Here is a 144179-nt window from a genome sequence, read left to right as displayed (position 1 = left end):
TGCAAATGAGCATACACGGGTTGCTGAGAATGACAGTTAGAGGGAAAATTTAAGCAGAGTCTTTTAGATGAAGAGTCTTTTCTTCTCAAGAGGGCTGGGGGCATATCAGTTGTAGTAAGCATGAACTGTATGATTGTGATGGAGGGTGTGGTTTCTGTGAAAGCACAAACAGCAATATTCTAATGAAACCACCAATACAACTATTATTATTATTCATACGAAAAACAGCCGACTCTATCATTAGCGTTCTCATTTTACATATCATTTTGGTTTCATTAAAGTCCAGATATAACTGTAAGTGTGTATTAAATATTGATTAGCAGAGAACAAGTTGTTGAAATTCTTCCAAAAACAAGCAAACCAAAGTGAAGCCAAAGCGTCTCGATTGCCCTCAGGTGGCTGGCTGCAGTATAGGCCATAAACCCCACCCTCTCCATGTAATCTAATGGGTCAGTCTGTGGCTCTGACTCTCTATCAAACACACCTGAAGAAGCTAATCAATGTCTTCAAGATCACTAGAACGTTACAGGCAGGTGTGTTTGATTAGTGTTGGAGCTAAACTCTCCAGGACACCGGCCCTCCAGGACCGAAGTTGCACACAAAAACACCTTAATATGCAAATTAGATACATAAGTAGACATGGAAAGGTAAAAACAGTCATTTTTTAAAATCACCAATCAATTTTTATTTTCATATAGGCTACCAAACTTTGTATAAAAAATATTATCAACTATGTTATGAAACAGAATGATTTGATATCCGACTATTTTGCTTTATGCAATATGTATGTGTAAAATAGTCATAAATGGGTTTTCCCATTATATAAAATGTCTGTTTATTTATTTTAAAAACAGGTCAGGACTTTTTGAAGCATACAGCAAAACATATGAATAAAATAGCATTTTTCAAAAAAAAAAAAAATTTTTTTTCATGCTCCAAGCAATATAATTACATGAAAAAAAAAATTCTGCAGGCCGGATTATATTTATGTATGTATGCATTTATGTATTTTGTAACTTCTCTTACACTGTATATCAAAACAGAAGATTAGTAATATTATTTAAATATGAATTACTATTTAATTATTTTTTGCTTATTAAATATGACTTATTTAAAGTAGGAGAAGTCACGGCCATATTCCATATTAAGCCTACAGAATGCAGCCCCCCCCCACACACACATACACACACATATATATATATATATATATATATATATATACAATTATATTTTATTACCTTATTTTAACTGCAAACCTATAATATTGATGTGCACATCATTTATCCCAAATCCTCCTATAACTGCCCAATATTTAATTTATCATATTAAACATTTATCTACAAATACATGCAAGAGGACAGACAACACAAAACAAACAATCGGCTTAATTATTATTACTGCACTTTATTATTAATATTTTTTAAAATTGCATTAGTTTATAACATTGCCTGAGGTGAGGAATCATAAAAAACTATAAATAAACAATGATATAAGAAGTGAATATACAAAAAAAAAAAAAAAAAAATCACTGGTAAAACAGTTTGGGGAAGATTTATGCAAAGCAGCACAGTTTTTAATAATCAAACAGGGCAAAAATCTTTCAAATAAAGTTATAAACAAACACAAAGAGATAAATCAATAAAGTGCATTCTGTAACATTGCTTGTACTCATTGAGTGAGTAACGGTGTCTCAGGCAAACGCTATGCCTACAGAATCTAAACACAGACGGAAAACTGACACGATCTATCCTATATACACACACTTCACAGCACAAATCAATCGGAAAACACAATAAGGGTATATACACCCTACCCAAATATTATTAAACTTATAAAAGATGACATTATCCTCACAAAAAAGTACTGTGGTGTTACCATGGTACAATGTGATATAAACAATGAATCATAGACACCACTGAATCATTAACATATCCATGTATATTCAAGGTGTATGTCCAAAAAAATGGTATTATCATGATACAATGTCAAAAAACCATGCTAATACCAAAGGAAATATTTAATATATTTGGGTAAAGCGTAAAGTCCTCTATTGGCAGAAGTCAATCAGGGATCAAGGATCAGCTGATTTGGAAGAAAATCATTGCATTAATGTGGCACCAAACACTCCTAAGACATCTCTAGATTCACTACACACAGTCTCCAAAGGACGTTTACACAAACGTGAGAGTGACCGTGTGATTTAAAGTGTAAACAGATTGGATCAGTTCCACATGTAACATGAATCCACTTCCAGAAGATCGTTTCATCTCTCACAGACCAGTAGGCGTTTACATGTCAACCTACTACGTAATAAATAAACGTATAAAAGTTGGGACACAATGCAGCAAAAGTGAATTAAAAGCCCTGAATGGATTAAAATGAAACAACTACACATGTACCACCTCATACTTCACAAACTCTTCTGCATATACTAAAGAATAATTCAGGCTTCTTCAGATTTGTAAGAATTCAAGTGTATAATCCACAGTGCATTTACTGACCTATAATATAATCTAACATGATGACATCATAGAGACTCATTTTCTTCATAGAGTTCATTAATAATCTCAATAACATTTCTTAGCAATGCCATTCTTGAGGTTTTCCCTCCAGTCTCAGAGTGGCAAATTACAACTATATACACTCTCCTTAATTCTTTCCAAAGATATTTAAATTCATCCACATAAAAGTCAACATGAAACGACATCTGCAACCCAATTTACTTCCATAACGCTCATGTTTCTTTTCCAAATCTATGTTTATGTGCTATGCCATTTTGCTAATTGGCATTAAATTACTCCACTAACTAGTCGATAAAAAGGCTGCATTTTCCTACTACTCGTTGTAGTATATATTTTTTTTAATGCCAAGTCAGCAGCTTAGGCTATTTTCATGGCAAAAACGATTAAAAAAATACCAGTATAACAAATGCAATAAAAATGATTTTTTTGCATTAACATATGATAAAAACTCAAACTTTTTCTGGCAAAATTACACTAAATAACGATTTAAGTGAGTTCGCTTCATAAAAGAGTTTTCTACATGCATTAAAAGCTGGAGAATCCAATAAAATATATCTAGAAAGAGGAGTCTTGCAAAACATGCATTGAGAAGGGTCTTCACCTTTAAGCAAAAATGCATGAGTCAGTCTTGTATTGCATTTTCCTACCAAGTAGCTATTTGACTACAGACCTTAGTTAGGGTGGATACAGATTAAATAACATAGCAATCCATTAAGAAGTAAATTGATTTCATGTTGACTTTTGCTGGGCATTTCCAGTGCAAATGTAATTAAGACAGCAGAAACAAGCACTTCTACACATGGTTCTGTCCTTGTGCAACAATCATTTCCCTTTTCCACCAGTGTAACCCTCCCAAACCTCTAGTTAGGCATTCTGATGCCTCTAGTATAGCGCTACTGTTGACAGTTTAACAGTATAGCTGAGGTACTGGACTGAGATCGTTTAGACATACTGTATTATTCTACATCCACATATGATGGTGCATATATTCTTATGGCATATGCACAAACAAACATTTGACATCAGTCATTTTGAAGCACCTTTACTTGCTTACGTTTTTTGTTTTTTTTCGTTTATATCTTGGTTTGATGGCTGTAGAGTCTTCTGAATAGTCTGGATTTGGACAATTACAGGGAACGCATCCCATTTAAAGTTCCGAACAGAATATTCCTATTAAGAATATTACGAATGCTTGGAAGAGCTCTTCGATGCCTTTTCGGGCTTTGATGATCCAGGACCGGGCCACGTTCCCGTCAACCCGCGGCGACTCCCAGAGGAGGCCTCGGACTTTCCAAACATGGAGGCTCGTTTGTCCTCGTTGGTTTTGGAGCTGTCCTTGGCCTTCCCGCCATCCTGAGAGCCCAATTTCATTGGTCCAAGCACGGTTTTAGCCACGCTGGTGAGCTGCGTCACGAAGCTGGACCTGTCACCAGGAGATACGGCACGTGATTTGCTTAAGCAAGGCGACCTGGCGGTTGGAGATGGAGAGGCTGGGGACTTTTCAGCAGTTTCCAGGTGACATCTTTCCACTTGAGGGCCTCTGACTGACCCCGATGGGGTTTGAACCCGTTCTTCAATAGTTTTGGACTGGGCAGGTACTGCTTCTGAGACTTTCGTTGCACCAACAGAACAAGATCCAGTCCCCTCAACGCTCAGAGATCCTTTACTTGACTTGCTTGCATCTGGAGCCATTGTCTGTGAAGTTTTCTCTTTCACTGGAATCTTTCCCAACTCTTTGCCATTTTCCAGCCCTTTAGGACCTTCGGATTGAAGGCTATAGGGCTTGAGTGCCTGTGCTCCAGAGCTCTGGACAACTGGCGTTCGTTCTGGGACCTTGGGACCGGATCCCATTGCATAATGTGATTCGCTCTTTCCTGCATCCCTGGCTGCCTCCTTTCCTGTCGAGACGACTTGAGAAGACTCAGATTTGGAGGCTACTTTCTTCTCCTGAGGTGGCTCACCAGACTGGTTTGATTTAGGTTCCAAGGTGGTTGCTACTGGTTGGGATTTCGATGCAGTCCTTAAAACAGCTTCACTTGAGTCAGGCTGCCTCGCTTTCCCCTGGGACTCTCGTCCTGCTATCGAGTCCTGTCTCCCGAGCTGCCTCACTGGACTCATTGTGAGCGGAACGGGTGTGTGTGTTGGCGTCTGGTCGGGTGGAGAGGGCGGAGCCCCGGGCGTGTTCTCGCCCTCGATCTCCATCAGGCTCTGGAGGGCATGTTCACAATGGAACGACTCCCGGCGGTATTCGGTATGCACAACCTCCAAACCATGCTTCCTCATGGACACGCAAAGCCCTCCTTTTCTGTCTGAGCCCACGGAAGATGTGGAGGATGGAAATGAAGGCGGAGGGGGAGGGCAGAGCTTCTCGGCCGACTGCACCCTTTGGAGCAGAGGAGAACGGGGCGGTTCTGCACTCTTGGGCCGGGGGCGTTTGATTGGAGGAGAGGCGTGGAGCTTGGCGGGGAAGGCCTGGGTGGTGTTGGAGCTGCCGACAGTGTGTCCAGCGATGGGCGGTGGGGAAGACGAAGTAGGGGATGGCGTATGTGCCAGCGGAGACAGAGGAATGTTCCCGGCAGATTTGCAGCGAGCAGAACGGTACTGCCGGTGGAGTTTGGGCGAGAGACCGTAAAGAGAGCTCGGCCGCATGTGCTGAGATGTCGCAGGCGAGTTTGGAGTGCTGGACACGGGTGAGCTGCTCTGAGACGAGGTGCCTGAGAGGACAAGGACAGAACGGGTCAGAACCTCAAAGAAACACGAAAAGGGCACACAATCAGTCAGAAAACCCAACACTGACTGAAGCCAAATATCAAAGGCTAATTTAGGTCATTTCAACGCATGTCTGTTGGAAAGGAAAGATGGACCACACATGACAGAAATGTTATCTTCAGTAGGTCAAATGTCACTCAAGTACATGCTATGAGGCAGAAAGTATTAATTAAAACTCAGTATTACACATATCTTTTTGTTCTCTAGAAAGGCGTTATTTTGTAACCAGATATTTGTGCATGTATAAAATAATTAACATTTTTCAGCTACTTGAAAACTTAGGCCCAAATCATACTTTTATGTCATGCATTATATGTATATGAATATATACATGAATAAATGCTTCTACCAACAAACTTGGTCTTCAGAGACATTGGATTATGTGAATCACATGTACACTTGGCATTCTCAGCACGGTTGCAAGGGGCGCTAATAGTTACAAACAATAAACAGTAACTCTGTCTCCACCTTGAGTACTGTACTGCTATGATGCAATTTAAGTATATAAAACAAAACTGTACAGTACACTGTTTTGCACCTGCATTTGCATACTTGCATAATCTCAATCAGTCAGTCTTAACTGAGTAAAATACAAGTAAACATAATAAATAACACACATAATAAATAATAGATTTACATACAAATATTATTAACATTTTGTACAAGCTCATAGTAAAATATATCTCTTGTTTTATTTACACATTAACAAATACAATTAATCTAAAATAATATAGTTTATTTATTTATTGTTTTTATATATTATTACTGTGCCGTCCCAAAGGGGCACAAAATCACTTTCAAGGACTTTTAAATTAAATTCCATGTTTATTTGACCCTCTAGAAGCTCTTTGTCCCTTCTAGACTTGCACTCTATTCATTTACTGCTTGTTTTCTTAAAAATAAAAAATAAAAATAACAAAAGCAAAAAAGGCCTCTAACACTAGCCTGCTCTATTCTTTTTCTATTCTATCTGTTTTCTTTTTATTTATTAAATAATAATAAAAAAAAACCTTGCTACGTGTACTGTGTTAAGCTAACTGAGGCTAGTTATAGCACTTGCATATCATTGCTCTTTTGCTCATTTTTATTGCTTCCATTGTCGTCATTTGTAAGTCGCTTTGGATAAAAGCATCTGCTAAATGACTAAATGTAAATATTATGTAAATGTATTATTAATATTGCTGAATTTATAATTTACCATTGGCATTTGATCGGAAAAAGATGTTATTTTTTATTCTTAATTTATTGTGTTGTAATGTGACGTACTGGCCATGTCAAGGTTGTCAAAGATTTTCCCAGAAATGGGACAATAAAGTATATTCTATTATATTCTAGAAAAATTCATTTACTAAAACAAGTATAAATGACACCAACAAATCAGCCAATGAGATTCCACATCTGACAGGCATTTTTAATAGATCATAAAGCAGTGGGAGGAGCTCTGACCGAGGTAGGCGGAGTCTGGAGGAGAGCGGTACGTCTGCGTGGGCGAGCGAGCAGACAGGTTGTGTGTCGGTGATCCAGGCAGACTGTCTCCAGACGAGAGCGAACGATTCAGAGAGGACAGACTACGACTGGTGTGAAGCAGGTTGGACTGTTTCGTGATCTTACGAAAGAGAGAGCTGCGCTTCTTACTGCATACAGAGAAAGAGTACAGCAATTGAGTAAAGCATTTACATAGATGATATGTATATTTATTTGAAGGCATTCCCTCTTTCACACCTCTCTTGTCCATCTTTTGGGGCTGACTTCTTGTTGCGTCTGGCCATCTTGGCTTTGTAGCTAAGCTTCCTTGCTGGCCCGATCTTTATGGATGTGTTTTCGAATGGAGTGGTTGTTACTGTTACTTTGCTGCCACTCTGAAAATTCAGAGCATCGTGTTAAATTTATTGAGTAATATCTCTAGAAAGAAACAGTCAAATGTGTTTGTGATGCCCATACCTTCAGAATGAGCTCCACCACCTCTGTATGCACCAATCCGTGCACAGACTCCCCGTTCACATGGGTGATGAGGTCGCCAGCACAAAGCCCCGCCTCCTGGGCCGGCCCACCACACTCGACATGCTGTGATTGGATGAAAGCAATGTCAATCACCACATGTGAAACATTCTTTAGTTATAAATGAGAAGAACGTTCCAGAATGTGTCCGTACCCAGACCATGTGATGTACGCTGTAGACGTTACTGTCACCCATGTAGACTCTGATGGCACGCAAGGTGAAGCCGTACTTCTTTCCAGAGCGATGGATGGTGATCGGTGAGCACAGGACATTGACAGTAGGTGAGTAGTCACGACTCGGAGACGAGTCACGAGACGAGGGATTGGACGAAATGGAGCGAGGAGACATGGGACTGGCTAGTGGTGACGTACCGTGCTGCTCAACTATGAAACCAAACATATATTATTGTTTCTTGGCATTTATAGTGTGTATATAGTGTATTTATAGTGTATGAAAAGTAGCATTGCCCTTTTTTGTGAGTTGTTGACATTTATAAACCTAAAATACACTTATAGAGACTTACTATACACTTAAGCAGAAAAAAGAAAAACTAAATATTTCAAGTAAATGTATTTATTCCTTAAAAATCTGCATGAAAAATACATAAGATTCATTATTTTTGTTTTCATTTTATTTAGTATTTTTTTTAGTTATTAATGTATTATTACACAAAAACATGACATAAAAGGGCAAAAAGAAAATAGTAATTATTTTATAGTAATATTGCTATAGTAATAATAGTAATTATTTTATTATTATTATAATTTTTTTGTTGAAGTGCTGTGATTTTATTGGTTGTTGTTAATTATAATAATAATGAAATAGGTCTCACCTGCAGGTATGATGACAGACAGGGCTGTGGTGGAGGCTGACTTTATGACTATGGTTCCAGAGCGAGTCGCGCTACGTTTCTCGCTGTCGGTCGGAATCTGATGATGTCGCGCTCTTCGTAAGATGAGGTCGCTTCCGACGCGAGGCCCAAACAAGTCTGGCATGTGTAGAGGAACGGCGGGAGTGGCAGCCGCAGCATCAGCAGGCCGCAGGAGTTTTTCTGAGAAACAGGAAGATAAAATGTGAGACATCACTGGGCGGCACAATGAGTGACTGACACCCAGGAACACAACAGTAAAATGTATGAAAGTTAGGGTTGCAAAGGGGCGCTTTCCATGGGAACTTCATCTTGGGAAATTTGGAAATATTCCAAGTTTGAAACTTACCAGGAATTTATGGGAATTAATTGGAAATTTGGGGAAATTTATAAAACCATCACATACAAACATAAATATACAAATTTTGTTTGATCATAGGCTCACATGCATGCAAACTAATACAAGTTTTTTAAATTACATTTTGGGATTTTTTTGGGGGAGGAATCTGTGATGCTTTTTTCAGGATTTATTGATGAATAATATGAGTTTATACAATGATATAAAATGAAATAGTGTTATAAGTCATTGAAAATAGTGTTAACTCGCTTATATTTTTCATATCTTGATTTTACTGGCTAGCTAGCTACTATAAACACTTTTTGGTATTTACTAGTTAAACTTCAATCCCATAGATCAAATATATTTAGAATATCAAAACTTGCATGTATTCTTTGGGCTCAAATGCAGCAAGTGTGGCTTCAGAGAAAATGGAGGGGAATCTAGGTGACTAGAGGGGATTGTGTGTGGGGGAGGGTAATTTATTATCTCACCTAAATGTTTGTTCAGTCAGTGTATTTGTTTTTACAATGGTATAGCCTAATTTAGTTGCACAGTATATTACACACAGCACAAGGAAGTTTTAAACTTTTTTTTTTTTAATAGTCATGTAATTAACATGAATACTTTCCAAGATGGACATTTTGATGTTTTGTGTGCAGGATTTAAGAAATGATCTGTTCATGTTAGGGTTAGGGTTATGGAGGAAAGCACAGTGCATGTAGGGGGCGTGGCCTCAATAGCCCTGCTGTAAGCAGTGTGCATGTGATCGAGAAATGTGTAGGGTAGAAATTAAACTGAAATTGCATTAAATCTTGCATAAAAGATTATGCTGCAATATTTTTTTCTCACCAACATTCAAGTCCCCAGTTCCTGCAATTTTGCAAATTCCCAGTTTATTCTCATTAATTCCCATGGAAAGTTTCCAGTCTTGAAAATTCCTGGAATTTTGCAACCCTAATGAAAGTATTCTATTTATGTTTATTGTGAAAACCAAATCACCTCCAAGATGTCCCACTGATGCCACAGAGCTGGATTCCACCAGTCCGGAGCAGATGGGCACGCTGGCGCCCTCTAGAGACGAGCCCCTAGTTTTGATGGGTGTTTGGCGTGTGTGCACGTCGCCGTCTCCTTCTAGTGGAGAAGCGAAGCGGTGTGTGTCCATCAATGCTGAGAAACGCCGGTGTGCACCGGGAGGACTGGAGTCTGATTCAGAGAAGGACAACTCTGAACATGACAACCGTTTCCTAGAGAGAGCAGAACGAACGGAGGGCGTTAGTGAAGATAATGTCTCTGAGAATCATTGTTATAGATAATTAAATGTTCTTACCATGATCAAAATTAGATGTGTATATTTTCTTAAGACATTGTGAGGTTACAATGGTCTGACTGGTTGCTAGGTTGTTTCTAAGGTGTTCTAAGTAGTTGCTAGGGTGTTTTTAGTTTTTATTGTATGCTGTTCTGAGTGCTCAGTTGCTTTTTTTGAGCATTTCTAGGGTATTTTAATGCGTGCTTTGCAGTTGTTAGGCCGTTTTAAGTAGTTTAAAATGTGATACTATGTGGTAGCAAGTGCTGGGTATATTACAAATTGTTGTCTATTTCTGATTCCAAGTTACATGACAAAAATTGTAGTCAGCAACGTAATACATTACACATTTTAGGTAATATAATCAGACTGTTTGGACTACTTTTAGATTAGTTTTGACCTAACTTGTTTATCACATTGTTTTAAATAGGATAATCCTGTACCATATTTATATACAAATTCAAAGAATAAGAAAATATTAAATTTAATGTAATTAACAACATGCCGTGCATCAAGCATTACATTATATCAAGCTTTCCCAAATTGTGGTTTGGAAATTAACTGCTGGGGGTTTGTGAGTTTAATGAAAAGCTAATAATTAATTCAATGATAAAATAGTACAAATAAAATAGATTATTTTAAAATAACAAATCAAAATAAAACACTTACTAAAATATATATATATATTTTTTATTTGTTTGCGTGCATGTCATGTGACCATTAACCAACATCAGATTACCGTGAACATGCAAATGTGATAATTATTCAAATATTTATTTAAAAATCTCAGGGGTACTTCAAGTAAATATATTAGGTGAAAGATGTTCAGATGACATGCCTGCATTACATGTAAATAAGAAATAATGTGAATTTGTGCATTTGAAAGACAAAAGCCTTCCAAAGATACATGGTTAAATAAACAAATGAGTGATAATTCAAATAAAAATTAATGCGTTCATCAGTAGTTGATGCAATGTTGAAGCTCGTCTTAAACCTGAAATGATTTTTGCAAATCCAGTGTTAAAATTCCATGAATAATTTATTGCTGTTGCGTGAATAATATGTAATCGTGTAATTCAAGTAACTGTAGTCTGATTACAAGTATTTTAAAATGTAATTTAATCTAATTACAAGTACTTGATTTTTGGAATCTGATTATGCAATCCAAATTACACGTAATCAGTTAATACCCAGCTCTGGTGGTTGCTAAGGTGTTGCTAGGCTATTCTGGGAGGTCGATGTACTGTCTGTCTTACATCTCAGGGGATCCAGTTCTCCAGCTCTTGTCTCGGAGGGTCAGGCTGCCCAGACTTTCTCTCTTACTGCGATCTTCTCTGTAAGCTTTGGGCTCTCGGCGGGTCACCACAGGTTTGTGCTCTAGCTGCGACAGATGCTCCATGCTGCTGTACACCTGTGATACAGATGAATAGTTGAATCCTTGAATGGGCTACACTACCCATAATCTTCGGTGTTGTGTAAAGAGCAGAATCTCGATCTAACCTTGCTGAAGAGTGGTGAGCAGGAGGAGAAGCGGTGCATCTCCACTGGCTCGTCGTCATTGGTGTCGTCCTCATCGTACGATTGAACGTGATCATATCGCTCTGCTCGTGCTGAAACAGATGGATGAGTTACTCACAAATGCACACCACCAGACAACAGCACACACACACACCCTCCATCCATCCATCTGTCCATCACTCACTGTCGAAGTAGCTGGTGTCCTCCTCAGACTCCAGAAGAGGGATGAACTCAGCTTTCTGTCGGAGTAAACTGCTCCAGTCCAGATCACAGAAGAACGGATGCTCCTTCACCTCGAACGCTCCACCTGCGCACAAACACACGACTTCATTCAGAGCATGCAAACAGTCTGACTCTACTGACCAACAACAGCAATTTGATAAAAGACAGTAAATGATCAATAATCAAATGAACTACTAATAACAGTAAAAACATTTATATTTTTCATTAGAATATAAAGGCTCGAATAGTCTGAGTGGTTGCTAGGGTGTTGTTAGGTGTTTTAGGGTGTTTTAAGTGAATACTATGGGATTAGGTGATTCCGAGTGGTTTTACACTTTTTACTATATTGCTGATACATGGTTTTTAAGGTGTTCTGAGTGGTTTCCATGGCACTGTTAGTTAGGGTGTTTTTTGCATGCTATGTAGTTTGCTGATGGTTCTGGCCTTGCTATTGGTTGCTAGGTGGTTTCAAAGGTGTTTTAAGTGGTTGTTATGCTGTTGCTAGGGTGTTTAATACATGCTACACAGTTAGATGGTTCTGAGTGGCATTATACTTGCTACTTTGTGGTTGCTAGGTGGTTTCTAAGGTGTTTTAAGTGGTTGTTATGCTGTTGCTAGGTTGTTTAATACATGATACGCAGTTAGGTGGTTCTGAGTGGCATTATATTTGCTACTTTGTGGTTGCTAGGTGGTTTCTAAGGTATTCTGAGTAGTTGCTATGCTGTTGGTTAGGGTTAGATGTTTTTAATGCATGCTATGCAGTTAAGTGGTTCTGAGTAGTGTAAAACTTGCTACTATGTGGTTGCTAGGTGGTTTATCAGGTTATAGGTTGCTAGGGTGTTGCTAGGGCATTTTTAGTGCATGCTATGTGGCTGTTGGGGTTGTGAGTGGTTTTAAACTTGATATGGGTTGCTAGGTGGCTTTTTAAGGTGTAGTGAGTGGTTGCTAGGATGTTACTAGGGTATTTTTAGTGCATGTTATGTTGTTGGGGGTTTAGAGTGGTTTCAAACTTGCTAGCTGGTTTCTAAGAGGTTGCTATGCTGTTGCTAGGTTAGTTTTAATGCATGCTTTGCAATTAAGTGGTTCTGAGTGGTGTCAAACTTGCTACTCTGTGTTTTCTAGGCAGTTTATGTGGTGCTCTGACTGGTTGCTAGGGTGTTGCTATAGTGTTTTAGTCTTCACTATTCTGACTTATTTTAAATGTGATACTATGTGGTTGCCAGGTGGTTTCTTAAGGAATTCTGAGTGGTTGCTAGGGTGATGCAATTTTATGGTCTGTTAAGTCAAGTCTATGAGACCTTTTCACTTGTTATACTGTCAACAAATGGAATGCAGTTCAAAAAGTAGGTTTAGGGGCTTGAGTTTTGAACTATTCTTCTGCCAAAAAATATCCTTTTTTTTATATAATCATTGTTTGATCATCAAATGATCAGTGTTATAATACAGCTCTAGTCTAAGTCAACAGCTCTAACAGCTGTGAATTTAGTGACAATGGGTCACATGACTGGAGGTGTGTGACGTCACCTGTGCCCAGTCTGAGCAGTGGGTTGGTCTGCAGGAGAGATGAGATCAAGTGCTGTGCGTCAGCGGGGAGAGCGTCATCATCCTCGGGCCACACAATGTCATCTACACACACACACACATTTCAAATTGTGTACATCTTTTTTATTTGGATTCATGATATTGTTTCACTGTGTGAAATATTTTATGTTTTTATTGTAGGTGTGTCTTTACCTGTGATCACCTGACCAAACAGCTCCTCAGGTGTGTCGCTGAAGAACGGCACGCAGCCAACCAGGAACTCATAGAGGATGATGCCAATGGCCCACCAGTCCACCGGCTTGCCGTAACCCTGCCGCAGGATCACCTCCGGGGCGATGTACTCTGGGGTGCCGCAAACCTGGGGTCAAAGGTCAAAGAATGTTTCTATGCGGTTTCAGCACATTTCTGAGCAGTTGCTAAGTCGTTCAGAAGTGCGTTTCTAAAAATCATTATTAGCTAACTATGGTCATTATTTCCATTGGACTCTATTGGTAACAGAACAGACAGAACTTGTGACCTTAGTTGCTTTTGGGAAACGCATCCCCCAGACTAATTTTAAACGTGTTGCTATGCAGTTGCTAAGGTGTTCTGAATAGTTCTCAGTGCGTTGCTTTTAGGTTGGGAAAATAAATCAATGCATCGCGAATCGAGAAATGATTCAGCATCAATTCTGAGATTTTCCGAATGCATCGCGATTCTTTCTCGAGTCGAATCTGAGCTTAGTTTTGAACAACAGATGGCGCTGCATGCTTTAGAAACAGCCGTACTCTGCTCATTTCCAAATCCTTACATACACTTGAACCTAAAACAATCATTCATAAAATTTTTAAAGGTTGAAGCGAATTACAAGGGTGTTCACTTTGGGCTGTGTTTACATTAATCTCGCGTCATAAAAGCATTCTGAGCTGAGGTGAAATTACAGACTCAGCCGAATGCACAAGCGCTCTTCAGCGCTCTTCTTCATCCGCATTTGAACGTGCGTATAAAAACCTAAAGCGCCATTGGCTGTTAAAATCTAAGCTCAGAATCGATTCCAGAGGATTCCACGAATCGATTCTGCATTGATTTATCGTCCCAGCCCTAGTTGCTATGCCGTTGCTGAGGTGTTTGGAATAGCTTTTAGTGTGTTGCTATGGGGTTGCTGAGGATTAGTTTTCAGGGGGGTCCTAGACGTTGTGAATAGTTTTCAGCACATTGCTATGGGTTTGCTAAGGTGTTCGGACTAGTTTTAGCGTGTTGCTATACCGTTGCTGAGATGCTTGGAATTGTTTTCAGTGCGTTGTTATGAGGTTACTAAGGTGTTTGGAAAAGTTGTTAGAATATTGCTATGCAGTTTCAGGTGTTTGGAATAGTTTTCAGTATGGTGGTGTTTGGAATAATTTTATAATGTCGTGAAGTTCTTGCTTACAGGCTTCATCAACACTTCATAAGTGACATTTTATCATAAACATGAATGTGCAAATTACATTTGTTATGATAAAAAATAACTCAATTAATTAAAATGTAGTTTTGTGGCTTTTTGACCATGACTATGTACAGAACATAATATTGTAAGTATTTCCTGGTACCTGTATATCCAGGAACTCCCTGGTGTCCTTCTCGATGTGTCCCTCGTACAGGTTTGTGGTGAGACTCATGAGACCCATTTTAGACAAACCAAAATCAGTGAGTTTAATGTGACCCATTGACGTGATCAGCAGACTGACGGAGAGACAGACGGAGATGATGTGAGACAGTCTCTACAGTAACACACAGCTGAGTGGCACTTCTGACATGCGTTTTAATTATATAACACAATCTGTCCAAATTAAAGGATTTCATTAATCTCACACAGGAAGTTCTGTATGTTATCGCCCAACAGATGGCAAATGAATCCCAGCAATCATTTAATTGACTGTACATGGTCACTTAGTAAATGACATGCTCCCTGCTATCGTCATTACATATAATTCAGAATTATTTTAACTGTTTTTGGCATATTACTTGTCAGGTTTGAGATCTCGGTGCACGATTCCATAGCTATGTATGTATTCGAGAGCCAGGACGGTTTCAGCGAAGTACATGCGTGCCATTTCCACGGGCAATGCTCCAATATTTTTTAGCAGTGTCGCGCAGTCGCCTCCTGAAACGAAACACAGATGAGATCTTGTTAACATCTCAGTTATTTCTCTTAAGACAACAAGACCAAAGCCTCCTGCTTCTCAGATGTTTCTCTTGAGAAAAAGACTCCAGTAATCTCGCACGTGTCTCCTGTTTCAGAAGAGATCTCAAACTGTGCTCAGATTTGCTCAAGATCCCCAACACAAACTCAGCCTTCTCTCATCAAATGATTTGAACTGCTATCCGCATTAATTTTATAGCCCTAGACTCTTACTGGAGTGACTCATCTGGGTCTGTTTTATTTCTCAGGCACTTTAAGAAAAACATCTGATAATTGATACCTGAAACATAACTGAGACCTCAATACAATCAATAAAGCTTTAAAAGAGCAATAAAAGTGTGTGCGTGTCTCACCCTCCACGTACTCCATGACCATACACAGGTGTCTTCTGCTCTCAAAGGAGCAGAACATGCTGACCACGAACGGGTTCTCGGCAAAGGTCAGGATGTCTCGCTCCACAAACGCCTGCTGTATCTGGTTCCTCAGAATCAGGTTCTGTTTGTTGATTTTCTTCATAGCGAAGCGCTGTCGCGTCTCCAGATGGCGGACCAGATACACCGCGCTGAGAAACACACATTATCTTCTGTCAGTATCTAAAACAACTGTGTGTTTGGTTTTTAGTAGATGCGTTTGTATCCACAGTGACGGTACTTGTAATGTTACATGGGACTACAACGAGTTACTTCCCAGGTTTGTGACGTCACAAACCCTGATAAACCCCGCCCCTAGGAACATACAACAAAGGGGGCGAGTTTAGCGAATCACAACACACTGGGGCACCTAACCTAATAGTAAATGAGGCAAGGATATAGAGTTACATTCAAGCTATTTTAAAGCATGAGAAAATTATTTTCAAAAGACAAAATATTTAAATATATCATTTTGATGATCAAAGATGCGTTTTAAGGGATAAAATATTTGACCACAGGGGGACTTTAACACATGTTAGACTGCACACCATAAACAATCAAGCCTAGAAAAAAACAGTCAACCACCCCTTTAAACTTTATATCCCCATTTAGATATTGAAGCAAACATGTGTGGGCGTTGGTTTACCCGTAGGCTCCATTGCTGATCAGTTTGATGGTCTGGAAATCTGCCTCTCCAGGTGGCTTCATGGGTTTTATCTTTCCCTGGAAAAGAGAAAAATCCCCTCAAACTCTTGCACAAGATGTTATCATCATCTTGTAAGAGACGCACAGACAATCATTTTCAGATTTCCTGGGGCTGTGTGTGTGTGTGTGTGTGTGTGTGTGTGTGTGTGAGTGTCCAGACCTCTGCGGAGTCGTCTGTCTCCGGTGTGACGGGCCCCTCGCTGTCGTAATGCTCTCGACTGGCCATCTCTAAAACACAGACGTGACAGTAGCTCAGTGATCTGCTGCTGTACTGGGATCAGTGCTGTGTGATTGTTGTGTGACTGTGGTCTCACCCTCCAGAGGGTCTCTGGTCAGACCCAGCTGACTGATGATGTATCGCGGGATGTCGGTCTTCATCAGGTGTCCTTCTTTAGCATGATCTTCAGCCGCCTCCAGAAGATGATAAAACTCTTCAGGGTTAAACTCCTGGAAAATGTGTCAGTGCAACATCTGTTAGTGTTGCAATGTGGTTGCTGGGATGTTTGGATTAGTTTTCAGTACGTTGCTATGCGGTTGCTGGGGTGTTTGGTTTAGTTTTTAGAATGTTGCTATGTGGTTGCTGGGGTGTTTGGTTTAGTTTTCAGTACGTTGCTATGCGGTTGTTGGGGTGTTTGGTTTAGTTTTTAGAATGTTACTATGTGGTTTCTGGAGTGTTTGGAACAGATTTCAGCGTGTTGCTATGCAGTTGCTGAGGAGTTTGGAACAGATTTCAGCATGTTGCAATGCAGTTGCTGAGGTGTTTGGTTTAGTTTTTAGAATGTTGCTATGAGGTTGCTAGGGTGTTTGGAATAGTTCTCTGCATGTTGCTGTATGCTGTTTCACTCTGAAATAAGTCATAAATGCAGTACAAGTTCAGTTGGGTTCAAGCGGCATTATTGTTTGGCTGAGGATCAGCACTAGGGTTCAGTTTCTGTGATAGTCTAAAACTAAAGTTGAATTAAACTGAACATTTGTAATTTGCTGAAGTATATGAACACACTCTCATTTTGAGAGCATCTCTATAATGAACGGTTCATGTGGTTTAATCCTGGAGAAGCACAGAAACATTTCCAAATGAGTTTTTCAGGCAGTTAATCACAAAAGGTCAATGATAACAGCAGCGCACTCACAGCTCCCAATTTAAATGCTAATGCAGGTTCGACTCGGCTCTCTTCTTTTGTGTGTTTTGCAATGATTCTTATTTAAAATACTTTTCTGAAGTAGGAGTGAAAACTGGAAAACATCAGGCTTGTGTTGTTGGTGTCCAGAGGGGTTTGAAGCATCGTGTTATCTGACAAATGGATAAAAGAACAAGCAAAAGAAAGCATTTTCTCACCAAACACTCCAAAAGTCGAGCAGGTCGAGCAATGATGAAGAGGAGTTTCTTCACCAACTCAGTGACGAAGGTCAACTCTGAACTCTCTGACCGCTTATAAGCCTGAGAGACACAAAGACAGAGAAACACAAGCTAAATTATATTTCATTACTTCTTCACATTACATTAAATGGACCGTTCTTGGCGGGTTTAATGAGATCACAGGTTTGATGATGAACTCACATCGTCCAGAAGTTTCTCCAGGTTCTCCTGCAGCTCAAAGAAGTAGATGGACGTGATGAGACCCTCCTTAGATTTGTTCAGGCAGTCTCTGGACAGCTCAATGATCTGGTGGTGGATAAAGCTCAGGACCCCATCGGCCAGCGGCAGAACGCTCTCGGGACAATATGAGTGCATGAAATCACACAACCTGCCCTCCATCTGCGCCGTGGCCTGACAAGAACAAATGATTTAATATTTTATAATAATTCGCCGAGACCAATATTTTAAAACTACTACTAATTAGTGTTGTCAAACGATTAATCGCGATTAATTGCATCAAAAATAAAAGTTTTATCTATATAATTGATATTATATATAAACATTTTCAATGTATAAACGTAACATTTTTTCTTAAATATATACATGCATGTGTGTGTATTTATATATACATAATAAATATACACAGTACACACACATATATTATGTAAACAAAAACTTTTATTTTGGATGTGATTAATCCTTTGACAGCACTATTAATGATGATACCTAACAATAATGTTATTATAACTATTATTATTATTAGAAAGCATTTTGTAATAAATTAATTATCCACCATTATTATTACTAGTAGTAGTAGTAGTATTTCTAGATTATAAATTTATTACAACATGCTTAATCGGAAATAATAGTAATAATAATAATAATAATAATAATAAAACGAATTTTAAATATTCTAGATTTTTTTTAAATAACTATAATAATAATAGAATGTAAATAATTATTCTACAAGTTATTTCTATTAAGTATTTTAATAATAAATACTACTATTTTTATTACAGAATAGTTAATATTAAGTAGATGTTAAAAATATAAGTATATTTAATATATTTATAAGTGTATATACAGTATATATATATATATATATATATATATATGATAGTATATTTAATTTAACATTTGATGTTTGATAGATAGTTGTGCAAAGCAAGATTATATATTAAAATTTTTTAGAAAGTGATTTAATTTTGATTTCTTATCTCTACTCTGTCAATTACTCCAGTCGTCCTCAGTTAACCTGATGCTGTTCTGACCATATAAATGTGTTTATCTCACAGCAAACTGAGAGACAGACACCAGACACCACTGAGAGCCTGTGTGTGTGTGTGTGTGTGTGTGTGTGTGTGTGTGTGTGTGTGTGTGTGTGTGTGTGTGTGTGTGAGAGAGAGAGAGAGAGAGCGTGAGTGTGAAAATCAATACAGTTTCCCATAAGATGGCTAATGTTAGAGAAGAACGTCACGTGACGAGGCTCATGAATTACACTCACAGCAAAACGTTACTGCTCAGATGTTGCTGATTTACAGTAACTTAACTAACTAAGATTAATAAATGCTATATAAGTATTGTTAATGTTAACTTATATTGTTAACTAATGTTTCCAAAGAAAACTTCATTGTAAAGTGTTACCATAAATAATTATAGATATTACAATATTTAGATTTTTTATATTAACGTATAATTATATTAACATTATTCTAGAATCTGTTCAGTATTTTTGTGTGTTCACAATTGGACAGGTGTGAGAAACAGGTAGTCGGATGCTGTGGTGTGAGACAGGTGTGTGTGTGTGTTACCTTAGGGAAACGCTCCCTGTAAACATGATTCATCATGATGATCTCATTGTCATAGCAGGAGTGAGAGCGACCCGGACTGAACACACAACAGAGAGAGAGAGTTAAACACAACCACTGCAACACACACACCTGAGCGTAAGTGTGTGAGTGTGTGCGTGTGCCTTTGTAGACCTGAGGCTGCGTGAGCGGGGTCTTATGTGGGGTGAACAGCGTCCCCCGTCATCGTCAGTGATGCTCTCTGTGCTGCCAAAGTGTTTGGACAGGAAGTGCAGCTCGTCCATGGTGGGTTGAGACGGCAGCTGGTGCAGACGCTCCTGAGACGAGCTGGAGGACTGCAATAAACACAGACATTAAACACATTTAAACTCAGACAGAGTGAAGGCAAGAACAGGCTGTAAATTATCTGGAAGCATCGGCTCCAGTCCCTAGTGAGCCGCCTACACAGACAGCATTTTAAGGGAACGTAGATGCAGTCCTAACATGAAGACTGCTTTAAACGTCAATCAGCACAATAATGCTTTCTTAATTAAAATTACAAGAAAAACCAACAAAGCAAAAAAACCACTTCATTATAGCAATAACATAGCGAAAAACTAAATCCTAAATAAATAAAACTATAATTTATTTACATAATAAAGTGCACTTTATATCTCAGAGTAAAAGCTGATTACCTAAGCATTACATGTTTAGGCTTGCAAATGAAAAAATCCTATAAATAGCAAATCATTTGTTTTTAACCGTGTAAAGAAAACCTTATGTCAGGGTTCTGTCACTTCGGTCTAGTTTATTCATGGTTTTGTGACGGAGCCCTGACAATCCCTTCTTGTCTTGTTTTCTGGTGAGCGCGCGGCTTCGAGTGTGCTCGAGCTGCGCGCTCTCTTGTCTCTTGTCTCCTGATGCCGGCTCCACCCAAGCTGCTTGCCCTGATGCCGGCTCCACCCAGGCTGCTTGCCCTGATGCCGGCTCCACCCAGGCTGCTTGCCCTGATGCCGGCTCCACCCAGGCTGCTTGCCCTGCCGGCTCCACCCAAGCTGCTTGCCCTGATGCCGGCGCCGCCCAAGCTCCTTGCCCTGCCGGCGCCACCCAAGCTCCTGGCTCTGCCATCTGCGCTCAAGCTCCTTGCCCTGCCAGCACTGCCCAAGCTCAAGCTCCTGGCCCTGCCGGCGCTGCCCAAGCTCCTTGCTCCACCCTTGCTTCCTGTCCTGCTGGGGCCACCCTTGCTGCCTACCAAGCTGCTGGTCCCGCTCTGGCCTCCTGCCGGGGTTCCAGAGGCGCAGAGCCCGCCTGGTCCGTCCCTCCAGCTCCACCCTGGCCCTCAGCCAGGTCTCCTGAACGGCTGGAGCCCCACTGGTCCGTCCCTCCAGCTCCACCCTGGCCCTCAGCCAGGACTCCAGAACTGTTGGAGCCTCCCTGGCTCAACCCTCCCGTCCCACCCTGGACCATCCTAAAGACTTCCTGGGCTTAGTTACTGGCACTGGCTTGGCTTCCCTACCTCCCTCCCACACTTCCTTGTCTCTGTGTTTTGACCCCTGTCTGTCTTGTGTTCTCAGGTTTGTACTAGTCTTGTCTTTTGTCATGTTCCTGTCTTGTTTTTGTTGTCCTCATTAGGGACGCCAGGTGGCGTCCCTTTGGGGGAGGAGTAGTGTCAGGGTTCTGTCACTTCGGTCTAGTTTATTCATGGTTTTGTGACGGAGCCCTGACACTCCCTTCTTGTCTTGTTTTCTGGTGAGCGCGTGGCTTCGAGTGTGCTCGAGCTGCACGCTCTCTTGTCTGCGTGCTCTGTTTCATGTTGGGGCGTGGTGTTTGGATCCCGGCACTCTTGTCTTGTTCAGACTCTGTTCTGGTTTCGTGTCGGGGTTCGGACACTCCAGGTTTGTTCTTGCTGGGGAGCGTGCGATTTCGAGTTAGATCGGGCAGTGCGCTCCTCTGTCCTCTGTGTGTGTGTTTTGTTCGGCACGCGGTTCGGTTCCGGCCGCGTGCTTTCTCGTTTTGTTTAGTTCCGTGTTGCACGCAGCTGGTTTTTTTTCACTGGCTGCGTGCTTTCATGTTTGTTTTTTGTGAGCACGCGGCTTATGAGTCTTCTCATTAGCTGCGTGTTCGTGTCCTGTTTTGCACATGGCTAGTGATTTGTTTTGCTGGCCATGTGCTTGTGTTTTTGTTTTGTTTGAGCACATGGCTGGTCTTGTTTAGTTCTATGTGCCATGTGCTCTCGTCAATTGTCTTGACCCCACCCACCTTGTTTCCTGATTATTGGTTAATTTGCCCCACCTGTTACCTCATTACCCTCCTCATTTGCTCCCTTTATAATCTCCTTGTGTTTTCAGTCCTGGGCCAGTTCGTCGTCGTATGTCCCTGTCGTGTGCTGATCCTGCCTTGCCTTGTCGTGCCCTGCCCTGTCCTGCCTTGCCAAGCCTGCCAGCTGTCCTGTTTTTCCCCTAACGGGTTAGTTTTGGTTGGTTTTGTTTATTTTTATTATTAATAAAAGCCCATTCTCTGCAGTACTGAGTCCTCGCCTCATCCTCTCTCCCCACAACCCTGACACCTTAATATACGGCATACCTTAATTAATCTTCAAAAGTTCACTAATTGTGACCATTAGAAAAAAGCTTAATTTCATATTTGAGCTGTTGTAATTTTTTCTAACAAAAATTAATGTTTCAGATATGATTTAAATGACAGTAAACTCAAATCATTGACCTTGTTTTGTTTGTTTGTTGTTTTTAATGTTATATACAAATAAATAAAATACAAATACAACAAAATAAATGAAAACAAACTTTAAAAAATAAAATAAATTAATATAAAAGAAATAATGAATGAAACTTTTAAAATAAAATTAAAAAGAGTAAAAGAAGCTTCATAAATAAATGAATAAATAAAAATAAAGAGAAACTTTAAAATTCAACAAATAAATACAAATAATAAATAAACGAAAGAATGAACCACGTAAAAAAAATAAAACCCCTTATAATAAGAAACAAATACGACTAAATAACACTTTAAACAACTATTTATAAATAAAAACAAACAAAAATAAATAAACTGAAGGAATGAAATAAACTTTACAATATAGATAAATAAATACAAATACAAGAAAAAATAAAGAAGCTTAATCATTGACCTTGGTTTAAAAAAAAATATGTTAATAATAATTTAGCAACATGCTAAATGATATGTACTGTATATCACATAATACAATATTAAATAATATAATAAATATTTTTAGACTATTGATTACAAAGCATTTTTATATGAATATACTAATTATTATTATTTATTACAAAACAAATTTATATAATATAAAATAATATAATAACTATTATTATTTACTTCAAAACTATTTATTCCAAATTACTTTTATATAGTAAGTATTATTCATTATAATATATTCCTTTATTTGATATAATATAAAATATAATATAACTATCTAGACATTAAAAAAGTTACTAAATTAACTGAAATTTAAAAATGAAAATGGAAACTAAAAATAAAAATTCATAAATATTTATAAAACTATAATAGCATATAAAAAATACTAAACTAACCCTGTCTCTGACTGTACAGCTGAACACAGTCTTCTGCTACGTTCACTGCTCATAAATGCGTCACAAACGTGTCACAGCTGAATCTCTGAAGTGCATCTGATGCGTGTTGTCATCAGACGTCTCTAGATCAGTTGTGACGCACATCTGTGCCTGTGTTCACATGAGAAACTCTCTTACCGTTGAGCTGGGAGTATTTGTCCCATAGCCAGAAGATGGAAGAGACGCCAGCGACCAGCGACGCCCATCCCTGCACAGACAACAGTACAGAAGCTGCATTAACAGCAGCTAAGGGTTTATGTTACACTTCCACTCTGAAGTGTGTGTGTTTGTTTACCGTCTTGAAGAAGCGAAGGAGAAATGTGCCGGAGTGCTGGGAGAGAAGTTTCGAGGGCTGTCCAGAGGACTACTTCCTATGTGGACAGGAACAACAAATGGCACTCAATTACGAACAAAACTCAATCACTCAAGAAAAGCGTATCACTGAGTCTCCCTGAGTCCCAATGTACATACTAAGGGGAAGTCGTGGCTTAATGGTAAGAGAGTCAGACTCGTAACCCAAAGGTCGCGGGTTCGAGTCTCAGGTCTGGCAGGAATTGTAGGTTGGGGGAGTGAATGTACAGCACTCTCTCCACTCTCAATACCATGACTTAGGTGCCCTTGAGCAAGGCACTGAACCCCCAACTGCTTCCCGGGTGCCACAGCATAAATGGCTGCCCACTGCTCCGGGTGTGTGTTCACGGTGTGTGTGTGTTCACTGCTGTGTGTGTGCACTTTGGATGGGTTAAATGCAGAGCACGAATTCCGAGTATGGGTCACCATACTTGGCCGTATGTCATGTCACTTACATACTTATACTATCGTAGTAGTAATTTTCAATACTATTTAGGGCAGATAGGATGGATCGTATGCACATTGGGACATTCTGTGAGCAGAATGCATCAGCATCTGTAAATAAGTGTTTTGGCCTCTCACCGATGTGTCCTGGTAACGGGGAATGTGGGCGGGGCAGAGTCGGGGAGGTGGAGGTCAGAATCAAACTCTTCCGGTTACTGCGGCAACTGCACACACACAAACAGAGAATTCATCCGTTTAACAATATTAATAAAACATCTAAAGAACATCAAACATGAGACAATCAGAGGAAATAAAGAAAACGCTAAAAATCAGCACAATACACCATTGCTAAAATAAAATTAAAAAAATTATAAATAAAAATAAATACAAAATAAAATACATAAATAATACAAAACAAACAAATGAAACAATTAATGAAAGAAAAATAAATGCATTTTAAATAAACAAATTACACAAAAACTTGAAAAATTAACATTTAAAAAATGTAAAATGAATTAATGAACGAATAAATAAATACCGAAAGAAACCTTAAAAAAATAAAATAACACAAATTAAAAAAGAGTGTAAAAGAAACTAATAAAATTACTTTAAAATTGAACAAACAAATAAATAAATAAATACATTAAAAATGAAATGATAAAAATAAATAAAACTCAATAATAAAATACAAATGAAAAACAAATAATAATAAATGAAATTAAAAATATTTATAAATGTATAAAAAAATTAACTGAAAATGAAAGAAACTACCTAAATACTAATAAAAATACATAATATATAAATAAATGTAAATAAATAAACTTAGAAAATAAACACACATAAAATAAATGTAAAAACAAAAACATCACCTCACTCAACAACAAATACAACCAACTGCCCATTCCAAACACTAATGATTAAAAGGAATAATTTATTTTAAGGATGAATTGTTTTCCATCATCAGATGTCTTGATAATATAAGATTATGTTTAGACTAAATCACAACAGAGCCGAGAACAGAGAAACTGCTGGCTGTGTGTGTGTGTGTGTGTGTGTGTGTGTGCCCTGCAGTAGAACAAGAGCGATACAGAAAACTCTATTTCTACAGCCATCAAGTCAAGTCAGCATGAACTGGCGCTCTGAAGAAACACAGAGACACTCTGGACAAGAGACATACAGATAAACACAGAGAGAGAGAGAGAGAGAGAAAGAAAGAAAGAGTGAGAGAGAGAGAGAGAGAGAGAGAGAGAGAGAGAGAGAGAGAGAGAGCTAAAGGAGGAGAGAGTAAAAGAGAGACACTTCATACACCTTGAGTGACTGTATGAGAGCCACTGCACACCATTACAGTGTGTGTGTGTGTGTGTGTGTGTCAGGCTTTATTCATTGTGAGCAGTGAATGTCCCCACAAGGAAAGTAAAAGTTGAGCTGAAAAAATGCCTATTAAACAGACTAAATAAAGCCTTATTGATTTCATTTATAAATCAAAATCCCAAAAGCAACATTTGATCTTTTTAATTTGATCACAGACTGACAAAATGAAGATGACATCCTGACAGAGCACATGTTGAGTAGCTAATGGAGCACTAGTAAACACACACACTCACTCACACACACACACACATGCATACACACATACACACATAGACGTCATCCTAATTAAAAGCACAGTATCTCTATTAAAGACACAGCGCCCCTTCTAAACATTTGCTTCCAGAAGCTTTACTCTCACTGTTCCTCAGTGGAGGAATGACCTCCACAAACCTCTAACACATCTCAAATCTCATCTTTTGAGGAACGTTTATTTGTTAATCTCTCAGTCATCATTGTATTGCATTACATTATAGGTTTTGATCATCAAACTAAGCATCTTTCTAAGACATTTTATTGAGAGATTTAGAGTGACAACTGATATTTATATCATTTTATATAAGTATCTGCTATACTTTTATGAAGACCTCATTGATTTACAAGCTATCAGAATCCCATCTTACCTTTTGGCCAATATCGGCACCAAATTGCATATTTTTGCTCAGTTTGGGGCTCTGAATAAAACTGAGCTGTTTTTTCCTCTATATTTTCTCTATATGAGACAAAGTGCACCAACAAAAAAGCCTAATGTATAAAATATGATACTCAAAAAAAAAAAAAAAAAAAAAACTTAAAATTAACTGTTCCTTAAAAAAATTAAATAAAACAAAATAAAAATTCAGTCAATTATTTAATATGTCAGAGTTAAAAGCACGGTAAACCTCTCTTAAAGAGACAGTACCTCCTAATATCAACATTCAAAAACAACAACTATTTAGACATTTTTAGTTTCATCATGGAGGGTTTAAGACAAAAACTACAAGCTAATAGATCAATTATTCACCAACGCATTCAAACGATCAACAAGTCATTTACAAAACAAAAAGGTTTGCAGTACTAAAAACACTATTACTAAATTACTATTGCTAAAAACACTCAACACAAAAAGGAAATGTAGTTCATTTTGAGTCATAGTTATTGGCTCAAATACACAAGATGAACAATTTCATTCAATTCAATCAAACTCCATATTAGACACACTATACACATGACATATCATATGAAATCGGATGCATTACAGTTTTTCTCGTTTGCTAAAACACTATAACCAGGCTTTTGAACAAAAATTTCAAAACCATAATGCAGTAATGTGTATATTTGTACTTTTGAAATGGACATGTGGCATACATAAGAAGTGCAGCCTTCTGCATTTCAGTACAGTAAATGTCATCCAAACTGTTGTTCCCATAGTTTACATCAGGTAATGCTAACAGAGTGCACTGTTATATTGACAACATGACTAAGCATTTTGCCCATCTTGTTTGTGAACAATGACACAAGGACATCAGGCATGCGAGAGGATTTTACCCCTGCTGCCTGGCCAGGGCCAGTATAGCCTGTGATGCTGAAGAGGTTCATTAGCCTGTCCCAGACCAAAGACGGGATACTGGGGCAGAATAATTATTTTTGTTGTTTGTGAGTGTTGTTTACTCTACAGTACATTAAATTGTACCACAAGCAACACTTATTACCGTTTTTTGTAGCATTGCTTTGAATTTATCTCATCAGTGTATAAACTGTGTTGTAGTGTATGTGTTTTTGACTGTTTGTGTGTCATGTCTGAGAGCAAAGTTTGGTTTTTGAGCAAGATTGAGTTGTTTTGAGTGGATAACTTCAATTTGACCTGAATATAGGAAGTTTGGGGAATTGAGTTAGAAGTTATGGATTCGTGTTTACTGTTTTGAGAATACGAGGCATAGTTTCAAGAAATGTGTTTAAGCAATCGAGAAAAACTGTAATCACAGCATTTACTGACTCGCTACACTAATGATGCCACTCAGTTAGTGTGTCACAGGCTGCAGGTAAACAGTGACCTCAGCCACATCCTCATGTGCAGAAAAACACATTTAAAACAGATTTTAAAACCATTTCACCTTTTAGTGCGACGAAACACACCGCCCTGCATGACTGAGAGCACAAAGCAGCTGAACGTTCAGAAACATGCAGCGTGAATCACAAACATCATCAGACGGAGAGCGCTCAGACTGTCTGCACACTGGAAAATAGAGCGCATAGGGGAATTCTGGGTAACATCTCGAGGGCAGCGGATGAGACCAAGACGAGCATTAAAAGAGGGGAGCAGGTGCAGCAAGATGCCATTGAGTGTGTGTGTGTGTGTGTGTGTGTGTGTGTGTGTGTGTTTAAAAGCATAAGTGCAATATGCTTTTTCCCAGAGGTCACGGTGATATAACTGAGATTCACGGAAAAAAGTGAATGAGAGTGAAAACAGAAAGCTTTTCGAGAAATGGACAGAGAGACGGAGAAAGATAAATAAACCTGACAAAGAAAGACAGGTTGAGTCGCAGTTAATATACCGGTAGTTAACTATCACTAAAACTAAAAGCATTTTCGTTACTTGAAATAACATAAATGTTAACTGAAATAATGCAACTTATTTCAGCTAGTTGCTAAGACAAAATTTCTCATTTTAATTTAGTTTAACTTGAATCACTAAAACTATATAAATCTTAAAACAATGTTAACTGAAATAAAATATACTCCAAAACCTTAAACTTATTTTATTTCTGCTAACTGCAAACACAGCATTTCCTATTTCTGTTCAATTTAACTCAAAATCCCTAAAACTAAATAAACCTTAAAAAACATTTTTATTACTACAAATAAAAAAGGTAAACTGAAATAAAACTAAATATATATATATATATAAAAAATACTTATTTTATTTCAGATAGATGCAAATACAACATTTCTCATTTTTTAAAACTAATAAATTCAAATTTAATAAATTTAAAAATCAAAACAAACAAAAAAACTATATAGACATAAAACTAAAACTAAAACTTCCAAATTAACATTACTAGAAGAGTAAAAACAAATACAAGTTTAATTGTAAAATACATATACATTATGTTGGTATATATTTACTGCTAAATATTTATAATAATTTCAATATTATTAAATGATTTAGTAGGATTTTTCACTATTAAAATAAAGTTTTCAATGTTTTAACGTACAGTACAAATGACCAAAACACACAACAAAATGACTAAACCTTCGACTAAAGCAAAAACAGAAAAATAAAATCTAATTCAAAATATTTACACATACTATAATAATATCTCAGTGATATTAAAACAACACTAGGCTGAGTTTGTACTGCAAACAAAATTAAGCCATATGAAAATTTACCACAGCAATCTCTAAAATACCACAGTTAATACACTTATCGTCGAGAGGTAACTACTCTGTAGCTTTGTACCTCCAGTCCAAATAAAACATGTAAATGAAGCATTTATTTATCTATTTATTATGACTGAAAAGAGACTCACCTGCTGTTTTTACGGGGCAGAGGAAGATCCTTCTGGGCCGAAGACAGAGAGACAAGAGAAAAGAGAGAGAGAAAACAGAGATCAGACAGGATAAACTCACACTTATGCATATCATTAAATTAGATTAGAAATATCAGAGTAAAGGCTATTCAAAATTCATTCAAAATTTTCACACGTTAAAAAATAAATACGACCTCATGTTATGTCAATCACGTTTAAGGTCATAGTACACACAGTCTTTCCGTTTTTGTGTATTCCCCATCCTTTCCTATCAAAGTGTATGCTACGGATGCGAAAACGCAGAAAATCGAATCTGATCCTAATTTGTTTTTGATGGACGAAAGGTTCGGAGGCAGTGTGCAAACTTTATTTACACAACATGAGGTCATATTTATTTTTTAACGTGCGAAAATTACGAATTTAAGGTCCTTGCACACTGAGACCAAAGTTTTTCCATTTTTTTGCATTTCCCATCCTTTCCTATCAAAATGCATGTAACAGATGCGAAAACGCAAAGAAATCAAACCTGATCCTAATTTTTTTTTGATGGACGAAAGGTTCGGAGGCAGTGTGCAAACTTTATTTACACAACATGAGGTCATATTTATTTTTTAACGTGCGAAAATTACGAATTTAAGGTCCTCGCACACTGAGTCCGAAGTTTTTCCATTTTTTCGCATTTCCCATCCTTTCCTATCAAAATGCATGCTACAGATGCGAAAACGCAAAGAAATCGAACCTGATCCTAATTTTTTTTGATGGATAAAAGTTTCATGATTGACAACGTGAGGTCGTATTTATTTTTTAACGTGCAAAAATATCAGATGAAAATTACGAATTTAAGGTCCTCGCACACTGAGTCCGAAGTTTTTCCATTTTTTCGCATTTCCCATCCTTTCCTATCAAAATGCATGCTACAGATGCGAAAACGCAAAGAAATCGAACCTGATCCTAATTTTTTTTGATGGATAAAAGTTTCATGATTGACAACGTGAGGTCGTATTTATTTTTTAACGTGCAAAAATATCAGATGAAAATTACGAATTTAAGGTCCTTGCACACTGAGTCTGAAGTTTTTCCATTTTTTCGTATTTCCCATCCTTTCCTATCAAAATGCATGCTACAGATGCGAAAACGCAAAGAAATCGAACCTGATCCTAATTTTTTTTGATGGATAAAAGTTTCATGATTGACAACGTGAGGTCGTATTTATTTTTTAACGTGCAAAAATATCAGATGAAAATTACGAATTTAAGGTCCTTGCACACTGAGTCCGAAGTTTTTCCATTTTTTCGTATTTCCCATCCTTTCCTATCAAAATGCATGCTACGGATGCGAAAACGCAAAGAAATCGAACCTGATCCTAATTTTTTTTGATGGATAAAAGTTTCATGATTGACAACGTGAGGTCGTATTTATTTTTTAACGTGCAAAAATATCAGATGAAAATTACGAATTTAAGGTCCTTGCACACTGAGTCTGAAGTTTTTCCATTTTTTCGTATTTCCCATCCTTTCCTATCAAAATGCATGCTACAGATGCGAAAACGCAAAGAAATCGAACCTGATCCTAATTTTTTTTGATGGATAAAAGTTTCATGATTGACAACGTGAGGTCGTATTTATTTTTTAACGTGCAAAAATATCAGATGAAAATTACGAATTTAAGGTCCTTGCACACTGAGTCTGAAGTTTTTCCATTTTTTCGTATTTCCCATCCTTTCCTATCAAAATGCATGCTACAGATGCGAAAACGCAAAGAAATCGAACCTGATCCTAATTTTTTTTGATGGATAAAAGTTTCATGATTGACAACGTGAGGTCGTATTTATTTTTTAACGTGCGAAAATTTCAGATGAAAATTACGAATTTAAGGTCCTTGCACACTGAGTCCGAAGTTTTTCAATTTTTTCGTATTTCCCATCCTTTCCTATCAAAATGCATGCTACGGATGCGAAAATGCAGAAAATCGAACCTGATCCGAATTTTTTTTGACAGATAAAAGTTTCATGATTGACACAACGTGAGGTCGTATTTATTTTTTAACGTGCGAAAATTTCGGACGAAAATTTCGGACTTAAGGTCATTGCAATCTGAATCCGAAATTTTTGCATGCGTTTTTCCGTTTTTTCGTATTCCCATCCTTTCCTATCAAAATGCATGCTACGGATGCGAAAACGCAGAAAATCGAACCTGATCCGAATTTTTTTTTGACGGACGAAAGGTTCGGAGGCAGTGTGCAAATGTGATTTACACAACATGAGGTCATATTTATTTTTTAACGTGCGAAAATTTCGCACAAAAATTTCGGGCTCAGTGTGCAGTGACCTTCAGTGTACAAGGTTTCTGTGTGTGACAAATTTTTAGGATTACGAATATGAAAAAACGCATATGAAAATTTCAGACTCCGTGTGCAGAGATCTTAAGCCTCATAAAGAAAGAGGCACAAACACACTTCACAAGCAGAACCATCTGACAAAAAGAATGACTTAAATGATAAAATAATGTGAAAAAATAAATGAGAAGCTATTTAATATGGATTTGAAGAGTGTGAATGCCACTGAGTTTGTATTTGAAAACAGTTTGGCACATGATTTTAGCAACATGCTGGACACGACGCAGATGTGATGGTTTGTTGGGTTTCTGTGGATGAATCACACTGGAACAAACAAACTGTTCTGGCAGCGCTCCCGTCCTTCAATTCTCTCTGCTTGAACACATAATCCACTCTCATTCTTCTTTCTGACAGACTCTCTGTCTCTCTGAGAGACTCCACCAGAAATTAAGCATACGTTCATTCAGACACAGACAAACAGGACGTACATGTTAAACACATTCAACCAAACAAAACCATTCCGTTTACTACGTTCATGTTCTTGAAGTTAATAATTTGGCTTTGCATGTTAGTAAAGAACTTCATCCCATCAATCACGCTCCAAGCCCCGCCCTCTAAAGACATCTCAGCCAATCCAAAGTCAGCTGGCTAAAAAAAGCACTCTCAGTTTTAGCCAATTATAGTTGAGCATAGTAATAGAATATGTTAATAAGAGACATTTCATGCATGTTACACTCTTAAAAATAAAGGTGCTTCAAAAGGTTCTTCAAGCGATGCCATAAAATAAAAATTTTTGCTTCCACAAAGAACCATTCAGTCAAAGGTTCTTTAAAGAACCTTGTCTTTCTTACCGTTTTATAATCTGAAGAACCTTCTTTCGTCACAAGGAACTTTTGTGAAACAGAAAGGTTCTTCGGATGTTAAAAGCTCTTTATGGAACCATTTAGACAAAAAGGTTCTTCTATGGCATCATGAAGCACCTTTATTTTTAAGAGTGTATTCAACAAAAAGTTGTCTCTGAGCAGCTCGATACAAGCAGCTCAGATGTCCTTGGACATTGATGTGCTTTCACAATTAACAATGTGCCTCATTTTACAACATTCACACTGGAAACCAAATCCACGAGAAACACAATCTAGAGACGAAACCTGTCAAAACATGTCAACCGCAAAAAACACAATTCATTTTGCATAAAGAAATGAAAGCCTTATTTCAGGACCAGTGAGATATTGAGGCATTATTTTGAGGACAATTGAACACAGATTTGAACAGCTACAACAAAACAAACCAAGAATAATCCAATGTTTCGTCATATAAAAGCTCAATATTTTTGTCGTGACGTATTGTTTTTTTTTTTTTGTCGTGACGTATTGTCAAGTATGGTGACCCATACTCGAAATTGGTGCTCTGCGTTTAACCCATCCAAGTGCACACACACAGCAGTGAGTAGTGAACACACACACACACACACACCGTGAACACACACCCGGAGCAGTGGGCAGCCATGCTGCGGCGCCCGGGGAGCAGTTGGGGGTTCGGTGCCTTGCTCAAGGGCACCTCAGTCGTGGTATTGAGGGTGGAGAGAGCGCTGGACATTCACTCCCCCCACCTACAATCCCTGCCGGCCGGGGACTCGAACCCGCAACCTTTCGATTAAGAGTCCGACTCTCTAACCATTAGGCCACGACGATATTGATTTCTGACATTAAAAAATGAAAAGTGTGTATCAGAGGTGTTGTATTTTTAGCTGTATTATTACTCAGCAGCAGAAGCCGCTCACTTTGTAACGACTAACTGATCAAACGCCGCATCTCTGCGCTCTGGTCGGCCGTCAGCTCACGTATTGATCCTCAATAAAAGCATGTGTATCCATGACAACAGTGTTAGTGTGCTGCTGACTCGTCCCGTGAATAATCGCTCCTGAGGATCAAGCTTCATCGACTGAGTTTAAACTCACTCTGACCGACCCGTCGGGTCAATTACACTGTAACTAACCTGAGAGATCACTCACCCAAGGGCATTACAGCACACATAAACATTCACAGAGCTGCACCAAACACTTTCTCCTGCATCATTCTGCTTCTAATGTAGCTCACTATACAGTGAGTATAAAATGTGAAAACCATGTCAGAGCAATTCCACTTTTCATAAACATGATGGTCGAAGAAGATATTTCACTAAAATATTCATATTTAATAAAGATGTGCAAGCTACATGCAAACGAGCAGCATGCAGGACTTTTTCCTAGCATTTCCACATTTCAGGAATAAAAATAATGGAGCGTCTATTTACACTAAGTGCAAATAGCCTGCCTTGTTGGCAAAGGCTATTTACAGTAACTCCGCCCACCAAGGTGTGATTGGGTTGATCAACCCTAAAAAAAAGACGCCAATTGAACATCATTTTGAGTGGTGTAGATGGTAAGGCGCATGCTTTTTGACACAATCGACCCGAGTTCGAGCCCATCTTTTACCGAACTTTTTTTCTCCCTTTTCAAATCTCATACCGCATCGGAAAGGCATGTATTTTCAATCAAAAATAAGGAAATAATCAAAAAGTTGAAAATAAAAGTATCGGGTAGGGTTAGGGTAGGAGTAGGGAGGGCTTTATTGTCCCAATAAGGTGGCATCCATTTAATAATTTGAATTAAAATTATAATTTACACTCAATACGTCATTATCGCGTACTGTTTTATAATGTACTACAATACTGAGGTGCAGTTTTCCACGTAAAGCAACAGAAGGCTGCAGATCATCTCTAGTTTCTCTGAAGACAGACACTCGTGCTGCCTGTTTGTTTCACTGTGACTCACGTGTTTAATTTTAGACAGTAATTGAGTTTCCTTCTTTAAATGATGTAAAAGCTTCCCAGAAACCCCGTGGAGAAGAGCAGCCCGGTAAACGCATGCAGACAGATGGTAGCCGATCGAGAACAAGCTGCCAAACTCTGAGCAGAGATCAGCCGAGCAAAAGCACTTCAGCTGCGGTAATGAAGCGTTCACTCCATCCGTCAGCCATATACTCAACACAGAGATGCTCTTAAACATTACAGTTATGAGTCATGAGATATAATATCACAATATCATAACTGGAAAACACATTTGATCATTTTAACGTCAATAAATTGTAAAAATCTGAAAATGAACTTCATGTCAGTCCCTCATTGAGAAGTTCTGCTCTTTATAAACATCCTGAGCAGGCTCGTTTTCTTCAAAAAATATTTACTTCTATTATATTATACTTCTCTTTTTAATTCGGGCTGAATAGAGTCTGATCACAGTGGATTTATAATTCTAGATGATCCGTCTGAATGATGACGGGCTGAAGAAGCAGTCTGAGCAGTAATGAAATGGCACTATCTGGGCCTCCTGCCCGCCGATTGGTGCAAACCCATCATTTCCTGCGCCAGCCCCATAATCTGAGCCTCATTAACCTAAGAGCGCCCCGGTGCCAGCATCCGCAAAACAGCCCCTGAGTTATCGCTGCGCCTTCATTTTCGGGATTTCCTCTGACTGTTTTTACTAATGGCTCTGCGCATCAGGAGAAAACGTGCATTGGACGCCTTCAGTAATTAAACGACAGACTTCCAGAAATTTGCTGGAGTCTGCGTCACAGCGAAAATCGACAGTTTTGAGGGTCAACGACAGAGACTAACACCGTTGAGCTCCGAAATTGACAAATGCATGTCAAATATGATGAAAAAAAATGAAACTTAAGTCTAATTTAGAGCCACATGCATGCACCTAAAACCCTCCTGCATCAGCTCTTAATATGTATGCAAGACCCCGCTGCATGATGGGAGTGGCCTTTGACCTCTGAGACAGTGTGTTGCACCATATGGCAGCAACAGTGCAGCGGAGCGGGGAGGGGTGTTAACTAATGAGTGTGTGTAAGCGTGATGAACGGGACAGACCCGAGGGACAGGAAAATTCGTTGAGGGCAATTATTTTCACACCAAGCAAAAAATATGTCACGTTTGAAACACATTTAAACAAGATGCCAAGCAATTATATTTTGCATGAATGAATTCTATTATTAGGAGCATTGTGTTTTTTTTGCACTGTGACATTGTCATGAAAACAATGAAACCCATTTCACCTCAGATAATGTGGCTGTTTACAGAAAGATGAATGTTTGCATTGTCTAAAAATGCATGTGCATGTTGGTTATATTCATATTTTGATACAATGTATTCTGAGACTTCATGAGTGACTCTCCACTGATGACTCTCTGTGTGTGTGTGTGTGTGTGTGTGTGTGTGTGTGTGTGTGTGTGTGTGTGTGTGTGTGAGAGAGAGAGATATCATATCAGACCGTTTAACTCATTGTGCAACTCTAGATACAGAAGCGGTTTCTGATGTTTACACACACACACACACACATTTGTCCCGACAAAGCAGTATATTCTGATAAACCCCACTGAACACACACACACATGCACATATCTCATCATCGCAGATCAGAAATCCTCAGTATTGAAGAGGCTGAATTATTTTCACCTTACAAATAGTCTCAGATGCCATATATAAAAATGCCACAAAACGAAAATCACATTTAAATACCATGGTATTTACATGCTACTTCAAAGAAATCCATATTATTGCCAGTGTTCAAAAACATGGTATTATTATTAATAAATGTCCCCTTCATTTGCCATGGTATTTCAAACAATACAATTTCCCATTGGTTAGTTCTTATGTGGACCAGATATCAGCAGCAACAATACCATGGTATTTTTGATACAAACCTTAGTACTGATTGTTTAGGCATATTGGGCCAAAAACCACAGTATTGCCATGTTACATGTCTAGAAAACATGGTATTACTACAGTATATTGTACAGAAAAACATGCCAATAGCATGTTGATATACTACATGAAATGATACGGTACTCCAAAGAATACCACCCCTCATTGGTTAGACTGTCCTTATGTGGCCCATTCAGAGAATAACAGTAGTAATACCATGATATTTTTGATCTATACCATAGTAATTAATGTTTACCATATTCATATACTATATTACTTCAAGGCAATTCAAAGAATATCATGGTGATACCCCATTAATGGACAAAAACCATTATAATGCCATGGTACATATCAAGAAAACATGGTATCACTATAATCCATGTTCAAAAACACATTAATACCATGGTACTGAACAATTACCACATTCATTTACCATGGTATTCCAAAGAATACCACTCCCCACTGTTTACACTGTCTCTATGTAGTAATGGGAGTATCAGATAGCAATACCATGGTATTCTTGATAGTGCTGAATGTTTAAAAACATGTTACTTCAAAGAATACCATGGTATTACCTCAATGCATAGCCAAAAGCACAATATTATTAAATACTGGAAAACATGGTTATACTATAGTACTTGTTTACAAAAACACACTAATAGCATAGCATGGTACTGAAGGATTACCATGTCCATTTACCATGGTATTTCAAAGAATACCACCCCCCACTGGTTACACTATCCTTACGTGGTCCAATCAGATCAGAATACCATGATGTACCATAGTAATGAATGTTTACCATGTTAAAACACCATGTTAATTCAAGGTACTTGAAAGAATACTATGGTATCTCCAGTCTCCGTGGCCCGAGACCCTACTATGACCCTGGTCCAGTCCAGAGCCACAGAGCTGGTGTTAGAGGGGTGCATGTCTGACCTGGAGCCGCCTGCGCCGGATTATTCCCGAGTCGTCCATGTCGAGATCAGGGGAGAAGAGCTCAGTGCGCTCGCATCCACCGGGACACCGTAATCCGGATCATACCGGAGGCTGGAGGGGGCTTCGCGACGCTCGCGTCCCGCAGAAGAAGACCGAGCGCTGGATGTGACGTCATAAAGGACCGTGCGCGAGATCAACACGAGTGACACGACGCGTCCGCTTCTTTCAGTATCACCCCCTCCCTCCCTCTCTCTCTCTCTCTCTCTCTCTCTCTCTCATTCATGTCATCCTCTCTGTCTCCGGGATGTTTAACTGTCTCCTCCTCTCATCAACACATTGATGCATCGGGGCGTTTTATTCATTTATTACTCATTACGCATGTTATGTTGGGATATTTGGTGCATAGCATAGCCCCTGCCTCAAATATTATGGAAATAAAAAAAAAAAGGGGGGGGGGGGGGGGGGGGGGGTCTATACTATAGGGGTCAAAATAGAACTTTAATAAAATAAGTAAATAAATAAATTGTATTATTTACAAATGACAATTGTAGCTCTAGACAGTTCCCTATGGCAGTAATACAGTTGTCTGATTGATTTTATGGTCTCAAGCATTCAGAAATCACGCAAAAGAAAACCAAACTATGATAAAACCATGGTTAATTTGTGTAAGGGTTGTGATGTCCGCATGTTTTTTGTTAAAGAAATTATAGAAGCTGTGTTATCTATAGCAAAAAGGTGGCCAAAAATGAAAGATTAAGTGGATATTTGAATGAAATGTTTGGTCAATAGCCTATTAAACAAGGACTTGATCGTCCTGTAACTATAACAGCAGCAATTACCAGGCCTTTGGCTCCCTTCGCAGGCATTTGTAATAACATGTAATGTACATAAATTGTTTATTTTGTATTTGCCTACATTATGTATTTTAACAGTGTTACTCGATGAAACCATATAATTAATTAACCAATCATTATTGCCTCATTGTTTTTATATAATCCATTTTAAGTCATTTTAAAGGCTATTGTTGGCTTAGGTCTGTTTTTATAACAAAACAAATTAGGCCTATTACTTATTTGTAAATGTGTTATTTGAAGTAACAAAACCATGGTTAATTTGCGGCTAACGTGGCCACAAGAACAATCTTTTTTTATTGTATTAGTGTTAAAACTACTGAACCATTGCACTGCTGAACCATTGTGAAATATTGAGCATATTTGCATAACATATGGTCACTGGTGACATCACTCATCCGTACAGGAAAACCGGACAAACGCTGCGCTGGGATCAGTCTGACAGGCCTGATCCGACTGATCCCATACAGCAGCGCTCCCAGATGCTGTTTACAACACACTGGATGACACACAGCAACAGATTTCTGTCACACATGCCGAGAATGTCACAATAGCATGCTAACATGCTACCCCCACAATTTTAGCAGCATGTGCATTGAGAAGCATGTGTTTGTATTAAAAGAATAGCTCACCCAAAATTGAAAATTTGCTGAAAATGTGATCACCATCAGGCCGTACAAGATGTAGATGAGTTTGTTTCTTCATCAGATTTGGAGAAATGTAGCATTGCATCACTTTCTGACCAATGGATCCTCTCCAGTCAATGGGTGCCGTCAGAATGCAATATTCATTCATATGCACTCTATTAACAGTACACTGTATATTTACAGTGGCAATATTTGTTTGTATACAGAATAAGGTTTGGGAAATATTGCTTTAATAACAGATGGTGTGTGGAGCATCTGTTCTTCTACAAAACATCCAACTGAACAAATCAGGGCCCCTTGGGAGAGTCCGACATAGAAACAGATGTAAGAGCTTTGAAAAGATGTCGGCTGTTTTGTTCTGACTGTTAAACTTTTGAGATGCTATTTAGCATCATCATATGGGGACATCATCAGAGACAGACTCATCAATATGTCATCAGTATGTCATGATAGAGTCTGTAATGACTCACTGTATTTCTGTTACAGTATATTTTGAGATATCGAAGATGAGTATAGGTTAGTTGTATATAAAAAAGCTACTCTTAACCAGCATTTTCACCTTGTTTTCCAATAAAAATGTTTCAAAAATATAAAGCAAAACTGCATCTGATATTTCAGAGTTGTTTTAAAAATATATATTGTGAGTATTTAGTCTTGTTCTGATGGCAAATACTTTTAAATTCATTGAGGTTCATGCTTCGAAACCAGCAAAGCAATGTGCTAACAGTCTGAAAACAGTTTCAAAACTGGTTTTGGATGCTTTGTTATAATTCATGTTTTCATTAGCAGTGCTATATTTGTGGGTTTTGCACACAAGCAGAAGCACCAGTGAGCTGTTGTTGGTTTTTATATTTCCACTGAAGCATTTTGCATATCATCAGACCAATGAACTTGACTGTCATTCAAATGTATAGACTTTTTTTTATTATTATTTGAGGCTACATCTTCAATTGAAATGTATTTTCCTCATTTTATTATCAACATTTTGTATTATTTAAATCTAACAATGTATCTTAGTAAAAAAGAAGACAAAATATTGATGATTTGTGTGTTGTATATTCAATGCTTTAATTGTGTATGTGCATTTGTAGTTTGACATTGTAAACTGTCTATGAATATGTGACATGGATTTTCTGTGATGCTCATATTGATGTCTTGAAGTTCAATGGAAGATTTATTTGAGAGCAGACAAATAGATAATGCACAATCCTTCAGACTTTCTGCCAGAGACACAGGCTGGAGGAGGATCTACTCCAAACACACACACACACACAAGCTGTTGATTCATGAGCAAGGACTCAGTCCAGAAATACCCGGCAGACAGACATCATTCATTACGTATTAAGTGACAAACATTGCTGTGTGATGCAGAATGAATCAGTACTCCCCTATGAGTCTATACATAACAAAACTGAATTATTATGATTAGCGTCATATTTAAGATGACAATAATGTTTAACCCTGTAGAGACTGACTTATGAAATAATACTCCAAATTTTTTTTTTGGAACAGTTAAATGAACCTTTAGACCAAAAAAAAAAAAAATTAAAGTGCATATGAGATTTTTGTTGAGAAATGTATTTGATTCTTAAGGATCTTATGGCTCATATTGAATCAAATATTGAGAATATGGAAAACGAAAAAACAGCCCAGTTTTATTCAGAGGCCCAAACTGAGCAAAATCATGTGATTTAGTGCCGATGCTGGTATTTATATGGCCAAAAAGATGAAGGGGGCGATTGCTCCATACTACTGTTTTGGCTTTGGTTCGATATTAGAATCTAATCGATTCTAAATCGATAACATTTGACAAATGATAACAAAAAAGCAGCATCAAAAGATAACTGAATTAAAAACTATTTGATTAAGAACACTTAATGAAACTCTGGAATAACAAATACGATGCTTGTTTTCAAGCATAAACAAATGAAACAACATAAACAGCAATTCTCAGTGCTCCAAGACAAGTGATACGATCAAAAGTGTATTTGTTATTATTTAACTATTATTGAACTACTATTATTGAACTATATAAAAAGTGCAGTGTTCCTATAAAGTAACACATTGTCATAGAACATCTGGAAGATGTACACTGTAAAAAAAATAAAAAAACAAAAATAAAAAAAATAAATAAAAAAAAAAGTTTAAGGCAACCAGCTTCAGCAGATTTTTTAGTTTTCTCAACTTATTTTTTAGGACATTTCTCAACTTTTTGTTGTATAAACTTAAAACAAGAAGTTGAGAAAACTCAAAAATTTGCCTTAAAATTTTAAGTCTCAATTTTTTTTTTTTTTTTTTACAGCGATAGGCTACACTCTTAAAAATAAAGGTGCTTCATGATGCCATACAAGAACCTTTTTTGTCTAAATGGTTCCATAAAGAACTTTTAACATCTGAAGAACCTTTCTGTTTCACAAAAGGTCTTTTGTTCCTAATGAAAGGATTCAGAGCATCTCTAACATCTCTGATTGACAGAAATATCTGTGATTGCCTATTTTGCTCAATGCAATTCCTACTGTTCAGGTATAAATAATCACTCCCTCTCAAAAGGACATAAGAATTTAAGAAGGGGAAGAGTGTAACCCTGGTCAAATCGAGTTAATTACAACCTTTTTATACCTAATTTAAAAATACATATATAGGATTGTGTTTGCATGCTGTCCCTTTAAAAGGGTGGACCCTTTTTTATAAAATTGGTATGCAAATATTGTTGAGTAATCTGATTGGCTGTAAAAGCTATGATCCCGCCTTCCATCCTGAAAGGAGGATTCTTATTGGTTGGTTAATTTGTCATTGATGGGGAACAGAATCAGACGACGCTGAGCTGTCACGGAGAGAGACAGACAGGTCTTTCCTCGGATAAAATACTTCTGTGAATTAATTTACCGTTTTATTTCTATTTTGAGTGTTTTTGGCATGAATTCACTCTGTGAGTGTTATACAGTTTTGTTGTTTAGTTTGAGTATTTTGCCTGACTTTTTGTGGGACTCAGCATTATAGAGAGAGTACTTGTAATTAATTGACTTTTATATTTTATTAAAGTTTTATTTTGGCCCCTATGGTAGGTGTTTTTTTTTTTTTTTTACTTCCATGATATTTGAGGGAGGGGGCACAACAATAAAATCCTGCTTATGGCACCCATTTGGCCAGCAGCGTCTCTGATAAAACTGTCTCCATGATCTGCTTCTGAAGAAATATCGTTGTATCTTGCTACAGAGCACATTATATCAGCTGCAGTTCTGGTGCCGCCGTATCAATATGCTGTACAGTGCCACATACATTCACATCAGTAAGAAGATATTTTGAAGAATGCTGGTAACCAAACTGGTCCACATTGACTTTGACAGTAGGAGGAAAGAAATACTATGGAAGTCACTGTGGACCAGCAACTGTTTGGTTTTCCAGCTTCTTCAAAATAGCGTTTATGTTTAACAGAAGAAGGAAGCTCAGGTTTAAAACAACTTTTGAGTGAGTAAATGAAGGGATAAAAATAAAACACTAGCCTATTTTAATTCTTGGGTTAATTATTCCTTTAATGTTAATAAAACACCAAACACAAAGTGAAAAATCCCTCACTACTCTTGACTGAAAAACTTTAATACGGTTTCTTTAATAGGAATCAATCTATATAGTGTTTTATTGTTATATTTGGCCATCATGCAAACTCTCAGTTACAACAGAGTATAAAAAAGTGAGTGACGGAATAAAGAAATAAGATGAGGAGAAATAGGCAGGATTTTGGGTGGAAGTTTAACAGAATGAGAGGAAAACGGAATTAGAAAAATCTGTATTCTTCAATAGCAAGCTAATATGAACTATATGAATATTACTACATGCTGACAGTATTACAAGCAGTTTAAAGGCCTCTTCACACCAAGGATGAGTCCACACTGCAGCTATTTAACATTTAATGACACAGAGAAACAATATCATTGGAATCTCTTTCAGAAGAAGTTTTTCCAGATGATGAACAATAAAAACATTGACAGCCAATCAGAATCCACCAGACTTTAAAGAGCTTGACAACATAACCGCAGCACACACTTATAATAAATAGAACGTTATCATCTGTTGGTGTGAAAAATAAATAGTTATTATATATCTTGTTCTTGGTGTGAACAGCTTTAAGTGATCTGATTTGGCCAAATTAATTGAAGATCTGATTTGTCACGTGACAAGTTAAACTAGCATTTCCAGACTCTTGCTTTTTAGACAGATGCGTTCAATAAAAATCAACATGGAAAGCAGACTCTGAGGTGTGGACAGATATCATGTACTGTTAGAACGGGAAGAGACTGTTAAGGTTAATAATATAAAAAATTGACTTAATATAAACTTTGATATAAACACTCCGGCTACTTACAATAGGCACAATCTGCATGAGAGTTGAGGCAATGGCCAGTGACAGCAGTAGGAGTAATAGTGGTAGCATTTTGTACGAGTACGCTACTACAATATTTTATGAATTTGCTGACTTGTTAAATTGTATGAATTATTACTACTTCGACATGACACTTTGTTGGGGTTCTTGCTGATGGGGCCGTGGGATAAGTGCGATAAGCAAAGATTAAGAAACATCAAATGCTGTGCAAATTGTATCTGCAGTACAGTTCAGTCAAGCTGCTGTGACCAACACAGACGTACCATTGGAAGTGTTTGCCTTTGCAGCTTTTGGACTTCTCCGTAAACGCACAATACAGCCAAAATCAAATCCCAGGACAGGCCCTCCTTTGGTCTTCCCTTTCAGCTAAAGCAAAGAGAAATACATGTTGAGACAGTGTGTTAAAAATGATCTGTGACCAAAATATTTATGTTATTATTAACACATAAAATAAGGATATTATAACTAACAAAACCTGTGAAGCGTTGAATCTTTGAAGGATGTGTTCAGCTTCTTCAAGATCAGCATTGGGAGCTTCGAGATCAAGTTCCCTGCAGCTTTCTGTCAGAATCGGTTAAAATTATGAGATTATAAAATGTCACGAAAGAGAGCGAGACAGCAAAACTACGTGTAAATGAATTATGGATTACAGTTGGGAAAAATAAGTGATGGCTTTTATAAGAGATGATTTCTTAAAAGAGCTGCTGGAGAATGTGATCTGACGTAAAAAAATATTGATTTATAATTTCTTCTGTATTTACTGCTTTAACTACAAATACCACAGTAAAACTACGGTTACTGTGGTAAAACAATTTTAAGAGTTGTGTTATTGTGCTTTAACAACAAATATGCAGTAAAAACATGGTAGAAGCTGTGTTACTGTTCTTTAAATACAAAGAGTAGACAGTAAACACAGTTACTATGGTAAAATCACCAACATTGTTGTGGTAACCATACCTACAAATACCACAGTAAAACTGCAGTTATGGTGGGAGAAGCATGGTAAATATGTTGTAGTTACTGTGCATTGACTACTACACATGACACGGTAGAGAAACAGTTACTATGGTAAAAATATGGTAAATGTGTGAACTTTTTGCATGGTCATAACACAATACTGGGTTGATCTGTAGTGCAGTCATCAGCCACGTCTAAAAGCTGAAGATTTAAAACGGTTTAAAATGCTTTTATTTATTTATTTCAAACGGCAGCAGGTCTATATATAATAGAAGTTAGCTTAGGCTAATGTCAATGCTAGGCTAACGTTAGCAGCTGTTAGGCTCTGTTCCACTAACTAATCTGAATGCATACGCTTCCATTTTAGCACAAGCCGTGCATCGCAGAAACACTGAAATAATTAAAATAATGACCGCATGAAAAAGGAAAAGATTGATACCCTTACCTGTTTGAAGGTGCACGACTGGAGTTACGAAAATAACGAAATAAACGTGTCCCTGCCACGAATAAATAGATTAAATTACGTGACTAAATCACGAACTGCCTTGATACTGGGTTGAATGGAGAGACAATAAATTATTTTAACAGTGGAAAAAATGGGTACATATATATTTTTTTAATGTCACATTGTCAATTAAACGACTTGATTTCTGCAGTTTATTTTTGTGATGCAAGTTAAAACTTAATGGTAAGTTGTATATGTTATTCATTTTTGTAATGTAATTTATTTGTAAACGAGCCTGAGTGCTTTCTGTACATTTTGTATTTTTTGTTATGCATATTCACAATAAAAGGGAAGTAATTGTTATGTACATTGTTCATTTTTTAATGCAGCTTACAAAACCTTCTATACATTTTTTTGTCCTGTAAATAAAGCTTTTACACATTAAAACAAATTGTTCTATACATTACTGAAAGTACATTTTACAACTATTTACAACATAACTTAATTTTAACATCAGAAAAACAACATCAATTTTATGCCCAGCCCTGCCTCCATGTGTTCTGTGGTCTTCAGGAGGTGAATTTCTTGGCGAATGGCCATCACCTCCTCAGCGACTCGGAGGACAATGCAGTGGACAGCGGAACGAGGCATGTCAAACACTCTGGAGACCACTCTGTATGATGTACCACTGGCAGACAGAAGAGAAACACCAGGGTCTGGATTGACCCACCCCATCCGTGTCATCGTTCACTTCTCAGAAGATCCAGCAGCACTGTCAGGGCCTCGCAGCTCAGCCCAAAACCATTAAAAACCTGTCCAGTGCTGAAACATTCAGCTTTATCCTGCAGTACAGGGGTCTGTCTGATTTAGGGAAAGAAGGAAAAGAGAAATTGTTTAGAGCTATGACAAAGTAATTACTAGAAGAAATATTGAATTATTTTTGGTAAACTACTTGTAGTAATATCATATTTGGGAAAAACCAATCATATTTAAAATCTTAATTGAAGGGATAGTTCACCCAGAAATGAACATTCCAAACCTGGAACAACTAGAGAATGAGTAAATTATTACAGCATTTTCATTTTTGGGTGAACTATTCTCTAATTAAAAGTATTATCTTACATACTCTATACTCAGACTTAAGGTATTGAGAGTAAAACGTAAAGGTATACATTATTGTTCTGAAAAAGAATTCGTCAGGATGGTTTTGCATTAATATTACTGCTGCACTACTGTGCATGTTGCATTTTACTTCTGAATATGTACAAGTTTATTAAATTTAAAGTTGCCTACTTCATACTGTTGGGTAGTTTAATCTACAACAATGCATCATGTTGTAAAAGACCATATTTTTTATAGTGTTGCTGTCCTGTGAGAAAAAAAAAGAAAGAAGAAAACTTAGTATTTCACATTTGTACGAGAATACTTAATGAATGTACTTCCTTACAGTCCTCCACACTATTTATGTGTTGACTTACCAAGTAGTCCTGGTTTCTCTTCATATATAAAACAATCCTGGGCAAGACACCTCTCTATTTGTCATCTCTTCTTCATGCTGCTCATAACGTCTATCATACAAGATCAAGTAATTTGATTAAATTTAGTACAGTCCTACTTCTACTATCTTTGGACGTAATGCCTTCCGCTTTGCAGCAGTACACGACTGGAATATACTACAAAACACACTGAAACTTACATCTCTGATTTCAATTTCCACCTTTAAACAAAACCTCCAAAATTACATAGTTGACTCTTGTTCCTGCTGACAATTATGAACTATATTTACACACACTTATTTAAGCACCTTTTCTTTTTTCTTTTTTTACTGTTACCTTTTTTAATTCAATTGCTTGTTCTATGTGTGTTATGTGTTTGACTATGTACAGTCGTATAGTATGTCCTTATTGATTTTTGTAGCCTCTTGGCCAGGTCATGTTTGTAAATGAGAAGTGGTTCTCAAACAGTTTACCTGGATAAATAAAGGTTAAATAAATAAATAAAAAGTCCCACTTCCAAATTTGTTTCAGTTGAAAACACAATCTTGATGACTGTAAACTGTGCATGTGTATTGTCCCTCATCTTCAGCGCTCAGATTGTCCAGACAGAGGGAGAAGATTCCATGTTGAATCTGAATCAGTAAAGAAATGAGCTCTATCATGATAATCCTGCTGCTGGGACTCTGGTCGACTCTCATCACTTGATACAGATGAACCAGTGTCTCTGAGTCTGTTCTTCTCCATTCCACCTCCAGACCCTCCATTAGTAAGAGTTCATCAACTTAACACTTGAACATCAACAACAACAACAACCAGCTACTACAATTAAAGAAATGCATTGGGTTAACAAATAAAAACTGCGAAAGGTCCTCTTGTTATGCTCTGCATTTGGTTAAACAGCTTTCAAATATTTAGATATTGATATTTCAAAAACATAAAGGCCTATAAACTTTTTTTTATAGCATTGACATGTTTTGTTTATTAATCCTAAAGAGCAGCTGGATTAAGGAAGTCAAATATTAAATTATTACTATACATGAGAAGCAAATAATCTCACCACCATGAAAACGGGCAGCTTTCTATGCTTGATTATTTATTTACTGAAGCATAAACTTTAACAGTTTAGCATTGGGTATTACTAAAATAGCAGACTTTTTAATTGTTTAATTCAATTATCTAGACCAAGGGTGCAGATCCAGAGGCAGACTGTCAACACTTGTCTAAACAAAAGAAAACTAAAATAAACCAAACAGTCAGATACAGTACCTCAAAATGCCTATTTGCAGATATGAACTGATCTGATCCTGATAATAGCAATGCTCTGAATGAACAAGCAGTGAAATAGCAATGTGAAAAACTGCAGGCTATGTCAAAGTATTCTTCTGAAATGGTTTAAAGTGGTTCAGAATTGACTCCACACTTACCAACAATTTTACTTAAACCACTGTTTCACCACAAAGTTTCGGGACGGAGGACCATCAAGTGGTTTTGCATCAGGACTCAGGGCTGTCGCTAGTGGGGAGAAAGGTGGTGACGATTGATGTGGGGCGCCGGTTATTTCAACCGGCTCTCTGATCACCACACAAGTACCTGATTCTTTCGCATCTTGTGCTAGAATGCCTTACAATCTCTTGAATGTTTAAATTGGCAGGACTGAAAAACATGATAAGCTTTCGTGACAACACACATGCAGCATGGCCATCAACTGTCCTGAGCTACTTCCAAGCTGGACTCCTGTGTGCACACAGAGAGCGGTGAGAGACAGCAAATTGAGTTCTTCTTTCAAATTTCACATCTTCTTGCGTTTGAACGAACAAATATACCTAGCCAGTTTACACATTCAAGCACAAAACGATGTGAAACAGCTTAATTCAGCACCCGCGTACTGTGTTCTGCACACACAGAGAGGCTTACAGCCCACGAACACCGAGTTGAGTTTTGCGTCTTTTTGCGCTGGAATGGACAAATACATACAAAGTTATGTAGAAATACCCATCTTGGCAACTATTCTCAAAAATAGTCGGCTATGTCTTCAGTGAACGTAAACAGTTGAGAAAAAAAGGAGGAAACACTTCCTCCATCAGATTTGTATCATTAAATTGGATGCACTGTCTCTTAAAGTGACCAACCGCTGTTGGTGTCCTTAATTAAAGGTGCCATAGAATGAAAAACTGTCTTTACCTTGGCATAGCTAAATAATAACAGTTCTGTACATGGAAATCACATACCGTGAGCCTCAAACACCATAGTTTCCTCCTAGTAAATCTCGTGAATAAAAAAAGACCACTGAAAAACAGGCGAATCAGAACATAACACCGACTGCGACGCAACAGTCGGGATCACTACGCCCGTTCATAATCTTGGAGACTTCTATAGAGAGCACTCTCATCATTTATTATTATTGTGAAGTGAAGTGACATACTGCCAAGAAAATCTGTGGGCTTCATACGACTGATGCAATAGACTCAAAGATTTACAAAACACATGTTCAGCTCCCTCATATTTAACTAAATACACAAAGATGAATTAACTCATATTTTTAAAAACACTCCACATTTAGAGCACAAGAGCTGTACCTCAATCTGTTTTTGAAAAAAATACAACAAAAAAAACATTGTTAAATTATTAGAAGAAACTAATAACAAACTTAATACAGCCGCAAAAATACAGCACATTTTACTTTTGAAATGATTCAGCAACCAATGTAAAATTATCCAAGTTATTTGTAACAATGGCAATAAACCCTCTGCTTTACAGTATAGTTTTCAGTCTTAGTTTGTTGGTTTTTACTCCAGAGGAACTCCTCGTGTGCAGACAGAGCAGCCAGAGGAAAATGTTTACGAGTCGGTTTCTCATATCTGTGTCTGTCAAACAGCAGTATTAGGTGCAGATTCTCCACTTCATGATTCTCTGATGTATTCTGTGTTCAAAACAAGACGTTGTTGTTTGGCAATTACACATCTGTACTTCATGCTAAGAGCAAACCTTACACTGCTGAACAGCTGACATATAAGTAATTACTACATTACCCTGAGATGCCTTCTTTGAGGTGAGTTCCTTTGATTGTGTGTAAATCTGCATTAGAAAAAGAGAATTATAGATACATTGATACATAAACAGTTGCATGTACTGTATAAACGTACAAAAGAGTCATGTTGAATAAAAGTCTGAACTTACCTAGTTGTAATGATCTTCCCTATGTGACAGGAGACATAAGAGAGACTAAGTTGTTAATAATGTTTATAATTGGTTGAGCAACATTAGAATGACTGTATAAAAGGCCAAACTTAAATGATGCTGGTTCCCCCTACTGGACACTTTTCATTTGTCAATTCGATGTTTGTTTCACTTTTACCAGCAGTGAACCTCCTTCACTTCAATAACTGTTTGTATCTGTTACAAATCAGCATTATAGATACTGGCAAACAAATCTACCATATTAGGTTAATACTAATAATATATTTTTATTCACAAACTTATAATATATTAGAAGTATATGCATTTTGATCAGCTTTTTTGTCCACTTTTTCACCAAATTCTCAAAAAACAAAAACAGAACAAAAAACATTGTCATTCAAGTCTCTCTCTCCTTTGAAAATGATTTTAATCTCTCTCTCCTTGCCAATACTGTCACTACTGTATTGTGTAATAAAGACCAATTAAAAAAAAAAAAAAGCTTTAAAAGATACTTACAGTAAGCTTACTAATAGAAGTATTTTTTTTAAAATGAAAACTGTCATTGTTTACTGATTCTCATAATGTTCCAAACCTGTGTGACTTTTTCATCCATGAAACTTCAAAGCAGACATTTTGAGGAATGTTAGTGCTGTTTTTTTTCCCATACAACAGAAGTATACAGTGACCAGGGACTATAAAGCTAAAGGACAGAAAAAATGAATTTTTTTGTAACTTATTTCAAAAAGTGAAACTTTCATATATATTTTAGATTCATTACATGTAAAGTAAGACATTTCAAAAGTTTTTTTGTTTTAATTTTGATGAGTAGAGCTTATAGCCCATGAAAGTCAAAATCCAGTATCTCTAAATATTAGAATATTTCCTAAGATCAATCAAAAAAAGGATTTGCAAAGCAGAAAAGTTCAAGTTCCTTAAAGTATGCTCATTTATGCACTCAATACTTCATTTATGCACTCAATTCCATAAAGCTTGTCAGCAGATGGAAGCATAAAGTGGACCAATACCAGCAGACGTCACGGCACCCCAAATCATCTCTGACTGTGGAAACTTCACACTGGACTTCAAGCAGCTTGGATTCTGTGCCTCTCCAGTCTTCCTCCAGACTCAAGTTCAAGTTCAAGTTGAGCTTTATTGTCCATCCGCTACATGTGGGGACATACAGTGGAACGAAATGTTGTGCCTCGCAGGACCACGGTGCTACATAAATACAGACATACAACAATGAAGTAAAAAACACTATAAACCTATACACAACTAACCTACTGACAGATTTTAACTATAAGTATACTATATATAGGTTGTGACGGGCGTCCCGAGATCACATCAGCGTCGCCCTGGACACTCACGAGGAGCACCGGTGCACCACTCATCATTGGCTGATCGGCCACACCTGCACCTCATCAGCCTGGCGGCTTTAAAAGAGCGTCCTCACAGAGAAAGGGTGAGAAACCTCTCCATGAAACCACAACTTGACTGTGTCTCTTCTTTCCTCCAGAAAGCAGCGTGTGACCGAGCAGCCTCACCACGAGCACCCCACGGATTCACCCGCACCTGGAGAAGAACACGAGCCCCAGCATGAGCGAGACTGCCATCACCAGCCACCGTACTCACACTTTGATTAATAAAACCCACCCTCCGGGGCTTTCACCGCAACCTTGTTGTCGCGTGTTCCTTCCACCCCGCCACAAGGTATTTACCCTATACAAACTAAAAAATAGAAGATAAAAAATACAAACTATACGAATGCTTCACAAATACTGTACATGTACAAGGAGAAACATTTTGAGTCAAGCAGCTGGTTGGAGAACAGTGCAGGATGATTTGTAGTGCATGAGCATGTAAACATACATGTATTGCTGAGTCTTTTGTGGGATTGTGTACACGCAGCAGTGTGTGTAAAGTGTCTAGTGCACATAATGTAAAGTGTCCATAGTGCACATAGAGGAGAGTGTGTTACTACAGGTGGTTTGTACAGGCCCACTCACCTGTGTGTAGCACACTTCGAATTGCACAAAAAAGTTCCATACAGTTTTTTTTTTTCTTTGTTGTGATAAGGTTGGGGGGGGGGGTGTTTGGCGTGGGGGGTGGTCCATGTTTCAGGAGGTAGGGGTTTCAGAGGGGGGCGGGGTGGTTTGAGTTCAGGGCTCTCACTGCCTGGGGGAAAAAGCTGTTGAGCAGTCTGGCGGAGCAGGCTCTGATGCTCTGGTACCATCTTCCTGATGGTAGGAGCTGGAAGAGACTGTGGGAGGGATGGGTGGAGTCCTTCACGATGCTATTGGTTTTGCTGGAACATCGTGTAAAGAAAATGTCCAGCATGGAGGGGAGAGGGGCACCGATGATCTTTGCAGCTGTGTTCACTGTCCACTGGAGGGTCTTGTGGTCAGCAGCACTGCAGTTCCCGTACCAGACAGTGATGCAGCTGGTCAGCACACTCTCAATGGTGCCTCTGTAGAATGTGGTGAGGATGGGTGGAGGGAGACTTGCTCTTTTCAGCCGGCGGAGAAAGTGTAGGCGCTGTTGTGCCTTTTTGGAGAGTGACATGGTGTTGGTGGTCCAGGTGAGATCCTCTGTGATGTGCACCCCCAGGAATTTAGTGCTGCTGACTCTCTCCACAGTCGAGCTGTCGATGGTTAGTGGGGGGTGGTCAATGGCGTTTCTTCTGAAGTCCATCACGACCTCCATTGTCTTCTCCACATTGAGGGACAGATTGTTAGTGCCACACCATTCAGCCAGCTGTGCCACTTCCTCTCTGTAGTGCGTTTCATCGTTGTTGCTGATGAGACCTACCACTGTTGTGTCATCAGCAAACTTGATGATGTGGTTAGAGCTGAACTTGGCAATGCAGTCGTGGGTCAGCAGTGTGAAGAGCAGCGGGCTGAGCACACAGCCTTGTGGGGCACCTGTGCTCAGTGTGGTAGTGCTCGAGGTGTTGTGGCCGACACGGACTGACTGAGGTCTTCCGGTTAGAAAGTCCAGGATCCAGTTACAAAGGGAATTGTTAAGGCCCAGCAGGTTTAGTTTATTTATGAGCTGTTGTGGGATTATTGTGTTGAATGCCGAGCTGAAGTCAATGAACAGCATTCTAACATAGGAGTCTTTATTTTCTAGGTGGGTAAGAGCCAGGTGGAGGGTGGAGGAAATTGCCTCGTCCGTAGAGCGGTTTGGACGATATGCAAACTGGAGCGGGTCGAGTGTGTTGGGGAGGCTGGTTTTGATGTTGTGCACGACTAGCCTCTCAAAGCACTTCATCATGATTGGAGTCAGTGCTATGGGACGGTAGTCATTTAGACAGGACACGGGTGATTTCTTTGGTACCGGTATGATTGTTGTGGATTTGAGACATGTGGGGACGACTGCCTGGCTCAGCGAGGTGTTGAAGATATCTGTTAGGACATCTGTCAGCTGTGCAGCACAGTCTCTCAGAACACGGCCAGGAATGTTGTCAGGACCCGCAGCCTTGCGTGGGTTAATCCTAGATAGGGTCTTCCTTACGTCGGCTGGAGACAGACAGAGCGTCCGGTCGTTGGAAGGTGTGGGCAGTTTTTGTGCAGGTGTGTCATTCTGCATTTCAATCCGTGAATAAAAGTGGTTGAGTGCATCGAGGAGGGATGTGTCATCATCACAGGCCTGTGGCAGGGGCTTGTAGTCAGTGATGGTCTGAATGGCTTGCCACAGGCTCCATGTGTCTCTGCTGTCTGTGAAGTGATTGTTGATTTTTTTTTTTGAGCATATGACAGTTTTGCATTTTTGATGCCACAGGACAGATTGGCTCTTGCTGTTTTGAGGGCTGCTTTATCTCCTGATCTGAATGCTTTATCTCTGGTCTTTAGCAGCCCACGAACCTCTGCTGTCATCCATGGCTTCTGGTTTGCACGTGTGGTGATGGTCTTGGTGACTGTCACATCATGTAAGCAGTCACAGTTTCAGTGTATTACTGGTAGACTCCAGACATTGATTTCCAAATGAAATGCAAAATTTTAAATTATCTGAAAAGAGGACGTTGGACCACTGAGCAAGAGTCCAGTTCTTTTTCTCCACAGCCCAGGTAATACGCTTCTGACGTTGTCTCTGGCTCAGAAGTGGCTTGGTAGCCCTTTTCCCCGAAGACGTCTGAGCGTGGTGACTCTTGATGTACTGACTCCAGCTTCAGTCCACTCCTTGTGAATCTCTCCCAAGTGTTTGAATCAGCTTTGCTTGACGGTATTCTCAAGCTTGCGGTCGTCCCTGTTGCTTGTGCACCTTTTCCTACCCAAATTCTTCCTTCCAGTCAACTTTGCATTTAATATGCTTTGATACAGCACTCTGTAAACAGCCACCCCTTTCAGTAATGACCCTCTGTGACTTACCCTCTTTGTGGAGGGTGTCAACGATTGTCTTCTGGACCATTGCCAAGTCAGCAGTCTTCCCCATTGTTGTGGTTTCGAAGAACAAGAGATACCCTGAATTTATACTGTAGCGATGGTCATTTAATGAAACTCAAATGTAAATATTCTAATATATTGAGATACTGGATTTTGACTTTCATGAGCTGTAAACTGTAATCATCAAAATTAAAACAAAAAAACTTTTGAAATGCCTTACTTTACATGTTGCAACATGTTATGAATGTAAAATATATATGAAAGTTTCACTTTTTGAAATAAGTTACAAAAAAATGCAGTTCTTCACGATATTCAAATTTTTTGAGATGTACCTGTATTGAAGGCTTTGTGTGAGGATTGGACTGAAATTGAAGGTATTATTCACTGGTAATCAAACCTCATTTGCCCCTGGTGACAAAGTCATATGAGTTTAGAATAAATTGATGGTGATTAAATAATTATAAAAACTAATAATTAATAATTCATTATATTTATATAGTGCTTTTCCAGGGACTCAAAGTGCTTTACATTGTGAGGGGGATCTCCTCATCCACCACCAGGGACTAAAGTATGACGGAATGTTAATTTCAGGACAACTAATGCTTTATTAAAACTTTAAAATATCCATTAATGTATATTTTATTAGTTTGCATATAATGTTGACCATTATATATTATAGATAATATTCAGTAACCCGACCTGCAGCTCAGTCTGAATCTTAATTTTCAGATTTTCAATCTATAATATATTCCCGTTCGATGCAGCATCTGTGACTTCAGCTCTGGTGTAAATCCCAGAAGCCTTTAGTGAATCACATAATAACAGAGGTGATGTAACCTCCTATAACTCATCCAGTAGGCTATCTGCTTGCATCTGGACAGTGCTGTAAATCCTTCTCCATGGCCCTTCTGTTGCTGTGATTTAAGCTCCTCTTTCTAGGTATCCCTCTATGGGATGTCCATCTCCAGACACAGAGAGGCAGGGCTTATGGGAGTGTCTGGTTTCATGATCTTAAGCCTACATGAACTCTCACTGATAGCGTGGGAGGAGAGATGTAGAAACATCTGGATGTGGATGTATGTACAGTATGCATAGATTGCAAGGTCTGTTACTTCCTTGGGTTGAGAACTTTATATAACTCAAGCAGCCTGACGAGTTGATTGTATATCATGCCATTATGAGTAACTCAATAAACTTGTTGTCTAAGAGAATAATAATGGTTGCACTGTGTACATTTTGTGATGAGTGATTTACCTTGCAGCAGCAACAGTTCCTTGAAATAGTTAATAATAATAAAGTTATAGTTAAATGAATAGTTTATCCAAAAATGAAAAAATGCTTTTACTCACCCACATTCCATCCAAGATGTAGATGAGTTTTTTTCATAACAGATTTGGAGAAAGTTAGCATTACATCAATTGTTCATAAGGGGATCCTGTGCGGTGAATGGGTGCCGTCCGAATGAGAGTCCAAATAGCTGATAAAAACATCACAAGTAATGTTACTTACTCCACTATAGACTGGTATTTTGGCAAGAAGCAATGGTTATTAAAATGCCCTAATGATTTGTTTCTTACAAACACACAGCTTTTCACTTTACAAGCCATTAATTGATGTGGATTATTGTGATGTTTTACTGCTGTAACTGCAGAGGATCTATTTGGTGAGCAAGAGATGTAATGCTAAATTTGTCCAAATCTGTTCTGATTAACAAACACTCTACATCATGGATGGCCTGAAGTTGAGTACAATTTCAGCAAATTTTCATTTTTGGGTAATATTCCATTGAATGCTATGGGCTGTTTCAAGACAGCTAGTGGATGATGCTGCTCTGTTATATCCAGTTTATTGTATTTCCTATTAACACAAAATAAGCGAAAAGGATGTAAACGTAACGTTTAAACACGCTCTATCTTTTTTATCTTTAATGTTTTGATGCTCAAATTAGTGTATTACTACAAATGACCAGTAGGTTGAGCCATTGTGCTCCCAGAATGAGATGAAGTGACAGGTGAGACAGGTGGATTGACAACTTCTGTCTGGAAAGGGAGTTCAAGCTCAAGTCTGTTAGTCTTGCCTCAATATACACATTTAAAGAACTGTTCCAATTTCCTTTAGATGCATTATCAGTCACACCATTCAGAACACTGGCTTAATTTTTAAAACATAACCGCCGATTTCACAGACAAGGCTTAAACCTTATCCCAGACTAAAATCTAAATCTGAGCTGTTTCAACTGAAAGAAACTTGCTCTGACTGATCTTAAAATATATCAGTCCCTTTATTTTGTCTCAAAATGCACAACAGTAATGTTTTTTCTAAGGCATGTTTATAAAAATTGCTTGAATGTCCTAACTGAACTATGGCCTAATCCTGGTTTAGTCTAAACCCTGTCTATGAAACCAGGCCAAAGTATTATATTATATTATATTTGCCATTGCAGCATTCACAGTAAAATAAAGCTGACCTGTGTTGACCTCTCAAGTAATATTAAATTAATTCTGGATAGCAATCCATCATGTCACAGTCTACTTGGTGTCTCTAGTCCATTACAGAGTTTTCATTGTGAATTACAACTCTGAATGCAGTATTGTTGTGTATGATGTAGCTTATTCTTCCACAAAGCCTGTTTGTATCTGCAAAATCCTAGACCAGATTTATCCACTTCCAAAAATCCTCTGGAAATACACACACTAGACCAAATGAAGAGAGAGAACAGTGGATCTGGTCATATGCATGAATACAGTCTATTCAGCCTATTTCCTGTTTTCATCTTCAGATATTAAAAACAAAATACTTAATGCAGTTCATCATAGAACATTACGAACTAAATGAAAATGTGCTTTCTAAGAGGCACTTGGCACAAGTGAACAGAACACTTCTATTTACTGAAAGACAAATCCTATAAAGCCTGTATATATGCTTAATAATAGCCTACATATTTTATTAACACATTAGGTTCTCTTCACATCAGTATATGGTCAGAATTCATGAAACTGGCTGATGATACACTGGGCAACTTTGGGAAATGTTGTCATCAACGGGCATCCAGGTGAGACACAGGGCCCACGAACGATCTAAAATATCAAGATAGAAATTTGTTACCCATTCTCAATGGAAAACGGGTGCCCAAGCAACATTGCTCAAAAAAAGTTGCCTGGCAAAATTGCTCAAAATGTTGCCCCGTGTATCATCAGCATAAAAGTAAACATTTTGCATAAGACCCATGGTGAGGATTTAAATTTCATCTCAGTTTGATCAAAATGATTCATTCACTGATTTTTTTGTAATTTTTTTTCTACAATACATCGTTACAGTCAGTGTGTGTGTGTGTGGGGGGGGGGGGGGGGGGGGGTAATGCATTACTAGTAATGCTAGTTATGTAATCAGATTACTTTTTCGAGTAGTGAAGTAACGCATTACTTTTAAATGTACAATAAAATAGCTGAGTTACTTTTTCAAATAAGTAACACAAGTTACTTTGTTTTCCCATTTATTAACTGACAGCTCTCCTGTCCCATGTTGAGAAAAATTGGGAGTAAAGGTCTCTGCACACTGAGTCCGAAATTTTCGCCCGAAATGTTCACATGCTGAAAAATAAATACAACCTCACATTGTGGCAATCACGTTTACACACTGCCTCCGAAACTTTTGTCCGTCACAAAAAAATCAGATCAGGTTAAATTTTCTGCGTTTTTGCATTCGTAGCATTAATTTTAATAGGAAAGGATGAAGAATACGAAAAAATGGAAAAACACATGCGAAAATTTCGGACTCAGTGTGCAATGGCCTTCAGTGTGCAGTGACCATTAGGGTCGAGGCACTTCCTTCAGCCTGAGGCCTACACTGTAAAAACAAAAGGTTGAGCCAACTTAAAATTTTAAGGCAACCAGCTTCAGCAGATTTTTTAGTTTTCTCAAAAATAAGTTGAGAGAACATCACAAATCTGCTGAAGCTGGTTGCCTTAAAATTTTAAGTTGGCTCAACTTTTTTTTTTTTTTTTTTTTAAGTGTATTCATTTCACTTTTGGTGTAAAAGGGCTTTTACAGTTGCCAAAAATATAACTTTTGTGTTTTTGTTATTAAATAATATATATATAGTTTTTATATAATAATAAAAAATTTAAAACATTTTAAAAAAGCAAGCCCAGCCCAGGTGACAAAAAGTAATGTAAAAGTAACATAATGCATTACTTTCCATAAAAATAATTAAGCAGTGCAATTAGTTCCTTTTTAATGGAGTAACACAATATTGTAATGCATTACATTTAAAAGTAACTTTCCCCAACACTGGTTACTTTTTTATGTAGACTATAAATGATTCACTGAATCATTTTCTCAACCGATTTGTTAAACGCCAAGTCTTTCAATGATGATCAAATGAACGATCAAATGTTTTTGTTTGTTAAAATGTGCGTGCCAACAAATTTACTAAGATATTCCAAAAAGAGTTAATTCGTTCAGTTCACTTATTGACGAAAGATGGCTGAGTAGTTCAGTTAAGCTTTGAGTAGTGTTCAAATTCAAAACGGAGACTCATTCAGTGAAGGGAGTGTACTCGTTCAACCAATTAAACCTCTTTCAAAATCAACGATTCGTTGGGAAACAGAACACCATTACCAGTAGAGAGTCGAGTAATGACTATAGCTTGAGCAAATCTCGAAGCATTTCTCTACTAAATTAATATATGTGTGTGTATATATAATCTGGTTAGTGTAAGGAATGTAGTATGTTTATAAAGAGGAAAAACATCTGTAAAAATATACATATTCTATAAATAAAGTAATGGTGATGTTGCAATCATTTGACATGGCACAGATGACCTGTGAAGAAACATTTAAAAATGCAATATAGCTCTTTAATTTTCATACATATATAGTTCATTTTATTTGTTCTGAAATTCTCTAGAAGATGTTGAACATCCACTTACAGTAAGCTGTGAGGCAAGCGTAAGAACTGCCTTAATTACAGACTTGTTCACTCCTGTCAGCATGTTAAGGTATAGTGAACGTGACTGCATTATCCACGAACTTCCGTGAGACTGGGTTGATTATCCATGAACATTACTATGGTATTTCAAATTTACCATTAAGTTTTCATAATCGGATTTTTATCCCCCTGGAGTGTGAGAGTTGTGGGAAGTTGGCAGAGTGTCACAAGTTTAAGGCGAAGTGATGATCCTACCTGAGGCGTTTCTCAGGTTTCATGCAAGACACCCGTGCGTAAGAGACAGCTGCCCGGAGCCTGGACTTTCTCCCAGACCAGAAAAAGTTTCGGCGTGGATTTGAACGAACACTTACCTTCGGACCTAGGATAGAAGGAAAACCTTCTTTCTTGCTGAGAAAGGTAAAAAAAAAAAAAAAAAAAGAGAGAGAGGACATGTTAGTGATCGTCATGTACTGGCAACAGATGTTAATGGGCTGGTTAAAAGCACTCTTGATCTTGTTAGTCTTGAATAACTTGGCATTGAAGTTTGAACTTCATAGTTGCGTTGTGCTTTTATAGTTGTATAAGTCTTTCCAGATATTATATTGGTCCAAAACGTGAGCTATACCTGTCATGATACTACCTTGTTGCTTTTAGAAAACTTAAGAAGTATATTTGTGCTTTGTCAGTTTTAATATTTCCTATTTTTTCTGTTATTATGATTGTTATGACATATTCTGTTTATAGTATGGATTAGTCTAACATAGTTTACACAAAAATCCACCTGCTGAGTCCATTTATTGGTTGTAATAAGTGCTCTTTAAGGCAATCAATGTGTTCATATTTTTACACCTTCAATGCTTGAAGTACACAACTCAAGTTGTAAGATCTACTTTATATATAAATATTATTTTATGGAAAATTGATAATGGTGAAATACTGATTATTATTCACAGAGGCACTGATTGCAGTGAAGAGGTCACAGTACCCATTAACAGTCCCTCTGATCGCTGCATGCCCGGTTCTGTTTTGATCAAATGTCTTGCTTTATTGATGTTCACAGGAGTATATGTACTTGCACTTAATTTTGCATTTAGTTTTGTTAGAGTTTTGTTAGGGAAGTCCACTGATATACTGAGATAAAGCCTAAAATAATCCTGAACAAATGTATCACCATTTCCGCAAAAAGTTAAGCAGCACAAAATTTTTCAACTTTTATAACAAGAAAAAGTGTTACTTAAGCACCGAATTAAATCAGCATATTAGAGTGATTTCTGAAGGATCATAGACACTGAAGACTAAAGTAATGATGCTGAAAATTCAGCTTTACCATATCAGGAATAAATTATAATTTAAAGTATAATAAAATGGAAAAGCATTTTTTTTTTTTTTCACAATATAGCCATTTTTACTGTATTTTTGATTAAATACATGCAGCCTTGATAAACGTAAACGTAGACTTTTTAAAGAAGTCACTTATGCTCATTGAGGCTGCATTTATTCTTGAACGGTACTTCTGAACTGTATATATATATGACATTACATTTTTACATGACAACATCCTCCAGATATGATCAATCCGTCAGATAATGTAAAATTAAGAAATGTATTATTTAGGGATTTTTGATTTTTCGAATATACTGTACAACGGCTTTATTTTGTTTTCAATGGATAAATTCACAAAACCCTTAAAGCAGCAAGCTGCCAGGCAGCATATGTCACAGTGATTTAACCACGGTCCGGAGATGATGTTGGCTCGACACTAAGCAGAGTGACGGCAGTTTACTTTTGCTAGGCAACTTGGTGCATGAATATAGAATTAATCTTTTATAACCAAGCTTTATTTTTGGAGACACTTTTTAACTCCTGACCAGACACTTATGTACATGAACTATCTCTTCCTACCCTTAGATAAGACATTGAGATTCAGATTCAAATTTCAGATACACTGCATGGCTGAGACTGTTTCATGTCACTGCAGGATGTCTATGTGGCAGGAGTTCCCTTTGATCTGGCCATTAGAGCTGGCATTCTGTCTCCCCTTCCGTCTCTCAGCATAGATATTCACCTCCAGAGACATCCGGCTCTCTGGACTATGTTTACAGACATGCTGAACTCAGATGGCCTAGTTTACATGTGTGAATGTGTGTGTCCATTCAAGCATAGAAGCATCTGTATATACAGTGTGAACATATTAAATTAAGTATTTGAATGCTAGTGTATGAAAATATAGTCTGCTTCATGAATGTTATGTTATTTGGTCATGCTAATGTTGTTTTTTAACTTTCATGGTGCATGCAGTCGCATAAACTCATTAATATTCATGAGCCAAGCCCTCATCATACAGGTACATCTCAAAAAATTAGAATATCATGAAAAGGGGTTCTATGGGGTACAGGTCAGGCGAGTTTGCTGGCCAATCAAGCACAGTAACACCATGGTCATTGAACCAGCTTTTGGTACCTTTGGCAGTGTGGGCAGGTGCCAAGTCCTGCTGGAAAATGTAATCAGCATCTACATAAAGCTTGTCAGCAGAAGGAAGCATGAAGTGCTCTAAAATTTCCTGATAGATGGCTGTGTTGACTGTGGACTTCAGAAAACACGGTGGACCAACACCAGCAGATGACATGGCAGCCCAAATCATCACTGACTGTGGAAACTTCACACTGGACTTCAAGCAACATGGATTCTGTGCCTCTCCAATCTTCCTCCAGACTCTGGGACCTTGATTTCCAAATGAAATGCAAAATTTACTTTCATCTGAAAAGAGGACTTTGGACCACTGAGCAACAGTCCAGTTCGTTTTCTCCGTAGCCCAGGTAAGACGCTTCTGCGTTGTCTCTGGTTCAGAAGTGGCTTGGCCCTTTTCCTGAAGACGTCTGAGCGTGGTGACTCTTGATGCACTGACTCCAGCTTCAGTCCACTCCTTGTGAATCTCTCCCAAGTGTTTGAATCAGCTTTGCTTGACGGTATTCTCAAGCTTGCGGTCATCCCTGTTGCTTGTGCACCTTTTCCTACCCAATTTCTTCCTTCCAGTCAACTTTGCATTTAATATGCTTTGATACAGCACTCTGTAAACAGCCACTCCTTTCAGTAATGACCCTCTGTGACTTACCCTCTTTGTGGAGGGCGTCAATGTTCGTCTTCTGGATCATTGCCAAGTCAGCAGTCTTCTCCATTATTGTGGTTTCAAAGAACAAGAGATACCCGGAATTTATACTGTATGGATGGTCACTAATTGAAACTCAAATGTAAATATTCTAATATTTTGAGATACTGATTTTTGTCTTTCATGAGCTGTAAGTTGTAATCATCTAAATTAAAACAAAAAAAAACTTTTGAAATGTTTTAGTTTACATGTAATGAATCTAAAATATATGAAAGTTTAACTTTTTGAAATAAGTTACAAGAAAAAATGAACTTTTTCACAATATTCTAATTTTTTGAGATGTACCTGTAGTACGACTGTGCAATTGAACTTGGGAATGTTGCTTGAATCAGTAACAAAACACAATGGCAAGCAGTAGTGCTATAGCTACTCAAATAGAAAAAGGTCATGAACTACATGTCACAAAACTTTTCAGTAGCAAGTGTACCGTTTTAGTTTTTGCTGTGGTATTGAATCTAGAATCAAGAATCATTGAATTTCATTTGTAGGTCATTGACTACAGAAATTCTATTATCCTGACAACCTCACTATGCAAGCCTCTGCTAAATGATCACCGGCTATCCTGCAAGTGAGATGGAGGGCTGTCTTTAGGGAGCCGATGGCTTCATCTGCTGCTTTTTGGAAGTGTGAGGATCAAATGCATGCTCTTGAACCTCTAGGCCCAGATCAACTACTCTCCTGCCTCTCTTTGCCAGACTCTACCAAAGCTTGCGACATCCTTGCCAGGCTTATGCTATAAGTAAGAGAGCAAGACATCTCAGGGGGCCATGTCGCCCCCTGTCCCGCTGCAGGCCTTCATTAGACACACAGATCAGGTTGGAGTCTCTGTCTCGTATTAATACCTGTCAGCAGCCCAAACTCCATTTATGTCCCGACTCTGACTCTTGGAAGAGACGCCTGCGCTACAGCTCGCTGGACCTCCTCTTTGACTCTGAAAGAGTTAACCAGGCTTGGTTGTGCATGGGAATGGAAAGTCTGACAACAGATTCATTGTTTAGAGATGTTTCCCTGGTAAAAGCCAGACCGCCGGCTCTTTGTGACATTTAAAAGATGTCCAAAATTTCAGCTTTCCCAGTATGGGAGCCCTAAAGCGTGTCTGGGACAGTGGGCCATGAGATGACGTTGATACGTGGGTATCTTGAGACTGGGGCACATGGGCGATGAAGTTTCTCACCTCTGGATTTAATTATTTTGCCCGTTCAATTCAGTCGCATCATCACTTCCTACGCTGCCCTTCAGCACTGGAACTGTATACCATGATTACTTAATAAAGATGCATTAATGGTATACATTTCCCACTTGGAAGCCTCAGATCTTATGTCCGCAGATTTTTTGCCTGTGCTGACATTGAAGACACATTCATCTAATTTGGTTGTCTCTGCAGGGAGATATGTTCGTAAATGTACAGTGGGGTACAGTGGGTCTCAAAGTCTGAGACCACTTGTAAAAGTGCTGCTGTTTTATTCTTTATTTCTATTTTAACACACACAAAAGTGACAATGAAGACATTTATTATGTTAGAAAAGATATCTGTTTCAAATAAATGCTGTCCTTTTTACTTTCTACACATCAAAAAATCCTGAAAAATAAATGTAACATGGTTTAAAAAAAAACAACTGTTTTCAACATTGTTAATAATGGGAAATGTTTCAAATCAGCATATTAGAGTGATTTCTGAAGTATCATGTGACACTGAAGACTGGAGGAATGATGCTCAAAATTCAGCTTTGCATCACAGGAATAAATTACACTTTGAAATATATTAAAATAGAAAAAAAGTTGTTTTAAATTTTCATAATATAGTTCTAAATGTGTGTGTATGTACGTGTGTGTGTGTGTGTGTGTGTGTGTGTGTGTACCTGTGTGCCATCATCAACTGTGACTGTGTGATGACCATATGATTGAGATGTTTTATCCTTTTCGTCATTGGAAAATAAAACTGGGCCACGCTAGACAGCACCATTGGATGTAAAGTGATCCAAGCTTGTGACAGCAGTAGAGTTTAGCCTTAGAGTTTAGTTTATTCTTGGCCGCTGGGACAAGGTCTTGATTCTCATGCTTGCTTGGCCACTAGCACTGAAATTGGAGAAATAAAGTCCCAATGGGTTTATCAGAATGATAAGCCATTGAGACATTTGGGTGCCCAACCCTGATAACATGTCTGGGAGGACAAGGAGAAATGTTGTGAGAAGTCATGTGTGTGTGTAAGTCATGAGATAAAGGCTGTGTCCTAGATTTTATTTTATTTTTTATTATTACATTTTATTTTTATTATTTATTTTATTTTTATTGTATTTATTTTATTTTTATTTTATTATTCCTTGACTAAACCCTGTATAAGATTCATTGAAAAATCTAAGACTTGATAAAAATACAGATTTTAAGACCAGATCAAGAAAATATTTAAGAATTTAAGTTGGTCAGTGATTTATTATTCCTTTGATATAATGACTGTTTATTTTTATTTTTTAAAAAGTGATTAGATGCAATTACAACACAATTTTGACATTTAGAAGTTATTAGAGCTAGACTGTAAAAACTTTTTTTTTTAAAGTTCTAAGAAAAACAAAGATTATTGGAGTATGTTTACTAGAAAATACTATTTCAGTCAGTTTTCAGTGTGTAATTGCTGTTTCTTTTCTTTGTTACTTGTGAACTGTACTAACAACTTAACCAGTTGTATTTCAGTGTACTCTAAAAACAGCAAAGACATATATTTTTGGTGTGTGATTGAAGCTTAACCAGTGTTGCATTTCCACAGAGAATAATGTAGTAATGCTGCATACTCTAGGTCTGTCACATCATAAAGCAGCTGTATGATTTCACATAATCAGAAAGAGCAGAATAGCAGTTGTTAAGGGTGGTTAGTAATGTCAGAGGTCACAGGAGGGGAGAGCGGGGACACTGCCATGGCCATAACATTGCTGGAGTCCTTTCTTAGTATCAGTGCAGTGTTAGCAGAATTCGCCTGACGCTGTTGATCTTGAAATGGTTTTGCTTTCCTCAGTAAATGTTTAAGAATAGGATTTGAGCAGAGGTGGGTAGTAACGAGTTACATTTACTTGAGTACATTTTCTGGGTAACTAATACTTTTAGAGTATATTTTAAAATGGGTACTTTTTTTACTCTTACTCAAGTATATTTTTAGAGAAAAAACGGTACTTTTACTTCGTTACTGTGGGCGACTCTCCTCTCGTTACTGTATCTTAATGCAATACAAGTTAAAAATGCTTAAGTTTATTCCAAACGCGCCGTCTACTTTTCTCTGGGCAATGAACGATGCCCATTCGCGAATGATTCATTCTTTTGAGTCTGTTTAATGGCTTTATCAAACCAGTTGGCAAACCAGTGAATCGGTTCGCGAATCAGTTTGAATGATTCGTTCAGTTCCCTGCCGCACGCGCTGAGTCTCTGAAGCGGTTCTCTCTCAGATAACAGAGAGTTTAAGAACATCAAGAGCGCTGAAGACGTGGCTTTGGATCTACAGTCAGGTGAAAGCAAATCTGCAAAGGCTTGTTTGCTAGAGCTATATGAAGATCTTTTAGTAGATGAACACCGCGTGTGCTGTCTACTGTTCCACAGGTATAGGCCAAGATACCACTATGACATTACCAGTTTGTTGTACATGTACCTTACATTAAATACAATGTATAATTTATACATTAAATAAGCTGTCACAGAGTATGAAATGAACACCCGCGGAGCCCGCGTTAGCTCTGCGCAGCGGCGCGCGTGCTGTTCTAGACACAATTAATATTCATATTTTTACAATATTTACGCTTGCAAAAATATAGGCTACATTTGTTTACATTTTGCAGAACAGAAGATCCGTCAATATGCAGTTGTTTCGTTATGTTCAGAGCAGTCATGTGAGGCGTTTTCAGAGGTTATAGGATAATACATAATTAATTTACTTTAAAATATAATTTAATTCAGTGATGCAAATCAGAATTTTCATCAGCTGTTACTCCAGTTTTCGGAGTCATATGATCCTTCAGAAATCATTATAATATATTGATTTATTACCAGTGTTGGAAACAGTTTTGCTGTTTAATATTTTTTGGAACCTGTGACATTTTGTTCAGTATTCTTTGATGAATAAAAGCTAAAAAGAGCAGCATTGATAATAAATCAACATGATTTCTGAAGGATTATGTGACTCTGAAGACTGGGGTAAAGGCTGATGAAAATTCTGATCTGCATCACTGAAATAAATTACATTTAAAAATAAATCAAAAATAAAAATATTTTGAACGGCACACACACACACATTACATAAATGTAATCTATATATCTAAATAAAAATAGACTATATTCAGTACCTATATGATCCAAAGTAACTAGTAACTAACTACTTGAGTAGTTTTTTTATCCGATACTTTTTTACTCTTACTCAAGTAACTATTCAGACGATTACTTTTACTTTTACTTGAGTAAATATTTCTAGAAGTACTTTTACTTGAGTACAGTTTTTGGGTACTCTACCCACCTCTGATTACTTGTGAACTGAACTAACAACTTAACCAGTTGTATTTCAGTGTACTCTAAAAACAGCAAAGACATATATTTTTGGTGTGTGATTGAAGCTTAACCAGTGTTGCATTTCCACAGAGAATAATGTTTATCTGTCACATCATAAAGCAGCTATGAGTATGATTTCACATAATCAGAAAGAGCAGAATAGCAGTTGTTAAGGGTGGTTAGTAATGTCAGAGGTCACAGGAGGGGAGAGCGGGGACACTGCCATGGCCATAACATTGCTGGAGTCCTTTCTTAGTATCAGTGCAGTGTTAGCAGAATTCGCCTGACGCTGTTGATTTGAAATGGTTTTGCTTTTCTCATTAAATGTTTAAGAATAGGATTTGAGGCCGGCAGCTATAGATCAGAATATATACATGTAGTATTTCGCTCCAGCGCGTTGCAATCACACAGGGTGAGGACGCTAGACAAGAGGCGATCGCTAAGCGTCAGGGTGTTGAAGTGTGCCGGAGTACAAGCGAGATATGACTCCACGAGAGAGGGAAAAAAGGACATGAGAACACAACGCGTGCATGCGAAAGAGAACAAGAAGATAGAGAAATACTTTAGTAAAAGCTGTCTGTGTCCAGGCCTCTTTAAAACCGCATTATGGCGTCACTTTATCAGAGCTACGAGTGGTTTTATGACAGGCCGCTGATGGATGAACGGTACTGTATTTCATATCGGAGAGTGGGCTGCGCGACCCAGCGGCGGCGGGGTGATGGGATAGTGTAGTGCCCACTTGTAGCTGTGACAAAGTGTTGTCATGAACACTGTTGTAATGCTTGCTGAAAAAAGCTCCTATTGTCATGACTTGAACAAGCGGACACATTATTCACTATTAGTCATCTCTGAACACTGAACTGATTCGTAGGTCTGGTATTCTTTAGTATTGTTTCCCTAGTCAGTTTTTTTTAGTTGCATCACTTTTACTTTCTAATTGTTATCCACTAAAGACTCTAAAATTACAATAATGTGGCTTTTGATCTATGTTTGTTAGCTTTGAGGCTTAACAGTCTTAAAGTGACTTATGTTCTGCTGTTGTAGACGTTGTTTGTCTTCCTTTATGTTATTAAAAATATCTCTTTGGAATGTTTCCGTCGTCCTGTGTTCCCTGGAGCAACATATCGTTACAACAAGAGCCTTTACTGTAATTTTTTTTATCAATTTATTGGGTCCTTGTTGAATAAAACTTCTTACTGACCCCATACTTTTGAACTGTAGTGTATGTCCTGCCCAAACGTCTTGTTTAAAATGAACAGAGAAAACTGTGCTTGTCAAGCCATTTCATGTATTTTATGCATAAATGTTTTTTGTTTGTCATTACAGCTAATTTAGAGAAATGAGGATAGACTGTTTTTGTATCAGTAATGGAGAACCTTTTGCATCACCCTTTTTAAAACTTACTATATAGCTAGAAGTTATAGCTTTGGCTAAAACTGTCTGCTAAATGCATAAATGTAAATGTAGATTTTATTTTACAGCTTTATTCACTGCTGTGTTTTGTTAAAAATAGCCTTATTCGGGAAATTAATAAATAAAGAATCAGTATTCTCTTAACATTTCACTGTGCTAACAGTTGGCTGCTGCTCCACTTTATGTAAATTCTCTTAATTGTGAGACTGAGAATGTGCGAGAGGCTCATAAACATGGCCTGCCGTCGGTCCTCCACATGATACGGTACATCAGCACCTCTCCACAAACATCCTGTTTCTAAACATCCCCTCGACCTCCCTTTCAAATTGTACATGCCTGTGGTTTCCTTCAGTGTCTCTGGCACTGGAGTCAAAGGCCTAAAGCCGTGCAACGTTGTTTCCGGAAAAGAATAGCCTGATGCTGGAGTGACACTTGTTCCTGTGAGACAGTCTTGTGTTGCTCACCTCCTGCTGTAATCCTCCACCCCGCTGCCCTGATCTGCCCTCTCTCATGTGGCAGCAGATCTCACAATATGTATGAGTAAGTTTGGCTGTGCAAATGTCCTGGAGATTTTGTACTTTTGGTCAATTATATGTTTTTCTTATCTGTAATACGGCAAACCACTAGCTGCTGCAGATCCAGTTTAGCCTTTCTGCTTGTGTGACTGGTGGCATTGTCAGCACAGTGAGGAGTCCACGATTAGTGTAAATCCTCACAGGCCCTACATAACTGATGCCTTGTTCTGCCGGGTGAAAACACTTGTTGAACATGTTGCCATCTGGAACTTCACTCCTGTCTGTTTATTGTCAGGTTGGATGTATCAGATTTTCTGACTTTAATGGCCTGTTTGGATTGCGTCTGTGTCAGGGAGACCCTAGTTCTCAGGTCTCACCTCGGGCCCCCTGCTTCACAGTATAACGTGCGTAGCGATTCTGCACAAGCAGAAACCGTGTCTCTGATCTGCTGACTGTGAGCCCTGGTGGCCCGGCTGGCTGTCACCAAGTCTGACACAATCCATTAAAAACCATTGATGGGTCGTTCTGTGTATGCCATTCCTTTAAGAGATGAAAGAAAAAATGACATGAGCTATGTAACATGATCTCCAACTTTAAAAAATTGTGATAAAAATTATAATATGTGTGTGTGTGTGTGTGTGTGTGTGTGTGTGAGTGTGTGTGTGTGTGTGTGTGTGTGTGTGTGCGTGTATATATATATATATATATATATATATAGAGAGAGAGAGAGAGAGAGAGAGAGAGAGAGAGATTGTTAGATAAGGCTTTATTAATTATTACAAATTTGATTGAACTTATTAAATATGACAATTAACTAATTGAAAATGACAATATTTGATAATAAAAGCCCCCAAATGAGGATAAAACAGAGACATTACTTTGGCAGGCGAACACTGCTTGAAAAAAAATATATATTGAGGACATGAAAATGCACTGGTACTGCATTACAGGGATGGCCGCCTCTCTCTTGTTGCCCTGGTCTCTCTGAGAGTGAGAGATGAAGAAAGGGAGACAGAAAGCACAAACACAAGCGTGCGTGATCAGAAGAAGACCAGATTGGCGCAGTGAAGCCCAATAGTTGTGGGAAAATATCAGCTGTCATTCATCTCTGGCAGCCGAGATGAAAAATAACCTGACAGGAGCGTGTTTGGAAGAGGGAACACTTTAGATGGCTTGTAGTCCAGTACATGTAACCCAATCTAACGAGTTTACAGTCCTCTCGAAGGCCCTGTCCCAAATGGAGCACTTAATGTGCACTTACAGTCCTGCAAGTCTGAGAAGTCCACAAGACTGTAGGGTGTCCCGTTTGACATTTTTGTATTCATCAAAAAAATCCTAAAAATATATATTACAGTTTCTACAAAAAAATTAAGCAGCACAACTGTTTTCTACTGTTTATTGTATATAGATAGATAGATAAATAGATAGATAGATCAATTATGCAAAAAGATAGATATAAATAAATAGGGGTAAATAAGGTGCAAAAGAGTACATTTTGATAAGGTACAGCTTTTTTACCTTTTTTCCGACAGTGTAAATTATAGATAGGTAGATAGGCTATAGATTTAGATTTAGATATACTGTAGATTGATATGCAGATGGACAGAAAATTGTGCATGTTGGTAACAGCACTGTTTGTATATCAGGGATGTTTCCTCTGAAGAGACAAGGGAGGCAGTGCCTCCTCAAAATATTGGATGAGAAAAAAATTCATAGTACAAAAATAAAACAATGCCAGTATTATTAAACATAACATTAAAAAGTGTACAATTTACTAATTTTCTAAAGAAACATTGTCCTACAGCGACACCAGTAGGTAAAGTCTCTCTTTGTCACGAATCTGGTCCATGCTCTCCCGGTCAACCGCCACTAGAGGTCACCCGTTCACCACATTGACTTTTTCACTCACAACACATTGGACTCCATTTCCCACAACCCATTGCACTGACGACATGCACAGCTGTTCACTATCTCGCCCACACCTGATTATCATTTCACTATCACCATCACTCACTTTTTAAGCCTGGGACTTGCTCTTGCTCAGGGCCGAGTATTGTTAAGCGTTTATCACTCACCTAGCGATAGCAACTTTACAGAGCCATTGTTATAGTCTTGTCTTGCCTTGATTTCCTGCCGTGTCTGACCCTGCCCGTGTTTACTGGATTTACCCTTAGCCTCTGCCGTTTGGACTCTGTTCGCTCCCCATTTGGACTTTTGCTCTCGTCTCTGGATTATCTCTCTGCCTTGCCCCTTTGGATACTGTTCGCCGACCGTCGACCCACGCTTGCTCCACGGATTGCTGTGTCTTGCCCTTGCCATACCTGTTTGCCACTGTCTGACCCTGCCTGTTTCTGACCATGTTTTATAATAAAGCTTTGCATATGGATCCGCATGTCTCACGTCTCGTCAGCCCCGTAACACTCTTGCCTCCCCTGAGCCCATTTACTTTTAACAGACCCTCTAAAGCAGGCATGGGCAAACTCAGTCCTGGAGGGCCGGTGTCATCAGGTGAGTTTGATCAGGGTTGGAACTAAACTCTGCAGGGACACCAGCCCTCCAGGACTGAGTTTGCCCATGCCTTATCTAAAGCATGCAGAGAGTTTGGTGTGGGGTTTAATGAGAATGAATGGGGGTAAGTCACAAGAGGGGAGGCAATGCCTCCATCGCGATATTATTGGATATGACTGGTTATGATCGGCTGTGATTGGTTCATCAAATCCTGCCTCTTGTGTTTGTGTGTGTTGCACATTCATGAATCAGTCTGAATGAATAATATAATGGTGTTAATGGGAAGACTCATTTAAAAATTAAGTAAACAACTCACACGCTTAGATATAACCACTTTGTTACGTCAAAATAAGACTTGAAAAGGCCTGAAAACATGATCTGTGGGAGTTATCAGCTTGGTGAAATTTAAAGTAAATCTTTGCGTCTGTGACCAGTATTTACCAAGCTTAACTGATGATCCGAAAATTCAAAAATAGGTAAATATTAAAACGAATAGCTGAACATATTTTCACAAATAAAATGTATAGTTAAAATTGCTGTTTATTTAACCGAGAAAATGTGACTGGGACATGAAATTACATTTGAAGGGTTCAGATGCAAAAGCCTTTATGTGCCGTCTGAAATTTTCTTCTAAAATGAGCATTTTTATCAGGGTTCTATATTTATGTTCGGTTATTTCACTAATTGCATAGAAAAGGACCTATACATTGCCATTAGAGTAAAATTACTGAATATATATATTTAAAAGACAGAAAATGGCACTGAGTTAGGATGTAATGATTTTTGGGCTGCCTTGAATAAAAAGGCAGAATGACCCCGCAGAAAGATCGAGTGGTGGGCGGGGAGGAATTTAGCAGGAAGCGGGGCATGTTTATTGTTTAGCGAGCAAACACACGGCAGGAATGAGTGGAGTCATATGTATTCTTTTCTAATGGTTCATACTAGGTCTGCATTTGTTAAATGATTGTTGGATTGAAAATATTATTTTCTAAGTTGTTTTCTAAGTTGATTTAAAATAAAAAAGCAGAAATTTTTAAGGTGTCTTTTTTTTTTTTTATAATCAGCCTCACATTAATATCTAATATCGGTTGTTGGCTTCAAAATATAAATGATTGGTAGATTGAAAAATTGTTTACTTAAAGGAACAGTTCACCCAAAAATGAAAATTTTGTCATCATTTACTTACCCTCATGTTGTTCCAAACCTCTATGAATTTCTTTCTTATGCTGAACACAAAATAATATATTTTGAAGAACCAAACAGTTGTTGGTCCCCAACGACTTCAATAGCTGTCAATAGGGACCATCATCTTTTTGATTTCTAGAATTGTTCAAAATATTTTCTTTTATGTTCAACATAAGACAGAAACTCATGCAGGTTTGGAACGACATAAGGGTGAGTAAGTGATGACAAAATTAAAATTTTTAAGGTGAAGTATCTTTTTAAGTGTCTCAAACAAAGCTTTGAATATCTTTTAAAAATATGATGGCATGAACACTGCAAAAATAACTTTTTGATCATCACTTCTATAGAGGCTGCCAATCAAATTGAGCCTTGCTGTTTTCAAAATGACTTTAAAAATCTGTTTAAATTACAAAATATAATTTCAAAAACTGGGAAGATGTAAGAAAGACTAAGATAGTGACCAGCCCCCTGCTGGCTGGATTTGGCACCAAAGCACAGCTTCTGGGAAGTTAGCAGTGCTCTTCTCTCCATGTACATTCATGTGCAGTGAGTCACCGCTTCACACAGCAACTGTGCGGAGTCTACAGAAAGACTTGAATAAGGCCACTTGAAAATTGACGCAGTTTTGTTGATTTTTCACATTAAAAACCCAATGATTTCTGTGTACAGGTGCAGAAATGTAAGCTGTCACGTATCATGGAAAGTATACTCAAGGAAAAATTTTAACTTTCATAATTAGATACGTAAATGGCGCTTTTCATCACTGTTTCCTTTCTAAGAAAAGTGAGGGTTGTCTGGAGCAAATCTCTTGAAGTGGAAACTTACTCATTGTAGACAGCCCAATGAACTCAGCCTCAATCGAATCTTTGTGATCTCAATTGTTTTGTTACTCTGAGGGGGCAGGGTCTCATCCCTGGACCCAAAAGTAAAAAAGCGGCGAACCAAACCTCAGCACACAGTTGCAGTAACATCCTTCAATTTGTAGAGAGCTTTTAACTGTACGCATAATTTGGGGACACAGCAGCAATGCCTAAGCGAAAGATAAACCTGATGGAGGTATGGCGCAGGAATCGTGCTGCTCACCCAAACAGAGCTAAGAACCTAAAACTATTGCCGCGTCAACTGTAAGTTTGAAAAATGTTAAAACAGGTTACTTGTTTGGTCTGTATACACCACTTGATGGCGAGCGATGCTCATTCTTGTGGAGCTCAAAATTTTTTGTTGTGACAGTGCTGTGATAGTAATAGTGCTTTAATTGTGATGTGATGTACAGTTTATTTAAACTGGAATATTATGCTTAGATTTAGTTTTTAGTGTTGTCTTTTTTTATTGTTCTATGTTCTAAAAAAAGAAAGAGCCTTGTATATTAAACTCCTTGAAATTTTGACTTTATATCTCACAGTTATGAGAAATAAAGTCATCTCACTATATGGCAAGAGAAAAAAAGAAGTGTATATTTGGGTTATTTCGGAAGATTGGGGTTGGTAAGATTTTTTAATGGCTGCATTTATGTAATCAAAAATAAAGTAAAAACAGTAATATTGTTAACAGTTATTATAATTTCAAATACATTTTTAAGGTAAAATGTAATTTATTTCTCTGAATTTGAAATAACTCTTTTCTATTAATAATTTTTTTAAGTATTTTCTTTCTATGATGGCAAAGCTGAATTTTCAACATCATACTCCAGTCTTCAGTGTTACATGATCCTTCTATCAATCATTCTGCATTTTTTTCAGGATTTATTTAGGAAAAAAGTTGAAAAGAACAGCAGTTATTTGAAATAGAATGTCATGTAGCGATATAAAAATCTATCTCACATTTTTGTCAAAACTGAGTTATTTACATATTCTTATTCTGTGACAACTTATTTACATTATATGATGTTTCTTTTGGGCCTTTTTTTAAGAAAACAAAAAGGGTTCTATCTACAGAAGTCTATGGAACGCAAAAACTTTAAAGCTCAATATTTCAAAACTGCTCAGAATGCAGATGGAACTTTATAATGCCAAGGCGGCGTAATGCCACTTTAACTCTATTTAAAATATCTCAGAATAACCTGTTTTATTTATAACCCATAAAAACTTTTGTATGTGTGCAGAAATTAAGCTGTGACGGTAGATGCTATTTATAATATAAAATATTTATACATTTTATCCCTGTAGGGCACAATTGAGAGACCCCGAAGTGGTGGCAGCCCTCCTTCAGCAGAATGTCAAGATGGCGCGTCTACTCCCTCCCACTGGCACCAATGTGTTCCGCCCCTTCACTTTGGAGTCGCTTGCCGAGATCGAGCGGCGGATGGCAGAAGAGGCCACCGAGCAGGAGCAGATGAAGGCCCAGAATGTCGAGGTGCCTGAGGAGGATCTGCCCAAACCCAGCAGTGATTTGGAAGCAGGAAAGGCCCTACCCTTCATATATGGAGACCCTCCGCCGAATCTCCTCAATGTTCCTCTGGAAGAGTTGGATCCATTCTACAATGCAAAAAAAGTCAGTGGCAAAAGCGAAATACCAATAAATATTTACAAATCTGGTTTATCAGAACATTATTATACCACAAGAGATTTTGTGTCCCTTTTTTTGTTTTGCAGACTTTCATCGTGGTCACCAAAGGAAATACAATATACCGATTCAATGCTGAACCTGCATGCTACGTTCTAAGTCCATTCAGCCCCATTCGACGAGTGGCCATAAGAATACTCATACATTCATATCCTTCAAATAACGCCATGAAACTAATAATTATATATAATGTCATTTTATGTATGTATATCAACATATAACAATGTTCTCCATCTGTTCTTTGATTTCCATGTATGTGACCCTGTATGGAATTATTTTTGTGTCTTTATTAATCAAACAAAAATTCTGTATTTGAGAGCAAAACTAATTATTTTGTAATTAAAAAATAAAAGTTTGCAAAAAAAGTCTTCTTAAGGTTCAAAATTAAAGTAATTGAAAACAAAATAATTTGCAGTGCGTGTAAATCTTTAAAAATATATATATTTTTCTTTGTGCACTTCAAAAACTTTTCATCACTAATCCACAAATGTTGCTCTCTTTCCTGCCTTCTTTTTTTGCGGGTCTAAAACGTTTGTTTGCGAGTTGAAAAGTTTTGCTTGCGAGTGAAGCTGTGTGTCAGTGGGCGGTCTCTACGCACCAGGATGAAAGGCCCTTTTCTATTGGCCATCACCAACTACAGACAGGCTTAGCTAACGTTATGTATTTTGGTGGGGGAGCATGAGAAGAGAGAATAATTCAGTTCACTAGTCACTGAATTTAAGATGTTAAATTAGTTAACTTACCCAGTAAAGGAGCGGTTGCTGGCCATTGCTGCTAGAAGCTCGCTCTTCTGTCAGACTGGCGTCAGTAGCGTGAAAGCGTAGTGGGCGTGGTCAACCTGTCACTTCAATCGAGAGTGGCCAATAGAAAAGGGCCTTTCATCCTGGTGCGTAGAGACCGCCCACTGACACACAGCTTCACTCGCAAGCAAAACTTTTCAACTCGCAAACAAACGTTTTAGACCCGCAAAAAAAAAGAAGGCAGGAAAGAGAGCAACATTTGTGGATTAGTGATGAAAAGTTTTTGAAGTGCACAAAGAAAAATATATATATTTTTAAAGATTTACACGCACTGCAAATTATTTTGTTTTCAATTACTTTAATTTTGAACCTTAAGAAGACTTTTTTTGCAAACTTTTATTTTTTAATTACAAAATAATTAGTTTTGCTCTCAAATACAGAATTTTTGTTTGAATAATAAAGACACAAAAATAATTCCATAACACTGGACCACAAAACCAGTCTTAAGTCGCTGGGGTATATTTGTAGCAATAGCCAAAAATACATTGTATGGGTTCTTTTATGCCAAAAATCATGAGGATATTCATCAGTAAAGATCATGTTCCATGAAGATATTTTGTAAATTTATTACCGTAAATATATCAAAACGTAATTTTTGATTAGTAATATGCATTGCTAAGAACTTCATTTGGACAACTTTAGAGGCGATTTTCAATATTTAGTTTTTTTTGCACCCTCAGATTCCAGATTTTCAAATAGTTGTATCTCAGCCAAATATTGTCCGATCCTAACAAACCATACATCAATGGAAAGTTCATTTATTCAGATTCCAGATGATGCATAAATCTCAATTTCGAAACATTTACACTTAAGACTGGTTTTGTGGTCCAGGGTCACATATTATTTAGGTTGACATCTTAACTTTGTGTAATGCTTTGACTTCTTGCTTAATTTAGAGTTTTCCTTTACTTCACAACAAATTATTTAGCATGTTCATCATGATAACTATCTTGTCAAACTGCGTGTTCATGACGATGGGTGACCCTCCAGCATGGAGCAAAATAGTAGAGTAAGATTTGCACCATGTTTCCAAAATCTATCCCAGCATTCTTTAAATACTCAACACCACCAATGACAACTGATCACTGATCTATCTATCTATCTATCTATCTATCTATCTATCTATCTATCTATCTATCTATCTATCTATCTATCTATCTATCTGTCTATCTGTCTGTCTGTCTGTCTGTCTGTCTGTCTGTCTGTCTGTCTGTCTGTCTGTCTGTCTGTCTGTCTGTCTATCTATCTATCTATCTAATCTGTCTGTCTGTCTGTCTGTCTGTCTAATTTTCCATCCATCCATCCGTCCATCCATCCAAATATTTTCTAAACTCTGCTTTTCTAGTTAAAAATTATAGTCACAAAAATGTGAATATCAATTCATTTTAATTCTGCTTCCTTAAATTTTAATTACAATCCTCCATTCTCAAAACTAATTTAATTCAAATTCAAGAAAATTAAATGACATTCTTAATTTATTTCTGGCGCACAACCTTGATCTTTAATGCTCTTGACATAAAACCAATGTAAAGTGGCAGTTATTGAGACACATTTATATGCCTTGATTGTTTATTGTGTAATTTGGTACCTCTTAGGTACGTTTTCACTGGCATCTACACCTTTGAGGCGCTTGTGAAGCTGCTGTCCAGAGGCTTCTGCATTGGTGATTTCACATTCCTGCGAGATCCATGGAATTGGCTGGATTTTATGGTCATCTCCATGGCGTAAGTATGACCCTGAATAACTGTAAATGTAAAATCAGAAGTTAAACAAGCCAGTGCAAAGATTTGTTATGACTCTCAATGTACTGATGAATGTGAAAAAAAAATGTGTAAAAAAAGTGCTAAATGTTCAATACAAAATGCTGCATTATAAATATTTCAAATTGTGTTAAATGCAAATGGATTGTTCAGAAGCGGATTGGAATAGCTTACAGATTTATTTTTAACAGCAGTTTCCGTAATCAGATGCTGTTCCGAACAGTCAGCGTAGTGCATGACTGACTAATCAGTTTTTGCTCTGTCAGGGTATGTGGCGCATGAGATAGGTGGGGTCTGGTAACCACATTAGACACAGAAGCATTGTGAAAATACCCACTCAGATGTGAGAGGTCAAAGGTCAGTTTGTTTACAGCATCACCAAAAGTGTAATGAGGGCTGCGCGCAGGTCCCGCTCCTCTGAAGACAGTCCTCCTCAGCTTCTCCATGCGTGTCCCCGAGGTCCACCCTAACCTCCCTTTACAATCACAGCCTGGCTGAATGAAAATGTTTATCCACTTGTAAAGCGAGATCACTTACCAGGCCTATTTTTAGCAGTAAATCTCAGCTTCACACTTTGGCCCTCCTCAGAACACTAAAAGACTGTGGTTTGATTATAGATCTGATGGTGTAAGAGGACTTTTGAGATCCTAAGTTGTTATTATTACTACTGCATTCTCTCTGCTGTAATCCATAGTATTCCTTGGTACCAATACCTAAAAGTATTTTAGTATACATACAGTAGTCTATAAACTATTTTTGTTGCAGGTTATCAGAAAAATGTAATAAATGTTATTTCTGTCATGTGAATCTTCAATTAATATATAAAGTCGGAGTGCAGGATGTTGGATATTTTTGCTTCTTAGCTTAATTTTTAAACTACGAATTTCAGCCAAAGCTTATTTCTCTCAATATTCTTCACAGTATTTTAGTAAATGTCTCCTGAACTACTTCTACAGAAATTCAGTTGCCTGAAGTTCACAGATAATTACATGCCGGGATCCAGTTCCCCAACAGGCATCTCACTTGCTATTGGTCCATAGTATACACATAATGATGCCATTTGGCTTCTGTGATCGACTGTTGCACTCAAGCTAAATATAGTCTACACTGAACATATCTCTTACACCAGCAATTTCTACACTCCTCAGAAGACCATACTTGTGGTGGAAAAACAAAGTGACACTAATAAAACGCTGAGACTCTGCTTGAGCAGACTCTTACAAAAATATGGTTTAAGAAAGTTCACTTCAATAAAAGAGATTCATCTGAATGCACACTTTCTTCAGCCGGAAATATTTCAAAAGACCAACATTAACAAGTTGCATAATTCATTTTCATTACAAATATATCCAGACATGCTGGAAGCTGTTGCAATTGCTTAAATCTAACATTCACTATTGCCTATTCATGTAATTGCATAGTCGATAAAAGTGCTCTACTAAATTATATATAATTATATATTTTTTTCTCTATTTAAAATAATAATAATAATAACAATAATAGTCAATTTTTGGTAAAAGCCCAAATGGTAAAAAATCTGTTTAATGGAATTATGTAGTTCAAGGTTGTTGTTTTTTATGTATACAGTGTCAGTGGTATAATTATGAGGTTTTAAAATAATAAGCAGAATAAGCAAATAATAATCCTCTTCACTTCATGCACAGGTACCTCACAGAGTTTGTGGACTTGGGGAATATATCAGCTCTGAGGACTTTCCGTGTTCTTCGGGCCCTGAAAACAATAACTGTAATTCCAGGTTAATACATCATTTCACATGGCTACAGGAAAAATGAATGTCACATGAATGTTTTATTGTATAATTTGGGAGTACTTCAGATGAGATTTTGTTGAACTGCATATTCAATATTCCAGGTCTTAAAACCATCGTTGGCGCCTTGATTCAGTCAGTGAAGAAACTGGCGGATGTCATGATCCTCACTGTCTTCTGTCTCAGCGTGTTTGCTCTCATTGGCCTGCAATTGTTCATGGGAAATTTGCGGCAAAAGTGTGTCTGGTCTTTTGGCTGGAGCAACAGTGATAACCTGACCATGCTCTTCAATCACACAGACATCAATGGCACTGAAGCTGCCAACAGCACATTCAACTTTCAGGAATATATTGATAATCCAGGTGACTTTTTACATCACTGTGACATGAAATGTAGCCCACAATTGCTGCAACAACTTGTTGCTTACTTTATTTGAACCATTTTAGTGTTCAGATTCTCCCTGCAGTGGTATTGATTAGTGATTTCCATTCCTTTGCCATAGAAAACTACTACTATGTGCCTGGCCATTTGGATCCATTACTTTGTGGGAACAGCTCTGATGCGGGGTATGCTATTCAAATGTGATATTCTAAATCAACTTTGAATTGACACTGTGCATTACCAGCAGCAAGTAGAAATTTCAATACTAATTGTATTCAAAGTAGACGTTTTCTGCAAACTAAGTACATATAAATTGTTGATTAAATGACCTGTTTGCCATTGCTGTTCACAGGAAGTGCCCTGAGGGATACACATGCATGAAAGCCGGCCGAAACCCAAATTATGGCTACACTAGTTATGACAGCTTTGCGTGGGCTTTCTTAGCCCTTTTCCGGCTAATGACTCAAGACTTCTGGGAGAACTTGTTCCAATTGGTGGGTATATGCATCTTGTTAAATTCACATTGTTCTTCGCTTTCTTTTATGTGCTCCGTAACAAAACATAAGATTGTCTGATACTTTCAATTCATTTCAGCAAAAAAAAAAAAAAAAAGCACAGCTTAACATAAAGAGAATGCTTGTTTTAGGTGTGCTACCGTTTAACTGTTTAGGGTCAGTGTTTTTTGAAAGAAAATGTTATATTAAATTATTTTTTTAAATTACTTTATAAATATGTAAATAAAGAAGGAAATTAATGCTGTTCATTTGAACTTTCTATTTAGCAAAGAATCTTAGGGGGAGAAAAACACAAAAAGTATCAGCAGCACTATTGTGATTGAACAAGAACACGAATAAAGCATAAAAAGTCTCTTAAATGTTTCAGACGCTCCGTGCCGCAGGGAAGACGTACATGATCTTCTTTGTAGTCATCATCTTCTTGGGTTCGTTCTACCTCATCAATCTGATTCTGGCTGTGGTGGCCATGGCGTATGCTGAACAGAATGAAGCCACCATTGCTGAAGCTAAAGAAAAGGAAGAAGATTATGCAAAAATCCTGGATCAGCTCAAGAAACAAGCTGAGGTTTGTCAAACTTTTTCATAGAGCCTTGGATCATTTGGTTTGAATAATACTAATTGTCAGTTCTGATTTCGTCTGCCATCAAGCAGCAGAAGAACAGCATGGTAAATGGCAGTGAAACATCACTATCAAGCAAAAAGAAAGGTGAGGATGACCAAATGCAGAACGACTATGACGGGATTGCATTGAAGCCCCTCTCAAAGTCAAATGGATCCAAAGGTAGTATGAATTACTTGGAAGTCCCTGATGTGCAGATGAGAAAACCGAGTGCGGTGAGCACCACAGACAATGCTTTAGATGGTAAGTTCACATTTCGCTTTAGTGTAAATAGCGAGATCCACAATAATTAAAGAACCACATACTTTTGTGTTTTGTGTGTTAAAACACTTTCATCAATAGAGCTGGAGGATATTCAAAGGCCGTGTCCTCCCTGCTGGTACAAGTTTGCTGACATATTCCTCAAATGGGATTGCTGCTTGCCATGGGTGAATTTCAAGAAGTTTATCTATCTAATTGTAATGGACCCTTTTGTGGATCTGGGCATTACCATCTGCATTGTGCTCAACACTATGTTCATGGCTATGGAGCACTATCCTATGACTGAACATTTCGAGCACATGTTGTCAGTGGGAAACCTGGTACATAGATCTACCTATCAATATTAACTTGAATCTTTATATTGAAAACTTTATTATACTATAGTTATTTTGCCAGCATACAAAAGCTTATATTTTTCTTGCATCATGATATCTTCTTTCCCCTGCAGGTTTTCACCGGTATCTTCACAGCAGAGATGGTGCTAAAACTGATTGCACTAGACCCATATTATTACTTTCAAGTTGGCTGGAACATTTTTGACAGCATAATTGTGACCATGAGTCTGGTGGAGTTGGGCTTAGCCAATGTTCAGGGCTTGTCTGTGCTGAGGTCCTTCCGTTTGGTAGGTGAAATATCATTGTTTGACTGGCTCTTAAAGGGATTTTTCACCAATACTCACCGTTGATCCAAACACATAATACTTTCTTATGCAGAAGACAAAAGAAGTGAGAGCTACCGGAAATGGGTGGGGATCAATAGCTTTCAAGCTCAAAAAAAGACAGAAAGCACCATAAAATAAAAGCCATTTGATAGGTTCATGTGTGGAAAAAGCTGAAATTAAGTCATTTTTTACTGAAAATCTCAATTGACAGCAGTGGTCACCTTTCAAATTCATTTTCTAGAAATAATTCCCTTTTCATTGGAAGAAAAAAAAAGTCATACAGAAAGAAAAAAACATGTAAAATGTATTTATTTAAAAATTTAAATGTATTTAAAAATGGAATTGTATTTAAAATAATACATTTCTATTTTAATTTTCAGTATATTAAATTGTAATTTATTGATGCAAAGCTGATTTTTCAGCATCATTACTCCAGTCTTCAGTGTCACATGATCCTTCAGAAATCATTCTAATATGTTGATTTTCTGCTCAAGAAACATTAATTAAAATTAAACGGTTTTTAACAATGTAATTTTTTTTTTGTTGAAACCATGATACCTTTTTCAAGGTTATTTCATGAATAGAAAGTTCAAAAGAACAGTATTTTTTGAAATGGAAATCTTCTGACATTATAAATGCATACAATTTTGAACAATTTAATATATTCTTGCTGAATAAAAATCTATATTTTTTTAATTATTGACGCCAAACTTGAAATGGTAGTGTTAAAATTGTGTTTTTGCATTGTAATAAAGAAGTACATTTTAATGCATTTTATATACAAAAACTGTTGAAATTGCAATGTTCAGAATTTGAGCAATGACTAAAATGTTTATTAAAATCATGACTCTTTTGGTTTCAGATGCGTGTGTTCAAGTTGGCAAAATCTTGGCCAACCCTAAACATGCTGATAAAGATCATTGGTAATTCTGTGGGTGCTCTTGGGAATCTGACCCTCGTCCTGGCCATTATTGTCTTCATCTTTGCTGTGGTGGGAATGCAGCTTTTCGGAAAAAGCTACAGGGACTGTGTGTGTAAGATCTCGGTGGATTGCGAGCTCCCTCGCTGGCACATGACAGATTTCTTTCACTCGTTCCTCATCATCTTTCGCATTCTATGTGGGGAATGGATCGAAACAATGTGGGACTGCATGGAAGTGGCTGGGCAAGGCATGTGCATCGCCGTCTTCATGCTGGTCATGGTTATAGGAAACCTAGTGGTGAGTGGATTTCCATCTTAGACAGACAGAAAGACAGATAGATAGATAGATAGACAGATGGTCAAGTCAAGTCAAGTCACCTTTATTTATATAGATAGACAATGCCAATGTGATAGACAGACAGACAGACAGACAGACATATAGTAGACAGATAGTTGTGAAAGTTGTTTGATATCTGCCCACAATACTAGAAATCCCAAAAAAATAAATAAAATTGTCCATTTCTCCTGAAGATATCAATGTCTGCCTTTCTTTTCTTTGAAGTAGCTGAGAAAAAACATAAAATGAAATAAAAAAGGGACTTTCATAATATTTCTTCATATAATGCTATTTTTACAATTATTATATTTGGATATTTAATAACAATTAATGACCATTTAACATTCGTTCATCTTCAGAACACAAATTAAGATATTTTTGATGAAATCCGAGAGCTTTCTGACCCTGCATAGACAGCAATGCAACTGAAACCGTAATTTTATGAAGCTACTAGAATACTTTTTGTGCTCAAAGAAAACAAAAGTTTATTCAAAAATCTCTTCTATTCCGTGTCAGTCTTCTCGTACCTTTGTAAAATTAATGTTGTACCACTGATGTCACATGGACTAACAATGTCCTAACTACCTTTCTGGGTCTTGAACATGGTAATTACATTGCTGTCTATGGGAGGGTCAGAAAGCTCTCAGATTTCATCAAAAATATCTTAATTTGTGTTCTGAAGATGAATGAAGTTCTTACGGGTTTAGAACGACACGAGGGTGAGTAATTAATGACACAATTTTTGTTTTTGAGTGAACTAACCCTTTAATGACAATGTAAATACTATTTTCATACTATTCCATTCTTGAATGGCCTCATTGGCCACCAATCCCTATCGTTTAACAATTTTAGTTTGTCATTGTAGTTCATCTTTGAATTATTATGAGTTTTTTTTCTTGTTCTCGTCCTTAAGGTGTTGAACCTCTTCCTTGCTTTGCTGCTCAGCTCGTTCAGTGGAGACAACCTGGCAGCATCTGATGATGATGGGGAGATGAACAATCTGCAGATTGCCATTGCTAGAATGACAAGAGGCATTGACTGGGTAAAGGCCTTAGTTATCGGACATTTGAGACAATGTCTGGGCCTGAAGCCAAAGGTAGAGGTTGTGAAAGCAAACGAAGAAAGCGATTCTAAAATGGCCACCATGAATTCCAGTCTGTCCATTGTCAAAGTGCCTATAGCCAACGGTGAATCAGATGATGATGATAATGGCAGCAGCTCTTCTGAGGATAAAGACAAAGAGGACGTTGATAAAAATACTAAAGTGAGTTTTTTTCAGTGCAAAATTTTGATAGTTGTGTTCCTAAAATCTAGTGTGAAAGATCACACAAATGCAAAACCGGTTGCCAGAGTATCACTGGCATCCGTCCATCAACACCTCTTGACACCTAGACATGTGTTTCAAATACTGTGATACCTGCAAAGTCCATTTGGAGCCCCTCGGGTCATCTTGTTTAGAGAATATGTCTAAGGAATGGCAGAAACCATGTGACACGGTGACGGGGCGTGGGAAAGAGCTCCAGCATGATTAGTTACCTTACTGAACAACGCTCTGACCAGCACCCATTTTACGACAACCCGTTTAAAGCATGTCAGTGCCATAAATCTCTATATCCCAATTCCCTGTAATATATCATGTTTCCAGTTCAGGTCATGCATTATATTTCATATTTAATTTGTAGAAGCACACTGGCCCTAATTCATTAGGCAACTGCTTGTAGACATGCCTCTGGATCAGGTAACAGTTCATATGTCATGCCCCCATGTATCGCACAGCACTTCATTTCACATCTAGCTACAGTATGTGTCAGAGAGAGGGAAAATTAATGCAAATTTGTACTCAAGTCTCGCATTAACAATCGAATGAGATCTGAAGTAGAATCTGATGTTTCTGAGATAATGTACTGCTGAAAAGATTATCTAACCTTTACTTTTTTCAACATGAAGCCTCATCTTTTAGCTTTTAGTGACATTAGTAACTTTTAACACACCTGCCAATGACAGGGAAATTGAGAAAAAATGCCCTTTATTATTGTCTGAAACAATTTTTGCAATCATTTGGTTCCTGTGACTGTTTAAGCCATTTTTCCTTGCATGTTTGTATCAAATTGCACAAGGTATTTAGCAAAAGTTAGGTGTTTGTTTTAGCAGGCAGTTTGTATATCTTATTATATATTTCACTTGGCATCACACTACACCTTTCCATTGACTTCCATTTGTACACACGTGAACGCAGGAGACAAGAAACACAAACTTGTGCAAATTTTGCGGCGTTCCAGAGTTCAAGCTTGGTGAACTCTGGCATGCGAATTTGTATGGCATGAAGATGTGTGACCAATAGGAGATTGATATGTCACAGCATGACTTCTTAGCCAATTTAAAACAACACAAACTTTAAATCCACAAGATTGCAGCATTGCAGTAAAATGAAGTGGATTGTATAGTTTTACGTTTTCGATTGCATTGTATAGTGCAAGGGTAGGCAACATTGGTCCTGGAGTGCCGATGTCCTGTAGAGTTTAGCTCCAACCCTAATCAAACACACCTGAACAAGCTAATCAAGGTCTTCAGGATCGCTAGGGCTACAGGCAGGTGAGGTTTTCTTTTCAGGGTTGGAGCTAAACTCTGCAGGACATCGGCACTCCAGGACCAATGTTGCCTACCCCTGGTATAGTGAATCAGGTGTGTTGGAGCAGGGTTGGAACTAAAGTCTTCCAGACGGTTGGACATCCCTGGTCTAGGGTGACCTCGACTTTTACTCGATTTTGGCACTTGGAGACAAGTGTGAACCTCCCTCAAGCTGTTTGAAAGTCTGTTTTGCCAGTTGCCAGATCAGCAGAGGATACGGAGTTGTTATTAAAAGTACTAATTATACCAGAAATTGATCTAAAGTGTTTTAATCTGTACAGAAGAAAGATGGAGATGAATCATCAACCTGCAGCACAGTGGACAAACCTCCTGAGGTAGAAGAGGTGGTAGAAGACAAAGAAGAGGACTCCACCATCCCCGAGGACTGCTACACAGAGAGTGAGACATGAACGATGACTTATCACTGTGTGTAGAATTGATTATATTCTTCTTATTAATGTTTTTGTTTGTCTGCGTTCCCAGACTGCATCAGGCGATGTCCTTGCTTGGAGCTTGACGTTTCCCAAGGTAAAGGGAAGACATGGTGGAATTTACGTAAAACCTGCTACTCCATTGTGGAGCACAGCTATTTTGAAACCTTCATCATCTTCATGATCCTCCTCAGCAGTGGAGCATTAGTGAGTCCATTGAAAAAAAACATGCATACTTGATTTACCACAGTCCATTGAAACCTCGTTTTTCATATGTATGTTTCTTTTTATTAGGCATTTGAGGACATATACATTGAACAACGAAGAATGATTAAAATCATCCTTGAATATGCAGATCAGGTCTTCACTTATGTGTTTGTCATTGAGATGCTTCTGAAATGGGTAGCCTATGGCTTCAAGGTCTATTTCACAAACGCATGGTGTTGGCTGGACTTTATCATCGTTGATGTAAGTATTAGTTCTTCCTAATTCTACAGAAAATTTCAAGTTAAAGTACATATAAAATTGACACTATTGTTTCCCAAGAAACTTGATTCATCTGTGATCCTTCAGACAAATTTGACCCATACTGAAAACCATTAAAAGTTCATGAATTCTTATAATCTTCTGGTGCTTATGCAGGACCAGATTGCCTCTTAAAGTGCAGATCATGGTTCATTGCTGTAATATCTCTAATATTTTATAACTGCTTCTGTATTATTCTGCTATTAGTATAGGTAGTGTACAAACCCAATTCCCAAAAAGTTGGGACACTGTACAAATTACGAATAAAAAAGGAATGCAATAATTTACAAATCTCATAAACTTATATTTTATTCACAATAGAATATAGATAACATATCAAATGTTGAAAGTGAGACATTTTGAAATGTCATGCCAAATATTGGCTCATTTTGGATTTCATGAGAGCTACACATTCCAAAAAAGTTGGGACAGGTAGCAATAAGAGGCCGGAAAAGTTAAATGTACATATAAGGAACAGCTGGAGGACCAATTTGCAACTTATTAGGTCAATTGGCAACATGATTGGGTATAAAAAGAGCCTCTCAGAGTGGCAGTGTCTCTCAGAAGTCAAGATGGCAAGAGGATCACCAATTCCCTCAATGCTGCGGCGAAAAATAGTGGAGCAATATCAGAAAGGAGTTTCTCAGAGAAAAATTGCAAAGAGTTTGAAGTTATCATCATCTACAGTGCATAATATCATCCAAAGATTCAGAGAATCTGGAACAATCTCTGTGCGTAAGGGTCAAGGCCGGAAAACCATACTGGATGCCCGTGATCTTCGGGCCCTTAGACGGCACTGCATCACATACAGGAATGCTACTGTAATGGAAATCACAACATGGGCTCAGGAATACTTCCAGAAAACATTGTCGGTGAACACAATCCACCGTGCCATTCGCCGTTGCCGGCTAAAAAAGAAGCCATATCTAAACATGAAGCGCAGAAGCGCAGACGTTTTCTCTGGGCCAAGGCTCATTTAAAATGGACTGTGGCAAAGTGGAAAACTGTTCTGTGGTCAGACAAATCAAAATTTGAAGTTCTTTTTGGAAAATTGGGACGCCATGTCATCCGGACTAAAGAGGACAAGGACAACCCAAGTTGTTATCAGCGCTCAGTTCAGAAGCCTGCATCTCTGATGGTATGGGGTTGCATGAGTGCGTGTGGCATGGGCAGCTTACACATCTGGAAAGGCACCATCAATGCTGAAAGGTATATCCAAGTTCTAGAACAACATATGCTCCCATCCAGACGTTGTCTCTTTCAGGGAAGACCTTGCAACATGACAATGCCAGACCACATACTGCATCAATTACAACATCATGGCTGCGTAGAAGGAGGATCCGGGTACTGAAATGGCCAGCCTGCAGTCCAGATCTTTCACCCATAGAAAACATTTGGCGCATCATAAAGAGGAAGATGCGACAAAGAAGACCTAAGACAGTTGAGCAACTAGAAGCCTGTATTAGACAAGAATGGGACAACATTCCTATTCCTAAACTTGAGCAACTTGTCTCCTCAGTCCCCAGACGTTTGCAGACTGTTATAAAAAGAAGAGGGGATGCCACACAGTGGTAAACATGGCCTTGTCCCAACTTTTTTGAGATGTGTTGATGCCATGAAATTTAAAATAAACGTATTTTTCCCTTAAAATTATACATTTTCTCAGTTTAAACATTTGATACGTCATCTGTGTTGTATTCTGAATAAAATATTGAAATTTGAAACTTCCACATCATTGCATTCTGTTTTTATTCACAATTTGTACAGTGTCCCAACCTTTTTGGAATCGGGTTTGTACATCTTGAAGCTAAAAGTTTGGTTCTTGTGTATTTCACTAATAAATCTGAATCATTGTGACTGGAGTTTATATGTCACAACAAATCCCAGCTCCAACTGAATTTGATTCATATTTCAGTGGTGTTATTTTGCTTTTTATTGCATTCAGTGCAGACTGTGAATACACATTCACAACTAAAAAAATACATGTTTTCTTTTGTAGTTGTGCCAGGAATTATTATGTAATTAAAAATATATTTGGAAAATCATTTGTAAAGATTAAGAACAAAGTTGTTGTTTTTTCTACAGAATTCAGAAAAAAAAAAACATTTAACAGCCACTGAAAATAGAAATGAAGTAAAAGGCCAATGGTCATCATTCAAATGAAACAGAAAATCAATTATTTTTAATTATAATTTTATTTTTATTAACATTTTTATTATTTTACCTACTTTCTTTAGAAAACATGAGGAAAAATATAGATATTCTTAACAATGCATATTATTTATCAAACATGGATCAGGTCATTTTTACCCCATTCCTGATAAATAATCTGGATTTTAATGGTTATTATTACCGTTTCAAGAGATGACTTCAAGATGTATTATTGATGAAAAATAACCAGAAATATACTTGAAATATTTGAATGAATATTTCCGCAGGTGTCCTTGATCAGTTTGACTGCAAATATCTTAGGCTACTCTGAACTGGGGGCCATTAAGTCTCTCAGGACTTTGAGGGCGTTGAGACCTCTTCGAGCGCTCTCCAGGTTTGAAGGAATGAGGGTGAGTTTTCTTCTGCCACCCTCACCTTGATATCATTAATTCATTAGCAAATCCCTAATTTTATTAGCTCTCCTTGTTCTCGCATTTCTTTTCATATATTGTGCTGCTGACCATCTAATAAATTTTGAAGTTCAAAATCATAAACTTAACAATTTAAGGTTTTAAGCTCTCACACTGTCTATTTGCACAGGTGGTGGTGAATGCTCTGGTGGGGGCCGTTCCATCCATCTTCAACGTTCTCCTGGTCTGCCTGATCTTTTGGCTCATCTTCAGCATCATGGGAGTCAACCTTTTTGCTGGAAAGTTCTACTACTGCTTCAATTTAACATCCGAAGAATATTTCCCTATCACTCAGGTCAACAATAGGAGTGAGTGTCTTGAGCTCATGGAGGATGATCCAAATGTGCGATGGATGAATATGAAGGTTAACTTTGATAACGTAGGCATGGGATACCTCTCCTTACTGCAAGTGGTGAGCAGTTATATTAATCTTCAAATGTCTGCCCTCCATAAACAACTGCAATGTTAAATACTTTTAAAAATCGGATTCTTCAAAATATGTTTTCATTTTGTTTCCAGGCAACATTCAAAGGATGGATGGACATCATGTATAGTGCTGTGGATTCTCGTGGTGTAACGTTGATTTAAGCCTTTGCCAGAGATCTCACAAATCTTGGCACAATCTTACATCTTTATTGTCCTCCTGTAATACATGTGTTACTCTTAAAAACTCTTTTTGTTCTCTGTGTAGGTTGAAATGCAGCCAGACTATGAGTCAAACCTCTACATATACATTTACTTTGTCATCTTCATAATTTTTGGCTCTTTCTTCACCCTCAATCTATTCATCGGTGTCATCATTGACAATTTCAACCAACAAAAGGCAAAGATAAGTGTCGGCACTTGGTCTTCTGAATCTGGAGAAACACTAAAATGCCTTCTGCCATGGAATAATTGTCTCTGTGTCTATACTTAGGAGGAACTGACATCTTCATGACCGAGGAGCAGAAAAAATACTACAATGCCATGAAGAAACTTGGCGCCAAAAAGCCACAGAAACCAATTCCAAGGCCTACGGTAATATATAGTCTTTTTCTCAGTTTAACCATTAAAATGAATAGATTTGAATCTGATTTTTAAAGTACTAACCCGCACCTTCTTTTCCTCGGGATGCTCTTCTCTTCTGTTGTTTGAAGAACTGCTTCCAAGGTTTGGTGTTTGACCTGGTCACCAAGCAGTTCTTTGACATCTTCATTATGGTGATGATCTGCCTGAACATGGTGACCATGATGGTGGAGACAGATGACCAGAGTGAAGAGATGGAATATATTCTGTACTTTATCAATTTTGTCTTCATCGTACTCTTCACCGGGGAGTGCATTCTCAAGATCATCGCCCTGCGCTATCACTACTTTTCCATTGGGTGGAACATTTTTGATTTTGTGGTGGTCATTCTTTCAATCTTAGGTAAGTCTGCTTTACTGATGGTAATTATTAAGTAATCATGAAGCAGAAAAATGTTAATGGGTCGGTGACCGGATGCTCATTTTTTGGCTCCATGTATTTAAAATTCAAATACAGTTAATGCAGCGGCTTAATCCTCTATGCCATTCTATTATGAGCATGTTTTTCTGAATCCAAATTCATTATATTATATATTATTCATTATCATATACATTATTTGTCATTGATTGATTGATTGATTGTCAGGCATAAAGTCAGAGAAAATGTCAGGGTGATATAACTGTCCTGATATTACATTAAAGAAAAAAAAATCTTGAAAAAAACTTTAGAAGATAATGACAATCTTTTATAATTTTTCTTACAACAAAATTAACACTTTATCAAATTTGCTTCACTGCTTATTAATATTTAGAAAACATTTGCTTGCTAGTCATTATTTGCTTATACTTTTACATCCATAATATTATAAATGTACAGTTTATTGCTAGTCAGTGCTGTAATTTTTAAAGATTTCATATTATTTTAAGGTGAGCTTAAAGGGTACGCGACTATGAAAATCACACAGCTTCAGTGTGACATCAATAAGAAAAAGTATAATTTCATAGATATTGTTAATAATAGTTGTTCGAAATTTATAAAAAAATTGTTGCTGCTCCAATTAAGCTCAGTGTGCTCTCTTTAAGCTCTTCCACGTTGAACGTCTATGTGAATACTTCATAAACAGACTTTAAATATTAAAAAAGTAAAGTCGTGACGTATTGTCAAGTAAGGTGACCCATACTCGAAATTGGTGCTCTGCGTTTAACCCATCCAAGTGCACACACACAGCAGTGAGCAGTGAACAAATCCACACACACACACACACACACACACCGTGAACACACACCCGGAGCAGTGGGCAGCCAATGCTGCGGCGCCCGGGGAGCAGTTGGGGGTTCGGTGCCTTGCTCAAAGTCGTGGTATTGAGGGTGGAGAGAGCGCTGGACATTCACTCCCCCCACCTACAATCCCTGCCGGCCGGGGACTCGAACCCACAACCTTTCGATTACGAGTCCGACTCTCTAACCATTAGGCCACGACTTCCCCACAACTTTAACTGATGGTCGTCACTTTAAGTTAATCGATTTTCTATGGAATCAGTCTACTCAAATCTGCAGACTGGCTCTAATCTTTGGCAACTAGCATCAACTTCTCCAGACTGTAAATCTGTGGAAAATCAGGACAAAAATCATGTAGTGTATTCCAGCCTTAAGAGACTTTAGATAAGTTAACAACCATTTAAAAAGAGGTTTATAATGAGGCTAATTTCTGTGTTCATCCCCATGAATGAAATGTTTTATTGGTTTGTTTTGAATGTGTTACTTAGCTGAACGTGGACTAATCTAATTATTCTTTAAACATTTTCCTTAAAATAAACAAGAATATTTAATAAAATATGATGTGAGCTTAATGGGAACAGGGGTTTGCTTAAAGGGTACAAAAATGTACGCATTAAGCACATCCGGACTTTTTGAATTTAATGATGTATATCTTAACTGAAAAGCTTTTGTCATTTAAAATAAAATTAAATATTTTTGTACTTTTTGTACTGAAACCAATATCTTGTGCATTAAAAATGTCTCAATGTAGATTTTGTTGAGCTTAATAGGTACGTTTACCCTAATGCATTTAGTAATTTACTTGATTTACATGACACTTTTAGAGTCGTTTTAGATGCTTTTTAGAAACTTCAAAATCACATAAACACCAACATGAATGCAAAGAGTACCTTGTAGACTTATATATCATTGCTTATAATATTTCCTTGTTGATTCTTTCTCGTCTCACAGGTCTTTTGCTGGCAGATCTTATCGAGAAATACTTTGTGTCACCTACGCTGTTTCGCGTCATCCGACTGGCCAGAATCGGACGCGTCCTGCGGCTCATCCGCGGTGCCAAAGGAATCCGGACATTACTGTTCGCGCTGATGATGTCACTTCCTGCCCTCTTCAACATCGGCTTGCTTCTATTCTTAATCATGTTTATTTTCTCCATATTTGGCATGTCCAACTTTGGGTTTGTGAAAAAAGAAGGAGGCATCGATGACATGTTTAATTTCGAGACCTTCGGGAACAGTATCATATGCTTGTTCATGATCACAACCTCCGCCGGCTGGGATGGATTGTTGGCACCTATACTCAACAGCCCACCAGACTGCGACCCGGATGTGGTTAACCCGGGATCGCCTGTCCGAGGAAACTGCGGGAGCGCTGCGGTAGGCATCGTCTTCTTCTGCAGCTACATTGTCATGTCCTTCCTCGTCGTGGTCAACATGTACATAGCCATTATCCTGGAAAACTTCAACGTAGCGACGGAAGAAAGCAGTGACCCCTTGTGCGAGGACGACTTTGAGATGTTCTACGAAACCTGGGAGAAGTTCGACCCCACCGCCTCTCAGTTCATCACTTACAGTGAGCTGTCCGAATTCTGCGACACGTTGAAAGACCCCCTGAGGATACCGAAACCGAACACACTTAAGCTGATCGCAATGGACCTTCCCATGGTCCCTGGCGATAAGATCCACTGTCTGGACATTCTCCTGGCCCTCACTACAGAGGTGCTTGGAGATTCTGATGCCATGGATGCCATGAAAGGAACTATGGAGGAGAAGTTCATGGCCAACAATCCCTCGAAGGTTTCGTACGAGCCCATCACCAGCACTCTCAAACGGAAGCAAGAAGAAGTGGCCGCTACGACCATTCAAAGTGCCTACCGCAAGCACGTCCTCAAACGCGGCCTCAAACACGCCTCGTATATGTACAGAGAGAAGATGGACTCAAAGAGACGAGGCGAAGAAGCTCCGGAAAAAGTGGGGATGATAGCTAAGAAAATGAGTTATCTGTATGGAGATCAAGCCATTGAGGATGACAAACCTACGGGTTTCTCTCAAAGTGGGAAACCACAGTACATGGTTAAGCGTCCCCCGGTGAGAGTTCAGAGCGATGTGGTCTTGCACTCTGCCCCTTTTCCCATTCCTGACTCCTCAGCCACTGCGGAAAACTTAAGGGAGTCCACTGTGTAACAGGTGCAAGACATGTACACTTAACCTTTGGAAAGCCCAGCAATACTGAGAGCCTTCAGGAGACCGTTCAGAGTTATACTTTGGCGCACAACAGCCAGAATGAAAGAAATTAATGGAGTCAGTATGGCAGTAAGATTTTTTTGCAAATGGCAACGAGTTGTAATCGATATTATTGATGCAATCGATGGCTCCTCTCAGTACTGCCCTTGAGAAGATGATCACCAACTGTTTGTCTAATAGCACTGGAAAAGATTGGGCTCTTAGTGCAGATATCAATGATTTTTTTTTTTTTTTTTTTAAATGGAAATTATTACTAATCTTTCAAAACTAATTATGAGGAATAACAGGAAGGACTTTTCATAATGCCTGGCAAAGCCTAAAATAAATCCTGAATTACATACATTTTTTGCAGTATCTAATTTTATTGCATTTAACATTTAACACGTTTGAGATTTAGATTTGCAGTTAATTTTACTGACTTTTCACAATTCAGTGTGACTAGCATTCAAAATAAACACTTTTGCACTAAATAAAATTAACAATGGTAAAATTACCTGATGATTAGTACTTAAAGTATATTAGTCTTAACAGTTTACTGTAAAAAAAATAATAATAATGAAAACATGTAATATTATGTATATTTGCCTTTATACGGATTTTACTAACAGCAGTTAATTTGGTTTTTAACTCAAACAAAATTTAAATAAAATAAAAGCAAAATCTCTAGTTGGCCCAAAGACAAATATATCACTATAAGATTAACTAAGTCACATAAACTGAGTCTTCCGAACAGTTAGCTACCCAGCTGAACATATTGTAAATATGAATTCCGTAATGTTTAAATTGCCTAATGAGCCTTTTTGGTATGTGGGGTGTACTTGCTAATTTGTTATTGCAAGTATATAGTCTTTGAAATCCTTGGCTTATTTATGTAGGTCATTTTTTCTTTTTACTTTTAGATATCATTTATTATGCAGTTGTGCCCTGAATGTCAGGTTGTTCTGCCCAGTTGTGTAGTGATAATGGATTTGATGACAAAATATACAGATAATAATCTGTAGATGAAACTATGCAAAGCATTGCTTGAACAGGGCATTGTATGTCAGAAAAATGACTGACATCAGGGTCAAAAGTCAAAAACTGACCAGCTTTTTATAAGCAATGTGTGGAGACGTATGTATGACGTTCTGTGGACACATTTCTCATGTCTGTTACAATAAGTCAGACTCAACAAGACTGACCTAATGTGACTTTTAGTATCCCTATTATGTTTTAATATACTCATCCAGCACAGTTGCTCTCTCATAAATGTATTGTCATTTTGGTGATCAATGGTTTATTGCAAAGTTAACAATTTATCTGTCTCTTTTAACAGCGTTTATTTTTTGCTGACAAGTAAAGAGTTTTTAGGAAGCTTGTCATTTCACGTCATTTTTATTGAATTGGTTAATAATTTTTTTACTTTTGAGGATCCATTTCATTTTATTAAACATGCACTGGCTACCGATGCTACCAATTTAATTAAGCCCTCCCAGCTAAAAGTGTTGGAACACTTAAAAATGAACTTTCTGATGCTTTCAAACTTTTTATTTACGGCATTACTTTCACTTTTATTCTATTTCTTTAAACCAACAATGAGCAGAGAGATGGAAGATTACAAGGACAAATGTAACCTATCCATAATTCAGATTGTTCATGCAATAATAATGTGACAGAGATAAAAACAAGAATGCACACAATTTCCATATTTGCAGAATAACTGAATGCTAGTATTTACAGAGGCCAAATGCCTTTTTTTAATCATTTTTTATTAAATTGTACTAGACAAATTAATAATAATATTAATCAAAATTAATTTCATGTAATGCAATGATCAAAATCGTGCAGGTCATTTCATTTTCAAATTCAGCAAAATGTGAAATTTTAATTTAATCATTTTTAGATGCTTTTTTTAATGTTCTGCTTAACATTAATATCACTCTTGCACTGAATGCATTGACACCTCACAGTATCTGTCACTTGCTGAATGCATGTAATAGATCTTGTAACTTTTTTTTCAAGCACTGAACCATTTGTAAATTTTATTGTATAGTCTTTCTATGTTTACATGACTGAAATAAACTTGTTTTTTGAGCCTTGGGGTTTTATGTTCTAATCACATTTAATGCATTTAAGACATGATGAATTGAACTGTTACATTATCAAAACGGAATATTTTAAAAAAATATATATATTGCAAATTGTCCAGCTGAGACGGCAAACAGACGCCATCCTGTGGTCAAAATATTTATAGTATTGAGATGGCTTTTAAACATCAATGCTATATTATATTATTTTATCAGGACAGTCTATCATATTTAAAACATCATCATAGGCTTGCCACTGAATACACTTTAAAAGACTAGGGTAAAAAGGCATACATATCTGTTGAAATGAATGAACTGCATTTACTGCAGAGGTAAAAGAAGGCTTCAGGTGCACTGAATACTTCAGTCAAGACGTTAGTGACTCTCTCTCTCTCACACACACACACACACACACACACACACATTCAAACCTATATGAATAAGCAAACATGACACTCACTGGACGTCGCAGAACTACTGCGGCATCCCCTGGATCACAGCCACCCAAGTGCCTTGCATACAAATCAGGTCAGAGGTCAGCTGTGAAGCGTGACCTCAGGACAGCCGGTCAGTGTGCTCACTGCATCTCTTTCACTCTGATGAGTGGAAGCCGAGTGGTGTTAATATGCTCATTCATTCTCACTGCCGTTTGAGTGACACACTCAGTGTCCAGGGTTTAATACTGGAGCAAATATTCTTGATATTAACCCTCATCATTTGTATTGTCCCTGAAAGTAGAAATTTTTAACCAATTAAAACATGGATTGTAGTTTTAAATGCGTCTTTGGAGAGAATCTTAGTGTTTGTTTTGTTTCATGGTGATGAGTGTGACACTCATATGGCATAAATAAATCACTAGAATCATAATACACATACTATAACTTATTTAATATTTGCTTGCTTTAACTTTCTTTATTATTAATTTTCCATGGTTTGCTCAATCTTATTTTATTTTATTCCTAACGTATTCACACTCTTATATTTTATTTATTTTTTATGTTTTGTCCTCTTCTGTGTTCTTTTAACTTTTTTACATTGGTCATTGGTGTTTTTTTGGGGGGGGGGTTTTGCCTTTTTTTATTTAATTATATATTTATTTTTAGGGCTGCTTACTAATGGAAACAGTTGAGAGGTCATTATTGTGGAGAAATTAAGTAACCCACATGAACACAACTGTGTCTGGAGGATATAGGTCACAGGTTCAACGTGGTAACTTTTCAGAATAAACGTGTGTAAAAGGTGATTCGTTAACTGATTTCTGAACACATTACTCATTGCTCAGCATTTTTAGAATGGCACACTTGACCTGAACAACCTTTGTTTGCTTCCTTTACAGGCTGTACAGGAATGTGAACAGCCTCTCCTGGGATTCAGCCTTTATGTAAGCTAAGGAAGCAATGGAGAAGCTTGTCCCGTCAACGAGTGGTTTCTCCAAAGCAAAGAAGTCACAGCTGCCCGAAGAGATGAGACGTGAGACGAACATGAGACGACTCGAGAACTGTGATGAGCAGCCAGTGGAACCAGAGAGCAGGAGGGATGGAGTCAGAGCATTCCAGGGTAGATGTGTAATATCGCCCCCTTTGAAACAAGAGTTGAAGAGAAGTGGGAACAAAGTGGATTTTGCCTTAAAGGAAGAACGCAGCTTATTCCGGTCCCCAAACCGTTTAAGGACACAACGATACAGCCCTTGTCTTTGTGCAGATACGTTAAGGCCATGAGTGGATTAATGGTGTCAAAAGTTCAAAAAGAATTTACAATGAAAGGGCCAAAGGTTATTGTGAACATGCAGCAGGTGACATCATTTTGCCTAAAAGTTGTCAATTATGGTTCTAGCAAAGGCCATGGGTTCAGTCTGACTCTTTGTAATACTTCAACCTAGTCGATTTTCATGCTTCCATTGAAGCTATATTTATAAAATATACATAATGCAAATGCTGTCTATTATGTTTGTTTGTGTGTGTGTGTGTGTGTGTGTGTACATAGAACAAGCTGTTTGGACAAACCTTATTGTGTGTGTCTGATTGTGAAACCGTCTCACTAATGAAGCCAAAGGTAAAGTTAAAAAAGTGATAGAGAGCAATGAGATCCCATATCCCATATCCGTTCAGTCGGCAGTCAGAAGCGGAAGCGGTTCGGTAGACAGTGTGCTCTATATAGAAAGTGTTATTTAAATGTGTCCGGTATGTAAAGCCGGTTACTTGGATATGGGATCGTAGCAGCATTGCGTCAACTCGCCTTAACTTGAGATGGAGCTATCTCCATTTACTCCAGTGCAGTCAGTGATATTGTACTTCAACTCAAAACATTCTCTTTTAGAGATCTTTATTTCAAGGGGCTTAAAGTGCTATCCACCTTAGTTTTCAAAGCGGAAGTAAGCTATTTTCTGTGAAATGTCCAAGACTTCCGATAAAATAACTTGAAGCTTCTCAAACTTGAAATTCCATTCAAGCTCGAATGTCGTGAATACAGCTTCTTTAGAAAAGATCTAGTGGCGCCTTCTTGTGGCTAGAAATGAAATGACATGACAACGCAGTCAGTATACAGGTCCTTTTCAAAAAATTAGCATATTGTGATAAAGTTCATTATTTTCTGTAATGTACTGATAAACATTAGACTTTCATATATTTTAGATTCATTACAACACAACTGAAGTAGTTCAAGCCTTTTATTGTTTTAATATTGATGATTTTGGCATACAGCTCATGAAAACCCAAAATTCCTATCTCAAAAAATTTGCATATTTCATCCGACCAATAAAAGAAGTGTTTTTAATACAAAAAAAGTCAACCTTCAAATAATTATGTTCAGTTATGCACTCAATACTTGGTCGGGAATCCTTTTGCAGAAATGACTGCTTCAATGCGGCGTGGCATGGAGGCAATCAGCCTGTGGCACTGCTGAGGTGTTATGGAGGCCCAGGATGCTTCGATAGCGGCCTTAAGCTCATCCAGAGTGTTGGGTCTTGCGTCTCTCAACTTTCTCTTCACAATATCCCACAGATTCTCTATGGGGTTCAGGTCAGGAGAGTTGGCAGGCCAATTGAGCACAGTAATACCATGGTCAGTAAACCATTTACCAGTGGTTTTGGCACTGTGAGCAGGTGCCAGGTCGTGCTGAAAAATGAAATCTTCATCTCCCATAAAGCTTTTCAGCAGATGGAAGCATGAAGTGCTCCAAAATCTCCTGATAGCTAGCTGCATTGACCCTGCCCTTGATAAAACACAGTGGACCAACACCAGCATCACTGACTGTGGGTACTTGACACTGGACTTCAGGCATTTTGGCATTTCCCTCTCCCCAGTCTTCCTCCAGACTCTGGCACCTTGATTTCCGAATGACATGCAAAATTTGCTTTCATCCGAAAAAAGTACTTTGGACCACTGAGCAACAGTCCAGTGCTGCTTCTCTGTAGCCCAGGTCAGGCGCTTCTGCCGCTGTTTCTGGTTCAAAAGCGGCTTGACCTGGGGAATGCGGCACCTGTAGCCCATTTCCTGCACACGCCTGTACACGGTGGCTCTGGATGTTTCTACTCCAGACTCAGTCCACTGCTTCCGCAGGTCCCCCAAGGTCTGGAATCGGTCCTTCTCCACAATCTTCCTCAGGGTCCGGTCACCTCTTCTCGTTGTGCTGCGTTTTCTGCCACACTTTTTCCTTCCCACAGACTTCCCACTGAGGTGCCTTGATACAGCACTCTGGGAACAGCCTAATCGTTCAGAAATTTCTTTCTGTGTCTTACCCTCTTGCTTGAGGGTGTCAATGATGGCCTTCTGGACAGCAGTCAGGTCGGCAGTCTTACCCATGATTGCGGTTTTGAGTAATGAACCAGGCTGGGAGTTTTTAAAAGCCTCAGGAATCTTTTGCAGGTGTTTAGAGTTAGTTAGTTGATTCAGATGATAAGGTTAATAGCTCGTTTAGAGAACCTTTTCATGATATGCTAATTTTTTGAGATAGGAATTTGGGGTTTTCATGAGCTGTATGCCAAAATCATCAATATTAAAACAATAAAAGGCTTGAACTACTTCAGTTGTGTTGTAATGAATCTAAAATATATGAAAGTCTAATGTTTATCAGTACATTACAGAAAATAATGAACTTTATCACAATATGCTAATTTTTTGAAAAGGACCTGTATAGACTAATATTTAGGGGCCAAGCACCGAAGGTGCATAGGAACCTATTATATCCGTTAGCGTTCTTATTCTTCTTCTTCCGTTTCTTCCACCGAAAGTCAATGGCAGCCCATAGAACCGATTGCGGGAAAGTTGTAAAATTTGGCACACTGATAGATGATAGTGTCAATAGTAACTACAGCAATCAGTCACAGTCACTAACTCAAACTCTCTAGCGCCACCACTTGTCCAAAAATTCAATTTTGAAATGCTAATAACTTTTGAACCATAAGCCACAAAATTATTATTTTTTCTCCTCTGAATCCTTGGCTCAAGCCGAGTCGAATCAAGTCCAAAATTCAAAAATCGTAAGGTTTAGTTTTTTTGCTATCTTCAATTGTTCGTAAAACCTACTTTGTCGAACTCGTCCTAGACGGTTTGTCCAATTCTCACCAAAATTGGCTACAGACCATGGAGGCAAAAAGTTATGGAATTCAAGTCGATTCGTCCAAGCGTTCTTGAATACCACACTAACGAATTTGCCGAAAAGCACGCAAAAATGGATCTGAGGCTATATCTTCGCAAGGGTTTGGCGTGTTGACACGAAACTTGGTGTGATATATAAAACGCATGACCTGAGGCGACCTGCAGTGTTTCGGCGCTGTGCCACCTAGTGGTCAGGAGATATGAATTATGCATATTTTTGCTTATAACTTGTGAATGGTTTTGCCAAAAATCATCATCTTTAGATTCAGTGCATCATGCCGAGTCCAACCATACCCAATTTTCCCATGTCAGCCATTTTGGCCGTCAGCCATGTTGAATTTTGTAGTTAAATGCTATATTTTACGAACGCATTAACGTATCATTACGAAACTTGTTATGGGTCATCAACACGATGCCCTGAAGGAGCCTGAGAGGTTTCGAAGCAGCGCCACATAGTGGTAAAATCCAATTTTCACATGCTTATAACTTTGGGTGGGGTTGACATATTTTCACATATTGTCACCCTTTTAGACTCCTGAAATGTTACCGAGTTCATCGATACCAAACTTGCCAGGTTTAGCCTTATGGTTTGTGCTACGCTGCATTTTAGCGCTTAAAAAACATTTGCCAATGTCGTAGAAACCGTTACTCCGATCGACACGAAACCACCATAGGAAGTTCGGAAACTTAACGTCCCGACTAAACACCAATGCCCAATTGCCAAAATTTTGATAGTAAGTGGCACAGAAATGCAAACAAATTCAACAGTGAGTCATTTTTCATCTACTTACACACAAATATGTCTATAACTCTAAAACAAAATGAGATATTTTCACCAAATTTGACACGCATATGTATGGGCACACTCTAAGGACACAAAAAAAAATTGGGTGGGATTGTGCCTCTTGGTGGCGCTATAATTGAACAAAACATGAAATTGTCATTGACTATAATGGAGTTTTATGATATAAAATGCTATATTTTACGAATGCATTGGTGTACCATAACAAAACTTTATATGTACCATAGAGACCATGACCTGAAAGTACTCAAAATGTTTTCAGACAGTGCCACCTTGTGGTCAAAAGTTATAATGAATGTCAAATAAATGCTTATAACTTTCTGTGAATTTTGCCTTTTGTATTGAGACTGATATTAATAGATTCCTTGGGTCATGCTGAGAACAGTGATACAAATGTTGCCGTAGTCAGCCAAACTTCCTCTCTGCCCTTTTGATTTTCTTTAAAAACCTATTTTTTCGAACTCCTCCTAGGCCGTTGGTCTGATTTTCACCAAAATAGAATCATATCATCTTCAGACCATGCTGACAAAAAGTTATGGATTTCGTGTTGATAGGCAAAACGGTTTTCACATACCACAACAACGAATTTGAGGCATGATGCCAAAATGACACTTGAGGCCGTATCTCTGCAATGCTTTGGCATATTGACACCAAACTTTATGTGTGCCATTGTCACCTCACACAGAACACACCACATCGAATTGATGATGGTGCCACCTGTTGGTCCAAAGTGAAAAGTCATTCAATCATATTACTTGTAGTTTTAAATGATTTTTCAGCCATTTGGACTACAATAATCTTAAAATGGCTTCAATTACTAATTTCTGCATTTAAAAAATATCTTCATGGAACATGATCTTTACTTAATATCCTAATAGTTTTTGGCATAAAAGAAAAATGGATAATTTTGACCCATACAATGTATTTTTGGCTATTGCTACAAATATACCCCAGCGACTTAAGACTGGTTTTGTGCTCCAGGGTCACATATTTCACCCAGAATCAAAAGAAAAAATATATAGGCCTATATTTTGTATATTTAAAAAATGTAGCCTATTTTAAGAAATTTAAGACATTATGTGATATTATGTATAAATATATTTCATTGTTTTACTGCAAAAAATATTCTCATTACTGTAATGTGAAACAAATCTCACTTTCATTACTGTAATATAATTTATAATGCCTAGATATAATCATTTATGTAATACACACACAGACACGTATTGGTGGTCAAAAGGATATTTTAAAGTAAAAACAATAATTTTGTCAAACATAATTACAACTTAAAATAATTGTTTTATATTTTAATGTATTTAATGTAATTTATTCCTGAGAGGCAAAGCTGAATTTTCAGCATCATTACTCCAGTCTTCAGTGTCACACGATCCTTCAGAAATCATTCTGATATGCTAATTTACTGTTCAAGAAACATTTCTGATTATTATCAATGTTGAAAACAGTTGTGCGGCTTCATATTTTTGTGGAAATTGCGATACAAGATATTAAAAAGAAAGAAAGAAATAAAATGAAATTGATACTTATATTCAGCAAGGATACATTGAAGAGAAAAAATATTTAGAATGGTATAAAAAATCATGTTTCATATAAAGTCTGTTCTTTTTAACTTTTTATTAATCAGAGAATCTTGAGGGGAAAAAAAACAGTTTTCAGAAAGAAAAAAAAATGTTTTCAACATTGATCATAAATAAAAAATGTTAAAATTATAATCAGCATAAATTGCTATGATTAATTGCTATGACAGTGGGGTTTAAATATTTAAATGTATGTCATGAACATAAGGTCTTAATGAAAAAATATATTATGGTATTACAACAGGATTCATTTCCTTTAGGCAAAATATACTTTTTTTATTTCTTTTGATTTGCTAGTAAAACACAACCCTATGTTTCTTGACAGATTTGTGAGATTCTCCATTGACCATTTTCCTGTTACTAATTAATTATCCTACATGAACTGTCACAGAACACACTGTTACACTTTGGTCCTTTTACCGACAACCTAAAGTGACAGGCCAAACAGCCACGAGGTTCAGGTAAACAGATTGTATTTTGTTTTTCCCTGCAAGGGATTAAACTATTAATGTCACACTGGCATTTCACAACCCCAAGACTGCTGAATATTACACACAGGCCAACACCACAACCGAATAGGAAAATCCTCCTGCATCCCCACAGTGACAGCAAACACGTATATGACCTGATTTATTCTCATAATTATTGAAAACATGTCCTTTTGGAAGGAGATGACACCATTTACAGGTTACGTGGCAATGCTACATGCATCTTCTCATTATAAAGCACCGTGCCAATGACAGCCACTGGATTAAAATATATATAAAGGCCACAATATTTTTTCCAAACTTTCATATGGAGTGGAAACTTGCTTTTGTATTTATTTCATATCCATATTATGTCTTTAAATAAATAAAACAATGATCTTCCTATTTTGTCGTAGTGCCAACATCATCCCAGAGTCATGGAAATAGCCATACACATAAATGACCGGAACTATCACTAATGTATGTTGTCTAAATACACGTAACAATGCATATTAAAGCATATTTCTCATGGAAACTCTCATGTTTCAACTCTCATGCATTAAGATGCATCAAAACATGTTCATGGCACATATAAATATCAGTACCTGAGCCAGAAAAACAAACATTCACAAGCTTTTAACCAAGCCTGCAAGAGTTTGTCCACCCTGAGCGAAATGGCTAGAGGTATGGCTGTGGTGCTTTCTTGTGCATTTGTAGCACATATCTTATTTTTGACATATATAAATGATATATTACTATATTTGTGTTCTGTTTAAATGAATTAATAATGTTTTATTTGCTTTTTTCTTACATGTAAAAAAAAAAATCTTAGTTTAAAGAGTTTATTGGTGCATGGAAAAAACATTAAACCAAAATATTGATTTCATTATTTGGTTATTTTTCCAGTAGCTTTGGAACAACCATGTTGCAGATGAAAACTAAATCTCCTTCTTTTCTTCTCCTAGCATTAGTGCTGTTGTCGGTGGTGCTGGTTGGTTTGTTGGTGAACCAAGGGAGAGCATCAGATAACCAGCGGCTCTTCAATAACGCAGTCATTCGTGTTCAACACCTGCACCAGATGGCTGCGAAAATGATTAACGACTTTGTACGATTCTCATTAATATCTATTCAGATTCTAACCTCTCATTTAGAGAAAGCGTGATTGGTCGTACCAGTATATGTTTAAAAGTTAAATATGAGCTTAGGACTTTGAGAACTCATCTATGTACCTCTATCATATACAATTCTTTATTTAGTTATTTGAGTGAGTTAAATGTATTATAAATAATACATTTTAAATACAATACTAAATACAATTTGCCTTTTGTTATCAAGGAGGACACCTTGTTGCCTGAGGAGCGCAGACAGCTGAGTAAAATCTTCCCTCTGTCTTTCTGCAATTCTGACTACATTGAGGCACCCACTGGAAAAGAGGAAACACAGAAGAGCTCTGTGAGTAAACTATATAATTAAAAATTAAATCCCAAATTGCTTTGTTCCAGGGGTTTTCCAACTGGGGTCCGGGTTATTATGGGGTCTGTGGAAAAGTTTGGAGATAAACAGTGTAAAAATATATAAATAAATAATAATAAGATTTAATTAAATACATAAATAGGATTAAAATAAGTAATAACCAATAGAATAAAGTAAATCAAATAATAATAGAAAGTTATTACAATAAATACATAAGAAATACATATGGTACTTTAGTGTGCAGAAATAGTAATAACATTATTATTTTACACATATTTATAATATAACATATTTATAATATTAATTTTCACTTTCAAAGATTGGGTCTTTATATATATATATATATATATAGCTGCCTTTTAAATTTTAGGATGGAGTCCCTCTCATGAGGATGATCATATTTGGGGGTACGTGCAATCTGAAAAATCATTACTTACATTGCTTTCACACAAGTGGATGACAATTTTACTCTTAAATTTCTTATAAATCATAGAAATCATTAAGAACATATTTACCAATCACAGTAGATGCTGAAAGATTAAATGTCTCCATCATTACACATTTTACACAGTACTTGGATTGACCAAATATGGGCAGAATAAACATCAAAAATGTCCTGTGGTTTGAAGCCTCCAATATGATTTTTTCTTTCTTCAGATGTTGAAGCTCCTTCGCATCTCTTTCCGCCTCATTGAGTCTTGGGAGTACCCCAGCCAGACCCTGAGTGGAACCGTCTCAAACAGCCTGGTCGTTGGGAACCCCAACCAGATCACTGAGAAGCTGGCCGACTTGAAAATGGGCATCAGTGTGCTCATCAAGGTGAGAGAGACAAGCTTCTAGGCTACTTTATTTTTTCACACAATGTATCTAATGGTCGTACCAGGAGGTCACAGCATCTTCACATCTTCAGGGCTTATTTGAGCAGCTTACAGATCATTTTGCATTTGTATCTGCACAGGGATGTCTCGATGGTCAACCAAACATGGATGAGAACGACTCCCTCCCACTGCCTTTTGAGGACTTCTACTTGACCACGGGGGAGAACAACCTCAGAGAGAGCTTTCGTCTGCTGGCTTGCTTTAAGAAGGACATGCACAAGGTCGAAACCTACCTGAGGGTTGCAAATTGCAGGAGATCCCTGGATTCCAACTGCACCCTGTAGAGGTCGCCAATGTATTGCTAGTCAATGCCTGTAACACTTGCTGCAAATCTAAGACCAGTTTAAGTCCTTAAAACTTCCTTATTAAGTAATTATGATCTTGTTTTATGTATGCAGGAATTGTCAACCAAGCATGGCTAGGACTGTCTTTTCTTTTCCCCTCTCATATTTAAACCTTATCTACCACTATTGTATTTAGGCAATTCTTCTCATTAGGGAATGCTCATAAATTAAAGCTGCATATTCCTTAAAACCTAAAGGATGGATCTGATTTAACATTTCACAGTGGTGCTAAGCAATTTATGGCAATATATTTTCAAATGTGGTCAAATTGGCATTAGTCAAAGAGCTAACAATATGTACAATATTATTGCTCAAAAGGCTAAAGATCAGTGTTGCGTCGAACTTGTAATTTAAATGGATGAGTTCACTCTTGTATGCATGTAAAGATTCGTCTGCCTCATGGTTATTTGCGCATTCTCAAATTCTCTTTCTCCATTAAAGTTTTAAATTGCATCCAATGTTCTTGACCTGCGTGGTTTCATTTTCCTGTCTCTCTCAACATTACCCATACTTTTGACTGAGTGCTTGTGCCCTATCAGGAGCTGCAATGCATCCCAAAAACAAGCTAAAATACTACGAAAATTGTATTGTTGCTAGGAGGGTATCTAGTTTAACCAAAATTAAACATTGCCAGATTAAACACGACATGGCAAAATACATAAATGCAAATAAATAATATGAAAAAATAATAGCAGTATTGTTCTGCGACGCAATTAACAAGACAAGATTACATTAAAAACAATGTTCATAAATTATGTTGTTTTATTATTGTGAACGCTTTTAGAACGTTTGGAACGTCACCGCGGAAACTCCAATTCGTTCAATCCTTTCGGAATCCATCCAATGATCCAATCACAGCGCTTTACGTAATATGACGTCCAAGAGCGCCAAATGCGATTCTGTTTACGGAAGTGGCAGAGGGGTACCTCGTGAACAGATTATTCAGATTTGTCTAGTGTTTTAAATTCAGTCATATGTTTTCTGAGGTAATTTCACCGTTTTAGCTTTATTTAAAGTCCATATCTCATGGATATTGAGGTCGATATTATTGATTTTAAAGTCCCTCTCGAAAACAACAAAACTATTTTCGTTTGGGACATTCAACCAACATTTTCAGAGGCTTACATTTATGTAAGTGTATTATATTATATTATATTAATTGTACTGTTACGCATCTAATGAATGACCAATGAATAAACCATTCAACTGCTCTTTGAGTCAGGTTATGTTTAACCTTTGCCCAAAAATGTACATAAACATTATGGTTGCATAAGTCATAGATTGGTTGGCTTGGACATAAAAGTAAGTGTTCCTTCAAGATCTTTGAACAGTCTGGTTAATGGCGCATTGAATTTATTCAATTTACAGAGAAGTAAATGTATGAAAATGTGTCCCACATCTACTGAAATCAGCTCATAAGTTTGTTTTCCAGGTTCAGTAATATTATCAACCATGAGGAACTAACCAGTCACTTTCAGTTCTTATATGGTCAGTGGTTTAGCAACAGCCAATCGGAGGGTGGTCTAATAGCCAATTGCTTAATATGGCAGGTAAATGACATCTCCTGGAATGAGTTTGAAGATGCTGACAGTAATACTGAGGAGGATTTCCCATGGGACCTCACAGTGGACCTCCCTCACTGACACCCACTCAACTTTCTCAACCCACACAGTTGCCAATGTTTTCCAGATAAGTGACCACTGAAAATGATATAAGTTTTCTCTTTAATGTTTGGTATTGACCATAATGTGTGCAGCATTACGGTCATCCTCTGTGGTTAACCTCCCAATTTCAGTGCAACTGACCTCAGATTCCTCTTCTCTATTTCCAAAGCAATTCTCTGTTTTTTTATGTGGCTGGCACTACCATGACCACACAGGTTGAGGTTTGAAGGTCAGGTCAGATGTCAAACCAAGAAAGCCATGTAATTTTATAAGGATTTTAGGGAATCCAAAATGCATCAACCTCTAAAATCTCTTGTGTACTTAACATGATCGGCCTCTTTGTTTGACATATTTGCACTAACTAAGAATACATTAAGACAGGTTTCAGTATGTTCTCATTAAAATGGGTTATTGTGTGAAATAAAATATATTTGTAGCAATGTATCTTAATTATATGTGCCTCTTTTATTTATTGATTTTGTCTTGCTGCTTTGGTTCAGTTGACTGAGTTTTCTTTGTCAAGTAGATTGTTAATGTGTTTTTGGTCTAGGTTGAAGAATAATATCAGTAGATCCATAAAAAACAGGCTACCCAGTTTACTTAAAATTCCCTGTGTCTATTCGTTGGCGTGATTATAAATTCCTTTTCACACACAGATAATGTGCTTCTCAAGTTAATTACCACTAGGTGGCAGTGTCTGTTGCAATGCAGTTGATTGGTACAAGGACTTTTATATTGCTACAAACCAGAGTTACAAAATGATAATAATCTCAGCAAGCATGGGCAACAGTTGGGGTGGGGGGGACTTTAGATTTTTAGTGTATAGAATGTGGGAGAACCAAATTTTTTTGTTATATAAAGTATATAATCATATTTATGATAATATTGACTAATTAATGTGTTGTCAAATTACATGAGGTAATATACAGATGTACAAGGACTTTACTTTGTATTTTGAATCAGTTTTTATTTTTATATTATCAATTTCCTTTTCATTTAGTCGAAGTTTTAAAAAAAATTGTTGTCATTTTTTGGAGTTTTTTTTTTGTTTTTTTTTAATAAATGCTGTCAAATTGATTAATCGTGATTAATTGTAACCAAAATAAAAGTTTTTGTTTACATTATGTGTGTGTACCATCAAGTGTATATCTATATGAATATATAAATACATGTATATATTTAAGAAATTTATATGTATAATATAAATCATATATACACACACACACATATACATATTATTTTAGCTGTTGTCCAAAACATATTCAAGTTACAGTTATATAATGTATAATCTCATCACAATTGGAGAAAATGTTAAGGAATTACAACTCTTTAATATGTACCTCCCCCCTTTTTCAAGGGACCATAAGCTGTTTAATGGACAGATGTGGGCTATTCTTTCGTTATTTCCTCTTATTAAGGAACCACAACTAGATTCTAATGAACTGGCAAATTACAGACCCATTTCAAATCTTCCGTTTATGTCTAAACTTTTTGAAAAAGTTGTGTCTGTTCAATTGTGCTCCTTCTTGCAAAAAAATTATCTTTATGAAGAATTTCAGTCAGGTTTCAGGCCTCACCATAGTACAGAAACTGCACTTGTTAAAATTACAAATGACTTCTTGCTTCAGATCAAGGCTGTATCTCATTGCTAGTATTACTCGATCTTAGTGCTGCGTTCGACACTATAGACCATGATATACTCATAGATCGATTACAAAACTATACTGGTATTCAAGGGCAGGCTTTAAGATGGTTTAGATCCTACCTGTCCGATCGCTACCACTTTGTTCATTTAAATGGAGAGTCATCACAGTTATCACCAGTAAAGTATGGAGTACCACAAGGATCTGTCCTAGGTCCTCTGCTATTTTCAATATACATGTTGTCTCTTGGTAATATTATTAGAAAATACGGGGTTAGTTTTCATTGTTATGCTGATGATACTCAACTACAGATCTCAACAAGACCAGATGAAACTTCTCAACTATCTAAGCTAATAGATTGTGTAAAAAATTTAAAAGATTGTATGACCAATAATTTCCTCCTATTACATTCAGATAAGACAGAGATATTACTTATTGGACCAAAAAACAGTACACAGAATCTCTTGGATTACAATTTGCAACTAGACGGATACACTGTTACGTCCTCTAAAGTCAAAAATCTGGGTGTTATATTAGACAGCAACTTGTCCTTTGAAAATCATATTTCCCATGTTACAAAAACAGCATTCTTCCATCTTAGAAACATTGCCAAGCTTCGAAGCATGCTACCTGTTTCTGATGCAGAAAAGCTAGTTCATGCATTCATGACCTCTAGACTGGACTATTGTAATGCACTGCTAGGTGGTTGTCCTGCATCTTCAAAAAACAAGCTACAGATAGTCCAAAATGCAGCGGCTAGAGTTCTTACCAGGTCAAGAAAATATGATCATATTACCCCAATTTTACGGTCTCTGCACTGGCTACCTATTCAGTTCCGTATCATTTACAAAATATTATTACTTGCCTATAAGGCCCTAAATGGTTTAGCTCCTGCGTACCTAACTTGTCTTCTACCACGCTACAATCCAACCCGCTCCCTAAGGTCGCAAAACTCTGGACTTTTGGTAGTACCTAGGATAGCAAAGTCCACTAAAGGAGGTAGAGCTTTTTCACATTTGGCTCCCAAACTCTGGAATAGCCTTCCTGATAACGTTCGGGGTTCAGACACACTCTCTCTGTTTAAATCTATTAAAGAGACATCTCTTTAGCCAAGCATTCACATAATGCATCTTATAATCTTGTATTATTATTCTTTAGCTTGGGTTGAACAAATCATTTTTGCTTAGATGGAACAGCAGCTACGCTAATTATGTCTCTATTTGTTTCTCTGTTTCTGATTAACATCCCGTGGTAACTAGGAATTACAGAAGCTTCAGTCTGGATCCAACCCTTAAATGATCTGAGATGACCGAACACCTGAGAAAAGATAATGCCAACCCCTCAGAGGACCACAGAGGATGCCAACGCTCAGACAACATACAGAATTACCAAATTTTGCCATAAGTCAAACATATTAAGGTTCTGCAATATATAAATATATTGTGGAAACTTAAATTCCTGTAGAGCTACTTTGCAACGATTTGTATCGTAAAAAGCGCTATACAAATAAACTTGAATTGAATTGAATTTAATTATTTCTATACATCAATTAAGCAGGTAAAAGGTCTGGAATTGATTCTAAGTGTGTCATTTACATTTGGAACCTGTTGCTGTGAACCCACATCATGCGGTCAAAGGATCTCTCCGTGCAAGTGAAACAGACAATTGTTAGGCTTCAAAAACATAACAAATCCATCAGAGAAATAGCAGGGACATTAGGAGTGGCCAAAGCAACAGTTTGGTACATTCTGAGAAAAAAATAACGCACTGGTGAGCTCAGCTACATAAAAAGGCCTGGACGTCCACAGAGGACAACAGTGGTGGATGATCGGAGGATCCTCTCCATGATAAAGAAAAACCCTTCACAACATCCATCCAAGTGAAGAACACTCTTCAGGACTGTCAAAGTCTACAATCAAGAGCAGACTTCACGGGAGCAAATACAGAGGGTTCACCACAATGTGCAAACAAGGCCAGATTAGACATCTAAAAAAGTCAGACCACTTCTGGAAAAGTATTCTTTAGACAGATAAAATTAAGATAAACCTGTACCAGAATGATGGGAAGAAAAAAGTATGGAGAAGGCATGGAACAGCTCATGATCCAAAGCATACAACATCATCTGTGAAACATGGTGGAGCAGTGTGATGGCATGAGCATGCATGGCTTCCAGTGGCACTGGGTTACTGGTGTTTAGTGATGAATTCTGAAGTGTATTAGGGATATACTCTCTGCCCAGATTCAGTCAAATGTAACAAAGTTGATTGGGCAGCGCATCATAGTACAAATGGACGATGACCCAAAACATACAGCAAAAGCAACCCAGGAGTTTTTGAAGGTAAAAAGTGAAATATTCTGCAATGGCCAAGTCAATCTGATCTCAACCCGATTGATCATGCATTTCACTTGCTGAAGACAAAACTAAAGCCTGCATGTTTACTGTGTATGACAAATGTTATAAATGCAGATTGTTATTAAATAAAGGCTATTATGTGTTATAATGTGTGTTTTTAGTGACTGATAGACACCAGTTAATCATTTTCTTAAACTCAGTATAAAATGTAATAACTAGTTCCACAGAAATTTGTTATGATGCCCAAATAATAAATCTTAGTTGTGATAACATGAAACACATGGAGTAAATGGTTAAATTTTAATTGACATAATTTGCTGTAATTTTCTAAATGTTCAACCAAATAAAACATTTTAGTTGAATGGACTATAAAACTAATTCAGTAAAGGTTGAGCTTTACTGAATTTCTGTAACTAAACATTCTGTAACTAAAAAATAACAATTCAGGCAACGCTTTGAAGAGAGAAATTGATTGAATTGAACATAAAATGTCTGTGGTACTAGTTACTAAATAATAATTAATAATTAGTTGAAACAGCTTGAATTTTTTTCAATTGTATATATATGCATATATATATATATATATATATATATATATACACACATATATACTGTATATATGGGTTGTTGACATGACATTTTCACTGTCCCACAAGATAAAAATTAATATAATTAATATTGTTGTTATATAAAATGCAGTAAATGGTTAAACATTTCTTTTTGTTATAAACATGGACCTTTTGTTATAAAAGCTGCAGTGTTATTCGATTTTTTTTTTACATTTTTGAGCCAAATCTCTAAATTGTCTTACGGTGTGACTGTCCCAAGCATGGTTCAATAAATTACAACTTTTATAAATGAAAAAGAAAAGCATCAAAATATTAATAAATACCTCCGGCATAATTGTACATGTGTCTATTTTAGTAAATGGCAATCATTTTTTTCATCCAGATATTTCTGAAAGTGTAGGAACTTGATACATTTAGTCTCTGAAAACCATGTCCTCTGGTGTGACACCATATCCTGATTTTCGGCCAATTCCAGAGAAAACTTTAATTAGTCGAAGGACCCCATTCATGGTCGTGTTACTGAAGCCCTCTATGAAGCCCATTGCGTGCACATGGTACATTTTTGTCTCAGAATTCTTCAAACGTTTTTGGAACAATTACAAAAGTGTTACATTTTGTTGTCCTTTGGTGTGACACCCCTAAATTAGATTTTTTAATTAAAAACTGCATGTTAAACATAATAATTGAAAAGTATGCAAATGTGTCTTGCTTACTGCTAATGACAGGTTAGCTTGGAATAGAAAGGTCATGAATTGACACAAAAGGCTGAAACATCCTACGGTGTGACAGAAAATGTGTGATGCCTGTACTGTCACACCACAGGACAAAGATGTCACACCAGAGGATAAGGTCAAAATCAATAAGTGACTGACTCTGTTAGAAATCTTATAATGGGCCATGTTTGGATCTTCCAACCGTACAATAATCCAAACACAAAGTGAACACAGAGACCTGAATATTTGGTACACAATGATAGTGACAATCGGTGAATAGTGTTCAAGTATGAATGGGCCATTTTGAGTAAAATGATCTCCAGATGTCACAAAACAAGTTACTTAACCTACAACAGAAAAGCAACCATAAAAAATGCATCTCGAAAACAGCAAGATAACCAAAACTAAATTATTATTTATGCCCAAGTGCATGATGGGAACAATGGGATCATGCCATTCATATTTACAATCTTTGTAAAAAATAACAAACAATTCCAAATAAAAGATACTTAAACTACAAGCTTAAACTGAGTACTAATATTGAATTTACTCTTTTTTTATTCTTGCCTGAATTAAATTATTTTATGTGGAAATTAGTTTTTCTGTAGTATATGCCTCATCACAAAATCACTTTTATCAGTTCACCAGCACAGTGCCCGATTCCTCTTACTCTCAAACAACCTCACACAGTACTGTTTTAACAGTCAGGGAGAGACAGATGTGATTTTTCATGATCACTCAGCTCTTTCAGTTCCCTGTCCTCATTTTCACTTTCTAAGGTAAGATGCCAGTGGGGGTCTCTCCATATACCCACGAGGTTGAAATATACCAGTCGTTGTATTTCAGTAGAAGCAAACCAATAACGATAAATGTTTTTTCTTCTTCTTGCGTATTAAACCACAACCACAAAGGGCCACGTGCACAAAGACTGAAACACTTGGGCAAATCCCAAACTGTTATTGTGGGCACACTTCTTCAGAATTCTTATTCAGTTTCAAAATGTAACACTCAGATATGAGCAGATCATATTATAAAGACAACATGCTGTTAAAAAAAAGTGTCATTTATGTTATACGTTTTACTACAGCTATAATAAATGGTTCAATGAATGAATTAATATACAAATTATTTATTAATAATATAATCAATAGATGATGATAGGCTGCTTTTAGAGCAATGTTAATTCTATTTCATTAAGCTAAATATTAAAATGAATAATCTGAGTATTTGTTACTGTGGCCTGATCTTTACATGGCTGCTACACCAGGACACATAGTTGCTTTAGGGTGGGGTGGGGTGGGGGGTGTTTAGGTTGACACATTACGCAAGGGAATACGTTAGCAATTTTTAGTAAATAGCCTAAGTAATTATCACAGTCATGAGGGACTGTAAAATAAAAGCCATAGTTATTATACCAACATAGTCTCGTCACAATCAGTATTTTACGATTTGATGAATCAGTTTCAAATTCCTATTTGGTTGAATCATCATGTCTGAAAATGTATTGTATGCTATGTTTGTCAAGCTCATGACTAAGCCTTCAAATGTAGCCTACCACTTGAATAGTTGTAAAATAGTAGCGAGTTCTCAACTAGTTCTGTCTTGAACAAAAAAAAGAATAATAAATGTGTCAGCATGCCACAATGCTATTCTGCTGTATCTGTCAAAATGTATTTGTATTTGCTGGAATGTATTTTTTTGTTGGGTGTCGATTGTACCTTGGGCTCTTAGATACCACTTATAAGATTAAATAAAAGCAGGTGTGACTCCATCACGAGATTATAACACAATTTTAGCTTCATATGAACCATCATAAGGTGAAATCGGTCTTAATTTGAGATGCACTGGAATGAGACATGTGGGATAAAAACGTCACGAAAACGAAAATTAATCAATCGTCCCCATTTCAGATTTGATGTATGAACGTCAATCACGCCTTTCACTTTTCGATCTTTTTGCAAAATGCTATATAAACTCTAGACCTACCATGAATCCTTCAAATTGTGAAGGACAAACGACAAGTAAAGGTAAGCAGTCGAATCAGTGGCTTATTGTGATGGATCTGATTATTCACTGCTTCAAACTGATGCATCCTTGTTTTAAACTCACATGGTCTCTGATCTTTTATAGGCAAAGTCAGAATGGAACTGCTTCGTGTGACCCTGCTGTGCACCTTTTTCTGCTTTGCGCAGGTTTGGTCATTCCCAACAAACTGCGTCCTTAGTAAGGGTTTAATAAAGGGATCCTATACACTTTTAGAGACTGCGGTAAGAATAATGCTGAGAATCTTCAGTGGTGCAGTTTAGTGGTGGGCGAATGTAGGTTATTCATTAACGAATATGCATTTTGTTTTAGGGAGGCCTTTTCCCCATGCAGTGCCTGGAGGAAAAGGTTGCCATTCCTTTCCCGCAAAATGCCTTCAAGTCTGAAAACAAGGATCAGGTATGCAACAATATTTGAATAAATCTTTCAAATTACATTTTAATCATTTTGCTTGACTTGTGTGCACATCTGTTTAATTTTCAACGCTTGTTTCTGAAGGTTGCTGGTGTAGAAAAAGCTGTTTACCAGACGCTTTACAATATTAACGCACTGTTTGAGAACTCCAGTGATCCAGACCAGTTGGATGAAGAAAAGTGGAATGATTTTCGAGGTCTCGTACACCGGCAGATTGAGGAGAGCAAATGCGTAAGAAAAAAGCTTATGATAATATCTTAATCTTAAATTATTAAATTATTCGGGGAATAGGCTACACACAATATTAACTGATTATTATTATTATTATTCTGCAATACAAGTAAATTGTCTTTATTTATTTATTTATTTCGCTCATCCAGCTCTTTGAGACTTATTTTCGCTTTGCGGTTCATCCGAGCAATCTTTTAGTTTTCTTGAACTGGAGATTCCAGATCTTCTAATAGCTATCAAAAGTTTCAGTAATCAAGAAGTCCTCCGACGCCGTTTTTACTCCGTTAACTCTCGTTTTGAGACGAAGTGCCAATTAGCCACTATAGTGTTTATATAAAGAGAGAGAGCTGAGTGGCGAAAGACATGGACGTAGCACTGGTCACTTGTACCGTGCCAACGGCCAATGCCCAGAAATGTTTGACCGCTGGGTGCCTCAATTCAGAATCAAGTATTTCCCGAGAACTGTGTAATATTTATGACTTTTTAATTTACTTTTGTATTCAGTATTTCACGTTTTCTGGGTCTTGGCAAATATAGATCATGAGCAAGTCTGACGCGGCACAGGATTTCCCCAGCAGAGAAGCTTCACTCAAGGTTTACTTCGAGACTATAGCCTCAACTCTGAAAGAAAAGGTACGCTTGCGTCCTCAACCTCTAACTTTAGGCATACCTCTTGTGTTACATAATAAACATTCTAATGCTTGTTGCCATTTTTCTGTGCAGGATTTCAGTTACTGTGCATGGGATATAGTCAGAAATGAGATTCTCCGCACCCTGAAGTTCATACTGGACGACACCATGCTATTCAAGTCTAAAGAATTCTAAATGCTCCCTTGTATTATTTATTTATTTATTTATTTATTTATTTATTTATTTATTCGCTGTTTTTTTTTTTTTTTTTTGCTTGAGGTGTTTTCTTTTTCTAATCACTGTAGCCTAAAGGAAATAACCGACTTTCACTTTTAAATTGCATCATATCACCGTTTCCATTCAGCACTGGACAGTTCACAACATGAAGACTTCAGTATTTATATTTTAAGATTGTATTTTTGTTGCATTTTGCAAAGTTTTTGAATAATAAATCAATTTTTAATACAGATATTGTCTTGTTTTATATAAAAAAAAAGAGAGAGTGAAATTAGCTTATATTTGAGTGAAAGAGATCGATAATAAGTGTGATTTAAATAATCATGGGTCTTGTAATTTTCATAAAAAAATTTAAGGTGACAATTAAACATTAATAGATGTTTCCCTTCACTCAAAAACACATAAAAATAGCATTTAATTTCAAAATTAACTCTCTATCCAGCCATATGCAAAGCATGCTGGGAACTAACAATCACCTCTAAAATAAAACTGTAAAATTGAGCTAAATCTCTAAAGTAAATAGGTAGCCTTCTTTCCTTTTTTTTTTTTTTTTTTTTTTTGTTTAATCAGTTCCTCAATTTAAGCCTCAAAATTGCTTAAATTTCCTTTTTTAAAAAATGAGGAAACCACATCTCTTGGTTTTATTAGTAAAAAGTCCTCAATATTTTCTATGCAACACTGAACCACAATTTCTTTAATGAAATCGCTATTTTTAATGTTCAGTTATGTTTGACATTTGAAATAGTTCCTGTTATGTTGAAGTTTCCATTGTGCAGTGCATTTGTTAGCATTGTGCAGAAGAGTAGAGCTTTACTCCTCTAACGCATTAAGCCTTGTTCAGTGAGCAGTAGCTTTGCTAGAGCAGTATTTTCCAGTATTGCTCAAGTATTTTCCTACTTGATCTGTTTGGCTGTATGCAGGCTTAACTCAAAGTCCAATTCAAACAGGCCTCACTCAAAATCACAGACTTTTGAGAACCAACTTAAAATAAATGAGTATATTTCACTAATTATATTAAATTCATTGTGTCATAGATTCATTAATTTAGGAGATTTTGCATGATTTATTAAGGTAGATTCCATTAAAAAATCAAGCCTTAAAAACTACTCAAAAATAGTATGTGTAATATTGTTACCATCATTTTTTAAGTAGATAGCTCATTCCATTTTTCACAGTGTAGTGAGGAATGTGTAATATTATCATAGGCTAGGCTACACCAGATGAAATAGGCTATATGAATTTTACCCCTTTCTCAAAACTGTGACCTTACACATTGATAATGTGACCTTATAGATTTGTGCATCTATGCAGCTGTTTGTTCCAGCAGAAGCGATTTCTAATTTTATGATACGAGATCCGAATAGACCTATTAGCGATCACACTTTAACCACATATCCTGTGTTTGTACATTGCTGCAAAATAACATCCTGTTTTTGTCTATTTCTATGTCTAGAACAAATGCAAATTTGTTGTACTGTATACACTGCACTGCACTGGTCACAAAAATATAAATGATCTATAATCTCTTCTTTTTCATCATTTATTCAAGCTTTATTTATTTATTGTTTGTAAGCAGAGTTTGTAGGGAGAGGTCAGTTAAAATGACTTAACACTGTCAGAATTGTTCCATCATATTTACCAAGGGTACCAACAATTCTGACCACGTGTGTGTGTGTGTGTATGCACATATATATATATATATATATATATATATATACAGGTACATCTCAAAAAATTTGAATATCATGAAAAAGGTAAATATTTTTTGTCACTCATTTCAGAAAGTGAAACCCATATATTATATAGATTCATTACACATAGAGTGAAATATTTCAAGCCTTAATTTCTTGAAATTTTGATGATTATGGCTTACAGATAATGAAAACCCAAAATTCAGTGTCTCAGAAAATTAGAATATTACATTAGATCAATAAAAAAAGGATATTTTAAACAGAAATGTCAGGCTTCTGAAACGTATGTTCATTTCTATGTACTCAATACTTGGTTGGGCCTCCTTTTGCATGAATTACTGCATCAATGCGGCGTGGCATGGAGGCAATCAGCCTGTGGCACTGCTCAGGTGTAATGGAAGCCCAGGTTGCTTTGATAGCGGCCTTCAGGTCATCTGTATTGTTGGGTCTGGTGTCTCTCAGATTCTTTATGGGGTTCAGGTCAGGCGAGTTTGCTGGCCAATCAAGCACAGTAACACCATGGTCATTGAACCAGCTTTTGGTACCTTTGGCAGTGTGGGCAGGTGCCAAGTCCTGCTGGAAAATAAAATCAGCATCTCCATAAAGCTTGTCAGCAGAAGGAAGCATGAAGTGCTCTAAAATTTCCCGGTAGATGGCTGCGTTGACTGTGGACTTCAGAAAACACGGTGGACCAACACCAGCAGATGACATGGCAGCCCAAATCATGATTGACTGTGGAAACTTCACACTGGACTTCAAGCAACATGGATTCTGTGCCTCTCCACTCTTCCTCCAGACTCTGGGACCTTGATTTCCAAATGAAATGCAAAATTTACTTTCATCTGAAAAGAGGACTTTGGACCACTGAGCAACAGTCCAGTTATTTTTGAACGTCAAAAAGCGACGCAAAAACCAAGCGTCAATATGTGACGAGTTGGGATGAGACTGTGTTAAGCCCAGGTAAGACGCTTCTGACGTTGTCTCTGGCTCAGAAGTGGCTTGGTAGCCCTTTTCCTGAAGACGTCTGAGCGTGGTGACTCTTGATGCACTGACTCCAGCTTCAGTCCACTCCTTGTGAATCTCTCCCAAGTGTTTGAATCAGCTTTGCTTGACAGTATTCTCAAGCTTGCGGTCATCCCTGTTGCTTGTGCACCTTTTCCTATATTTCTTCCTTCCAGTCAACTTTGCATTTAATATGCTTTGATACAGCACTCTGTAAACAGCCACACCTTTCAGTAATGACCCTCTGTGACACCCTCTTTGTGGAGGGCGTCAATGTTCGTCTTCTGGATCATTGCCAAGTCAGCAGTGTTCTCCATTATTGTGGTTTCAAAGAACAAGATATATGAATGAATAAATTATGCATTTATAAAGCGCTTTATTGTGTATTGCTGTACACCCAAAGCACTTTACAATCATGTGTGTGTGTGGGGGGGGGGTCTCTCCAGTGTGCAGCATCTACTTGGATGATGCGATGGCAGCCACAGCACAACGGTGGCAGTACGCTCACCACACACCAGCCAGATAGCCTGAATTTATACTGTAGCGATGGTCATTAATTGAAACTCAAATGTAAATATTCTAATATTTTGCGATACTGATTTTTGACTTTCATGAGCTGTAAGCTCTAATCATCAAAATTAAAACGAAAAAAACTTTTGAGATGTTTTACTTTACATGTAATGAATCTAAAATATATATTAAAAGTTTCACTTTTTGAAATAAGTTACAAGAAAAAATTAACTTTTTCATGATATTGAGATGTACCTGTATATATATATATATATATATATATATATAGCCTATATACAGTGCCTATAAAAAGTTTCCATACCCCTTCATTTTTTTTCACATTTTGTTATGTTGCTGCCTTATGTTAACTGCTTTAAATTATTATTTTTTTCTACATCAGTCTACACTCTTGCTCAGTTTTGCCAGGAGGCCAGCTCTAAGAAGAATCCTGGTTGTTTCAAACTTCTTCCATTAAGGGTAACAGAGACTACATGCTTCAATGAACCTTCAATGAAGCAGATTTTTTTTCTGAACTCTTCCCCAGATGTGTGGCTTGACGCAAACCAGTTACTGAGCTCTACAGACTGTTCTTTTGACCCCAGGGCTTGGTTTTTGCTCTGATTTATCAGCATTATCAGCTGTTGGTCCTTTAAGACGTGTGTGCCTTTCCAAATCATACCCACTCCATTAATTCGAAGCAATCTTTCGAATTAATGGAGTGAACTAGCCTTGCAGCCCACTTTTGGGCTTGTTGCAAGTTAAACCCACACAACCTGTCTCAGACTCTCAGTACCCTCACTTGCGGAAATGCGTGCGCAACACTGTCCCAGGCCTGAAAATGCAGCATCGATTGTGAAGCATGTTCCTTGCTAATTTGTAAATGCTTTAAAAAATACATTATATATTTTTTTAAATATACAAAGAAGGGCAAGAACATGTAGGTAGGCCTAGAGAATATATAGTTGTGTAAGTGCATCTTGAAACATGATATTTTTTGGAAAGTGAAAGTGACGTGACGTGGCCAAGTATGGTAACCCAAACTCGGAATTTTTGCTCTGCATTTAACCCATCCAAAGTTTACACACACCGTGAACACACACCCGGAGCAGTGGGCAGTCATTTATGCTGCGGCGCCCGGGGTGCAGTTGGGGGTTCGATGCCTTACTCAAGGGCACCTCAGTCGTGGTATTGAGGGTGGAGAGAGCGCTGGACATTCACTCCCCCACCTACAATCCCTGCCGGACCTGAGACTCGAACCCACGACCTTTGGGTTACGAGCACGACTCTCTATCCGACTGCCCCTGACTTGTCTAAAAATATATTTTGCCACATGGGAAACTCGCTTTTAATTCGCTGCTAGTAAGTTATACTCAGAGATATGAACTTCAGTGTCTTCAGTTTTATTGAGTGTTCAGTATAATCATCTTACATTATCATAATTACACAAATTAGTCAATCAGATAAATAAATAAATACATAAATAAATACATAAATAAATAAATAAATAAATAAATACATAAATAATTTACGGAAAACTACCCAGAATAATTTAACTGAATGATTTAAGTTCAAGCGTGAATTTAAGAACATGCAGGAGCTCCTTTCGAACCACCTCCCATGCGCAGACACTGTAGTCCTGAAAGAGAAAAGAAAAAAAGACAGCAGTTATTTATAGCCTATGGGCTTGAATGACAATATATTGTTAGAGTGATTTGTAAACCATATTTTATGCATGCTAAACAATGAGGTCTGGTGTACCTTGTTTCTGAGGAGAGTGGCCAGTTTATCAAAATAGGTTTTCAGTGCATCTTCTCTTGTGGGAAAATCATCCACGGGTCGCTGCTTTCGCCCCATGATCTACACACGGGTGAGAAATGTGAGACGATTACAGGCATGTTCATATATTTATCTGTGAAATTCTATTAAAAATGTATAATTCCCTTACACATCGGTAGTCGTCAGTTAATCGAAAAACGATGTTTTGGAAATCCTCCACTTTCTTCTGGTTCCAGGATTCTGGATGACTGTCGTTAGCAAACAGGTAGGCGATGTGCTCCATGATTTTATACGCTGCCTTTGCTACACCAATCTTCTGTAAAGTAAACATATAACATAGAAAACATTATGCCCGGTCTCCTTCATCATGCTGGGTTCTAGCAAGTAGCCTAGTAATCAACAGAAACATTTAGACAATCTAATATGCATGGAATGACTAGTCTTGATGTGTTATAGTTCACCTGATTGGAGTCATTTGATTGCAGTGCAGATGTCGGGAAGGTTATTTTGACGTTTTCTTTTAAGCAATGACGAGGAAAAAGACCTCCCTAGGAAAGACACAACGTAGGTTAAGATATAGTTTAATATGTTCAACAGGTAAAGGAATGAAAAGCAATCGAAAAAATAACTTACCATATTCTCAAGTAGTCTGTGAGTTTTTCTTACGAGATCCCGCCGCATGATGCATTTTGTTGGCATTGAACAAATTTGGGCGAAAAAAAGAAATGGGCACAACAAAGCGACACATTTCCAAAGTGCCATCGTATTCGTGTGAGAAAAGAAAGCAACAAGATCAGAAAAATTATGCTCAAAGTCAAAAATTAAAAGTGCTGTAAAATAACACTCGGTAACAAACGGTGATGAAACCTCTTGAAAATCTCCTGATATTGCTGAAGACATGGATGCTAATGGTCCGTTTTATACTAAAACTGAGTGATGAATGGAAATAATAATCGTATTTGGATTTTTTTTTTTTTTAAACCGCAAGGCATTCGCTTTGTTGTTTCCCTCTGAGTCTCTCTCGCCTTTGCTGTGGTTAGGAGGATGTGGTCTATCTATCTATCTATCTATCTATCTATCTATCTATCTATCTATCTATCTATCTATCTATCTATCTATCTATCTATCTATCTATCTATCTATCTATCTATCTATCTATCTATCTATCTATCTATCTAATTTCGCTGGTCACAAAATATAAAATATCAAACAAAATCTCAGAATTGAGAAAAGCTGGTCAGTCGCAACAGAAGTTCATCATATTATCTGAACAAAGTTTGACCGCCAGAAAGAGTCCACGACCTTTTATTTTGAACATTATTTCAATTGTTTCATATTCTGAATCCTGTCGAACTTCGTTTTGTGAAATGCTTTGAGGGGAAAGTGTGATTATGCTATATTTCTTTAAAATAAATGCCATGTTTTGATAGTTTCTTATATATTGCATTTTTTGTTATCTAATGCGTCTAACATTGTCTTTTATTAGACAAGTAGCCTACAACACTATTGTCCTTATAGCTCAATAAGCTTAAGTAGCATATATCTTATAAAAAAAACTGTCATTGGTGTAGGCTATTTACAATTAATTTGTATTTTGGATACCAATATTATTACTTTGGATTTTTCTTATGTGTCAACATTAAACTCAAAACCCGTATAATGGGAGAAAGTTCACGAGTTTTACATTGAAGAAAAAAAAAACTGAACAAATAAGGGAATATAGCGCTCGCCTGAATGATATATATTGTTATAGATAGGCTATATATTATATTGATTAAACACTGGTCAGGATCTGTCATCATTATCAGGAGACCGCAGGGTAGTACGTGCGCCCAATTTATTTTCACTTTTCACTCGCAACTCGAAATAAGATGTTCTTTCTATGAATGAACGGTTTAATTTTTTTCTCTTTCATAAAATTGATAAGAGAAAATAATTTTCTCAGGCAGTTGGAAAGCGAAGCTCCCATTCGAGTTGTTGCACCAACATCATAAGCGAATCATAACTACCAGCGCCTCACCACACGCAGAGTTCACTTCCCACACTCACAAACCACACGGGCGTGTACTCCCCGGGTCCTCGCGCTCTATGAATTCAGTTCTGTCGATTCAGCGCGTGTGGCAGGTTGTGTTCCACTCATAACTAATAATGAGTGTGCGCTATAATAATAATACCCGCTCCGTCATCATTAATAGCGGAATATTCCGTCTTCATCACTGTGCACGTAAGCGCAATTACCTGAAATTAGCTAGGCTTTAGGCCTATATTCATTTAGCCTCTGCTGTCGAGTAGCCTATATGTGGAAAAAATAACAAAGGGAGTATCATTATATGCATCATTATGGAACTGAGACCAAGAGGAACTGATTTTTTTAAATTCCTTTAAATGCATCAGCATCATCATCGTGGAATTACATAACCTATACAATAGTTGAATCTATTGTATGAGTCAAACAATAAAATGATGAAAGAAATAAAGATTGCTGAAATCTTCTGAATCAGGTGGTTGGCCTACAGTACAGACAAGAATGGTAATGTGATGATTAAACTACAAAAGTCTATGATTTCACTAAATAAATATGAGCGTTTCAGGTGTTTTGAATGTTGGCCTATCTCTGAAAGGAAATGATTGTCTTCAGACTGTCTTTCAATGGCATTTTCTGTTAAGCTCTCTGCTGTTTTTGTTCAGGTGCAATGCAAAACTCAACCCATAATTTTACTCGGCAAACACAGTTGTAAATTTGAACCAGTGGATAGCTAATATGCTAAATTGCATTAAAATGGTTAATTGGCTCTAATCATAAGGGAACCAGTTAAAGTGCTACAACACTTTTTTCAAATGGTGCTATATGTGCTCATTCTTAGATTTTAGATATGTTACTCCACTATGGGAGTAATTGCTATGGGAATTTACTACAGTGGCAAAAGCTGTTTTAAAATCACGTTTATGCTTTTCTGAGGTCAAAAAGTCACGTGTGGAGGCAGTGGAATATTTCCTTTTTTATTTTATTTATTTTTTGCCTTGAGGACAAAAAGGTTGAGAACCAAGTTATCTTCAGGAAATAGACTTTAGTTTAATGTTGTTTTTTAATCCTTTCCCCAACTAAACTAAGACACTGACCCCCGGTTTCACAGACAAGGCTTAAGCCTAGTCCTGGACTAAAATGTAAGTCTGAGCTGTTTCAACTGAAAGAAATTTGATGATCTTATCTTAAAATATATCAGTGCCTTGTCTCAAGATGCACACCTGTAACGTTTTTTTTTTTTTTTTCTAAGGCACATTTATAAAAAAAAAAAAATACTTAAATGTCCTAATTGAACTATGGCCTAATCCTGGTTTAGTCTAAACCCTGTCTGTGAAACCAGGCCTGAGAGAGTTAGAGCACCTTTAAAGAACTATGCAGGGGCTTAAAGTCGGCATGAAATCAAAATGGAAAATTCTTTTTTTTTTTTATGGAATACTGTAGTATATATTAAAAATAATTTATCCGTGCACTTCATTATTATTATTATTATTTTACTTCATGTGCCTTTGTAATCTTTAATCAAAAATGTTAACCTCCCCTGCCCCCTCCGCCTCAAAACGACTCATCTTCTCTTCCGGTCACGAGCTATGGTGCAAGGTTGAGGGGTAAACGCTGGGATAAATGACAGGGAAAAGCTGCTGATGCTTCACTTTATAGAAATAAATGTATTGACCAGTGCTGACGAGAGCCATGGGGGAGTACACTACCTTTAAAAATGTAAAGGATATTAGGATATTACCACAACATTACTCTAAGGACATTGCAAACCATTTTTTTTTTTTTATGAACATGACTTAACCTGATGGAGGACGCGATAAGTCATTAAGGCAGTCTCTCTCTCTCTCTCTCTCTCTCTCTCTCTCTCTCTCTCTCTCTCAAAATAGAGATGCAGTAAGATTAAAACAGCCGCAGCTGTGGGCAACACATCACCCACTCAACCCTATACAGCCCAGATTTGGCGCCCTGCGATTTCTGGCTTTTCCCAAAACTAAATTGGGAACTAAATAAATAGGGAACTTGTATTCTTCGATAGTGTCTCGTGTCTTTGTGTGTGTGCGCGCGCGTGTGTCTATGTGTGAACTTGAGGTCTGCACGGGCTTTAAACTGAAGCCCGACCCCGGCCCGTACCCGAGAGGCACAGTTACATTGAATAGCCAATTTAAAAAAAAAAATTAAAGATGCTGTATTTCACGATTTCATGCAACGGTCAGTAAACAAGGCAAAAGAAAAAAACACTTACCAGTTATGAAAGTTTATGAACATCAGATGCAACGTTCACATAAATTCTGCCGAGTTTTTGAATGGTTATATGACAAGACAATAGTCTTCCACCATGCAGATTATGGTAATTTTCGTCAGTTAAGGCTCGTTAGCATTCGGCCTGCTTTAAACCAGACACAGATCGCATTTATTAATTAATGATATCATTTATTTGAATTGGCGAGAGAGAGAGAGCGATGAAAGTTGCGTGCGTGAACCTAATAAGTCTGCGCGTCTCTCTCTCAGGGGCGGCGTTTCCGTCACCATGTCAGGTGTGCAGTGAAAAATATCCAAACTTTATATGTCTATTATAATTCGTTATTATTTTAAATCAGAGGGTTTAACCAATGATACGCATTAAAAAGAGCTTGTGAGTAAAACTTCGTAACGCCATTGGATCTCTCAGTGAAACCTCGTAACTTCATCCCGCCTCCATTCAGATTGACTCGCCGCGCACAGCCTGGAGGAGACAGATCTCCGCTTTTGCGCAATGAAAGGGTAAATAAATCATTGATGTTTGAATAGTACAGCGTTTTCTTTATTCAAACACCATGTCTGTAAAGGCTTGTTTGTGCTTGAAGAGCTGAATAGAAGTAGGTGATACTTTTGTACGTTTTAAATATCCTGTGCGTAAGCGCTTAATTTGACATTTTGATCAAGTGTATTAAACAACAAGAAAAACTAAGCGCCCATAACGTTAGCTATACAGTAAACGTTATATAACCTGTAAAAGTTGCTGAAAGCATAATGCGATGCACTGCTGCCTCAGATCACAGTTACAGCCGTTCTAATGACAGATAAAACATTCCATCTCCGGCATTCGCTGGTCAAAAACCTCCGTTTCGACTTGAATTTCATATAATGTTAAGTGCATTAAGTGCACACTGATCACCAGTAAAGTCTGAAACAATACCAACGCTGACGGCGCAGTGTTGTTTAATTATTGAAAATTTTCCCCTTCTATTTTTAACAATTTAATAAAATTGTACGTTAAATAAAATTTATATTCACGTTATAAGCACTTTATTTGTGTTAAAAATGTTATATTGTTGCAATTACATTCCATACCTCTCTAAGGTATGGCGGGAGCATGCATACTTTGTTACAAATGCAATCTCTCAAACTCAATTAAATATGAATTTTAAAACAAAAATGTAATTATTAATAGTGTTTACCCTACAGAATACAAACATGCAAACATTTTATAATTTATTGGTATTTAAAGTTTATTTCAACTGTTGAAAAGTAGAGGGATACCACTTGCCACCGCAATTGAAGAATGACGAAACTGTTCTTTTTGAGCCCAAAAGTTCAGACAAGACGGACTTTACGGCACAGTCTTATCACTAATGAGGACATAAAATGTTATTTGAGAATAAAGTGTTTAAAAATCTTACCTGTTTATGGTCTTAAATCCAAACTTCTTAAAAACACTTAAACTTAAATTCATTACACTGTAATAATAATCGTTGTGGCAACTATTGCTGAAGACAAACACTTACTGCAGGCCTACTATTAATAGCCTACTGAAGTCCTCTGGTTTCATTTACAGTGGATAACTGAGGAGCAAGATGAATGAAACTAAAGTGAGCAGCAGTGTGACTGATGATAGGGTAAAGAAGCTCAGGCATTAAATACCCAGATGTTTATCCTGCATTGCTAATGATGACTGTTGTTATCAGGGATTATCCTGTAATCTGATTGCCTGAGAGGTCTTTCCAGCAATGAAATAGCCACAAAATAGACATGTGCTAGAAATATGTTGTTGTGTCATTGGAATTGCCTTTTTATTCATATCTCGACAGCTTGAATTTAAAGTTCAAAAATTTAATTCAGTCATCCTTTTACTACAGTGCTAATTTCGTTCCAATGTGTGATTTTATTTCTTCTGTGGAAAATAAAAGATGTTTCAGATGTTGTATTGACAAAAACAGAGACATTTCCACCCCAAATATCTTCCTGGTGTCTCACAGAAGAAATGTTATGCCCCAGATATGACTTTGGCGCCCCCCTTCGAGAAGAGCCTCTTTGTGATATCCATTATAGTGAAGCATTTGCATTACAGAAATATCTGTTCATAAGAATTAAAAAAGGTTACACTTTATTCTAACGTGTCATTGTTACACGTTGCATGTACTTACTATTATAATAACAACAAATTATGAATAATTACATGCAAGTAACCCTAAGCCAAACCCTAACCATAAGTAAATTAATATTACTCGAATCGGTACTTAAATGTATAATTACACCATAACAAGGACACCTTAAAATAAAGCATAACCCCCCCCCCCCCCCCCCCCCCCCCAAAAAAAAAAAAAAAAACTTAACTTTTCAGAAAGAACATGTTCAAAACCATAGACGAAGTAAATAGGCTTCAAGGAATTGTAAACTCTATTGGGGTGTGGAAGTCCAAAGTATTTGGTAAACAATGGTAAAAACCTCAAGCAGTTTCAATAAATAATTTTTATTTGAAAGTACAAAACATTTTATGACAATTAGAGCAAATAAATAACTATAAATAATATTAAATATGAAAACAATAAATATACTGGGATATAAAAATTGTGCACAAAGATATATAAATCGATTTAAATATACTTTAAACAAATATGAAACATACCAAACATGCATGTGAATCACAACATGCTGGCTGACTGACAATCAACACATATGATCATTTTTTCAAGTAGTTTGCAAAATATCTGAGTATAGTTTAGGCAAAGAGGCTTATTCTCACCTAAACCAAAAGAAAAGCTTTCACAGATATTTGTAAGAAATGTAATTAACTTTTTTGACCTGATAACTTCAAGTTTTCATAGGAAACATAAGGTAAACTCTGTATTAAAGCACTACCCATTGGTCAGTGTAAGCGACTTCTAGGCTACATTCATTGCAATTAAATACAAACATGTGAATACACAAATACATTTATAACATTCTTTTTTTTCCAGTATTTGTTTGTAAGGCAGTTTTTGTAACTTTTTTTTTCTTTCTATGGAATGTGTCACAAGTCAGATATTTTTCTGTCATTATTGTCTCTTAAACTCTTAGCAGAAACTTTATTTAGCTTTGTTTGCGATGATGTCCATCCTCTGAAGGTGGCTTCTCACAGCTCTCCGGATTTTTTCCCATGCTTGAGCACTATATTTCTTAAAACACAAGAGGAACATCTATCACTGACTTTGCATTTTATATGCAAGAAAATAATTCCCTTTACTCTTTACAAAGTAACATTAACATCGCAGAAGTGCAAATACAACATGCCTCTTAAGGCACTAAGAAAAATTAAGCTGATTACAGAAATCAGTCAACAAATTAAAGGGCATAAAAGCACATACAATCAATGTAACAAGCTGTGATATTATATTATGCAATCAAACTTACTTCTTTCTTTAAAATCTTCTTCAAATCCCTGAAGTGCCTATTTATCCTGATCTCGTAAGACTCCTTTTGCAACGGCTTTTGGTATTGGGCCACCTGATAAAATGTAAACAAAATATAAACAATGAGAAGAAATAACATGAATGACAAAATAACAAAAGGTAATTTTTGCATTTCATATAACACATTTATTGAATTGCTCTTATTAATTTAGGCTTTTGATCTGAACATCAACATGATTAATGTCTTAACAGTTTTAAGGTTATAAGTTTGAGTGGAATCATTCAATCTAAATTCATGGTCTATTACTATTAAGACAATCCCTTTGATGATAATACAGGATTATGTGTAATTCATAGAATGGAATTCTGAAATCAGTTTATCAGAATAAGCACAAATACTTTCAGACAGGACTTACACATTCTTTAAGCTCAGATGACTGCCTGTGCAGGTCTTTTAGGAAATATTCCACTGTCTTTGGGTTCCATTTCACTGAATTCATGTGCTCTGAGGCATCCATGAGCTTGATGATATGATCTACGGTCAAGACGAGAAACTTCACCTGGTCCTCCACCTGTAAGGAGACATAATGCTGTGTTTAGGTAACTGGCCCCACACAAAGACCGTTGTGCTGTATACAAGTTCTATAAGATTTTCACATAATGAAATTCTGATCTTATTTTTGCCTATTTATTTTGATAGCATAAGTTTTATTTATGGAATTAAATGTTTGATCACAGAGAAAAGTTTACAAACCTCAGCTTTGTCCATCAAGTTGTACAGGGGTCCCGGAAAATCCACCCTGATATTCTGAGGATATTGTCCACCCTATAAAACAGAGTAATTTGTAAGTTCTGATATGTTCCTTATGCTGTATATTTAGCTGTTCATCCATATGCACCAAAACTTTCTTAAGACTTTTTACAAAAATGTTAAAAATATCAATGTACAAAAAATGAAATCTTGACTTAGATCATTTTTATCAAACGGATTGATAACATTGATTTGTCAATCAACCACGTTGAATTAATTACTAATAAAGAAAACTCTGAGAATTATTGTGAATAAATGGCTAAAGCAAAGATGTTGTAACATAATGATGGACACTTTTACAGTTTTTTTTAACGCTGAACGAATCAGAGTAAACGTGAAAGCATCCCTCAATAGGTAAAACATGTTTATTACGATATATTCCAAATAGTCGTGAATCATTCTGTAGTCTAAGGTTGAATTAACAACTAGATATTACAAAAACAATAAATCTGTTGTATAGCCTAAATATATAGGCAAATCGAGAGTCTTAAGGACCTTGCAGAAAATGGTTGTGGCTGTATTGCGCAGCAGTCTAATGTCTTCTGATGAACATTTACAAATAATTAATGAAGCTTTAAAAGTGTAGGCTACTTACCATTTCCTTAAGCTGCCTCAGAGATTCGGCGCTCACCGTCCAATACCGGCCCAGCCATCTGCAAGCGGAGCACTGGCTCTGCAGAGTTACAAATATCACAAAGATATACGTCCACATTTGAGTTTGTTTCATCTTTGTATACGTGCTGTAGCTTTCTACTGTGTGGCTCGAGAGAATGTTGCAGGGACATGGTGGAGTATGCTGGATTTTATTCGGAAGTATGGAAAGGGAAAACGCAGCAGGTCGGTGCTCTCCGGCTTACTTTCACTTTCTAGTTGTGTTCAGACGAATAGACTTCTATACAAAATATATCATCTGGTCTACTATTAATAATAAATATACTTTTAAAAGCAATATATGTTGTACTTAGAAAAGAAGTGAAAAGAATATATTAGTTATAGTTTACTCTTTAATCGTCTTTAGTTGAGCCTACTACACACCAGCGCAAAACGCACACAACATGACATGTAATACACAAATAAATGTTATTAGCGTCTTCAATATAAATTAAAGCAATCCCACGCCTCAAAATAATTACCTGATTCCAAAGTATTTCAAGCTCGCTGATGTTTCTAAACAAGAAGGGGGTTATATCTGTGGGTTGCGCGTCCAGAAGAACACTTTCTGTTTGAGACGTAATGCCTTTACGCAGCGTGCTGACGCAACCTCGTAAAATAGCTCTCACTGGATTTCACCGCAGCTTTCTCATGGTGCAGAGAAATGCAATTTCTCATCATTTGTCACTACACAAGAAAAATGAGCTGCATTGACCATCAGTTTATCAAAATAATACAGGTGCATCTCAATGAATTAGAATGTCGTGGAAAAAGTTCATTTATTTCAGTAATTCAACTCAAATTGTGAAACTCGTGTAATAAATAAATTCAATGCACACAGACTGAAGTAGTTTAAGTCTTTGGTTCTTTTAATTGTGATGATTTAGGCTCACATTTAACAAAAACCCACCAATTCACTATTTCAACAAATTAGAATACTTCATAAGACCAATAAAAAAACATTTTTAGTGAATTGTTGGCCTTCTGGAAAATATGTTAATTTACTGTATATGTACTCAATACTTGGTAGGGGCTCCTTTTGCATGAATTACTGCATCAATGCGGCGTGGCATGGAGGCAATCAGCCTGTGGCACTGCTCAGTAATGGAAGCCCAGGTTGCTTTGATAGCGGTCTTCAGGTCATCTGTATTGTTGGGTCTGGTGTCTCTCATCTTCCCCTTGACAATACCCCATAGATTCTTTATGGGGTTTGGGTCAAGCGAGTTTGCTGGCCAATCAAGCACAGTAACACCATGGTCATTGAACCAGCTTTTGGCACTTTTGGCAGTGTGGGCAGGTGCCAAGTCCTGCTGGAAAATGAAATCAGCATCTCCATAAAGCTTGTCAGCAGAAGGAAGCATGAAGTGCTCTAAAATTTCCTGGTAGATGGCTGCGTTGACTGTGGACTTCAGAAAACACAGTGGACCAACACCAGCAGATGACATGGCAGCCCAAATCATCACTGACTGTGAACGTCACACTGGACTTCAAGCAACATGGATTCTGTGCCTCTCCAATCTTCCTCCAGACTCTGGGACCTTGATTTCCAAATTAAATGCAAAATTTACTTTCATCTAAAAAGAGGACTTTGGACCACTGAGCAACAGTCCAGTTCTTTTTCTCCGTAGCCCAGGTAAGATGCTTCTGACGTTGTCTCTGTTTCAGAAGTGGCTTGGTAGCCCTTTTCCTGAAGACGTCTGAGCGTGGAGACTCTTGATGCACTGACTCCAGCTTCAGTCCACTCCTTGTGAATCTCTCCCAAGTGTTTGAATCAGCTTTGCTTGACGGTATTCTCAAGCTTGCGGTCATCCCTGTTGCTTGTGCACCTTTTTCTACCCAAATTCTTCCTTCCAGTCAACTTTGCATTTAATATGCTTTGATACAGCACTCTGTAAACAGCCACTCCTTTCAGTAATGACCCTCTGTGACTTACCCTCTTTGTGGAGGGCGTCAATGTTGGTCTTCTGGATCATTGCCAAGTCAGCAGTCTTCCCCATTATTGTGGTTTCAAAGAACAAGAGATACCCGGAATTTATACTGTAGCGATGGTCACTAATTGAAACTCAAATGTAAATATTCTAATAATTTGAGATACTGATTTTTGACTTTCATGAGCTGTAAGCTCTAATCATCAAAATTAAAACAAAAAAAACTTTTGAAATGTTTTACTTTACATGCAATGAATCTAAAATATATGAAAGTTTCACTTCTTGAAATAACTTACAAGAAAAAATGAACTTTTTCACGACATTCTAATTTATTGAGATGCACCTGTATTTACTTCCAGCATATCTTTTTACAAATATTTTTGGATAGGCGGCTACACTTTATTTTAAAGTGTTCTTGTTACAGTATAATTATACATTTAAGTACTGAGTAATATTAATTAACTACATGTAACCTACTTACTATATGGTCAGGGTTAGGATTAGGGTTTGGTTTAGGGTTACTTGCATGCATTTATGCATAATCTATTGTTATTATAATAGTAAGTACATCTAACATTTGTATCAAGTACACTGTAAAAAAAAAAAAAAGTTGAGCCAATTTAAAATTTTAGGGCAACCAGCTTCAGCAGATTTTTTAATTTTCTCAACTTGTTTTAAATTTATTCAACAAAAAGTTGAGAGTCTCCTACAAAATTAGTCGAGAGAACTAAAAAATCTGCTGAAGCTTGTTGCCTTCAAATTTTAAGTTGGCTCAACTTTTTTTTTTTTTTTTTTTTTTTGTACAGTGTACTCCTTAAAATAGTGTTACCATGTCTTTTGTCACAAAATAATTGTCATTGTCATTGTTGTTGTTGTGGTTAAAATATTTAGCCTAGTAGCATTTTCTTAGAAAATAGTATATTATTAAAAATGAATCCAGGTTATGCTATTTATAGATAGTGTTTTGGAACAGGGGTAGCTATAACTAATTTAAATAAATAGAAAATAATGAGAATAAAAATAAATAAATTAACCAACTAATGACCAGCTTGAATCTAAATGGCACTGATGAAATGGTATGACAATTACAAAAAAATAGAAAAATAAACAATTAATAAAACAATCAGTTGTTACACGTGCAAATTTAATCAAACAAATAAAGCTAAAAGTGTATATTACTTTTAAACAAGACTTCTTGCACTCACATAGATTAATAAAATCTAACTTGGATCTTTAAGTTTAGTGCTTTTCGTTTCTTTTTTTTTATAAAAAACATATTCTCGTCACTGTGGTTTTCTCTGGTTAGTTAATCAGTTAATGATCATCTTAAAGCACTTTTAAGATGTTGCACCTATTTGCCAAGATTAGCAGTATCTGGATAGTTTATATGAAGAGCCGCAATGAAATGAAGCAGATTAAAAGAGGTTTAATGTTTTAATCGCAGTTTGAGACACGGAACAAAAGTAACAGCGAAGAAAGTCCTTACAGCAGACAGTACTAAAGATGAAGGAATTATAGAAAGTTTTACGGGAGAAAACCTTTTCGTGAGAGTGGGCTCCGGGTTTCATTGTTCACTCATCGATACCTGTGTTTGATGTCTTTCGACCACAGCTGTCGCCTCGACCTTTTCTGTCGAATATTGTTTGAGGTCAGAGCCCAAAGAAATATAAACAATATTTGAGCAACAATAATAAATAGGCAATAAACAGTTCTTCTTATAATTTTTATCTTGTTCACTGCTTAAATTATTGCAGGGAAGCAAATATATAGCATTTTAAATATAGATATATGTTAAATAAACAGTTTTTTTTTTACCCTTCACAATGACTGTAAATTTTCATGTTCTTATTTTTTTCTTCCAGTATAATGTCTATACCGAAATCTTTCGAAATATATAAATATAAATAAACCCATGAAAAATATTTTAAATATTTAAATATTTATTTTTTTTGTCAACATTGGTCAAGTGACAAATACACGTGTCCACACATTTAGAAAGACATTTAGACATCCATTGTATACAATAAACAGGTAAAATAAACATTCCTTCATATTAATAATAATAGCACATTCCCGGATAAACAGTGGACAATAAAAGTTCGCATATTGTAAACATTTTAGTGTAATCTAAATGAGTTATTCTCTAATAAATGTGTTTATAAATAGCATAAGCCCAGAGCCGTTAATAAAGCTTCACATCTGGAAATTCATTGATTCATTTTACCATATCGACTTCAATGGAAAATGAAAATTGCAAAATAAAATCTATAATATTAGCGTTTAAATAAATAATGGACAGCATTTATTTGATGGCATGCACTGTATTAAATGTTCTTGTCATTCTTCTGAAGTGGTCCATGACGACCAGAATGTCGTGGCGCACAGTTTCCCACGCGCAGCAGCTAAAATTCTGTCGGAAAGAAAAGTCACACAGTTAATCAATGTACATTTAAATTATGAAGGTATGAGCACATTCTAAACTTTTTATTTTTTTCGGTATGGTTTGCTGAGTTTTTCACCTGCTGTGTGAGAAACTGATCGAGCTTCTTGAAGTCCTCGACCAACGTCTCAAGTTCAGAGCTCATCACCGGGACCTAGATATTAACGATAACGATTAACGTCCAAAACTGTAAATAATGAAAGTGAATTCTGACTCAGCCCACGCAACTTCTGACTTACGAAATGTGATTCAGCTTGTCTTAGCTTGTTGAGGTGTTCCATTAGATCTTGGAATGCATTGTGATTCCAGTGGCAGTGGGTTCTATTCTTCTTGAAGAGCGCAAAGGTAGAATTATATGATATCCTCAGTGCTTGAGATATTTCTTCTTTCTGTCCACAAGAGAAAAAAGATCAAACATCCATTGTCAAACAAACATTGCTCAATATTTCCGGAGATCAAGCTCACTGCAGAGTGACTGAATGACACACTTGAGCAAATCAACTTATTTGTAATCACTTGAAAGCATGCAGTTACATTTGAGTGAGGCTGCAATTAAAACTCCGCAGGAAGATATAGATCTGCAGGATGCAACATTTCTGTGTCCTGTATTTTTATATTGTTGCCTACCTTTTTGGGAAGACTCGTGAACCGATCAGACATCGCTTTTTCCACCTCAACCGGACATGCTTTATGGCCCTTAGAGAGAGAGAGAGAGAGAGAGAGAGAGAGAGAGAAAACGTTGACCTTTTTTAGCCATTAAATACACACAGGCTATATTGCGGCCACGCTGTTGTCAATATTAAACCATTAAGTTTAATGAACAGTGAACAATATCTTTTTCATAAGGTAACACTTTCAACTAGGAACTACCATTATGAGCCTATATATTAATCCTTATATTTAGGATATACTAATACATTGTTAACATTTAAACATTCAAGTTGTTTTATGAATTAACATTAATAAAATGAACAACGAACAGCAGTATATTTATCATTTACAATGAACCTAGATTAATTATTCATGCATGTCAAATTGTTTGCCAGTTCGTGATACCTTGCGTTATATTATTAATCCAGCAACTTTCCTCTAATAAATCTAGGCTGTAGTAAATATTTATTAATAGATTCAATTTCCATAGCACACAGTTGTTGAGATAGATAGATAGATAGATAGATAGATAGATAGATAGATAGATAGATAGATAGATAGATAGATAGATAGATAGATAGATAGATAGATAGATAGATAGATAGATAGATAGATAGATAGATTAGATAGATTAGATAAATTAAAATGAGTCTCACCAGTTCACGCAGAAATCTAATTGTTCGAAAGATTTCTCTTCTCTCTTTCTGAATAAAGGACTCTGCAAATATGGACGGAGACATGACAATCCACAACAAATACAAAACAGTTCTCATTGTGGTTTTGTATTGACAGCTAGAGAGCAGAGCTATTCAAACGATATGACTACTAGGATATGGATACTATCTTATGGCAAAGGCTCTGGCTATATAATGTTCTCCAAAGAAGGGGGGGGGGGCATACTATTAATTTGCATTTCCTTCAGCAGGTGACAGCGCGGGAAGCCCAGAGGTATTACCATGTGGAAGTTTCAGAAGGAGAAAATGAAAGAATCACGTGCTTCTCTTTGTCCTGGTGGGCGTTCTTCTTCTCACCGTGAAAACACAGAGAGAGAGAGTCAGACTGGGACTTTCATCCACTATCACTGTGTAGACGCAATGACATCATAAGAAGTGTGATGTCAATACGAGACAAATGAATATAATTATTATTTTTAATAGCCTATCAAGACGTTATCTGTAGCCTTTTGTTCTGTCTTTCTGTTTGCGTTATATAGCCTATTCGCCAAAAAAAATTAAATAAAACACGATTTAAAAACAGCTGTAAGATCTTGTTTAGGGTGATATCATCAAACCGTTTGTGTAAGGTGACGACACAACTACTGGAGCGGGTGGTAATTCCTCATTGTTACAGGGCACTGTTTACATGCAGAGCATTTCACTTTCAGTTTCCACAATGAGCAGCATGCGCTCTCCAGCAGAATTCCTTCAGCATTCCCACATGAGCAGCGTATTATGACGCAGCGTATTATGATTATAGTAATAGTAGCTACACCTAGGCTAAATGCGAGAAGAAATACTGTCTACATAAAAAATAAAATAATAATTGATTAAATACCAGTGAAAAAGGAAAATGTAAGCAAACTGTTTTTCAGTTCAGAGGACAATTAGTTAATTACCTGCATCTTTCGTTGTCCTCTCTGGAAATTCATATTAAAATCCCAGTCAAAGTTTCTTATGCTACATTTAGAAAAAATTAAAACTACCATTCATCTTGAAGGGCCAAAACATTGTTGCGCTTTCCAATAATATTCATAACACATAATAATAAATAATGCATGAAGAAATGTTGACCTTAATAGGATACGCTATTAAATGGTGTTAAATATTGCAACACTGAAACTAATAATGAATTAAAAAAAAAAAAATTCTAATATTATAGTATAATGTTTTATATTCCAGATAATTGTGACACACACACACACACATATATATATATATATATATATTGTCATGGTGAACACACAAGGAGGACACAAGAACACCCAGCCGAGGACGTAACCTCAAATAATAGTCTTTACTGAACATCAAGGCACGGCAAGACTAGGCTTACAGACAAGAAACACCGGGAGTAACGAGTAGACCAGACGAAATCTAACAGAATAGACAGGACTAATATACACAGGTAAATCATAGATAACGAGACAAACACAGCTGGACAAGGATTAACTAATGATCACATAGGACGAGGACAGGAAACAAACCAAATATGGACACAAGAGGCAGGAACACGACACACACGACAGAGGACTGACATATATATATATATATATATATATATATATATATATATATATATTATAGTATAGTGTAATAATATAATATATAGTATCTTTACAAACGCTAAAAGAAGATAATTAGTTTTCTGATACTTTAAATACCAATATTCTTCCCCTCCCCCTCCTTTCAGTCTTTATTGTGAGGTGAGGAGAGTCAAGATGTAAAATGGTATGTTTGAAATAAAACATTTTTAATTAACATAACATAACGTAACAGGATGGCTTTTCCAAACTTTATGAATAAATTGTCCTATTTTATTTATTTATTTATTTGTTATTTGGCAAATGCAGTTTCGCGCCGTTTCTTCCCGCTCATTTCATTTGAAGTTACCCCTGCGCGGGAACAGGATGCGTTTTCTCTGAGAGTCTGACAGAAATCGACGGTAAGTGTGTGTACATATAACTATTTTAATAGCTAGAACAAAATGGTTATTTATTGTTGTTTTTTCTAACTGGTGAAACATAATCTAATTTTAAATGATTTTATCTGCCCAAATGAGGTGTAGAGCAGTTTCTTCATTCTTCATGCTTCATTCGCTGATGTTCGAGGCTTTGGGAAGACTGTCCGTTATTTTTGAATCTCTCCAAAAGGCTAACGGTAAGTGAATTCATGGAATCATTCTAAATATCATATTTACTGAAATATAATTATAATATTTATTCGTTCTTTGTTTGTGTGGTCATGAGTAGTTAAATGGTAAAATCAACCTTAATCCAGTGAGGTAACGTTAGACTAGTCTGTTAGTTAAATGGTCATTTTAAATGTTCTTATCTGCCCAAACGACGTGAGGTAATAATTACATTTTAAAACAAAAATGTAATTATTAATAGTGCACAAACTGTGTTTACCCTACAGAATACAAACATGCAAACATATTATAATTTATTGGTATTTAAAGTTTATTTCAACTGTTGAAAAGTAGAGGGATACCACTTGCCACCGCAATTGAAGAATGACGAAACTGTTCTTTTTGAGCCCAAAAGTTCAGACAAGACGGACTTTACTGCACAGTCTTATCACTAATGAGGACATAAAATGTTATTTGAGAATAAAGTGTTTAAAAATCTTACCTGTTTATGGTCTTAAATCCAAACTTCATAAATTTCAAACTTCTTAAAAACACTTAAACTTAAATTCATTACACTGTAATAATAATCGTTGTGGCAACTATTGCTGAAGACAAACACTTACTGCAGGCCTACTATTAATAGCCTACTGAAGTCCTCTGGTTTCATTTACAGTGGATAACTGAGGAGCAAGATGAATGAAACTAAAGTGAGCAGCAGTGTGACTGATGATAGGGTAAAGAAGCTCAGGCCTTAAATACCCAGATGTTTATCCTGCATTGCTAATGATGACTGTTGTTATCAGGGATTATCCTGTAATCTGATTGCCTGAGAGGTCTTTCCAGCAATGAAATAGCCACAAAATAGACATGTGTTAGAAATATGTTGTTGTGTGGGGAAGTCGTGGCCTAATGGTTAGAGAGTCGGACTCGTAATCCAAAGGTTGCGGGTTCGAGTCTCGGGCCGGCAGGGATTTTAGGTGGGGGGAGTGAATGTACAGCGCTCTCTCCACCCTCAATACCACGACTGAGGTGCCCTTGAGCAAGGCACTGAACCTCCAACTGCTCCCCGGGCGCCGCAGCATAAATGGCTGCCCACTGCTCCGGGTGTGTGTTCACGGTGTGTGTGTGTTCACTGCTGTGTGTGTGCACGTTGGATGGGTTAAATGCAGAGCACGAATTCCGAGTATGGGTCACCATACTTGGCAGTATGTCCCTTCACTTCACTTCACTTCACTTCACTTGTGTCACGAAATGTAGTTTTAAGAGTTTTTGCTACATTGTTATGCCATTGGAATTGCCTTTTTATTCATATCTCGACAGCTTGAATTTAAAGTTCAAAAATTTTAATTCAGTCATCCTTTTACTACAGTGCTAATTTCGTTCCAATGTGTGATTTTATTTCTTCTTTGGAAAATAAAAGATGTTTCAGATGTTGTATTGACAGAAACAGAGACATTTCCACCCCAAATATCTTCCTGGTGTCTCACAGAAGAAATGTTATGCCCCAGATATGACTTTGGCGCCCCCCTTCGAGAAGAGCCTCTTTGTGATATCCATTATAGTGAAGCATTTGCATTACAGAAATATCTGTTCATAAGAATTTAAAAAGGTTACACTTTATTCTAACGTGTCATTGTTACACGTTGCATGTACTAACTATTATAATAACAACAAATTATGAATAATTACATGCAAGTAACCCTAAGCCAAACCCTAACCATAAGTAAATTAATATTACTCGAATCAGTACTTAAATGAATAATTACACCATAACAAGGACACCTTAAAATAAAGCATAACCCAAAAAAAAAAAAAACTTCTTTACTTTTCACAAAGAACATGTTCAAAACCATAGACGAAGTAAATAGGCTTCAAGGAATTGTAAACTCTATTGGGGTGTGGAAGTCCAAAGTATTTGGTAAACAATGGTAAAAACCTCAAGCAGTTTCAATAAATAATTTTTATTTGAAAGTACAAAACATTTTATGACAATTAGAGCAAATAAATAACTATAAATAATATTAAATATGAAAACAATAAATATACTGGGATATAAAAATTGTGCACAAAGATATATAAATCGATTTAAACATACTTTAAACAAATATGAAACATACCAAACATGCATGTGCATCACAACATGCTGGCTGACTGACAATCAACACATATGATCATTTTTTCATTTAGTTTGCAAAATATCTGAGTATAGTTTAGGCAAAGAGGCTTATTCTCACCTAAACCAAAAGAAAAGCTTTCACAGATATTTGTAAGAAATGTAATTAACTTTTTTGACCTGATAACTTCAAGTTTTCATAGGAAACACATAAGGTAAACTCTGTATTAAAGCACTACCCATTGGTCAGTGTAAGCGACTTCTAGGCTACATTCATTGCAATTAAATACAAACATGTGAATACACAAATACATTTATAACATTCTTTTTTTTCCAGTATTTGTTTGTAAGGCAGTTTTTGTAACTTTTTTTTTCTTTCTATGGAATGTGTCACAAGTCAGATATTTTTCTGTCATTATTGTCTCTTAAACTCTTAGCAGAAACTTTATTTAGCTTTGTTTGCGATGATGTCCATCCTCTGAAGGTGGCTTCTCACAGCTCTCCGGATTTGTTCCCATGCTTGAGCACTATATTTCTTAAAACACAAGAGGAACATCTATCACTGACTTTGCATTTTATATGCAAGAAAATAATTCCCTTTACTCTTTACAAAGTAACATTAACATCGCAGAAGTGCAAATACAACATGCCTCTTAAGGCACTAAGAAAAATTAAGCTGATTACAGAAATCAGTCAACAAATTAAAGGGCATAAAAGCACATACAAACAATGTAACAAGCTGTGATATTATATTATGCAATCAAACTTACTTCTTTCTTTAAAATCTTCTTCAAATCCCTGAAGTGCCTATTTATCCTGATCTCGTAAGACTCCTTTTGCAACGGCTTTTGGTATTGGGCCACCTGATAAAATGTAAACAAAATATAAACAATGAGAAGAAATAACATGAATGACAAAATAACAAAAGGTAATTTTTGCATTTCATATAACACATTTATTGAATTGCTCTTATTAAGTTAGGCTTTTGATCTGAACATCAACATGATTAATGTCTTAACAGTTTTGAGGTTATAAGTTTGAGTGGAATCATTCAATCTAAATTCATGGTCTATTACTATTAAGACAATCCCTTTGATGATAATACAGGATTATGTGTAATTCATAGAATGGAATTCTGAAATCAGTTTATCAGAATAAGCACAAATACTTTCAGACAGGACTTACACATTCTTTAAGCTCAGATGACTGCCTGTGCAGGTCTTTTAGGAAATATTCCACTGTCTTTGGGTTCCATTTCACTGAATTCATGTGCTCTGAGGCATCCATGAGCTTGATGATATGATCTACGGTCAAGACGAGAAACTTCACCTGGTCCTCCACCTGTAAGGAGACATAATGCTGTGTTTAGGTAACTGGCCCCACACAAAGACCGTTGTGCTGTATACAAGTTCTATAAGATTTTCACATAATGAAATTCTGATCTCATTTTTGCCTATTTATTTTGATAGCATAAGTTTTATTTATGGAATTAAATGTTTGATCACAGAGAAAAGTTTACAAACCTCAGCTTTGTCCATCAAGTTGTACAGGGGTCCCGGAAAATCCACCCTGATATTCTGAGGATATTGTCCACCCTATAAAACAGAGTAATTTGTAACTTCTGATATGTTCCTCCTTGGTATTTAGCTGTTCATCCATCTGCACCAAAACTTTCTTAAGACTTTTTACAAAAATGTTAAAAATATCAATGTACAAAAAATGAAATCTTGACTTAGATAATTTTTATCAAACGGATTGATAACATTGATTAGTTCACTACACTTTGTCAATCAACCACGTTGAATTAATTACTAATAAAGAAAACTCTGAGAATTATTGTGAATAAATGGCTAAAGCAAAGATGTTGTAACATAATGATGGACACTTTTACAGTTTTTTTAGCGCTGAACGAATCAGAGTAAACGTGAAAGCATCCCTCAATAGGTAAAACACGTTTATTACGATATATTCCAAATAGTCGTGGATCATTCTGTAGTCTAAGGTTGAATTAACAACTAGACATTACAAAAACAATAAATCTGTTGTATAGCCTAAATATATAGGCAAATCGAGAGTCTTAAGGACCTTGCAGAAAATGGTTGTGGCTGTATTGCGCAGAAGTCTAATGTCTTCTGATGAACATTTACAAATAATTAATGAAGCTTTAAAAGTGTAGGCTACTTACTATTTCCCTAAGCAGACTCAGAGATTCGGCGCTCACCGTCCCATACCGGCCGAGCCATCTGCAAGCGGAGCACTGGCTCTGCAGAGTTACAAATATCACAAAGATATACGTCCACATTTGAGTTTGTTTCATCTTTGTATACGTGCTGTAGCTTTCTACTGTGTGGCTCGAGAGAATGTTGCAGGGACATGGTGGAGTATGCTGGATTTTATTCGGAAGTATGGAAAGGGAAAACGCAGCAGGTCGGTGCTCTCCGGCTTACTTTCACTTTCTAGTTGTGTTCAGGCGAATAGACTTCTATACAAAATATATCATCTGGTCTACTATTAATAATAAATATACTTTTAAAAGCAATATATGTTGTACTTAGAAAAGAAGTGAAAAGAATATATTAGTTATAGTTTACTCTTTAATCGTCTTTAGTTGAGCCTACTACACACCAGCGCAAAACGCACACAACATGACATGTAATACACAAATAAATGTTATTAGCGTCTTCAATATAAGTTAAAGCAATCCCACGCCTCAAAATAATTACCTGATTCCAAAGTATTTCAAGCTCGCTGATGTTTCTAAACAAGAAGGGGGTTATATCTGTGGGTTGCGCGTCCAGAAGAACACTTTCTGTTTGAGACGTAATGCCTTTACGCAGCGTGCTGACGCAACCTCGTAAAATAGCTCTCACTGGATTTCACCGCAGCTTTCTCATGGTGCAGAGAAATGCAATTTCTCATCATTTGTCACTACACAAGAAAAATTAGCTGCATTGACCATCAGTTTATCAAAATAATGCAGGTGCATCTCAATGAATTAGAATGTCGTGGAAAAAGTTCATTTATTTCAGTAATTCAACTCAAATTGTGAAACTCGTGTAATAAATAAATTCAATGCACACAGACTGAAGTAGTTTAAGTCTTTGGTTCTTTTAATTGTGATGATTTAGGCTCACATTTAACAAAAACCCACCAATTCACTATTTCAACAAATTAGAATACTTCATAAGACCAATAAAAAAACATTTTTAGTGAATTGTTGGCCTTCTGGAAAATATGTTAATTTACTGTATATGTACTCAATACTTGGTTTGGCCTCCTTTTGCATGAATTACTGCATCAATGCGGCGTGGCATGGAGACAATCAGCCTGTGGCACTGCTCAGGTGTAATGGAAGCCCAGGTTGCTTTGATAGCGGTCTTCAGGTCATCTGCATTGTTGGGTCTGGTGTCTCTCATCTTCCTCTTGACAATACCCCATAGATTCTTTATGGGGTTTGGGTCAAGCGAGTTTGCTGGCCAATCAAGCACAGTAACACCATGGTCATTGAACCAGCTTTTGGCACTTTTGGCAGTGTGGGCAGGTGCCAAGTCCTGCTGGAAAATGAAATCAGCATCTCCATAAAGCTTGTCAGCAGAAGGAAGCATGAAGTGCTCTAAAATTTCCTGGTAGATGGCTGGGTTGACTGTGGACTTCAGAAAACACAGTGGACCAACACCAGCAGATGACATGGCAGCCCAAATCATCACTGACTGTGAACGTCACACTGGACTTCAAGCAACATGGATTCTGTGCCTCTCCAATCTTCCTCCAGACTCTGGGACCTTGATTTCCAAATGAAATGCAAAATTTACTTTCATCTAAAAAGAGGACTTTGGACCACTGAGCAACAGTCCAGTTATTTTTCTCCGTAGCCCAGGTAAGATGCTTCTGACGTTGTCTCTGGTTCAGAAGTGGCTTGGTAGCCCTTTTCCTGAAGACGTCTGAGCGTGGTGACTCTTGATGCACTGACTCCAGCTTCAGTCCACTCCTTGTGAATCTCTCCCAAGTGTATGAATCAGCTTTGCTTGACGGTATTCTCAAGCTTGCGGTCATTCCTGTTGTTTGTGCACCTTTTCCTACCCAATTTCTTCCTTCCAGTCAACTTTGCATTTAATATGCTTTGATACAGCACTCTGTAAACAGCCACCCCTTTCAGTAATGACCCTCTGCGACTTACCCTCTTTGTGGAGGGCGTCAATGTTCGTCTTCTGGATCATTGCCAAGTCAGCAGTCTTCCCCATTATTGTGGTTTCAAAGAACAAGAGATACCCGGAATTTATACTGTAGCGATGGTCATTAATTGAAACTCAAATGTAAATATTCTAATAATTTGAGATACTGATTTTTGACTTTCATGAGCTGTAAGCTCTAATCATCAAAATTAAAACAAAAAAAACTTTTGAAATGTTTTACTTTACATGCAATGAATCTAAAATATATGAAAGTTTCACTTCTTGAAATAACTTACAAGAAAAAAATGAACTTTTTCATGACATTCTAATTTATTGAGATGCACCTATATTTACTTCCAGCATATCTTTTTACAAATATTTTTGGATAGGCGGCTACACTTTATTTTAAGGTGTTATTGTTACAGTGTAATTATACATTTAAGTACTGAGTAATATTAATTAACTACATGTAGCCTACTTACTATATGGTCAGGGTTAGGATTAGGGTTTGGTTTA

The 144179-nt window shown here is 37.1% G+C and overlaps 8 protein-coding genes across 8 annotated transcripts; 3 read left to right on the top strand and 5 right to left on the bottom strand.

Annotated features, from left to right (window-relative positions):
- Positions 1-1392: 1392 nt before the first annotated feature.
- On the bottom strand, positions 1393-37045 carry LOC306863001 (microtubule-associated serine/threonine-protein kinase 1-like). The gene is made up of 27 exons (XM_079406136.1): positions 36800-37045; positions 28784-28812; positions 24045-24130; positions 23407-23482; positions 23250-23319; positions 19699-19859; positions 19528-19603; positions 17918-18127; positions 17696-17797; positions 16674-16806; positions 16520-16587; positions 16301-16377; positions 15598-15806; positions 15067-15205; positions 14652-14784; positions 13276-13441; positions 13066-13167; positions 11504-11626; positions 11302-11411; positions 11058-11212; positions 9498-9742; positions 8123-8341; positions 7444-7673; positions 7233-7355; positions 7014-7150; positions 6738-6925; positions 1393-5236 (listed from the first exon to the last, which is right to left on the bottom strand). The coding sequence occupies exons 1-27, from the start codon at positions 36836-36838 to the stop codon at positions 3705-3707; spliced, it is 4938 nt and encodes a 1645-aa protein (XP_079262262.1). The 5' UTR covers positions 36839-37045; the 3' UTR covers positions 1393-3704.
- Positions 37046-72326: 35281 nt separating this feature from the next.
- Positions 72327-94759, top strand: LOC306862991 (sodium channel protein type 4 subunit alpha B-like). The gene is made up of 25 exons (XM_079406125.1): positions 72327-72495; positions 73537-73861; positions 73963-74083; positions 75655-75742; positions 76329-76457; positions 78158-78249; positions 78366-78623; positions 78764-78827; positions 78995-79136; positions 79525-79722; positions 79809-80019; positions 80119-80357; positions 80486-80659; positions 81561-81917; positions 82870-83220; positions 84866-84983; positions 85068-85222; positions 85310-85483; positions 87979-88101; positions 88292-88573; positions 88681-88734; positions 88853-88994; positions 89078-89178; positions 89298-89568; positions 91395-94759. Exons 1-25 carry the CDS (start codon positions 72398-72400, stop codon positions 92624-92626), a joined length of 5499 nt encoding a protein of 1832 aa, XP_079262251.1. The 5' UTR covers positions 72327-72397; the 3' UTR covers positions 92627-94759.
- Positions 94760-96149: 1390 nt separating this feature from the next.
- On the top strand, positions 96150-104846 carry LOC306868620 (somatotropin-2-like; the record flags this gene model as incomplete). Its single annotated transcript, XM_079414880.1, has 5 exons — positions 96150-96309; positions 103177-103316; positions 103547-103663; positions 104342-104503; positions 104643-104846. The coding sequence occupies 5 exons, from the start codon at positions 96150-96152 to the stop codon at positions 104844-104846; spliced, it is 783 nt and encodes a 260-aa protein (XP_079271006.1).
- Positions 104847-113989: 9143 nt separating this feature from the next.
- On the top strand, positions 113990-115361 carry LOC306868614 (interferon alpha-13-like; the record flags this gene model as incomplete). The annotated part of the gene is made up of 5 exons (XM_079414874.1): positions 113990-114115; positions 114204-114290; positions 114390-114536; positions 115074-115169; positions 115260-115361. The coding sequence occupies 5 exons, from the start codon at positions 113990-113992 to the stop codon at positions 115359-115361; spliced, it is 558 nt and encodes a 185-aa protein (XP_079271000.1).
- A 4794-nt stretch (positions 115362-120155) lies between these two features.
- On the bottom strand, positions 120156-121144 carry LOC306868605 (interferon alpha-13-like; the record flags this gene model as incomplete). The annotated part of the gene is made up of 5 exons (XM_079414862.1): positions 120156-120242; positions 120365-120463; positions 120552-120698; positions 120844-120930; positions 121016-121144. The coding sequence occupies 5 exons, from the start codon at positions 121142-121144 to the stop codon at positions 120156-120158; spliced, it is 549 nt and encodes a 182-aa protein (XP_079270988.1).
- Positions 121145-127116: 5972 nt separating this feature from the next.
- On the bottom strand, positions 127117-130103 carry LOC306863054 (interferon a3-like). Its single transcript, XM_079406216.1, has 6 exons — positions 129998-130103; positions 129460-129537; positions 128808-128879; positions 128470-128625; positions 128055-128147; positions 127117-127819 (listed from the first exon to the last, which is right to left on the bottom strand). The coding sequence occupies exons 2-6, from the start codon at positions 129460-129462 to the stop codon at positions 127730-127732; spliced, it is 414 nt and encodes a 137-aa protein (XP_079262342.1). The 5' UTR covers positions 129463-129537; positions 129998-130103; the 3' UTR covers positions 127117-127729.
- A 3267-nt stretch (positions 130104-133370) lies between these two features.
- LOC306863074 (uncharacterized protein) lies at positions 133371-135245 on the bottom strand. The gene is made up of 4 exons (XM_079406238.1): positions 134511-135245; positions 134123-134272; positions 133963-134037; positions 133371-133853 (listed from the first exon to the last, which is right to left on the bottom strand). Exons 1-4 carry the CDS (start codon positions 134541-134543, stop codon positions 133746-133748), a joined length of 366 nt encoding a protein of 121 aa, XP_079262364.1. The 5' UTR covers positions 134544-135245; the 3' UTR covers positions 133371-133745.
- Positions 135246-139320: 4075 nt separating this feature from the next.
- On the bottom strand, positions 139321-142323 carry LOC306863099 (interferon a3-like). Its single transcript, XM_079406279.1, has 6 exons — positions 142215-142323; positions 141677-141754; positions 141015-141086; positions 140677-140832; positions 140262-140354; positions 139321-140026 (listed from the first exon to the last, which is right to left on the bottom strand). The coding sequence occupies exons 3-6, from the start codon at positions 141027-141029 to the stop codon at positions 139937-139939; spliced, it is 354 nt and encodes a 117-aa protein (XP_079262405.1). The 5' UTR covers positions 141030-141086; positions 141677-141754; positions 142215-142323; the 3' UTR covers positions 139321-139936.
- Positions 142324-144179: the final 1856 nt, after the last annotated feature.

The sequence above is a fragment of the Barbus barbus genome (assembly GCF_936440315.1).
Source record: "Barbus barbus genome assembly, chromosome: 4".
Lineage (NCBI taxonomy): Eukaryota > Metazoa > Chordata > Actinopteri > Cypriniformes > Cyprinidae > Barbus > Barbus barbus.
The sequence above is the reverse complement of the archived record's forward strand: the minus strand, read 5'-3'. Positions and strand labels throughout refer to the sequence as shown.

Excerpts from the sequence above, each read along its gene's own strand:
- LOC306863001 (XM_079406136.1), bottom strand. The coding sequence starts at position 36,838 with ATGGACGACTCGGGAATAATCCGGCGCAGGCGGCTCCAG. Across the intron at positions 23,320-23,406 it reads TCCTTCGCTTCTTCAAGACG|GGATGGGCGTCGCTGGTCGC; the intron begins GTAAACAAACAC and ends TTGTCTGTGCAG. Across the intron at positions 17,798-17,917 it reads TGGAGAAACTTCTGGACGAT|GCTTATAAGCGGTCAGAGAG; the intron begins GTGAGTTCATCA and ends TGTGTCTCTCAG.
- LOC306862991 (XM_079406125.1), top strand. The coding sequence starts at position 72,398 with ATGCCTAAGCGAAAGATAAACCTGATGGAGGTATGGCGCAGGAATCGT. Across the intron at positions 78,828-78,994 it reads GGGAACAGCTCTGATGCGGG|GAAGTGCCCTGAGGGATACA; the intron begins GTATGCTATTCA and ends TGCTGTTCACAG. Across the intron at positions 79,137-79,524 it reads GGGAGAACTTGTTCCAATTG|ACGCTCCGTGCCGCAGGGAA; the intron begins GTGGGTATATGC and ends TAAATGTTTCAG.
- LOC306863054 (XM_079406216.1), bottom strand. Across the intron at positions 128,148-128,469 it reads CATCTGAGCTTAAAGAATGT|GTGGCCCAATACCAAAAGCC; the intron begins GTAAGTCCTGTC and ends ACATTTTATCAG. Across the intron at positions 127,820-128,054 it reads AGAAGATTTTAAAGAAAGAA|AAATATAGTGCTCAAGCATG; the intron begins GTAAGTTTGATT and ends TTGTGTTTTAAG.
- LOC306863074 (XM_079406238.1), bottom strand. The coding sequence starts at position 134,543 with ATGTCTGATCGGTTCACGAGTCTTCCCAAAAAG. Across the intron at positions 134,038-134,122 it reads GACAAGCTGAATCACATTTC|GTCCCGGTGATGAGCTCTGA; the intron begins GTAAGTCAGAAG and ends GTTAATATCTAG. Across the intron at positions 133,854-133,962 it reads ATCAGTTTCTCACACAGCAG|AATTTTAGCTGCTGCGCGTG; the intron begins GTGAAAAACTCA and ends TCTTTCCGACAG.
- LOC306863099 (XM_079406279.1), bottom strand. Across the intron at positions 140,355-140,676 it reads CATCTGAGCTTAAAGAATGT|GTGGCCCAATACCAAAAGCC; the intron begins GTAAGTCCTGTC and ends ACATTTTATCAG. Across the intron at positions 140,027-140,261 it reads AGAAGATTTTAAAGAAAGAA|AAATATAGTGCTCAAGCATG; the intron begins GTAAGTTTGATT and ends TTGTGTTTTAAG.